We start from the raw sequence: 140916 nt of genomic DNA, 5'->3' as shown, positions 1-140916 counted from the left end.
CAGATGAGGAGAAAAAGGTCTGGAAATTAATCACCAAACCCACAGTGCTTGCCAGGAGCTCTTTAGCTTTATTTGTAATGTTTTAATTTTTTATAACAAGATTGTACTGAGGTTCCACTTTTGGGTTGAAAATATATATAGAGAGAGAGAAAAAGACAACCCACGAAGAAACCAAGATGGCAGCATAGGTTAACGCCGGAGATTGCTGCCTTGAACAACCACTTCAAAAATACAACTAAAAGACGGAACCGACATCATCCAGAACCACAGGAAGGCTGGCTGAGTGGAAATTCTACGACTAGGAGGAAAGAGAATATCATACCCAGACTCAGAGGAGGCGCAGTGCTGAAGTGAAATACTCAGGTGCGGAGTGCGTGCAGAGCAGGCTGGCGGTGGAGGGCGAGGTTGTTGTTTTCAATCGGGAGGGAGTCTCAGGCTCTGAGCTCCAGATCCGGGCGAGTCTCTAGGGACCCAGACTCAAACGGGAGAAGTGGGACTGTCTGGCTTCGGTTGGAACTCGAAGGCAGCTTTCTCTCCAAGGTTTGCAGCGGTTGCTGGGACTCTGTGAGGCAGAGCCCCTAGAGACGGAACTGAGAGCAGCCATAACTGCTCACTCCGCCCGCCTTGTAGATCCCCGGGGACCAGCCCCGCCCAAGCCCTGAGCAGAGCCATTTGCTAGATAGCCTCAGGCAAACGCTAGATTAGCACCGCCCTAGAGATCCAGCACAGAAGCCCTCCCACTGCAGACACAGCGGACTCTCATAGCCAGTTAGCCTGGAGGTCAAATCACCCCCGGTATTGCCAACAACAATCAAGGCTTAACTACAACAAGACTGCGCACAAAGACCACTAGGGGGTGCACCAAGAAAGCATAAAAAATGCGGAGACAAAGAAACATGACAGAAATGGAGGATATAGAGCTAAAAAACCGCAATTTTGAGGTCTTTCAATAATTTTCTAGAAACTGCCGATAAATGTAGTGAGATCCTCAAGAAATCTAATGAGACCCTCAATGCTGTGATAAAGAACCAACTAGAAATTAAGCATACACTGACTGAAATAAAGAATATTATACAGACACCCAGCAGCAGACCAGAGGAGTGCAAGAATCAAGTCAAAGATTTGAAATGCGAAGAAGCAAAAAACACCCAACCACAAAAGCAAAATGAAAAAAGAATCCAAAAATACGAAGACAGTGTAAGGAGCCTCTGGGACAGCTTCAAGCGTACCAACATCAGAATTATAGGGGTGCCAGAAGATGAGAGAGAGCAAGATATTGAAAACCTATTTGAAGAAATAATGACAGAAAACTTCCCCCACCTGGTGAAAGAAATAGACTTACAGGTCCAGGAAGCACAGAGAACCCTAAACAAAAGGAATCCAGAGAGGACCACACCAAGACACATCATAATTAAAATGCCAAGAGCAAAAGACAAAGAGAGAATCTTAAAAGCGGCAAGAGAAAGAAACTCAGTTACCTACAAGGGAATACCTGTCAGCTGATTTCTCAACAGAAACTCGCAGGCCAGAAGGGAATGGCAAGAAATATTCAAAGTGATGAATACTAAGAACCTACAACCAAGATTACTTTATCCAGCAAAGCTATCATTCAGAACTGAAGGTCAGATAAAGAGCTTCACAGATAAGGAAAAGCTAAAGGAGTTCATCACCACCAAACCAGTATTATATGAAATGCTGAAAGGTATCCTTTAAGAAGAGGAAGAAGAAGAAAAAGGTAAAGATACAAATTATGAACAACAAACATGCATCTATCAACAAGTGAATCTAAGAATCAAGTGAATAATCTGGTGATCATAATAGAATCAGGGACATAGAAAGGGAGTGGACTGACTATTCTTGGGGGGGGAAAGGGGTGTGGGAGATGCGGGAAGAGTCTGGAAAAAAATCGTGCACCTATGTATGGATGAGGACAGTGGGTGGGGAGTGAGGGGGGAGGGTGGGGCGGGAACTGGGAGGAGGGGAGTTATGGGGGGAAAAAAGAGGAACAAATGTAATAATCTGAACAATAAAGATTTAATTAAAAAAAATAAAAGCAGGGAAAAAAAAAGAAAAAAAAATATATAGTCATCAGCCCCCTACAACACAGAGGGAATGTATTTGAGGCAACAGACCTGGGACCAGCCCAGCGTCAGTGCTTGAATGCTTCTGGTGCCAGGGAGCTCACTCTCCAACTCTAGAGCAGTGGTTCTCAACCTGTGGGTCGCGACCCCTTTGGCGGTCAAATGACCCTTTCACAGGGGTCGCCTAAGACTATCCTGCATATCAGATATTTACATTACGATTCATAACAGTAGCAACATTACAGTTATGAACGAAAATAATTTTATGGTTGGGTCACAACATGAGGAGCTGTAATAAAGGGCCAGGAGGTTGAGAACCACTGCTCTAGGGCGCAGCAGCAGCCCGTTTCGCTGCCCGCTGAGTATGAGTGGTGGCTCAGGGGAAGAAAGAACGTTGGCTTCCCTGGGACTTCCAGCCTGAAGATGAGGGGTTTGTCTTCGGAGCAGGAGCCCTCTGTGCCTCCTGGCTTTGCTCCTGTGGTCGTAGCTGCAGGAATGCCCTTCCCACCCTCCACTGCTCAGCTCACCTTTACCCGTCTGACGAGAGTCAGCTCTTCCAGGAAAGCTCCCGGCACCCCCGTGGGGTGGCAGCACCTCGTGCTTCCCTCTCGATTAGCACAAACTGCACCGCATGAACCGTGAGTGTCCCCGTGGCTTCCACCTGCTCAACAGGGGCGTGGAGCTTGGTGGACGGCCCCTCGTTAAAGGGAAGTTCTCTGAGGCACCTACAGTGTGCAGGCCTACCAGGTGCTCTACAGACTTTATCTGATTTAATCCTCCCAACAACCCCCAAAGCAGGTCATTATGATCCCCAGCAGGAGACTCTGAGGCTCAAGGAGGAGAGTGCCCAGGGCCACGGGGCTAGTGAGGGGCAGGGGCAGGGGCAGGGGCAGGGGCAGGGGCAGGGGCAGGGCTGGGATTGGGCGCAGCTGCTTCTGGCTGTGACGGCCGAGTCCTTAGCCCCGGGGCCACGTGGTCCTGCCACAGAACAGCTGGGCACCGGGTGGGGCTGCAGGAGGTGCCCCATTGGGAATGCTTTCAGTTCAGCTTCGGGGGCCTCCCCCGACCCTCTGTCCGAGCCCCGACGTCAGCCGTTTGCAGACGAGGAGGTGGGCCCACGCCACTTCTCCATTCTGAAATGGCCGCGAGGCGAGGCCGGCGGCAGGTCTGACCGCAGAGTGACAGATGTTTCCACGTGTGGAAGTGGGCGTTGAGCTTGATGCATGTTTCACGGTTCCCTTTTTACTCTTTCCCTGGGTGGTGGGTCCAGTCATGGTTTCGTTGCCCTGATGTTTCACGTCTATTGCCCACAATCTTTTAAAAAAGATATTTTTACTGATTTTTTTAGAGAGAGAGGAAGGGAGAGGGAGAGAGAAACAGCGATGCGAGAGGGAAACATTGATCGGCTGCCTCCTGCAGGCCCCCTACTGGGGGTGGAGCCCACAGCCTGGGCATGTGCCCCGACTGGGAACTGAACGACAACCTTTCGGTGCACCGGAAACGCTCAAGCAACTGAGCCGCAAAGGCCAGCGCTATTGCCCGCCATCTTTAGACTGCTCTTTACATGTTTTTTGTTTTGTTTTGTTAGCAGAGCACTTTCCAGTTTGTATAACACGTTTATTAGCTCAGTGGATCTTCCCAGCAGACCTGGGGCTTGGGACCATTTGATAGATGGAGGCTTGGAGAGTCCAGTGACGACAGCGACAACATTTCGCTGCCTTTATCGAGCTCTTAGCGTGCTCTGCTTCTGTTAAAATGGGCTAAGCCACTCTATGCACCGTATCCCCTGCGAGCCTCCCAGCAGCTACATGAGGTCGGTAGTATTATCATCCCTATTTCAGGAGCAGGAAAACTGAAGCTCAGAGAGGAGAACTGACTTGCCCGAGGCCACACAGCAGCAAATCCAGGCCTAGAACCCATCTCTTGAGTCTTAGGTTAGTGTTCTAACCAACTCCTGAGAATAGCCATAAAACTGAAAAAAATTTACTATATTTCAAGAAATCTACAACACATGCCACTATTTTACATACCATAGGAAATAAAAATACTGTCAAATAAACTGAGACAATACTTTATCATTTAGAATTTTTTATCGATACCTTTTTATTAGACATAGATGCTGACTATATAGATAACTCTTATGCATTCATAAAAGGAATATTTATATGAAAATAAATGTATATTAAATGAAATTTATATGAACATGAACTTCTTTACATTCAAAATCCAGCTTTGACTGAGTGTGCTCATGCTTTTCACACAACATTGTCTTCTGTGCCAGCAAGTGTTGGTTACCCAGATTTCTCTCTCTGTTTTAAAAACACTGAGCTAGCCTTGGCCAGTTTGGCTCAGTGGATAGAGCATCGGCCCATGGACTGGAGGGTCCCGGGTTAGATTCTGGTCAAGGTCACATACCTTGGTTGCAGGTTCCCTGGCCTTGGTTGGGGTGTGTGCAGGAGGCAACCAATCGATGTGTTTCTCTCTCACTTTGATGTTTCTCTCTGTCTCTCCCTCTCCTTCCCACTCTCTCTAAAAATCAATGGAAAACTATCCTCGTGTGACGATTAAACAACAAACAAACAAACAAATAAAAAAAAAACACACAAAAAACCCCCCACATTGAGCTAAAGCTGACATATAACAAAGTGCACAAACCTTAAGCATATCTGATGAGGGTGTTTTTCATGTCCATGTATATCAGTGATCAGTGGTGAGCTGATTGTTAAATAGTCAGAAATTTTGCAAACTGGATTTTTTTTATTTTTTTAATTAAATCTTTATTGTTCAGATTATTACATTTGTTCCTCTTTCCCCCCACCCATAACTCCCCTCCTCCCAGTTCCCACCCCACCCTCTGCCCTCACTCCCCACCCACTGTCCTCATTCATAGGTGCACGATTTTTGTCCAGTCTCTTCCCCCATCCTCCACACCCCTTTCCCCCGCAAGAATAGTCAGTCCACTCCCTTTCTATGTCCCTGATTCTATTATAATCACCAGTTCATTCTGTTCATCAGATTATTTATTCACTTGATTCTTAGATTCACTTGTTGATAGATGCATGTTTGTTGTTCATAATTTGTATCTTTACCTTCTTCTTCTTCTTCCTCTTCTTAAAGGATACCTTTCAGCATTTCATATAATCCTGGTTTGGTGGTGATGAACTCCTTTAGCTTTTCCTTATCTGTGAAGCTCTTTATCTGACCTTCAGTTCTGAATGATAGCTTTGCTGGATAAAGTAATCTTGGTTGTAGGTTCTTGGTATTCATCACTTTGAATATTTCTTGCCACTCCCTTCTGGCCTGCAAAGTTTCTCTTGAGAAATCAGCTGACAGTTGTATGGGTATTCCCTTGTAGGTAACTGAGTTTTTTTCTCTTGTTGCTTTTAAGATTCTCTCTTTGTCTTTTGCTCTTGGCATTTTAATTATGATGTGTCTTGGTGTGGTCCTCTTTGGATTCCTTTTGTTTGGGGTTCTCTGCACTTCCTGGACTTGTAAGTCTATTTCTTTCACCAGGTAGGGGAAGTTTTCTGTCATTATTTCTTCAAATAGGTTTTCAATATCTTGCTCTTTCTCATCTTCTGGCACCCCTATAATTCTGATGTTGGTACGCTTGAAGCTGTCCCAGAGGCTCCTTACACTGTCTTCGTATTTTTGGATTCTTTTTTCATTTTGCTTTTGTGGTTGGGTGTTTTTTGCTTCTTCGCATTTCAAATCTTTGACTTGATTCTTGCGCTCCTCTGGTCTGCTGTTGGGTGTCTGTATAATATTCTTTATTTCAGTCAGTGTATGCTTAATTTCTAGTTGGTTCTTTATCACAACATTGAGGGTCTCATTAGATTTCTTGAGGATCTCACTATATTTATCGGCGGTCTCACCAGTCTTTTCGAGGGCCTTCCTAAGTTTATCGGCGGCTTCTAGACAGTTCTTGAGAGACCGTAAAAGTGTGGTTTTGAACTCTATATCCTCCATTTCTGTCAGTTGTGTCTTGTTTCTTTGTCTCTGCATTTTTTATGCTTTCTTGGTGCACCCTCTTGTGGTCTTTGTGCGCAGTCTTGTTGTAGTTAAGCCTTGATTGTTGTAGGTAATACTGGGGGGGATTTGACCTCCAGGCCAACTGGCTGTGAGAATCTGCAAGCTGGGTTTTAAACCAGTCACCTAAAATCCGCTACAATAGGAATATTTACACCATGGCAATTGGCAACTGCTACAATACAGGGCTGTTTATCCCCCTCGGTGTATACCTCTGAGCTTGATCTAACCACTGCTGTTTCCAGTACTCCTTTGGGCCCTCCTCTACCCCTCTCCACCAAAGGGGCCATGAAGCAGCATTTCTTTTTTAAAAAAATTATTTTTAAAAAATATATTTTTATTGATTTCAGCGAGAGGAAGGGAGAGGGAGAGAAAGAAACATCAATGATGACAGAGAATCATCGATCGACTTCCTCCTGCATGCCCCGCCACCGGGGATGGAACCTGCAAACTAGGCACGTGCCCTGACCAGGAATCGAACTGTGACCTTCTGGTTCACAGGTTGGCGCCCAACCACTGAGCACATTGGCCAGGGTGAAGCAGAGTTTCTTAAGAGAATGCAGAGCTGCACAGAGAGCCATGGCTCTGGGCCCTTACCGTTGTGCGGTCCTCCCCACTTTGACACCCACGTGAGGAATGCTGCCGAACACGTCTGCTTCCTCACCTCCCTCACCCTGTACCTGCCGTCTGGGCCCCAGAGGTTAAGAGAATACTCCTCTATTGTCTCCAGGGTTTCCTTCTGAGCCACAGAAACCCATTCCTGACCTATTTAACAATGACAACTCCATCCAGAGGCCCCTGGCCAGAAGCCAGTGTAAGTAAGACACACCCCGATTTCAGAGAGAATCAAGTGAAAATGGTACCTCTCAGAGTCGCTGAAGCAGAGTGCACCACTGTCCTTCGAACCTCTTCCCAGACTGAAGTGGTTTTCTCTGAGACGCAGCTTGTCTTGCTGACCAAGACTTGCTGTCCCTCACGGCCAGCAGTCTCGCTGGCCAGCTTGTTCCCAGACAAGTGGTGTTTGCCCATTTTTTCTGGGGTCCACCGGTGGCCCCGACCTGGAGAGAAGGGCTGGACGCTGTGGGAAACCCCTGGTCCACACGCTGCTTCCGGACAGTCTTTTGGGGTGCAGATGGAGCCTGGGCTTTTGCCCTCGGGGGGCTGATGGTCCAAGGTGTTCTTTATGGGGTGGCACCTCGGACACACCCCTGTGAAGACTGCTTCAGGGTCAGCAAGATCTTCCCCAGCTGGCTGTGACCCTGTGCAACTGGGTTTTAATCACTGTGCTCCCTTGGAGCCCCGCAGCCCAGGGCACGGGGCAAGTGGCCAGGAAACACGTGAATGAATGAGCCCACGACAGACTTCACGAGCACATGCAAACTTCATTCTGCGGCCGCCAGACCCACTGCCCTAAAAAAGTCACTTCTCCGTAAAACGGATAGGTGCCCCTGAGAGGCTGATGCAGAATGGCTTCCCATGAGCTCAGAGGGGTTAATGCAGTGGCTCTCAACCTTCCTAATGCTGCGATCCTTTAATACTGTTCCTCATGTTGTGGTGACCCCCAACCATAAAATTATTTTCGTTGCTACTTCATAACTGTAATTTTGCTACTGTTATGAATCGTAATGTAAACATCTGATATGCAGGATGTATTTTCATTGTTACAAATTGAACATAATTAAAGCATAGTGATTAATTACAAAAACAATATGTAATTATATATTCAATATGTATTTTCCGATGGTCTTAGGCGACCCCTAAGGGGTCGCGACCCACAGGTTGAGAACCGCTGGGTTAATGCCGCGGACTCTGAGGGGCTCATTGAGAGTATGTTATGTGACCCCTTTGGGGACCCAGAACGCCCCTTCCTTCTGTGACTTGGTTTAGGCAGCCTTTCCTCACCCTGACTGCTGGGGTCAAGGCGTGGGTCCCGGGGCAGGGCAGGCAGTGGCAGGGAGGACCAGGCTGAGACCTGCTCCCTGGGCTCGGAAGGGGTGGCAGGAAACGGCATCCACATTGGAGTGGATCCAGAGCAGCAGGTTTCGATAAAACCTCAGAATGGGCAGGGAGGTTGCAATGAGTTTGCAGGGGAGGGAGGGACCGGTCCTAGTGGGTGCTTCAGGGCTGTGGGAACTCAGAGGGAAGCGTGCTCCCCGCCTGCCTGTGAAGCGTCTTCCAGCTGGACCGGGACGCCTGGCTCAGGTCCCAGCCTTGTCACCTCCCATCCTCATGACTCCATGACTGCTTTCTCTGGGCCTCCGTTTCCCCAACTGAAAAACCACGATAACGCGGGTCCTGAAAACCTCCCAGCTATGGTTGTGGGAATAATTAAAATGTGCTCACACGATACTGAGTCCTTGACCTGGGGCCAGACCCAGAGCACTTTATGTGAGTTAATTCAGTGGTTCTCAAAAGGGTGGTCCAGAGGCCAGCAGAGTCCTCATCACTTGCGAACTTATTGGAAATGCAAATTCTTGGGCTCCTGCTAAATTTGAAACCCCGGGGATGCGGCCAGCCGTTAGCGTGCTCACAAGCTCTCCAGGGGATTCCGCGGCACCTAAACTTTGAGAAACAAGACATTAGCTCAAGAGTCAGCCTGGGCCTCCTCTGAGGCGGGAATTGTTAACATGAGGAGTCAGAGCCTCGGTGGTCCCAGGGGGCCCCCATTTCTCCAGGCTCGAGGGCAGTTTTTTCGAAGATTTATATACCATACAATAAACCCATTTACAAAGTGTACAACCCAGTGTTTTTCAGTATATTCACGACTATTACCACTAGTTCCAGAATATTTTCATTGCCCCCCCACCCCCCACCGAATTGTACCTTTTAGTAGTCATTTCAATTTTCCCCTTTCCCCTGAGCCCTTGACAAGCACTAATTTACTTTCTGTCCTTATGGATTTATCTACTCTGGATATTTCATATAAATGGAATCATATGTAGTCTTTTGTTTCATTTAGCATAATGCTTCAAATGCTCATCCATGTTGTAGCACATATCAGCACTTCATTCATTTTTATTGCTGAAGAATAGTCTATTGTCTGGATATACCACATTTTGTTTACCCATTTATCCACTGATGGACATTTGGGTTGTTTCCACCTTTTGGCTATTGTGAATAGTGTTACTATAAATATTCATGAACAAGTACTTGTTTGAATACCGATTTTCAATTCTTCTGGGCATATATATAGGAGCGGAATTGCTGGGTCATATGGTAACTTTGTGTATAACTTTTTTTTTTAAAAAATATATTTTATTGATTTTTCACAGAGAGGAAGGGAAAGGGATAGAGAGTCAGAAACATCGATCTGCTGCCTCCTGCACACTCCCCACTGGGCACGTGCCCGCAACCAAGGTACATGCCCCCGACCAGAATCGAACCCGAGACCCTTGAGTCCACAGGCTGACGCTCTATCCACTGAGCCAAACTGGCCAGGGCTGTGTATAACTTTTTGAGGGACTGCCAGACCTTTTCAAAGGTGCTGCACCATTTTACATTTTCACAAGCAATGTACGAGGGTTCTAATTTCTTCACATTTTTGCCAACACTTGCCATTTCCTTTTTTTTTCTTTAATTATAGCCATTCTAGTGGATGTGAAGTGGTATCTCACTGTAGTTTTGATTTGCATTTCAGTAATGTTGAGCATCTTTTCATGTGCAACTGTCTGGAGAAGCATCCTCTTTTGCTACTAGAGCTGCTTTGTTCACACAAACACACTCCTACAACCACTTGCATAACTTCTTTGGAGACATGTCAGTCTAACTCCTTTGCCCATTTTTTAATCAGATTGTTTACCTATTTGTTGTTGAGTTTTAAATTCTCTATATATTTTGGATATTAATACATTATCAGATATGTACTCTGCAAATATTTTCACTCAGTCTATAGATTGCCTTTTTACTCAGTCGATAGTGTCAATTTTTTTTTTTTAAATCCTCACCTGAGGATATTTATCGACTGATTTTTAGAGAAAATGGAAGAGAGAGGGAAAGACAGAGAGAAACATCAATGTGAGAAAGACACATCAAGTGGTTGCCTCCTGCATGAGCCCTGGAGGAGTCTGCAACCCAGGTAGGTGCCCTTGACTGGAATCGGACCTGGGACCTTTCGGTCCGAAGGCTGATGCTCAATCCATTAAGCCAAACTGGCTCGGGCAATAGTGTCTTTTGATGCACAAAATTTTTTTATTTTGATGAAGTCCAATTTATCTATTTTTTCTTTTGTTGCTTGTGTCATGTTTAAATTTATTTTTATTTTTGCCAAATTCAAGGTCATGAAGATTTAACTCCCATGTTATCTTCTGAGAGTTTTATAGCTTTAGGCCCTTGATCCATTTTGAGTTGATTTTTCTAAATGGTGTGAGGTAGGGGTCCAACCTCATCCTTTTGCATATGGATATCCAATTTGAAGGGACTAGAAAGAGGCAATGTTTTCAAGAAAAATGTTGAGTAAAATACTAGTTAGCTGATATGTGCCAGAAATGGCAAAAAGTGAAAGATGGTATTTGACTGAGTGAAGTTTGGGAGATGCCATTTTTAGTGGATTCTTGCTGCTTAAGGATTTCCTCTGGTCTGGGAGATGAAATATATATATAAATAAAAGGTAACAGAACTGAGGTGATATGGCTACTGGTGTCCCACCCAGAGGGACAATTTGGCAACATCCCAGCCAGGCACCCATCCATTGCTCTTCCTAGACCAGTGATGGCGAACATTTTGAGCTCGGCATGTCAGCATTTTGAAAAACCCTAACTTAACTCTGGTGCCATGTCACATATAGAAATTTTTTGATATTTGCAACCATAGTAAAACAAAGACTTATATTTTTGATATTTATTTTATATATTTAAATGCTACTTAACAAAGAAAACTCAACCAAAAAAATGAGTTTGCATGTCACCTCTGACACGCGTGTCATAGGTTCGCCATCACTGACTTAGACCTTCATTCATGAACAAGGGGTCTCTGGGAGCAAAGGGGAGAGAACCCCTCCCTCGCTTGCTCACTGGTACTAGCCACTCCCTCCTCTTCCCTTAACTTGGCCTTGGTCCAGCTGTCAAGCCCAACACCTCTACCATCTGGCCAGATGTGGTTCTAAAAACAACCTCAGGAGCATTTGGATACGTTTTCCAGCCCTAACTAATGGCACTCCTGTCCACAGCCTGTACCCAGGTTCCTGTGAGTGGGAGGCAGCTCCTTACCTCCTGGAAGACAGTGGAAGTGTGTGGTTTTTCCTTTTCTCCTTTTGGAACATAAATATCTTCCTGAGTCTCACTGGCCAAATGAAGACATGCAGGCCTCTTGGCCTCTTGTCAGAGCTCAGGAGCTCCATGTGCTGTCTCTTACCTGTCACCCAGCTGGTCTCTCACAGTTGTGAAGACTAGAAATTTGAAATCAAGGTGTTGTCAGAGTTGGTTCCATGCCTCCCTTCTAGGTTCTGGTGGCCACTGGCAGTCCTTGGTGTCCCCTGACCTGTAGGTACATCATGCCAATCTCTGCCTTTTCCCTCACATGACCTCCTTCCTGTGTCTCTAACTCTGTGTCTTCTCTTCTAAGGACACCAGCCATATTGGATTAAAAGCCCTCCCTATTTCAACATGACCTCATCTTAACCTAACTAATTACATTTGCAGTGATCCTATCTATACTAATAAAAGGTTAATATGCTAATTAGACCAGACATCTCTTGGGCAACCTTCTGGAAAAAGCCATGGTGGCGGGGCCGAGGCAGAGGCAGTTAGGGGTGATCAGGCCAGTAGGGGAGAGCAGTTAGGGGGCTCAAGCCGGCAGAGGAGAGCAGTTGGGGGATCAGGCTGGCAAGGGAGAGCAGTTAGGACAATCAGGATGGCAAGGGAGAGCAGTTAGGGGGATTAGGCCAGCAGGGGATGGGGCCTAAATAAGCAGTCGAACATCCCTCAACAGGTCCTGGATTGGAGAGGGCACAGGCCAGGCTGAGGCACGCTACCCCCGTTCCCCCTCCCCCCCCAAGCCTTGTCCATGAATTTTGTGCACCGGGTCTCTAGTTTCCAAATAAGACCACATTCTGAAGTGTTCAGAAGGCCAGGAATTTCAGAGGGGACACTATGCAACCCAGGGCACCAGGAAATGCTGAGACCATAACTGGGAAGGAGGCTGTAGCTGACACCCATTCCTGTGAGCCCCTCCTGTGTGCCTTTGCTTCTAACAGCCTGACCTGTGACTCTCTTTGGAGGCCTCCCTCAAGCTACTACAACTGCTTAGCGTGCACACACACAGCTAGAAGTGCCTCGGCATTGGTGTCCCCTGGGGCAGCCTTAGCACGATAATGACCGACAGACATGCATGCAGGAGTATGGAAGCCCAGCTCATTGTCCTCCCATTGGGAACAAAGCTCTGTGCATTGAGGTGTGTCCCACACGCCTGCCCAATTGTCCCTTCCTCAGGCAGGCCTCCCCCAGCCACGTCATCTCAGGTCTAACCTGTCCTTTCACGCTGCTGACCGACCAACCCGGGAGTTAGTGCTGATGCGTAGCTCTTCTTCCTTCATACGGAGGGATGACCATCTGCTGCTCATTGTCCCGTGTGCCAGCCCACAAACCAGACCTGAGTTCTTTACTCCCCTGATGGTTGACCATCGGGAACTGTGACCACGGGGCTACATGTGTGTGTTGAGGGATGGGTATAGATGCAACAGGAGTAGGTGACATGGGGAGCTGGCTTCTCTTCATGGAATATACCTGGATTCTCAGGACGTTCCCAGCCCCAATGCCCAATATATTATTTCCAATCTATAATGGATTGTGGCTGTGCCCTAATATGATGACTTGCTGGATCTGATAATACCCAGCTCACTATGGAAGCTCAGGTAGTATATCTCATGGGCAGGTGCTCAAGTCTCTATGATGACCAGTTGCATGCCAGAAATTGTCTTTCTAAGGGGGAATACTTCTTTGCTGTAGAAAACCCTGGAAGTCTTCGTTAGCACTCTCCTACCGGGGTTTGCCTAAGACTCCGCCCCATAGTCTTATCTACAGTTTGGAATCTTCTTGGTCATGTGACTTCAATAGCAGGGCAGCTGGCACTGACGCTTGGATCGCTGCAGAGTCATCTCTTTCTTTGTCTCAAACTGATAGCCTTCTGTAAACAAATGTTGGTGAAGGCGTGGAGACATTGGGACCCTCGTGCACTGTTGGTGGGAATGTCAAAGGTGTCGCTGACTATGGAAAACAGGATGGTGGCTCCTCAAAAAATTAAAAATAGAATTAGCATATAATCCAGCAATTCCACTTCTGGGTAGATACCCCAGAAGAATGGAAAGTGAGGTTTTAAAGAGATAGGCTTTTACCCATGTTTATAGCAATGCAATTTAAAATAGATGAATGAATGGATAAGCAAGATGTTGTATAACCATACAGCGATATGTTATTCAACCTTAGAATAAGAGAAGGAAATCCTGTCATATGCTACAATGCGGATGAGCCTTGAGGGCATGATGCTAAGTGAAATCAGCTAGTCACAGAAAGACAACAGTATGATTCCGTTACATGAGATGCTTAGAGTAATCAACATCACAGAGACAGAAAGTAGAATGATGGTTGCCAGGGGCAAGGGAAAGGGGAAGTGAGGGGGGAGGTTATTGCTTAATGAACGTAGAGTTTCAGTTTTACAAGATGAAAAGAGTTATGGGGATGAATGGTGGTGACGGTGACGCAACAACGTGAATGCACTTAATACCACTGAACTGTACACTGGAACGGTTCAGATGGTAAATTTTTTTGCCACATATTTAAACACAATAAAAAGCTGATAGTTTTATGATCTTCTAATAAATAGGCCAGAACAGTATTCCCAAGTGTGGCATACGCCGTTCCCAAATGTAAAGAGGCCGAAGAGAGTGGCTTGAAACGATGGAAATTGATTCCCCCCGAGTCCTGGAGGTCAGCAGTCTGTAACCAAGGTGTTGGCAGGGCTGTGCTCCCTCGGAAGGCTCGGGGGGACAATCCATTCTTGGCCTCCATCCACCTCTCTGGTGGCTCCAGACATTGCTTGGTCTGTGGCTTCCTTACTCCAGTCTCTGCCTCTGGGGTCACATTATGTCCTCTTCTTTCTCTGTGTGTCTCTTATAAGAGCCTTTGTCATTAAGTTTCGGACTCTCTCGGATAATCCTCATCTGGAAATCTTTAACTTCATTATATCTGTAAAGACCCATTTTCCAAGTAAGGCAATAGTCCCAGGTTTCAGGGATTAGGGCATGGACATGTCTTTTGCAGGGGTGGGGTGGGGTGGGGTGGGGTGGAGTGGCATTGTTTTGCCTACTGCGTGGTAGAAGGTGCAAGGGGCACCTTGCAGCAGCTTCCCTTTTATCTTAGAGGTGATGGCGGGGCCTGCCTCAGCCCAGCTCCCTGGCTCATTACTATCTTCATCCACAGGGTGGACCCCTGAATCTTCATGGGGTTTACCCTCCACCCTCTGGCACACATGTTCTTGCCACTTCTAGCTTCCCAAGTTCACAGCATGGAGGGAACTTGACATTCCACAGACATCACCCAGATCCATCATGTTGACATCACGTGCGTGTTGGCTGCTAACAGCTCATAGCTACCCCTTCTCTGGAGACTTGCTTTCTGCCTAATAGTAGGGGTCTTACCAAGGAGGTTATACCCCTCCAGGGGGTCAGCACCCATACTATCAGGCTGGCTGAGAAGGGGGGGGGGATTCAGTGGTGAAGTTCATGCTCCAGAGGCCCCTGTGAGACCAGAATGAGCCGTCTCCAGCCCAGACATCAGGGATTAGCTTTCTTCCCTGCTCTGCCCCACTCCCCTCATTTCACTTCGGAAAGCCCACCCCACCAAACCCCCAGCTCTGCTCCTGGGCAACTGACCTAAGAGAGTCCCTGGCGATGATCTTGTGATGGGAGCAGAGTTGACATGGCTCCCGGGGCCGGGCCGTGAAGGTGTCCTGCTGCCCCCGCCACGGGAAGGCAACCTGCGATGGCTCCCCTCTGCTGTTGGGCATCATGAAGAAAGTCTTTGCCAAATCAAGAGCTGATACCAAATTCCAGACACTGTTGACTTGCCCCAGTACAGATACCGCATTTAGCACAGTAACTGAGATCGGGCTGCTCCTGGCTAAGCTCCTGCGAATCTGCAGTCCCCTCCAGAGGGACCTTCCCTGATCACCTAGTGCCACTTTGTCACTCCCAGGCTCCCTCCATCATATTCTCCCATTTTATTTTTATTCCTAGAGGCCTGGTGCATGAAATTCATGCATGGGTACAGTGCCTAGGCCTGGCCTGTGGTCAGAACCATCTTCCCAGGCCCCGGCCCCACTGTCACCCAACCCCAGTTCCCTGTTAGCCATCAGGCAATCGGAGCCTGCAGTGGGGGTGGGGTGGGAGGGGTGGGGGGGAGGGGGAGAAGAGACTGAGAGGTTGGCCATTCTCACCCACTCACCGGTGCCCTGTCCCCTGAAGCTGGTCACCCTCTGTGTGTGGGGTGACTGGTGGGATGGGGGCCTTGGCCTGGCACTGCCCGGGTCTACTGTCACCCACCCCCAGATCCCTGTTCACCATCGGGTGATCAGAGCCTGCCAGCCCAGGGAAGGGACTGAGAGGTTGACCAGCAGGCCTCGATAGGGTGATCAGGGCCTGCAGGCTGGGGGCAGCTCCTTGTTGAGCGTCTCCCCCCTGGTGGTCAGTGTATGTCATAGCGACTGGTTGTTCCACCATTTGGTCGATTTGCATATTACCCTTTTATTATATAGGATTATTATTTTAAATTATTTTTAATTTTTAATATATTTTTATTAATTTCAGAGAGGAAGGAAGAAGGAGAGATAGAAACATCAATGATGAGAGAGAATCATTGATTGGCTGCCTCCTGCATGCCCCCTGCTGGGGATCAAGCCTGCAACCAGGCATGTGCCCTTGACTGAAATTGAATCAGGACCCTTCAGTCCGCAGGCCACACTCTATCCACTCAGCCAAACTGGCCAGGGCTCCCATTTTATTTTTTATAGCTCTAATTACTACCTGAAATCATGTCATATATTTATTTGTTTATGGTCTTTCTCCAATGGGGGCGGAAGCTCCATGGTCTGAGGACTTGGACATAATTACAGCTGCATCCCACGCTCCAACACTGTAGAAAGTCTTCCCCGGCCTGCGCCAAATGAATAAAGGAGCAGCCCATGCTCTTCCACGGGAAGGAGACAGACAGGCATAAAGAGTGCTTTCTGTAGAGATCTACAGCGGAGGCCATCGCTGAGGGCCGCTGGGTGGGAGGAAGCAGGTCAAGGTGGGCTGTCTTCCAGGTGCTGAAAATGCCCTCGGCCCCTCCCAGCCCTTCTCTGGCTTTTTTTTTGGTTGGGTCTGGCGCAGACCTCAAGGAAACATAACATTTTTAATAAAACCTCAGAGTCAACAAAGCCGAATGGTCTCGGGTGACCCTCCCGCCCGCCCCAGCTGTTGACTTTAGAAGCCAAGAGGTTGGGGTGTTGCCCAATTCCTGTGTAGTTCAGGGAGATATAAGCTAGAAGGGCCGGGCCCGTTTTATAGGAAAAAAACAAAACAAAACAAAACTCGTTGGGTCCTGGAAAGGGTCCACTGCCAGCCAGAATCAAAGGTCCATTCAGAGCGACAGAACGCTTCACATTCGCTGCTAATGAAAACCAAATTTCTCGTCCCGCGGAGCCTTTCCAGGGGCTGCAACTGGAAGGGGCTGCCGCGCAGCGCTGGCCCCTCCCCCCCCCCCCCCCCCCCGCCACCCAGAGGGCCCCACTGTGCTAAAATAGTTTTATGATAATATGGGGCTCGTATTTTTCTAATTTCAGGCGTCGGTGATTTAGGACTGAGTTGTTTTCATGGAAAAAGAACTGGAACTTGTGCGAGACGGGAAAGCCTGCCACCTCGGCAGATAGCCCCACCGTGTGCGTTTCCAGGCCGAGGGCGCCCTGCCGCAGAGAGGCCGGGCCTCCTTCACAGGGCGTGCCCATGGGAGCGTCCCGGGACAGTGAATTCTGTATTTTGACTTCAAAATGTGTGAAATCTTAGAATCACAACTCAGAAAGGCAAACATATCACTCTCAGAAAGCAGAGAAAGAGCCGTAAAGACTTGTGTCTTTTCTGCTTCTGCTTATAAAACAACATTTCCTCATTTCTCTCTCCTTTCTGTCTTTTTCCCCTTGATGATTTGTCTTCATAGCAAGCTAGAGGCCCAGTGCACGAATTCGTGCACGGGTGGGGTCTACCGGCCCACCCCAATCAGGGTGGGAGGGGCCAGTTGGGGGCAGGGCCAGCGAGGGGGAGGGGCCAAGGGTGGTTGGCTGGCCAGCCCTGCCCCCTGGTCGAACTCCCGGTGGAACTCCCAGGTGAGGGGACAATTTGCATATTAGTCTTTTATTAGATAGGATATAAGTCATGGGAAACAAACTCAGGTGTGTAAGAAATACTACCTTTTTCCTAAAGTTAACTTAATTTTTACTTTAAGCCTCTAATACCTTTAGCTGATGAGAAACTTAAACTCAACTTTTTCAGGTATTACTCTGCCCTTGTTAGGATTGAGAGGGGATTCTGTTCTTATTCCTCAGTTTTCTCATCTGTAAAATGGGGATAATGGTAGCCCTTAATGGGCTGAGTTTAAAATGGTAAGATTTTTCAACATGGGTTATCTGGGAAGGCTACCTGTAAGAGGTGACATATCAGCTAATGAGTTGGCCAAGCATGCTCTTGAACTCTGCTTAGATATTTATCAAGATCTAGTAGTTCAATATACTATACCTCTAACAAATGTGCTCATTTTAGACAATTTGGAAAATACCAGGAAATATACTATAAAGGACAAAATAACTATAACCCATCTTTCTAGTGATTTCATTCTAGATTACCTTTATTTCTATTTTTAACTTATATTAATTGAGATATAGTATATGCAATGTGTACCTAGCTAGAAAAACATGTTTATTCCTATGAAAACATTTATATATGTATAGAAAATAAAGGTCTGGATGGGAAATAAAACATCCGTAAAAATATTAACACTTGTTATTTTTAGAGGGGTGGGATTATGGGTAATTCTTCTTGTGCGCTTGTTGGTGATCTGTATTATCTCCTTTCCCCCCCACAATAATGTATTAGTGTCGTTTTAAAATCTAATATGTACACCTGGGCACCTCAGACTCAGAGTCTTACAGTCATTACATCTTCGGGTCACGGAGGAGAGTTGGGAGGCTGGACCAGACTCTGAGCCCTGGACCTTTTAGTCACAGAGGCTGCCTGTGGCCTCAGGTGTGTTCAGGGGTTGTCATGAGCAGGACATGAGGCTTCACTACAAACCTGTGGGGTGAAGGAGTCAGGGAGAGGGCAGGGCTGTTGTCACTGTACAGTCAGAAAGAGCAAAAATATTACCAAGACCTTGTCCACAATGGTCCCATCAAATGCCAGGAGCTCCGAGAAGCGGAGAGACACGCACACCCGAGGGTGGGGGCACAGGGCCCTTCCTGTAACGTCAGTGCTCGGCTCCTCTCCACACTGTTTTGCACAAACTTCATCCTCCTTTGCTCAGACCATCGCAGCAGCCTGTGACCAGGGCTCAGCTCTGCGCGCAGCCCACGCTCCACACTGCATCGCAACCCCTGGGACACGTGCCCATCAGAACGTGCCTCCACTCCTCAGCTGGGCTCCCCAGCGCCCCTGGACCAAGTCCAAGTCCCTCAGTGTGGCCTCAGCCCCCATGACCTGAGCCTGCCCACCTCCCCGATCCCATGGCCATTATCCCACCTTCCCCACCGTCCCCTCTAGCTCAGCCACGCCCCTCCCTCCAGGCCAGGAGGTTCCCTCTACTTAGAAGGCCTTCCTGCTGCCTCTCTGTGGGGTGACTGTCTACTCACCTCTCCACCTTGTCCCCCCCCCCCCCCCCGCCCCGTATCCCACGGCTTAGCATTGTTTTCCTGTCTGTCTGCCCTGTGACTTCTGCGCCTTTTCTCCTGCTCTCTGGCACCTGGGGGTGGGGCGCGGCTTGGGCTCTGTTGGGTGAATGAGTGAATGACTCTGGCCAAGGCCTCGCAGACACCAGGCCCACAGAGCAGAGGGGGTGGTGTGGCCCAGACAGCTGCCATCCATTAGGACACCCACGAGGCCATGCTCCCAGCAGTGGGCATGGGCACAGAGGGAGGGTGGCTCCAGAGAGCTGGCCCCCGGCTGGCCCCTCCCCTCCGCCCAGGGCTTCCTCCGAGCCCGGTCCGGCTCAGGGCGGCTCGCTCTGCGGGTGAATATAAATATATAAAACAAACAGTGCGTTAGCTGCAGGGCTAAAAATAGGAAGCCTGGAATCCGGCCCGGCCCCGCTAGCCGCTGGGCCACACAGTGCGGTGCGAATGTTGGGGGGATATGGCCCCTCGCCTCCTCCCGGCCCCCCAGCCCTCGTGGGGGGAGGCTGGGGGCACTCTGCATTTCCATAAGGAACAGTTCATGCGTTCTCTCTGGCTCCCCCACCCTTGTCCGTCTGACAGCTCATTTCATTAATGACCCAACATGAACCAGCCACGGAGGTGCAGGCCCTGCTCACACGGCCAGGCTGGGTGTCTGTGGGGCGAACAGCTGCCCCCCACCCTGGGCCTTGCTGGGGAGATCCGGTGACTGTGTTTGCGGGGTGCATCTGGGGCAAAGGAGGAGTGAGGAGGCCAGGGGCTGGCCCGCACCGGGACAGCCCCACAGCGTCTCCTCGGCCCCCACAGCTCCCTCCATCGCCTGAGGCCTGCAGGGCCCGCCAGGACCTCTGTTCTCAGCGTCCAGGCGTCCAGGCGAAGCCGTCTCCATGGGAGAAGCCTCGCAGTGCAGGGCTGCTCTCTGAGGCCGGGGGTGGGGGGAGTGAGGGGTGGGGGGAGCGGCACGTCCGTCTGGGGGCCATTTCACTTCTCAGGAGTGGAGGCCCCCCTGGGAGCCCCAAAGGCCTGCACCTCCTCTCCCAGCCTGTCCCCAGCCAGTCACGGGCTGTGGGGTGGGGGGGCATTGGGGGTTATGGGGGCTGTGGGGCTGTGGTGCTGTGGGGTGAGGGGCTGTGGGGGTTATGGGGGCTATGGGACTGTGGGGGTGTGGGGTGAGGGGCTGTGGGGGTTCAGGGGGCTGTAGAAACTTCAGACACTGCCCAAATCGAAGCAACTCCCAGAGCCTCTGGAATGCAGCTGGGCCCAAGGGCCCTGGACGCTGGAACAAGGTGGCCCCCTCACCTGGCCGGGCCGCTTCATGTCTAAGCTCCCGCTGGGGGCTCCGGGAGGCTGGGGCTGCTGGGCCAGGAATGTCACCCTTCCCTTCGCGCAGAGTCAACCCCTGCCCTGAAGCAGAACCTGGAGGGAGCATGGGGCTGGCTGGCAATTCTGTTACATACCTGGCACACAGTAGGTGCTCATGTAAGATCTGAATAAAAAAAGAGGCTCAGAGAGGGACAGGGCTCCCCCCCCCCCCGGCCCCTACACAGCTAAAGGAGGAGAGAAAACCCTCCTTCCACATTAAGACCTTTCCCCAGCCCTGTTCTAACATCTCAGCTGAATTCTGGCTGCTATGGAGGCAGCCCCTTCTCACCCTTGTCTGGAGGGGAATCCACTCCTCCACCTGCTGCCACCTGCAGGCTGCTGTGGTTACTGCAGTGCTTCCCCCAGAGCCCTCCAACTGTGTGACCTGGGGTTGGGGGGTGGGGGGAGGGTGGGGGGGGGGCGGTAAGTCCCAGCCTTCTCCAGCCAGTTTCCCCAGGAAGCTGGGTGGGCTGGTCTGCGCCTGGTGGGGTGAAGGTGATGGAGCTTTGCATCGGGGGCTCTGGAGAACACAGCTCCCCTCCATCAGCTGCGGCAAGCGTGGCTGGGGGGAGGGGCTTGAACTGTGGTCCCCTCATCATCCCCATCATCCCTACCAAGTGGCCGCGGATAAACTCACAGAGGAAGCGGAGTGTCGGCCTGCAGACGGCTCCGGGACCAGCCCTCGCGCCCAGCCCCTCACTCAGAGCACATCCCAGAGCGGAATTCTGCAGCCACGGCTGGTCCCTGGGGCTGAGGGGTGCTGGGGGAGGGGTGGGGTTCAGCTGGGGAAAGGCAACTTCCTGGTGGGTGCTGGGTTTCAGGCAGACCGACCTAACTGCACAGGGCTAAATCTTGGGACTCGCTTTTGAAGTGGGTACTTTCACTTGAAAATAAGGTCTGTTTTATGAAAATTCCCCTCCCCAAGTCCTGACGAGCCAGGCAGGGTGGGCCAGGCCTCCTGGCTGGCAGGGTTGGGGGTTGGGGGGCTGCCAAGGCAGGTCCCCCCCCACCCGCCCACAGCCCCCACCAGCAGGCTGCGGTCCCCGCCCAGGGAGATGTGAAGCCAGATGACACCCTCTCTTTGCACCTCAGTCTCTTCATCTGCAAAATGGGGGCGCTGACCCAGCTGCTTGTGCGGCAGTTGATTGCTGCTAAGTCGCTGCTCTTCCAGCCAGCTCGGCCCTGAGCGGCTCCCACCGAGCCTGCTTTGGGCTCCACCTGCTCTGCCCTCTCCCCAGCCCTGTGCGTGGGAACACGCTGCGAGGGGTGGTTTCTTCCATTCCCTCGTGAAAAATCCGGGGCCACTTGAGAGGGAGAAGGGGTGGTGGTACCTGAAGACCGGACATTCCCCTGGCGCCCCAGCCGCACCAGGAGGCCTCAGTGGCCGCACCTGCCCGGGGTGGGCTCAGTGGCCATTCCCGATGGAGCGGACGCAGGGGGGCCAAGGCGCTGGGGGTCTCCTCAGCAGGGGGCTTAGTCCTATTCCTGCCCAGGCCGAGGCCCTGCCCCATTCCTCCTTGGCCACAGTGGGGGGGTGGGGGGCGGGTCTCCATCCTCCCTCACCCCTTGCACACAGCCCTAGGAACCTGGCATCGGATCCTTAAACACGCCTCCGAATTATATTATAACCAATCAGTCACAATCCCGTTTTACAGTTAAATAATACAGAAGACAGTTTTAATGTACAAGCAACTTGTGCATTAAACACACACACACCAAGCAAATTATAGTGCAAAGCGGTTTCCACCCCTCCCCGGTTCTGGGCGGTTTGATGGGAGACGTGAGGGTAGCAGGTGCCAACGCCTCAGCATGACAATATGTCACACGCATCCACGTCCACCACCCGGCTGCAGCGAGGTGGTGTCCGACCTCGGTCTCCTGCGCTTCCTAAGTCAGTGTCCGCCCAGCCTCACTTTAAAGCAGCCTCGTCCGTAAGGACCCACGTCTACAAGCCCAGGCTCTGCGCCCGCTGTGGGCTTAGGGCTCAGCGTAGCTGCTGTCATGTCACTGTAAGTCAGGGCCTGTCCCTGCCTTTACCAGGGCTTGGATGTCAGGGAGGGGGCGTAATCCGGGGTGGGACTACAAAGTGCTGGGCACTGGGAACCGGGGGCCAGACAGCAACCACAGAGCACGGGAGTGAAGATACAAAGACAATGGATTTGTAGCTGCTTCCTGAGAAGGGGTGGGAGCGCCCCTGGGTGGAGGGAGTCGGCAGGACGCCCCCAGCAGCGAATCTGAAGAGATGGAGACTGCTCTTTCCAGTGAGGGCAGGACAGGGGAGCCAGCAGGAGGGGTTTGAGCAATGAGTGAGCTCATCAGGGCTTCCTAACCTGTCGGGGGGGGGGGGGGGGGGCGTGGATGGTGGACGGGCCGGCCAGGTGCTATGACAGACACTTAAGGAGCCTGTCGTACGGAGACTTCCCATCCACCGAGGATGCGGCTGAAACAGTGGCCGAAAACCACATGCTGCCGACTCCCGAGTTTTCGTGGCCTTTCTAGAACCAAAGAACTCAGGAGCGGGAATCCTTGCAGCCGCACCTGGGGCAAGGCTCACTTTCCCACCTGCAAACTGAAGGGGCAGCCCCCGGAGGGTGTGGGAGCGGAGGCTGGGGAGCCCTTTCCCCCCTTCTGTCCTGCCTTCACCTGGCCACGGCTCGCCCCCTCACAGCCCCCCCACCAGGACGCAACACCCAGAGCATCCTCTCGGACAACCGCCCGAGCCACCGATGTGAGGCCCCAGCATCGCCCCGGCCTTTCCCGTGGTCCCCACCAGGGCCCGCCTTTGGGGGTGTTGGTGGGGTGCTGCCAAAGGAACGCAGTGGCCTCCTCAGGAGGTGCTGAGGTTGGTGACCACGGCTTCACCTGTAAGAGGCCGTGTCTGAAAAAGTTGGAAGCTCTTCTAAAATCACTTTAAAAACTAGTCTTTGTAAGACGGCTGTGGACCATGGTTGGTTACGTGGAGAGCTGTGTGGCAGAGGCTGGGAGGTGTGGCTGGGCCTTCCCAGGAGGCGGGGTGGGGTGAGCACAGCTGGGCTGGCTGGACCGAGTGCGACAGGGACGTTGCTCTCTGAACGCACCCCAGTGCTTTCTGTTAGAAGTGCTCTGGCCTCTGTGCTCTCTCCAAAATTGCAATTCTGAGACCAGCAAGGGGTGAAGGACCCAGGCCCCCCCAGAGAGCGGTGGGTGGGTGCCTCGGGCTGGGAAAGTGCACGGAGGCCCCGTCTGCAGGTGCCGCCAGAGGCTGCCTACACTGGGCCTGGGGCCCACAGGCAGCTGGACGGGGACGGGGCTGCTTAGCTGTTAGCTGTGGGGGGACTGGCTAGGGGGTGCTCTCATCCCATTTGTGCCAGTGAGTTTTTGGAACTCTGGACGGGCCTTTCCTTAGAACTAGAGAACTCAGACACGGGAGTCCATGCAGCCTGTACCCTTGGGCGAGGGTACGACGAGGGGTACCCCTCTGAGGGCGGGGGACCTTCCAGTTCTGCCTCAATTTGTATAAATGCGGAGGAAGGGCTGGGCCCATGAGGTGCAGGGTCTTTGAGGAAGGTGGGGGTGGGGAGGCCTGTCCAGGGCCCAGCGGACAAGAGGCCAGACTGTGTGGGCAAACGCTGCCTCCCTCTGGAGCAGAGATGGTCTCTGTCCTCGGAGACCCGGGTCCTGTGACAACACTGGGCGCAGCCAGGTCACCAGGGCAGGAGACAGCAGGAGGATGCTTTTCCCACAGGACAGTGGGATGAGATGACTAGGATCTGGGCTCGGGGTCGGGGCCCAGGGGCTGGTCCTTACCCCTCTGTACAAAGACACAGCTGGACTGGATGCTCTCGGAGCCACCCACCAGCTCTGGGCCCGGGTCTCATTCCTGCCCGAGCCTCGGAGCTGGGCCAGCCCCTGGCCGGGAAGGTTCCGGGGTCCCTGCCTCCATCGGGAGCAGTCCACGTTGCCCCGGGAGGTCAGTAGGGCCTCCACACAGCCTCGTCCATGCGGCCCGGCGTGCTCAAGGCAGTGGGCGAGTTGCTGTGGCTGCCGTCGGCCTCCACGCCGTCGCTCTGGCCGCCCAGGCTGGGGTTCATGAGGTTGCCCGCGGCCACGGAGGCGGCGCTGCTGGTGCAGGAGGCCAGCATGCGGGTGGGCGAGCGGTCGCCCCCGCCGCTGCTGCCGGCCACCATGGAGAACTGGTAGGAGCCAGAGGACGCACCGTAGTAGAGGTGGTAAGGGGACGGGTTGGTCTGGAAGGGCCCGCTCTGGTTCTGTGGGGCCCCAGGGTATGGCGGCGGGAGGTAGGTGGGGTGGAAGCGGCTGGTGGCGGGCATGCTGGCCACGCTGAGGCTGCTGATGCTCGTGCCCGAGGGCGTGGCGCTGTAGGGGAAGGCCGCCGACATGGTCCCCGGGTAATGCATCCTGGGGTCCGGGAAGCGGCTGTCCGTGAGGGTCTGTAGCGCCGGGAAGGAGCGGTCGAACTGGCGGGGGTCGGAGAAAGGGTTCAGGTCCGAGGTGCCTGGGGGACAGCAAAGAGGACCATCAGTCGCAGCTGGACGCCACCCAGCAGATACTTCTTTTTTTTAAAAAAATAGATATTTTTAATTGATTTCAGAGAGGAAGGGAGAGGGAGAGAGAGAGATAGAAACATCAATGATGAGAGAGAACCACTGATCGGCTGCCTCCTGCACATCCCACACTGGGGATCGAGCCTGCAACCCGGGCATGTGCCCCGACCGGGAATCGAACCGTGACCTCCTGGTTCATAGGTTGATGCTCAACCACTGAGCCACGCAGGTGGGCCCCAGCGGAATTCTTGAAGAATGTCCTTGGTTAAGGGGGCCAAATACAGGGTGACAGAAGGAGACTGGGTTTCGGGTGGTGAGCACACCAGAGTATATGGATGTATGACAAAGCTGTATGCCTGGAATGTATCGATCTTATTAATGAATGTTACCCCAATAAATTTAATTCAAAAAGAAGCTCTGGCTCTGCTCTTACTGCCTTGGCTGCTGGGGGGGGGGGGGGGAGCCCTCCTGACCTGGTAACGGTCCTGCCTGGGAAGCAGGTGGGCAGGTACCCGGGCCGAAGGCGGCCACGGGCGCCTCCCGGGCTGACAGGGAAGGGGGAGGCTCCTCTCCATCTTCTGGAGTCCTCTTCACAGCCTGGCAGTGCAGAGGCCTGTTGGGGGTGGTGAAGGTGGGCCCCCACCAGGGACAGTACCGGTCTGGCCCGGCAGCTTCTGCCTCCCTCTCTCCTGTTAAGAGCTGGCAAGACGGTGGGTGTGGAGAGGGTCTGCAATGGCCCTGAGAGAGGGATTTGGAGCCTGCTTTTTCAGAAAGGGAGACTGAGGCACAGAGAAGATTAATTTCCTGGATGTTGCAGAAAGGACTCCAACTCCTCAGGGGACCTCTGCTTTCTGCTGGGCTGGGCTGCTGTGCGGCCCGCACCTCTCCTGCCCGGTGGCTTGGTGAGGTTATGTGAGCTTATCCCTGTGTGGGGGGGTCAGGCCCAGAGGGGATGTGTGCCCCCCCACCCCGGGCCTGTGTCTCCAGGGCTGCCTGCGTCTCCCTGGCAGCAAAGTGAGATGGCAGCCAGAGGGCCTTGGTGGCCTAGACCCTGCCCTTGCCAAAGAGGCACCGGCGTCCAGCCCAGTCCTGCCCCTGCCCCTCCAGTTTGGCCCCGCACTGGGCTCCCAGACAAGGGCATCTGAGCCTCTGCCCCTACGTTTGCATTCAAGACCCCCAAACCTCAGCACCCCAAGGGGCTCTGGGATGGGGGCTAGCTCCCTCGGCAGGAAAACTGAGGCCCAGAGAAGGTGAGGCACGAGCCTAAGGGCCACACAGAGCACCGGCCCTGGCACAAAGCCCCAGGGTTCCAGTCCTGAGCCCCAGTGCGGGTCTGCGAGGCAGCTGTCCCGTCTCTGAGGCAGCACAGCACAGCACAAAGGCTAACTGTGTGCCCTCTGCAGCTGGGTATCTAATCGGCTTCTGACACTTACTTGCTGTGTGTCCTTGGGCAAGTCACTTAACCTCTCTGTGTGTCAACCTTCCCACATAAAAAACGGAGGCAGTGACAGATCCTAGGAATTAAATTAGTTAATGCATGTACAGCGCTCAGACTGGGCACAGAGGGGAGGCCTGATGAGGGTTGGCGCTGCTGCAGCGGCTGTGACAGTCTTGTGCTGGGCTCCCAGGACACCTGGCCCATTCAGGGCTCTGCAGAGGGATCCCCTGACCCTGAGCCTTCCTTACGGCCTGGCCAAGGGGTGACTGGCAGCAGTGGGGGGTAGATGAGCCCCCAGCAGTGAGGGGTGGGTGAGCCCCCAGCAGTGGGGAGGGGGGTGGGTGAGCCCCCAGCAGTGGGGGGTGGGTGAGTCCCCAGCAGTGGGGGGTGGGTGAGTCCCCAGCAGTGGGGAGGGGAGGTGGGCGAGCCCCCAGCAGTGGGGAGGGGAGGTGGGTGAGCCCCCAGCAGTGGGGAGGGAGGTGGGTGAGCCCCCAGCAGTGGGGGGTGGGTGAGTCCCCAGCAGTGGGGAGGGGAGGTGGGCGAGCCCCCAGCAGTGGGGAGGGGGGGAGGCCCCAGCAGTGGGGAGGCAGGTGAGCCCCCAGCAGTGGGGAGCGGGGGAGTTCCCAGCAGTGGTCCTGAGGAAAAGTCTGTCTGGCCCCAACCCCTCTATGCCACCCCACCAAAGAGGATTCAGGGAGACCAGCCTCTGCCCCTGGGCAGCTCCAGGTTGGCACTGCCCACTGTGCCTGAGGCGTGGCTGAGCACTGACAGCTGCAGGTGCCCTCAGCTCTCCTGCTTCTCAGATCTGCCTGAGGTGCTGTGACCTCAGGTGAGACCTGTAGGTTCTCTGGGCTCTGGGCTCGCGCTGGCCCTCGCTGTGGGTCAGAATGGAATGGTGCTCCCTGCTCGAGGTGGAGGGCTTGGAGGGCAGGGGTCCTCCTGGAATGTCTGGCACCCTCCCTACTGGGCTCCTTGGCTGGTCAGTGCTGCCTTGAAGCCTAAGGGACCAGAGGTGCCTGGCTCCCCACTCTCAGCACCCCAGAGGTCTCGTTGGCATTGCCTGGCACCCCAAACACAGCCAAGCACGAGGCTGACCCTTCTGCTCTGAGCCCAGGAAGTGAGTGCTGTCTACTGACAGGAACCCCACTCTCAAAGTGAAAGACCCCAAACAGGGACCCCAGGATGAGACGGCAGGGCTGCGGCCAGGAGACAGGCTGGGCAAGGTGGACCTGGTCTGGTGTGTGTGGCCCCTGGCGTTCACATGGGCTCCGGGCTCTGAGCAGGGCCTGCCCAGACGGCCCCTGTCCCCTCCTGCCCGCACCCCCCTGCCCAGGGTGGTGGGGAAGTGTCTGCCCTTGGGACCCCTGAGGCTCCTGCCCCCCCCAGCCCCTCCCAGCCCAGTAGCCCCAGGAAACCGGAGCTGGCTGGCTGTCGAGCAGCCAATCCCAACACTGGAAGGAAATGTTTATTTTCTTCTCCAAATTGCCCCAGCTGCTGCGTGGTGGCTGAATGAGCCCTTTGAGCTGTTAGAAGCCCCCATTGTGGGCGGCCACAGCTGGGGGGGCCTGGGGCTGGGGATGGAGGGGATGGGGCCTCGGCACTGCTTGCCAGTGACCAAAGCCGGGGGTCAAAGCTATTAACAGGCACCAAGAGAAGTGGTGGTGGGGTGTCCTGAGGGGATCCCCAGGATGGAGTGTGAAGGCAGAGGCTGGCCCCACCAGAAGGGGAGGGCCGGTGAGAGGGCCCGAAACCCAGCCCTGCCAACACGCCTCTGAGGCAGGTACCTCCTTCTTCCCATTTTGCAGGTGAGAAAACTGAACTCAGAGAGGTGAAGTGACTAGCCTAGGAACACACAGCCAGTGCCTGGCAGAGGCAGAGTCCCAGGCCCGGCCCATCTGATTGCAAAGTTCACACTCCTTCCCTGTCCTGGTTGTCAAGAGCCCTTCCGCTCACGCCGAAGGGGCCAGGCCTGGGAGGGGGCGGCCTGGCTGGGTTGAAGGGCCACATAGGCAGCCTGAGCCCAGTGCTGTGGGTGGTCAGGGAGGGGCGGGGCAGCCCTGCCTGGGGTGCAGCAGAAGGGGAAGGACTGGGTCAGCTGCATCCACACAGGCCCCACCTCTCCTCCCAGCCTCAGCGTGGAGGCAGGAGCTCTACCTGCTGCCTGGCTAGACCTGGCCCTTTGGGGCTGGACAGAGGGTGGGGAGCCTAAGGCACCGATTCCCCAGCCATGTCCACACAGCTGTGGGAGCTGCTGAACAGGAAGGCTCTATTCACCCCCACCTGCTGGATTCCGGGGCTCCCTGGCTGGGCCCCAACACCCCACTGGGCCCCAGCTCTGCCCCTGGCAGGGTAAGGCCTGGAGTCTTAGGCTACTGTACCCCGACAGACGCTGAGGGAGACAGGAGCACAGACAGCTTCCGGGCAGGGGTGGGCATGAGCCCCAGTGCAGAGCACCTCCCACTGCCTCTTGAGGTCAGGCCTCCGCCCTGCAGCGCCACACCCCACCCTTCCTTCCCGGCCCCAGAGCTGCTGAGTATCTCAAACTCGCTAGCCCAGAGGCTCGGAGCAGCTGGACCTGGGGCCCCTCCCCACCTCACCAAGGCCCAGCTTCTCAGGCCAGACGGGAGGGCCTTCTCTTTATGCTACGGGGCTACGTCAAGTCTGCCACCATCACCGATCTGCCAAGTGGGTTCTAACCAGGCCCTGGAGGACCGAGAAAGAACGACAGCCTCGGTGCGTGGCGACGGCCAGCCCTCCTGCCTCCGCTCAGTACCGCCGCTGCGTGCGGCTGTGCACACGGCCTCCTGTGCCCAGCCCTCCTGCCTCCGCTCAGTACCGCCGCTGCGTGCGGCTGTGCACACTGGCTGACAGGGCCTGGAGAAGAGTGACTGCATCATCCAGGCGTTTACTGAGCACCTGCTACATGCCAGGCTCGGAAGTCCTGCCTGAGATCTAGCTCTGAGGGTGCCTGCTGAATCCACGAGGCAGTGGGGATAGAGACCCCAGAGGCCTTTCTCCTCCTTTCTGTTTGGTAGGGTCCCTGGGCCACGGGACCTTTCCCAGGAGATGCTGTGTATCTCTCCAGGGCTGCAACGTCCCTTACCGTTCACAAACTTTGAGGGCAGTAACAGCACTTGAATGTCACCCCAGCCTTGGGCAGAGGCACCCCACTCTCCAATGAGAAAGCTGAGCTTGGAGGGAGGTGTCTCCAGCAGGTACACGTGTGCCACAGGCTCCTTGGACAAGTCATACCCCAATTTTAAAGGGTGCACTAGGAGAGTAACCCCATGGCCCCAGGGATTCCGAGCTGATCCTGGGGCCAGGCACCGGCATGGCAGGTGGTGGGAGTCGATAAATGTGGGCTGTGCGAATGCACGCAGGGCCTGGCCAGGCCCGGGCTGGAGCACCACACGGGCAGTGAACGGCCTCCGGACGGGCTTTTGGCCTGGAGCCCCAGGACCACGTCCAGGTCCTGGCCCCCCTCCCCCCGCCCGTGCCGTACCTTGGATGGGGGTCTGGGCCTGGCTGTTGAAGTGGCTTGTGGTGCTGAGCGAGCCGCGGGGGCTGGGCATGCTCGGGGTCACCCGCATGCGCACCCGGTCCAGGTCGCCGAAGCGGTCGGGGAACGCCTTGGTCTGGTCCTCCAGCTTCTGCCGGTGCCCTGCAGAGCAAGGGGAGCCCGTCAGCAGCTGGTCCCCGAGCGTCTCGGGGAGACAGAAATGCCTCCTCCGCCGGGATGTTCTCCCCGAGGTCTAAGCTCGGCTTCTGCAGGAGACCCTCAGTCTAGCAACCTCCTCGTGTTCTCCACGGACTTTCTGCAGAAAACGGCCCTGGGTGCTGCCCCGGGGCGGCCGCAAGGGCCTACCTGCCTTCTTGAGCAGGGCTACCCATTCTCATACCTCACCCTCCACAGCACACTGTCTGGCAGGAGGGGAAACTGAGGCCACAGGCATGGGCAAGGGACTCCAGCAGGCTCCCGTGGCGATCAGGAAGAGAACCAGGAGAGCTGCCATCTTCTGCCTCCCAGCGCCCCAGGCCCCACCCCACCCCTGGGATGAGACTGTCACTCTCTCCCGCCCTGAGCCACTCGGGACCCACAGGCCTTCTCCTGTCAGGCCTCAGACAGAAGGAAATGATCGCCAGGACACGGAGCAAAGGCCGTGGGTGCTTCTGACGGGAAGGTGGGGACAGGGACCAGAGCGCCTGGCCTGGGGCACGGCACCTGGAGGAAGTGCCAGCATTTCCCGTCACCTTCTTCCACGGCCCGTAGAGGAGGAGCCCAGCCCCTGCTCCCAGGCCCGAGGGTGCTGCAGGCTCAAGGTGGCCATGCCCCTGCCTCGTGCAGCCAGCAGAGCCTCCCTCAGGGTCCTCGGAAGACATGGAGCTTACAGGGGCCACACGGCCACACACACACACACACACACACACACACACACACCCCACTCTTCAATGACTCACTTTACATTTCACAAGCAGCACACGAACATCTACAAAAATAAAAGCATTGCAGACAGGGCGTGGCTCCTGGGGGCCCCCCTAAGCCCCTCCCCAGAAGTCCCCGTGTGGGGTCTTTCCTTCCAGCCTCCGTTTCACACGCACGGCAACACAGAGCAAGTTTCTTGTGGAACTTTCCTGAATGGGCTCGGCCTGGCCGTGTCACTCTGTAATTTGCCTTTCTAGGAGCGCACCCTGGAGCGCCGCCTCAGCTTTCTGACCCGTGAAATGGGGAGGATAAGCCAGCCCCAAGACAACGACAGAGCTCCCACAAGGAGCCCGAGGAGGACTGCCCGCTATGCCAGTGGGTGTCCCTCGCGCCCGCTGCTCACATTCACTGGGCACTGAGTTTACTCAGCCCATCTTCTCAGGTGGACACTCAGGTAGTTTCCAAACTTCCTGCATGATCCCCGCACGTGCGATACTCCCAGGCACGACCCTGTCACACCGTGTCGGGGGTTTGTCCAGGCAGAGGGCTGAGCATTCCCGGGCTCTGCTGCTCAGCCCGCCAGGAGGCTGGCCATCTGCTCCAGCGCCGCCGCGGGAGGGGGCCAGGCAGGCCGGGGCCCTTTCTCCTCTCACAGGCAAGAGAAACTGTGGCTCACAGAGGTCACAGAGTGAGCAAGGGGGACGGAGGCCCTGGATCCCTTGGAAAAGAATGTGGAGAGGAGCCTGCCTGAGTCCTTAGGGCTGCAGTGATGCGCGGAACTTTCCAGACTGACAGGGAGAGAAGAAGAGAGTAGGTGGGAGTTAAAACAGAACCCTCACCGTCCTTCCTGAGGCCTGGAAAATGGCATCTTTGGGGAAAGTGCCGACCGCCGTTGAGAATGAGGGGCGAGAGTCGGAGGCTAGCAAGGGGCCTCACTGCTGGTTTCCAAAACGGGGGTGCAATGGGTTCCGGGACCCCAGGCCCTGAGCTCTCTACACACCCCTGCCGCATGCTCACAGGGCCTCTGGGAGCCCGCAGAAACGGAGCAGGAGTCCTGGGAGCCACGCTGGGCTCAGCAAGACGCCAAGAGCCAGGGAACCCACTTCCTCCTCCGAGGCCCCAGGCCTGGAGCCCAGGGGACACTCCGCAGCTGGGATGAAACCACCCGGCCTCCAGGCAGGGCCCCGCTGCTGCCTCCTAGGACGCTTGGTAACAACGGGACAGTATGGGTTGGGGGTGAGCTCAGCTGGAGCCAGGGCCCAGAATGCAGATGCCTGGGCGGGCTGGCAAGTCAGGTAACCGAGGCACAGGGGACGGGGGCAGACCAGAGAGGATGTGCCTTGTAGGGGGGTAGTCACCATCGAGTACAGCTGACTGGTGCTCTGATGGGGTGTGTGTGTGTGTGGGGGGGGGGTCGAGGGGGATATGGGCTCAGTGTTGCCAGAGCTTCTGAAACCGTAAACCTGTTTTTATAGGAAATCTCCCATATTTTATATGTTGGCAATTAATTCAAATACTGAACCAAAAAAAAAAAAAAAGCGCCAAACTGATCAGTTTGTAGGATGTGTCCTGCCCAAGGGCTGCCAGCTTGTACCCTCCAAGTTCAAAGCTTCATTATCTGGTTAGTAGAGTAGGCTCAGCCACCAAGAACCGTTAACGTGGTTTCCAGGCGAGTGCCGAAGGGCCCGGCCTCAGCCCTGGGGGAAAGAAACGCCGAAGATGGCAGCCGCGAAGTGGACAACTGGGGGACGAATGGATTCAGAACCGTCTCAAGGCAGGAAGCGGCGGGCGGACCTGGAGGCCGCAGGCTGACCTGACAGCAGTTGGGTGCACAGGATCCGGGTGTCTCAGCCACACGCTTGACGTGAGCCAATGGGGCTACACAGACGCTGGTGCAAAACCTCAGGCCTTGTTATGATCCTCACGGGCGAATGAAGCCCCGCTTCTGAGTCACACTGTGTCCCAGGTGTTTACAGTTACGCTGTGGCCCAGCAGGAGGAGGGCGGGGTTCACAGCAGGCCGGGGTTCGAGGCTGGGCCCTGCTGCTTGCAGCCTGGTGGCCTCACTGAAGTCACACTCCCTTCCCCCACCCGGAGCCGCAGCGTCCCAATCATGACACCCTCCCGGGCTGTGGCGCTGGCCAAACAAGTTCTGTGAACGCTCCCCACCCACACGGCCCCCCGCCATCGCGCCCGGAACTTCTACCCCGGCTCGGCTCGTTCCAAGGGAGGCAGGGCGATCGCCCGCACGCACGTTAGAACAGGACACCAAGGCTGGGTAAGTCGGGTCTCTGTGTCTGGGACACAAAGCCAGGACAGCAGAGCCAGCCCTGTCGTCCGGAACCCAAGAACTCCAAGTGCTCTTTCCCTTGACACTTTCCTTTCTGCTCCCATTGTACAGATGGGGCCACTGAGACCTCACGGCGAGACCGGTGCTCCGTGCTTGGTCTGGGATAGAAACCAGGCACTCTGGCCCCCGAGCGCATGTTCCCACCATGCGTGTTCTGCCCTCACATCGGGCAGACTTGCTGGAGGAGGGGCTGTTAGCAGCACGCTGGGAATGGCTTCCTTGCTGCTGTGGACGGCTGCAGGGCGGGGCAGAGGGAAGCAGAGGCTCCGCACGGCCAGGGTGCCGGAGAGTCTCAGCGCCGCGGGGCCGGGCCTTCATGTTGGGAGCAGAAGAAACGTCCGGTGCCCCAGGGAAGGAGATGGGGCTGCGGAACAGACCTCTTTCATGTGGCTGCCCACAGTGGGAGCGGGCGGGCTCTCTCGCGGTGCCTCTGTCTCCCCCTGCACAGGCTGCTCACGGAGCCCCTCTGGCTCGGGAAGTCTCTGACTTAAGATTGCAGGGATCAGCCGCTGGCCAGACTGGGACCCCAGAATGGAGAAGGCAGGGTTGCTTGCTCCAGGGCCCACCTACCACCACCTCCTGCTGCTGCCACCGAGCTGGGGTTTCTCGAGTTTTCTCTGCCTCCACAGCTCAGGACAGGCCCGGCCAGGAATGCGTTGGGGCCAGGAGTCCTTTGGGGCTCAGCCCAGGAGCTGCTCCTCCAGGAAGGCCTCCTCCCGGCAGGAGCCCCAGCCCCTCTGCAGGCCGGGAGCAGTGGCCAGCAGTGGACGGGAAGAGCAGCGTGCTTCCTCCACGCCCGTGTCTGAGCAGGTGACACTGCATCGTCCCACCTGGGGTCTACCACTGTCCCTATTTAAGGTGAGAAACAGCCTGGAGAAGGCCTGTGACGCTTCAGGGCCCACAGACACACCTCCCACCTTCTCTTCCTGAGCCCATCCTGCAGGAAAGGAGCCTGGGCTGTGAAACCAGGGGCTCCAGACACGGTGTTAGGGCCCAGCCCAGGCTCAGGCCAGAGGGGTTCCCGCAGGCCCGGGAGGTTGGGCCTGGGGAGAAGATGACAGTATCAGTGGACTTTCTCAGGAGCTGACAGGCCGGCTCCAGTCACGCCCTGCTCTATCCCTCCCAGTCCCTCTTCCCTCCTGGGACTCAGTTTCCACACCTATAAAATGGTCATCTCCTGAGAGTGAGGAGGAGCTGAGGACAGAGCCCAGGACTGAAAAGTAGAGCACTCTGTGGGGAGGACAGGGAGCACTCGGCACCCAGGACTGGCTCAGGCTGCCTGTCAGCCTCCAGAAGCCGGGCTCAAACCCCTGACAGGCCCTCCAGGGCACCAAGCCTGTGTGCTGCTATGCGAGACTGCCACGGTCACCCCATTTTGCAGATGGGAAAGTGGAGGCACGTGGTCAAGGTCAAACCTAGAAAGGTCAGCACATTGCATGTAACTTGGCTGCTAAGGTCGTGGCCTCCCGAGACCTCCAAGAGAAGGAGAGGGGGGTTGCCTGGCATTGAGGTGCGACTGGCAAGAGGCCAGCTCAGTGTCCTGTCTCGGCGGCACGGAGGGGGCCAGGAGGCCAACAAAGGCAGAGGGCAGGGCCACAGGAACAGGGTCATCTGTGGGGAACAATGTGGGCACCCGGATGAAGCCACTCGGCCGCCTGGCCAGGCTCTGGTGCGGCCACAACCCAGACACAGCAGCCACTGTCTGCCCAGCCGAGGGGTGGGGCACCCAGGCCCTAGGCCCGCTCTGCGGCCTGTCAGGAGATTTACACCCGACTCTTAACAACCGCATGGAATCGCAGGCGGGTGCTGGGCCCCGGGTGGTCTGCCGTGAATCGGCCCCCTGTGAGCAGATGAAAGCCGGTCGGTGGCTGGCGGGGGGCCAGCGGGCAGGGCGGCAAGCTGCTCCTTCCCAGGCCTGCAACTGGGGCTTCCAGCGGCCTGGGCTTGATTAGGGAGCCAGGGAGGTCTAAGGTTAACCCCTTCCCTCCTGCTGGCACACTCCCCTGGGGATCAGGGGGTCCGGGGGCTGGGGCCAGGAGCTGTTGGCTCTCCTCACCTGGGGCATCCCTCCGCCTCCCCACACCTGGAGCTGAGGACAAACCCGGCAGCTTTAGCTCTTCCCGCCCATGCCCCCCGGAGCCTCCGGCAGCCACGGTGACTGCTCGCCTCCTTTGGGCCCTGCTCAAATATCGCCTCTTCAGGAGGTCGCCCCGTCCCCTACCCTGCCATGTCTCATCCCCACACGCTGCCCGCTCACCCCCGACTTTCTTTTCTTCACAGGACTTCATGTTACCTGAAATTAAATCAGCTAATCATTCGTTTACTTCACTTATTCCATAAGTGTTTATCGAGCACCTACGAAGTGTTCATTTCTGTATTCCAGGGTCTATACCAAGTGCCTGACAAAGCAGAGGAAACACCCTCACCCTGTGGAACGTATGCACGAGTGGGGGAGACGAGAAAGCAAGAAAAGAGATGAGTGGACTACACAGCTTCTTAGAAGGTGCTCGAGCTCAAATGGAAGCCGGAGGTAGAAGGGGGTTTGGGGGGATTGCTGCGCCTGTGATTTGAAACAGGGTGATCAGCAAAGGGCTCTCTGCAAAGTTTGCGGAAAGACTTCCGGGAGGGAAGGAGTGAGCCATGAATCTGGGGGTGCCCGGGGGGTGTTCCAGGTAGAGGGAATAGCAGTGCAAAGGCCCCGAGGCAGGAGTGAGACTACCCACTTCGAAGACCAGCCAGGAGGCCAGCGTGGGGAGAGTGAGGAGGAAGGCGTCTGAGAGGAAGACAGAGGAGTAATGGGCACAGATCAGGTGGGGCCTTGTTGCCATGGTGATAACGGAGCTGTTTACCATCTCTCCCCACCCCTGTGTGTGAGACCCATCTGCTGGGTTTACTGAGGTGTCCTAGCTTCTAGAACAGTGCCTCCTCACCGGAGGTGCCTAGGAAAATATTGGTTGAAATCCTTCCATGTACATTTTTGGGAAGGGCCCACAGGCAAGATGCCAGGGCTGCCCTCTCTTAGCCACGGGCGGGATTAAGAACCTGGGTCCTACCCTTTCAGGTACCAGCACCTGCTAAGCCTGGAAGACGTGGAGCGCGCAGTCCCCAAACTGTGGTCCACGGGAGTCGCCAGGCGCTGTCCTGCCTCCTGCCCAGATCCTGGATCCCGCTCAGCCACCTTCCTTGTAACAAGCCCCCAGCGACTGTGAGGGACACCAGTATCGAGAACCTCAGAAACCAAGGCCACACAGGCAGGAAGCCACCAAGCCAGCCTTCCAGCCCAGCCGGCCACCTGGCTGCAGCTGGGGCACGCTCTGCAGGGCACTGGAGGGGAACGACCCGGCCACAGAACCCACAGCGGCCTCAGAGATCTGCAGGCTCCACTCCTGGGCTCCCTGGACCAGCTCCTACTCCCCTCCCACTCCACCACGGGGGCACAAAGCAGGAGAAAGGCCCAGAAAGAAAATCCCGACATAAACCATGAGGGCTCCTGAACACTTCCTGCAGGAGGGCAGCTGTAAGCTGGATTAATGCCCACGAGAACTCCCAGAGGAGATGCTAACATCGCCCCCATTTCACAGATGGGCACATGAAGGGGGGAAGGCCCTTCTAAGTGACTTGCTGGCCTGAGCCCCGGGCTGGAGCCCCGGGTGCACCTTGAGCAAGCGGCTTTGCCTCCTGGCCTGTCTCTTCCTGGGGCCATTAAGGATCGGTTAACCGAGGCTTTGCCCAGGGCCTGGCACTCGGGGGGGCTGGATGACCAGCCGTGGGGAAACTGAGGCACAGAAGGTCACAGGCGGAAGGCCAGGCTGGGACTGGAACCCAGGGTGCTGGGGAGACCTGACCTGAGGGCTGGGCCAGGGGCAGGGGCAGGGGAGGAGGGCAGCAGGTCCTCGGGATGGAAGACCTGGAGAACGGCCCGCCTGCCCCCATGCCCATGGCTGCTCTTTCCTACAAATGAGCTTTTGCTAAGGTTTTATTTGAACAAGTCACTTTAAAACCACTGATCTGGCCTGTGCCACGGCCCAGAGAGGGGCGCCATCTGCCTCAGGTCAGCAAGCCTGGCCTCTGACTCCAGCTTATCTCCAGGCCTGGCTTTCCCTTCTCGCTGCCTCTTCCTGTGCCACCCACTGCCCCCCCCCCCAGCTCACTCCAAGAAGGGGCTGTCTCAGGTGTGGGGGACCCCAGGAGAGACGAGCAGGCAGGGGGAGGCCAAGTCTTCACCCTCATCCAGGGGCCTCAGTGGGGGGCCGGTGGGCAGCTCTGGGCTGGGCGGGCTGAACATGGAGGGCTCTGAGGGATTCCGGGTGCTGCCCGGCCCCTGGGAACCTTCCCACCAGGCTCCACGCCCCGGCTAACATGCCTCTCCACACTGGGTGCCCACTGCTTTGTGCCGCATCAGTCACACTGAGCCCAATTGTGGCTCCCGTCCATCCTGATTCTGCCCCTGAGACTCAGAGCAGAATATCACCTCCTTCGACCGAAACTTAGACCTCTGTTACCATGGCCTGGGGGTCCAGCAGCCACCCTAATGGTGGTGGTGATGGGAGCCCAGGGAGACGGCCCAGTGCCAGAGATAACAGAACACCATTCGGTGACTCACAAGGAGCCTCCCTGTGCTGCCGCCTGTGGGCACGGACCTCCAGGCCTGCAGGGTGGGGGGTATTCTCGCGCTTCCCCGAGGAGGCAGCTGGTGCCCAGAGAGGTCTGCAACTTGCCCAAGGTCCCCCAGCCAGGCAAACTGGCTTAGACTCTGCTGTCTGCACGAAGGCCTGTGACACACAGGGCTTGCCCGCCTTTACCACCTGGAGATGCGGGGGAGTCACTGACCCGGCTCACCGCTGACAAAACTGATGCCAAAAGGGAGACATGACTTGCTGGAGCTATGAAGCCCAAGGCCAGGGCACGGACACACCCATGTCCAGTCCTAGCAGGAATCTGACCAGACCCAGTGCCTGCAGGGAGCTGCCTGCCTGTGGGCCTGATGACCACGTCTGACAGCTCAGGGGAGGCCGCAGGAGGGAGTCCTGAGAGGCGGGAGAGAACTCTTCCAGGGCCAGCTCTGAGCCTTCCCCGGATGGGCCATGCCTGATTCCCAGGAACGGAGGTGCGGGGCCAGGCGTGGGCGCTCTCCCTGACCACGCCCTGGTAGTCACACTCCCGTTGTGAGCCTTGGGCACGGAGAGACCAGGAGCTTGTCCTCCTGCCAGGCTCACTCCCTCCTGAGCTGGGATCAAAGGCTGTCTCTAGGATCCTGGACGCCTCCCCGCCGCCCGGAAGCTAAGACAGTGTGAGGCCCCAGCCAGGACCTCCATGTCCCCAGGCCTGAATTCTCTCCTCACTGGGACTGGGTGACCCTTGGCTCTGATATCACGAGGATCTCACATGAGACAATAAATTCGAGAGGGTTGTCTAAACTGCAAGGGGCCACAATTACAAAGAAGACAAGGACAGGGCAGCTCTCAATGCACCAGCGAGCGTGTGCGAGTGAGGGGCAGTCCAGACAAGAGCTCTGCTCAGAGCTCAGGAGCAGCCAGTCCAGAGATGGCCAGCTGGTTCTCTGTTGCATTCATTCATTCGTTCATTCATTCATCCATCCACTCACTCATTCACTCCTTCATCCAGTGAACACGGGCCTCTGGCCCACTCTGTGGCCGCTGCCCCTCCAGTTCCCTAATCTGAATCTGCAAACCCCAGGCCCTTCAGCAGAAGCAATGAAACACAAACTCTCTTTGGAGCTAAAGTGCATGAACAAGGGCCCCCTACACACAGCAGGTGCTCGATAAATATCTGCAGAATCAAATTTGCATTTCTGATCTTGACACTGGGTCCTGGGGTCAGCATGCCCGGCCCCTGGGCGACCTGAGTAAGTCACAGACTCAGATTCAAAGGAAGAGTTTCCAAGGAGGGGACCCAGCCTCCTTCAGCCACTGGCGGAGGAAGGTGGGTGGAGCAGAGCACACCGGCCCGGCCTCCAGCACCGATGCAAGTCCATACTCCCCAGAGGCTCCCAGCGGCGGTCACCCCATGGGAGAGGGTCCGCTGATCCTGTTATCGCCCTGTCCCAGCCTCCTCACTGGCCTCCCGAAGTCCAGGCCAAGCACAGAGGGTTTGGGGGTGCAGAGCAGAGACCACATCCCCGTCCCCCGGAGCGCTCCCAGAACCCAGTGCCATCTGTCTGACCTCGGCTGCTGCCCTTCTCCATTTGGACCCTCCTTCCCCCTCCCAGGGGACTCAGTGGCTCGGACACTTACGTCTGGGCTCCCGGGGTCCATCCACAGTCACCTTGATGGCTCGGTGGTAGGTGGCCACTTGGGTGGGGTTGGTGAACACGGTGATGGTCAGTGTGAAACTCTTCCCTGGGGGGAGTGGGGAAAAGGCAGGAGGTTGGTACCTGGAGCCACTCACAACACGTTGGTCTCCCCAAGAAGCCCCCTAACCTTCCAGAAGGGGCAGGTCACTCTCCTTTGAACCTGGGCAGAAGTCAGGGCTCTGGGTGAAGTTCAAACTGCTGGGGTTGGCATTCAAGGCTCCAGGAGGTCTGGCACCAACTTTATTTTTCCTCCACCTCCCTGCTCTGCTCAGGCTGCCCTGGTGTATCCCTCTCTGTTTCTTATCCTGTTTGTGTTCCTTCTATGCAGAGACCCCTGTGATTTGGGGGTGGGGAGCAAGGATGGAGAGATTATATATGTGTGTGTGTATGTATGTATGTGTGTGTGTGTGTGTGTGTGTGTGTATTTCCCCCCGAAAGTAATTAATGATTTTTATAGAGAATTATGAGAACATAAAAGATATAAAAAAGAAGGAAATGCCCACAATCCCACTAGCCAGAGATAAACACTGGTACAGCTTGGGTGTTTTCTCTCCGATCCTTTTTGTGTGGGTAAGCACATTTAAAAAGTTGCAGTGATTCCAATATATATACATCTATTTTGTACCCTGCTTTGTTTTTCATCTAACATCACATCATCAGCACTTTCCCGTGTCATTACAAATTCTTCATAAACTTCATTTTTAGTGGCTGCAAAATATTTCAACTCATAGGAGCCTCATCTTTTATTCATTCATCTCCTCACTCTTCGGCATTACCCTGCTGCTGATTTCTTACGGTGTGTGCGGCTGGGGCTGGACAAGGGCTGATTTGGGAGCTGCAGACATTTCATTTGGAGACACAACTGTTATTTCCAGGGCTCTGTTCTATTTTTAAATAGGCATTTGGCTCCAAAGTCTCCATTCAAAATTCCTGAGAGGGGAAAAAACTTTTAAAATAATTTATTTTTTTACCATTTGAAATAAAACGAAAATGACCTTCTGCTTATAAGAGTCTTTGTCTGCATCTCTGCTGACTTCCTCAGCATAGATTCCAAGAAGTGGCGCGCGAGTCCATCGGAGCAGAGGGCTGGGGCGTACTTAGGGGCCGTGATCTCTCCAGAGATGGGAGGCTCTCCAGAGAGCCACTGTGACGGGTGTGAGGCCTCGAGTCACCCTGGCGCCATCGGCACCGTCTATTGAGGTGGAAGATCTTTTAAATGCTCCTGACTGAACAAGTCTTTTTTCTAATATTAGTGAGAATGAAGCTTTTTATATGTTTATTATCCGTCCTAGCCCAACACAAATGATGGCTCCGTGTTCTTTTGTGATTTCGTATTAAGGTTTTAGTGCCTTTAAAACATCATTCTGTAGCCTTGGCCAGTTTGGCTCAGTGGATAGAGCGGTTGGCTTGGGGACTGAAGGGTCCCGGGTTCGATTCTGGTCAAGGGCACATACCTTGGTTGCAGGCCCCGGCCCTGGTTGGGGCTCGTGCAGAAGGCAACCACTTGATGAGTTTCTCTCACATGGATATTTCTCTCTGTCTTTCCCTCTCTCTTCCACTCTCTCCAAAAATCAACGGAAAAATATCCCCGGGTAAGGGTATAACAAACAAAAAGCCATCCCTCCGTAATGAGCTCGTTAAACCCCCCTGTCCTATCTGTGGCGATCAGCGGCCCTGTTCGTGGGCCTGTCCATTTCCCTCTCTGGTTCTGAGCTGGTTCGCGTTTTCATTTCTTTCTCTGGTCTGTGATGACTCCTATGCGTTTTGTGTTTGGGCAGGTTGCCCTGGGTAACGGGGCCGATAAAGGCTTGCCTCTGATGAACTGTGTTCTCTTACTTCCTACATCTAATTCTTTGATTCTTCAGGGGACGACTGCTCCATAAGGTATAAGGGAAGGATTTTTCCTCAAAGGGCAACCCCCGTTTTCCCAGCACCTCCCTGGAATGCGAGCACCCCCTGCCTGCCTGCTCTCCGTTACCATCAAAACCTCCATACACATGAGACTGGGAGGATGTGGGGGAGCTTCGCCTCTGTCTGAGCACCCCTATCTCTGGATCCCAGTTACAGGCTTGGAGACTCCCTGGGGGCAGAGTCATTGGCCCGGGGTACCTGTGTCCCCCAGGGCTGCCCGAACAGACCCCTCTGCTGTCCCTGTGCCCCCAACGGCTCTCCAAGGCCGGCGGGCGGGTGGGTTTGATAGCCCACCTCACAGGTGGGGGATGAAAACTCGGAGAGACTGACAGCCTACGGTCCTCTTTGCATGGCCCTTTCTCAGTGCCTCTGAGTGCTTCTAGGCCGACACAGGAGACTCCAGACCAAGGTCACCTGCCAGGCCGCTGGGGCCACACCCAGGAGCCCATGGGCTCTGAGACATCAGGGCTGGGAGGATGGGGCTCAGGTATAAGAGACTGGAACTGGAAAGCACGGCCCCTCTGGGAGAATGTTCCTGAGCCAGCCGGCTAACGGCAGCGATGCAAATACCCCAGTGGTCCCTGCCCCTGGAGTCCCGGGTCAGAGGGAGACATACGGCCCCTCACTCTCAGACCACAAGGGCACTTTCCGTGATTCCTGAAAACAGGACATGCAGGAGGGCTAGGGAAATGGCAGGCAGGTGGGCTCAGGCTCCCTGCCCACTCTTTCCAGGGGACCCCCCTACTGCTCTCCCTCACTCTGAAGTCATTTCCCTCCTGGGCACCCCTGCCCCCAACCAGTCAGGCACTCTCTGGGGGCCCCTGGCCCTCTCTGTCTATCACTTCCTTGGTGCACAGGGCACCAAGTGATGAGGAGTTTAGGTGGACAGCGGCCAGGGGGCTGCCAGGCGGGTGGGCCCCAAGCCCCTGAAAACCCCCCTTTTATCACCTCACCTCCCTCAGGTCTCCACTGAGAAGTCACATGCTCAGTGAGGCCTGCCCTGCTCATTTTCTCGAAAGTAGGAGTCTTTAACTTGACTTGTGCAGCCTCCTCTAGAACTGAGTGTGCCCGAGAACTGGGAGAGGAAAGAAGAAGACAGGCCACTGTATTGTCCCTAACCTCGAAATGAAATTTAGCATCTCTCTCGAGGCTCAACATAGGCAACCAGCCCCAAAGCATCACAGAAGTCCCCGTGACCTTGTCACACAGACGTCACAGGTATTTACATATCACATTACAGACGCTGCAGATTCCTCTAAATAGCTCCTACACTCGTCACAACTTCAAAATCATGGTCGTCATTGCTAGATCTTATTACTTAATATGCTAACAAAGTGGGCACATCTATCACAATTTTAAAAGACAGCTCGCTAACTATGTTTTAACATAATTGGTTCCCAATGTCATCTTTTATATTTTATTTTGTTCCTTGAAAAACATTATCCTGAGACTGTGAAAGGGGTCCGCAGGGTGAAAAAAGACGAAGACGCTCAACCAGAAGCGACATAAACCTTCCCTTGCTCCCTGGCTGAATTTCCCCCAAATGCTTATTACTTCTCACAATTCATCTACTTAGTTATCTCGTCTCCCAGTGTTAGGCTGTAAGCTCCCTGGAGACCAGAATTTTTGTGCTTTTCATGGCTGTTTCCCAAGCCCCTAGGACAGCATCTGGCATGTAGGAGGTGCTCAATAAATGTTTGTTAAAGGAATGAAGGGCAGAGATTACTGCTCCCATTTCATAGATGAGAAAACTGAGGCAGAAAGGCAATGAGGAGACCAGGTCACACAGTCTCCAGGCAGAGCCCAGGACGGTTAGAATATGATGGAGCCAGCCCCTCTACACAGACAGTAAGGGCCTGCTGTGAGAAGCCTCTCTCCCCATCAGGCAGCAACCCACAGGACACCCGAGGTCACCAGCCCTCCTGGACAGCTTCCTCTCAGTTTCCAGGCCTGGCACTAACCCTCCCAGGCACTCCCAGAGAGGCGGGAGGGGGCAGGGAGAAAGGGAGAGGCTGGGACCTGGGAGCAGGAGTGGGAGGGCGGAGCAGGTAGCAGGTAACAAGAGACAGGGACCCCTTGAGCCAGGGGTGAGGAAAAGCTGTCTCCCTGAGTGGCCCTCACCCCTCTCTGTGCCTAGCAGCAAACCCACCCATCATCTCTCTTCTCCTCTTGGAGGAGGAAGCTGAGAAAACCAAGGAGGTGGACAACGTTGTGCAGGAACCCCGGGCAAACTTGCAACCAGCCAGGAGTCTAGGGATTGTAAATCGAGGCAGTCCAAGGGCTGGCGATTGGAGGGGGAGCAGTTCTCGTCTGGAAATAGCTGTGCCTTGGGGCTCGGAGTGGCCCCAGGCATTCCAGAAGCACCTGTGGCCCTGAACCAATCAGCACACACTGCTGGGTCTGGCAGTGTGACCTTGGGCAAGTCCCCGTCCCCGTCCCTCTCAGCCAGGGTCCCTGTGGGAGATGCCCCTACCACAGGGCTCATGGGTCGCAGAAGGGGGCCCGTCTCGGGAACCTCTGGGTTTCTCAACATTGGCCAAGAAGCCATCTATCTCCTCCCCACCAGTGGTCCCCCTATGCCTGCAGCTCACACCTTTCACCCCAAATCTCTCTCCACACACTACGGCCGGATCTTTTTAACCAGTTAAGGACAGTTTGGGAACTAAAGCTCTTTTCACTTTCACCTAGGCCCGTGGTCGGCAAACTGCGGCTCGTGGGCCACATGCGGCTCTTTGGCCCCTTCAGTGTGGCTCTTCCACAAAATACCACGTGCGGGCGCGCACATACAGTGCGATGGAAACTTCATGGCCCATGCGCAGGAGCCGGTATTTTGTGGGAGAGCCACACTGAAGGGACCAAAGAGCCGAATGTGGCTCTCAAGCCACGGTTTGCCGAGCCACAGTTTGCCGACCACTGACCTAGGCCCATGGCCGCCTCCTAGAGGGCTTTTTGGGGATTGTGGTGTGTGATTCTCAAGAGGTGGGATTGCTTTTGGGGGGGGGGGGGGAGATGTCCAGCACTGCACAGGGCTGTGAAATAGCCATACTTTCTGTGCATGAAAAACTTGCTGATAAAGATGACCTGAGCCATGAACTGAACTGAATTTTGCATAAAACAAGGTAAATTTTTTTGTACACTTTTAACGTCTACTGAATTTCCCAGGAGGAAAGACAGGCTTAAAAAAAATGTGTTCAGAACTTTACCAAGAATTGTTCACAAGTTCAGAAAATCATGTCAGTGACGGCAGAGTGGGGCTCAGACTTTGAGTCACGTACACCTCGCCGCCAGTCACAGGCCACCTACCAGAGGCGGAAGCGCCCATCCATCAGACGCTGTGGTCTCGCCCAACATTTACATATTCAAATAGATATTTTATTATAAATCACTTTCCCCATTTTTTATTAGGGCTACGGAATTATATAGGCTTTGGAACTGCGTAGGTAGGTGGGCTGCGTTAGCTACATTTCACTGTGAGATGGTAAAGGGCGTTACCCATTATTGAAGGGGGCGCTGCGTTTGGGAGGGTGAGGACCTGGGCCTTAATCACTGCAAGAGACACCGATGGCTCGGTTTCCTTCCCTTCCTGTTCCTGCTTCACACCTTCAGTCTAAGCACGAGAGCTCTATGCTGCCGGTGTGTGCGTGTCTTTCCTGGAAAGGTATCTATCTTCCTGGAATTAAGACAGAGTCAAGGAATGAAAGGCAAGGAAACCAGCAGAAGTTTCCATCTGGCTCCTTGGCCCTGGCAGAGGCCGGAGAGCCAGGGAAAGGCTCCGGGTCCCCAAACCTGGACCCACTCCTGAAATGGCCCAAACCGTCCGTGTCAATCACTGACTTGTTCTCTCCGAGGGAATTTCCCACTGGGCAGGATGGGCAGAGCCGTGCGAGAGGCTGCTCGCCACAGGAGCCCTTCGCCCTCCTTCCTCAGCCACCGCCTCCACTTCTCCCACTCAACAATTCACACCTTCTGGGTTTCCCCCACCCCCGCCCAAACCGCACCAGAATCAGAGAATCTGTGACTGTCACCACTCAAAGGGACTTCAAAGATCTCTTCTAGTCCCAGGCATTTGAAGTAACAAAATCTCTATCATGTATCCAGCTCGCAGTAGTTGCCAACGGGGACACCTGTACCAAGTTCCTTAGCCCTGACAAAATCCCACGAGGTAGGTACCAGTATGATCCCCGTTTTACAGATGTGGAAACTGAGGCACAGAGAGATTAAGCCATTTGCTCAATGTCATCCAGCAAGTCACCGGTGGAGCTGGGGCTGAACCCCAGGTCGGATGTTTTAGAGCCCAGGCGGTTGAACACCATGAGCCTCGCAGGCCTAGAAGTCCTGTGGACTTCCACAGGCATCAGAACCCCAGACTGAGGCCTCTTCCTGCTTCCCAGGACCACCGAGCCTGGGGAGAGGAGCGCAGGCTCCTGCATCTATTTTCCGGAGCCACAATCCAGCCTCCGCTGTGCCTGCTCTAAGAGTGGGCTGCCCAGCAGGCCCTGTGGGTGGGCACAGGTCTGTGGGCATAAATGCCACAAGGAAATCATTGTCTTTTTTAAAAAATATATTTTTTTATTGATTTCAGGGAGGAAGGGAGAGGGAGAGAGAGATAGAAACATCGATGATGAGAGAGAACCATTGATCGGCTGCCTCCTGCACGCCCCACACTGGGGATCGAGCCTGCAACCTGGGCATGTGCCCCTGGCTGGAATCGAACCTGGGACCCTTCAGACCACAGGCAGACGCTCTATCCACTGAGCTAAACCAGCTAGGGCAGTGGTCGGCAAACTGCGGCTTGTGAGCCACATGCGGCTCTTTGGCCCCTTGAGTGTGGCTCTTCCTAAGCCTTAGGAGTACCCTAATTAAGTTAATAACAATGTACCTACCTATATAGTTTAAGTTTAAAAAATATGGCTCTCAAAAGAAATTTCAATCATTGTACTGTTGATATTTGGCTCTGTTGACTAATGAGTTTGCCGACCACTGAGCTAGGGCAAGGAAATCATTTTCAGCAGCAGAATGGCCAGGCAAGGTCTCGGGTAACTCAGAGAATCATCATCTCTTCTCTTTCTATATTGCACCTCCAAAAGAGGGGGTGCGATGCCATGTTCCTGGTGCCGTGCCGGGCCCCAGGAACTAAGCTTCCCTTCTGCCTGCCCCCTCCGGGATGCAGCTCTAGGGGGCTCCCTCTCTGTCACCGCCACCTGGGCTGACAGACGGGGCCACCGCCCCACAGCCGAGCTGCATCTGAGCAAGCCTCCGCCAGGCAGTGGCAGCTAGCGACTCTCCACTCTGGGCGGGGGCTGGGATTAAGTTGCAAAGGGCTTGAGATATTGGGGATGACAAAAGGGGCTTGGAGACTAATTAGGAGCAGCAATGAAAGCTTAATTCATAAAAGCAAACATTTTCCATCCATCAACCTGCAACCAGTTAAGGGCAACGTTTGAAAGAAATCTGTGCATGGGGAAGGGAGCCAACAGGAACAGGAAATGTTTGAAAGAATGTAAACTATTTCGGTTTCATGAAAAGTAACAAGTAAACAGTTATTACATGCAAATAATGCCCTGGTTTTAATTAATGCTGAAAAGTCAAAATATGTTTGACATTTGTATGTATACACTGAACGGCTGAAGAGGAAAAAATGGTGCCCAGATGCCCACTTCCGAGCAGGGCTGGCGACTCAGAGGGAGCTAAAACCTTGCAAAGGTCTTGCTTATTGGTGATGAAAAGTACAATTCTGCCTCGGCCTCTGTGGAGGCTGGGGCCAGAGGGAACCTAGCTTACTTTCTTAACGAAGCTGGAGGGGCAGGCCAGGTGCTCAGGGAAGGGCACTCCCCAATTTTCAGCAGGCTGGTCTTAAAGGGCCAGCGAGCCCTCAAGTCTCCATTCCTCCCTCTCCCCCTCCCCCCGGCAGGGTTTCTAGGACTTCTGCATCCAGAAGTGGTGATGGGTTTCAGGTCCTCCTACTCAACAGCCCCTGGTGGCAGCCGCAGCTGTGCCTGATCCTGCCTTCCTTCATACTGCCCCGGGGGTAGGTCAGGCAGGTAGGCTGGCACATCGGCCTTGACTCTGGGGCGGGAGACGGCAGCCTTTAGCTGCGCTTTCCAGTATTCAGCATCCTGTACTGCATTTGTTTCTTTTCTAAACCACGTTAAGGCTCAAAGGGCTGGGGAAATTGTGGCTTTGGGAGACCACAGCTGCGGAGAGGCAGCCCCAAAGTGTGGGGGAGATTCTGCCCCAGTGGGGAGAGTGGCTGGGGTGCTGGGTCCCCGAAGACCAAGGATCTGTCCTCTAAACCGCCTGCCGAAAAGACTTAGAAGGCCCTTTTTTTGAGCCTGTTCCTCTTCCCCCAGCAGCTTTTGTGAGATCAGTGCCCTTAATCAGGAAAGGGGAGGCATGGCGGGCTCCAGGAGTTAGGAAGCCCCAGAGACTCGGGGGGCGGGGGGGGGGGGGGGAATGGCAGCCTTTCCCCTCACATCTTCAGGGGGGTCTGTAACACCCTAAGGGGTTGCAAACTGCTGTTTTAGACCGAACTGGGCATGGACCTGTTTCTGGGGCTCCCACGGGAACCCCTCATTCTCAGCTTCCTTCCCCCCAATCTTTGCTCGGCCAGTGCTGGGCTGGCGCAGTCTCCCTCCCACTCACCTCGCCCACTGCGGCCCACGAAGCGAAGGTCGTTGAACCTGGCCACCTGGTTCTTCATGACGGCAGAGGCATTGCGCAGTTCGGCAGAGTAGTTCTCATCGTTGCCCGCCATCACCGTCACCACCGTGCCATCTGGCACATCCCCCAGGGCCACCACCTGAGGGCATGGGGCAGGGGGACAGCTTAGAGAGGTAGCCGGAGGCCAGGGAAACGGGGGGGGGGGGGGGGGAGGGGCTGGGGCAGGCAGCTCCCCTAGGTCCCAGGCGCACTGCGGATTTCTCAAATGCGGAGTGGAGAGGAGGCTTACGAACAATAGAGACCTCTCCCTCCCCCTCCCCCCAAAACAAAAAGATCTCCGCCTTCCGAACCAAAATCCTAGATAAACTGGTGAAGCCATGCCCGGGAAAGCATCCCTTCCATCCATTAAGCCTAGGGGAGAGCTGGGCACCAGCTCAGTCACTGCGACGTAGGACGTAGCTTCCTTCTTCCTTTTGCTTGTGAGCAAAAGAGGAATCAACACTGCCTCTAGCAACCCAGTCTCTAACGTTAAAAAAACAGTATCAACAACAAGAATTAGGAGACTCAAATAATGCAAGAGCCGTTTGGGGTATGATGCTTGCCCTGAAATGCGGCCTCAGCCCAGTGTGTCGGCCTCTGCGTAGCCTGAATTCGTTATGCAGGGAAAATGCAAAACAAGCTGTCGTTTTGGGAGGGTCTGTCCAGAAAACCCCTTTAGAGCGCCAGAGGGGCTTTTGATAGCAGGAGGATGCACCTGCTGGGAAGTGCGGGTGGGGGTGGAGGTGCCCCCTAATATGTCTCCCCCAAGCCTCACCCCTCGGAGCTCGGAGAGGCAGATGCCTTTTGAAAAGGAATCAGGCTGCAGACACAGTCACAGCCATGTATTTGAACGTGGCCACCGCGTGCAGGGACGAGGGATCCAGATGGTAAAAATTTCAAGGAGAAAATGTTTGGGGTCTGATTAAAAAGGCCAGATTTCCTGTCAACATCCTGTCTTCTTTTAATTTCAAAGATTCCTTTTAAGCTCCAAGTGACAGTAAAACCTCCGATCTGAGGATTAAAGTCACAGGGGCCTCCGCCTGCCGGTCCCCAGGAGATTCTCCCCACTGGTGTTTTAAGATGTCACCCGGGAGACCTCAAAGGGTCACTCATCCTTTTTTTTCCCCCCTTCCAATTTGGAGTCGTCTTAATGGGAGCAAGGCCGGCCTCCGCTGCCAGAAGCCGCTGCCAGCAGCCACCTCGGGCACCGCCACCCCCAGCCTCCGGCCCTCCCTGCCCTGCCCGTTCTCACGGCAGCTGCGAGAGGTTTAGGGGAAAACCAAGTCGTTTTCGTTTCATCTCGCTGCCCCCTTAAAAAAAATGAAAATGAAACAGTCGCCTACTCCCTGGCAAAGAGAAGCTCCTCTGCATGACTGGGGGCTGCCAGGGGCGGGAGCACCCCCAATCTCTGCCTAACATTTGGGATCCCCGCAGCAACCGGTTAGGGACAGTGTCTCTGGTCCCGGCCCAGAGCCGCGCGGTGTAAGGTTTCTGAAGCGGGAGGTTGAGGGTGTGAGCAGGAAGTGTTGCTGAAGCTGTGCAGGAGGAGGGGTGCCGGCAGGGCAGGGCAGGCCTATCCACCCTCCGCACCCCACCTCCGTGTCCTCGCCCGGGGCCCCGGGCTCCGCTTCTCCCCTCCCCGCAGGGCTGTGTCCGAAGGATCCGGGTTGGAGGGGAGCCCCTCCGGCCCGCTTCCATATCAACGTTTCTTCCCAGGGCTCCCCGAAGGTGGAGGGGGCATGCCTCCCTACAAGTCACCAGTGCGGGGTGCACCCAAAGGAAACGCCTGCGTCTCCGGGTGGAGCGCGCCCTGAGACCGACCGGGGCTGGTGGCCCAGGTGCCTGGCTCTGGCTTCGGGGTGGCGGGCACGTCCCCTCCCCTCCGTTCCCCGGCCCTGGCTCCGGCAGCGCGGACGCCCGGCGCCCCAGGGACCGTGTCCTCCCTCCCCGGGCCCCGAGCTCACCTTAAAGGCGACCGGCAGCGTCTTGTTGCAGCGCCAGTGCGATGGCAGCACCGAGCAGAGGAAGTTGGGGCTGTCGGTGCGCACGAGCTCGCCCGCGTGGTCCGCCAGCACGTCCACCATCGAGCGCACCTCGGGCCGGGCGCGCCCGCCGGGCCCCACGGCCGCCTGCACGCTCAGCGCGCCGCTGTTCTCGCCCATCTTGCCGCCGCCGCCGCAGGGGAAGGCCGTGGAGGGAGGTGTGAAGCGGCGGCTGGTGCTCGGGTCTACAGGAATACGCATAACAGCGGCCGTCAGGGCGCCGGCCGGGCGGCGGCGGCGGCGCGGCTCCCCCGGGGCAGCCGGCGCGGGCGCCTCCTCCGCCGCCGCTGCCGCTAGAAGCGGGAAAGCAGAAGCGCCCGACCCGGGCCTCGGGGCCCAGGGGGCGGCGCCCGGGGACGCCCCGCCGGGCCCGCCCGCAGCGAAGCCTCGCAGCCCCGACGGCCGCGCAGCCAGCCCGCTAGTCCCGCATCCTGGGCGCGCGGCCCCGGTGCGGCCGCCCCGCGCGCCGGTCCCGGCAGCTTCGGCCGCGGTGGGGCCCGCGCGCCCTGTGCCGCCGCCGCCGCCTTCCGCCCCCGCAGCCCGCTCGCGGCCGCAGCCCCACAACAAATCCTCGAGAATCAAGTGGCGGTGCCGCGGCCGCCCGCGCGCGGGGTTAGTACCCGGGGCCCGTGGGGCGGGGCCGGCCGGAGCGACGCGTCGCGCAGCCAATCGCAGCCCCCATCGCGGGCACCTCGGCGCTGGCGGGGCGAGGACGGGACCGCCGAAGGTCGCCCCACCCGGAGGGGCGGAAGGCCCCGCCCCGAGGAGGACGCGCGGGGCCGGCTGCCCCCACGCGACAGCCCGCGGCTCCTCGAGGGTTCCGGGGAACTGGGCCGCGGCTAGAAATGAGTTTAAAACACCCGATTCCTACCGAAGGCTCGTTTGCCACTGTCTCCAGGGCGCGCCTCCCTTTCTCTCCCCCTGCCCCGCTGCTTGCCTGCGGCCGGGCCGCCCCCACTCCAGCTGCTTTCGGCCTGTGCAGCCGGCACCCCAGTGGGGAGCCGCGGGGGCCCCAAGGCGGGTGACATCGCGCGGGGAGCTGCCCCCCCCCCCCCCAAAGGCTTCTCACTGCCCCGCCCCTCCTGCAAGAGCTTCCACAGCACAAGAGAGTAAGTGCGCACCAGCGGCCTCTGCAGCTCCCAGCCCCGTGCGGCTGTGATCCCGGCCGTGGAGGCCCCGGTGTCAACCCGGGGACAGAGGGAAGGGTGCCCCCACGGGCCCGCATCCGGCTCGGGGGCGACTAACTCTGTTCCTCAACGCTCTCCTGCCACACAACTTCGAAGACCGCGCAGGCCTCGCTGAGTCCTTCGTTGTGGAGGTCAGCGGCTTGTTGAGAAACAGGATGAGCCTGGAAAATGCGAGTGCTTTTCCCTGATCTCCCTCCCCTACCACCTCACCCCCCCCTCCCAACATTAGCCCCCCGTGCTTGTAACCACGGTCCTGCATCGTGGGAAAGGACGCTAGTTTGTAGCCAGAAGAAAACGAGTGTGGAGAACGGGAATGGCTGCAAAGTAAGGGCCCAGGCTTCCAACGGAGGGAGTTTCCTTCCTCCACGTGGATGCAAACTGGCTCCCGCGGGTCCAAGCCCACGTCTCCCCGGACGGTGCGCTCCGGCCGCCGCGCCGCAGGAGCGCAGGCAGCTCCGCCGAGGCGCGGTCTGCGAGCCGGCTCTGGCGAGTCGCTCCCATTCCCCGGCGCGGCCCAACCATTCCCGGGGCTTCACGTCAAACAATCCCTTCCTCTCCTGCCCCCCGAGCCAGGCCAGCGGGCCTGGGGACCGGCTACAGAGGAGAGGGGAGCAGGAAAAGATCAAGACCCATTCACTCTGGGTGCTGGCCCAGAGGCGCTCCCTGGAGTGCTGGGGACGCACTGGTGCCGGCTGACCCCGCCGTTTTGGAGGCTGGGACGAGTATTCGTTGCTCCCAGCCCTGGACAGGCGCAAAACGACGAATTTCCAAGCCCCAGGCGCAAAGCAGCGTCGACTCCGATGGTGACCGCAAGATCCCGCCCTGGGTCTGACCCTGGCCCAGCGGTGGCCATTGCGTCGTAGACAAACGAAATCAAGCCCAGTGTGCATGGCTGAGCAAACGGAATCCGGGCCGGCCTCGACGCCCCGGAGCGCTGGTCCCTGCCCCGCTCGGAGCCTCCGGTCAGGTCCTCGGGCCATTTGGAAAGCGGGACGAGAGGGCCCTTGTCTGGACTTTCCAAAGAGCCTTCGCTGAGGCCCGCGCGCTCTCGGGAGCGCTGGCACTAGCAGCGGGACCAGAAGAAAGCGTGGGACCTGGGCCTGGGTGCGTCCGGCCTCTCCTCTCCGTGCCGCCCAATGAAAGGCCCACTTCGCCGTAGCCAGGTAGGGCCCGGGCCAGGTGGGCGGCCGGCGCGGGCTGCCCTGGAGCGGCCGTGGGGCCAGGACCCCTTCACGCGAAGTCTGTAAGTTCAATTTGTCTAATGGTTTCGGTTTGCACCCGTGCCCTTAGTCGCCCCTCCGCCTGATTTCTCCCTCTCATCCGACGGGTGGTTTACAAATGGGTTTCCTGAGAATGGGGCTCCTGTGGGCCTCGGCACCTGGCACAGGACCCGCATCAGCACCAGCCCCCGGGAGGGAGCTCGCTGAAGGTGCGCGCGGGAACCGGGGGACCCCAGTGGTTGGCGCTCGGGTCCCCAGCCGGAGGTCGCCGGAGCCGGCGGAGCTGGAGCAGTTCCGGGAGCCACCGCTAGTTGGCGCCTGCACTCTGCCAGCCGCGGCGCTGCCCCGCAGGCCTGCGCACACATGTGCGCCAGCTGCGGTCCCGGTGTCCAGGCGCGGGGGGTCTTCTCCTAAGAGCTGCCCTTTCTGGACAGACGTCCCGTCAGACTCCTCACCGTCTGTGCGGCCACGTCTCGAACAAACCAAAGGCTGTGAGCCTTACCGAAGGCTGCCCTCCCCGCCCCCCTGGACATAACACTTTGGCACTCGCGCATCCTGCGTTCGCATCTCAGAATCCGAGGGTCCCTGCACCCTCGATCAGCAGAACATTCTTCCCTTTCCTGTCCTGTTCCCGGGGAGGGCGAGGATGAGTAGGGCGCACAGAACAGATCAATTTCGACCTACTTCTTCCCCATCCTGGACCAACACACCTAGCGTTCTCTCTCTCCCCACTACTTCCTCTCCCCTCTCCCGTCTCCTTCCCTCTCTCCCTCCTCTCTTCCTCTCTCTTTCCCGTGGGAAGATAGTTGGACAGTTCCCACTCCTCTACCTGGGACACGTGGATACTCTCTCCCTTTTCCATCTTGTAGGGACAGCCGTCTCTTCTCTCCCCTCCCCTCTAGACTGATGGGCAAACACCCTGCTTTCTTCCACATGGCTCTCACCTAAGAAGGCCCTAAGTTGTCCGCAGCAGGCCGAGGAAGACAGGAAGTCTGGTCCGACCTTGGCCGAGAGCTGGGTAAACAGGGACCCAGCCTGGGGCCTGCAGAGCCCTGGTTCTGGGGGCCCCTCCTTCCCCCAGTGTCCTTCTTCCCTGGGAGAGGCTGCGTGGGTGAGAAGGACCCTGTGTCAGGAAGCCCTCCTCCTGCCCCCAGAGACGTGGGGTCTCGGGGTCCGCTCTGCATGCTGTCCTGGTGCTTCCTAGTTCCTGGGGAGTCCTGGTGCTTGGGGAGGGTGAAGGAACCCCCATATGTGCCAGACAATGAACATATATGGAAACCCTTCTAAGAGGTCCCATGGCTGTGGAGGGAGCTGGGGTCTGCAGTTTCACTGCCTGAGTTTGACTTCTACCACCACCTACTCTGGTCTAGAAAATTGCTGAAACCCCCCTGAGCCTCATCCGTGTCCTCTGAAAATGGGGATAATAATACTGGCCTCCTCGTGTGTCAGGTGCTTAGCACAGACCTGGGACATAGGGGGTGCTCCATCCATGCGAACCGTCTGTCGTTATACTGTTAAAATAAGACCGAATCACTCCTTGTCAGGGGCCTTGGGCAAGTCCCCTCCCCGCTCTGGGCCTCACTCTTCCCAGTGTGAAATAGCCAGTTCTCATGTTCAAAGCCTGCCGGGTCCTGGAGCCTAGTCCCTGGCCATCCTGCCCCCTGGGTTCGCCTAGGGGCTGCCTGGGGAGGTGAAGACTGTGGCCTGGCTCCAGACAGGGGCAGCGGCAGGAGGGCTTCCAGCACCCATCACAGGGCTGCCCGTGGCTATTGACAACCCACCTTCCCTGGGCTCAGACCCTCACTCTAGAAACCCACTGGTCCCCACCCCTCCCCCCTTCCCCCACAGGCAGACATTTTTCTAAGTAGGGACTGGCCTCAGCTGACACTGTCAGCCTCCTCCCCCTCCGACCCTCCCCAGGAGGCATCTATTCCCTTTATCCGGAGTCTCACAGGAGCCCCAGTCCAGTGACCAGTGCAGACTGTCTCCTGGAAGCTAGCGATTTCTCCCACTCTGGCCTCCACACCTCAGCTCCGGAGGGATACGTATCACCGAGTCACCCTCCTGCCTGGTGCCCTAGAACTCCAGGTGGGGCGTTGCTATCCCTCACGGAGCCTGTGTCCTCTCTGCGAACAGAGGCTACTCTACTAGCTCCGTGTTACAAATCCGAGGGATTCAAGGCCCCATCTAGGAGGGGAGAGGCACTGAGTTTCACCGGATCTAAAATTCCATCAATTGTTCCATGTGAATGGTAAAGAAAGGCAACGCTGCTAATTAAACCAGCCACTCGCCGGCTCCTGGTTTCAGAGATATATTCATACATATATGAGTATACATGTATGTTACATATAATAGGAATTATATGTCACATGATACATAAAATGTATATCAAGTTAGAAAGGGTCATAAAAACCCGTATTATGTTTGAAGGGTGTTGCCTCCGGGTTGGGGGCCCTCACCCCAGAGAATCCAGCTCCGAGCCGTCCCTCCCGGCAGCCTCTGGAAGGCACCAGAATGTTCAGGCAGACAAGTGCGCTTCTCAAATTACAGAGTGTTTTTTTTTTTTTTTGGTTTGTTTTTTTGGAAAGGGCCAGACTCTGAGGGGAGGAGGGGGAGCTGGGGAGAGCACTGTGGTTAGGATACAGCTACTGGCTCCGCCATTGATGGGCTGTGTAACTTTTGCATCGTCCTGGCCGGTATAATGGGAAGAACAGTGACAACCCGGTTTGCTGAGGTGTCACCGCGTCCAGGCACTGTCTGGGCTTTAAGTCCCATCCTCACAGCAACTGGATGTGGGAGGTGTCAGACCCATTTCAATGAAGAGGAACATGGCTCAGGGTTTTCAGGGCTGAGAACCCGACAGGCTAAAAGCCCCATCTGGCTCACAGTTTGGGGAGCTGCGGCCCCACCTGGCTATGCACATCCTCCTCCTTGATCAAGGAAGTAGTGGGAAGAGCCAGGTATGCAGATGTTGAAAGTGCTCAGTACATGGGGTGGGGGGACTAGAGGCAATGCAAGCGGTCGGGCAGCTGCAGATTTGGAAATGAGCTGACCCTTCACACAGGGGTGGGAGGCAGGGAGGGAGCTGCGGGGGTCCTTGCTGGGCCCTCCCGCCGGCTGCTCTCCTTCAGCCTGGGGACCGCCTGCGGAGGGAGACCCAGTCACAGGCCCACTTTACAGATGGGAACATGGGGAGAAGCGAGATGGAGACTGAGGTTGGGCAAGGCCAGGGGGCCGCATGGTGTGGCCCAAGGAGGGCTTTCCGACTTTGCCGGCCCGGACTCCTGCCCACCAGGGAGAGAAAGGGCTCCTCACATCCCCTCTAGTGGAGGAAAGACAGAAGGACTTCCAGGTTCAAAATGCCTCCAAACCATAACCAGGTGGCAAGAATAGGAGCCAGCCAGAAGCCAATTTTTGGAATAGGACTGCAACCACAGGTGTAGGATCCTGAACTCTCTCAGTGTTTTCCTAACAACAGTTAAGCTCGGACGGCAGGCCAGGCCTCACCCCACACTTTCTACTTACTTATACCTCAGAGTAATCTTAGCATAAGATTAAAAAAACCCTGAAGACTGAGAGGTTGAGTCATTTGCTCAAGGACACACAGCTGGGAAAGTGCGGAGCTGGGATTCCAACCGGGCAGCCTGGCCCCAGAGCCCACGTGCCTGACCACCACGCTCTGTTCTCATGGACGAGAATCAGATGCTTGGAGTTGCAGTCATGGAACAGAATTAGGATCCTGGCAGGAGAACTGTGGGCGAGATGCAGAATTGTATAATGTCAGACTCAACAGGGCTCTGAGATATCACTTCCCAATCTCCTGCTTATCCACTGGCGGAGCGGGGGCCCAGGGAGGGGAAGGGTCGCACTCCAGGTCGCAGCCTAGGCCAGGGGCAGCGTCTGGAACCCCCTCCCGCCACCTCCTGCCACCTCCCTGACGCCTCCGTCTCCAGGGCAGGCCCTCCTCACCCCACCGCCCACCCAGCGGCTACGGGGCTCAGCCATCCCATTAGGGGTTTTCCACCTCCCCAAAAGGCCCTAATGACTGTCAGTCCTTGTGAAGCCTTAATTAATCTCAGAGGCCGGTGGCTCGGAGGAGACCGGGGGCTCGGGCCTTGCGCAGATGAAGATTACGGCTCCATTTCATGTGGTGGCGGAGGAACGCCTCAGACATTCCTGCCAGCAATAAAAGCCACATGGCTTTCCAGCGTCGCCCTTGGAAAAGAAAAAAGCGCAGCCCGCTGCGGAAAGAAATCAGCTCTGTGCTGTTTGCATGGCAGGAGATAAAAACGGGCATAACGAGGCGGGGAACAGTTGGGCTTTTATGCTGCCTCCCGTGGCCAGGTCCAGTGGCAGGGCCCGGCAGCCTCGACCAGCTGCGGCCTGGGGAGGCTGCCCTCGGCGCAGGGATGGAAGTCACAGTGCGAGGGCCTCAGCCCCTTCCCGGGAGCTGGGCTGGAGCCGCCCCAGATGTCCCACAGGCAGGACCAGCTCCTGGTCACACAGGGCCCTGCTCTCAGAAGGGTGCCATGCTTGGCCGAACGCTCTGCCATCACTGCCTTGAATTTCTTAAGACTTTTTGAACAAGGGGCCTGCGGTTTCATTTTGCACTGGGTCCCCCAAATGATGTAACCGGTTACCCCATCAACCAATTGCCACATGTCTCCCAGCCCCTGCCACCTGCCCAGGCCTGGGGGGCAGTGTTTCTGAGCACCTGCTTTGCTTACGTGGTCTGAGATGACCTTCAAACAACCTTGTGAACTGAGCAGCTGTGGAAACTGAGGCTCAGAGCGGCCTCCAGGTGGCAAGAAAGCCCAGATTTGGAGCCAGGGACTGAAGTAAGTGTCTTACCCACGCCTCATTCTGCAATATCCCATCTTCGCCATTTCCCAGGGGAGGGGGGTGATGCATGTGTCAGGCTTTTTTTTTTTTTTATTCCCAAACTAGAGGCCCAGTGCACAAAATTTGTGCATGGGTAGGGTCCCTAGGCCTGGCCAGAGACCAGGGCCAATCTGTCAGGTGACCAACAGGGTGATTGGGGGCCCCCATGCACACCTGCCTTGGACTGGTGCCACCCGCTCACCAGCCCCGCCCCCACCACCAGTTGCCATCTGTGGGGGACCGGTTGGGCGATTGGGGCCCCCGCTCACACCCACCTTGGCCTGGTGCTGCCCGCTCACCTGCTCCACCATCCCACCATGGTCCTGTTCTCATCAGGGCCCATCGGGGCCGGCAGCACCTCCACTGCTGCCCGCTGCCAGCACCACATCACTGACGCCCACCATGTTCCGCACCACCCCCGAACGCTCTGCCATCACTGCCTTGAATTTCTTAAGACTTTTTGAACAAGGGGCCTGCAACATCTAACTCCCGGTCAGTGGAACTCCCACCCGTGGGGACAATTTGCCTTTTATTATATAGGATGACAGAAGGGATAGCTGAGGCCAAGGAAGCAAGGTGCTCACGGTCACACACGGTCAATGCCGAATGGGGCACCCGGCACCAGGATGTGCGGCAGTGAACCTGGGCCTGGGCCTGGGCCTGGGCCAGGCTCCATAGGGCCGGGGAGGCGTGTCCCAGTTTTACAGTTGTTTGTTCCACTTATGCATTTATTAGCTCTCCCTATGTGGCTCAGTGCCTCCGTCAGGCCTGGGACGTAGCAGGAGTCCTGGCCCTGGCAGCTCTCCGCTCTACACATCTGCAAGTCCTTCTCTGTGACTTCCCCTGCTCTCTCATGCTCAGTTTCCCCTGCCACTCTCCTTGGTTGGGGAAGCAATTGATTGGGGCTGAATGGAGCCTAAGGACCGTCATGACCTGTAACCTGCGCTGGGCCTGAGGCTCATGGACCGAGCTGCTGGGTGACCCCGGGAAAATCCCTTCCCTCTCTGGGCCTCAGACAGCCCCTCAGGGAGATAAGTGCATTGGACACGCTTGCTCCCCCGGGTCTAGAATTCCATGCTCATCCATGACAGGTCTGGGAGAACTGAGGCCAAGGAAAGGTTAGGGACTTGCTCAGGGTCGCACAGATGCTCACTGGCGGTTGGACCAACTCTGAGGGACTGCCTGCAGGCCCAGCTCTTCTCTGCAAAAGCCTTGGTCTAGTCCCCCTCCCTCATGCCCAGCCCACCCTAAGCGCCCAAGCCTGGAATCCATGACTAAGGGTCCTTGGTAGGAACTAAAGGCTCACTTTAGAAAAAAATGTGCCTGAGGATAGCAATGTCTTTTCCCCCTCATTCACATTCAGGCCTCTCCAAGCCTCAGTTTCCTGTGTCACTGTTTCCATAATAAAGGGCCCTTTTCCACTGGTTATAATTCGGCTAGAAAATGGGGAGGAAGGATCAGACGCTAAGCTCTGGGGAGCAGGTGAGGGAGAGAGTGCCGGGAAGCCAGGGTGGGAAGGCTCCACGGGAGCCCTGGCACACAGGGTGTGCACACGCTCACACACACACACCTCTTCTCCTGGGCACACCCACAGCACACATGATCATGGGCATACCCTCTCACACACACTCACCGGCGACTCACACTTCTATGTGGACAAGCCCTCATGGAGGCCAGCACTGTTACGATGCAGCCACACCTGTAAACACGTGTAAGTGTACATGTGGACAAAGACACTCGTCAGGAGACATGCACAGGCCCAGTAGGGTAGACGCAGACGCAGACGCAGGCACAGGTAGGCCTTCATTTAAGGCTGCATCGATGCACATACGGCAGACACACACACACACACACACACACAGGCAGAGACACACACACAGGCAGAGGCACATGTCAAGGTCGTGTAGACAGACCAGCCTGTGGATGGATCCACACGCAGACTCCGAGGCAGGTGCGGAATCAGGGCTGAGAGCGTGGCTCTGTGATCCGGGTCAGCCCTGGGCGGAGTGGAACCCTGGCCATGCAAGTTTCTGCTTCTCCTTAATTCAGGGGCATCGACTTTCAGGCAGTTTGTCGGCCTCAGGTTTGCAGACACTCCCCCAGCACCTGCCTTTTAACCTTTCCCTCTCCTCCTCCTCCCCAGATGTCTAGGAGGCTAGGAGAGCCTGCCCGCCTGGTCCAGAGAACGGTGGCTATTACGAGAGGGTTGCACGTAGGGTTCCCTGAGAAGCGGGTGTGAAGGGGGTGCTGCCACGCAGTGGGCGCTTTGAAACAATAGTCGTCACAGTTCAACGACCCCTCTGTTAGGGCCCAGGTGACACCTCCAGGGACCTCAGCGTGGGGAATAGTATTGAAACCATGTCACATGATGAACTGGTAAAGCAACTGGGGCCTTGGTCCTGGAGAAGAGCAGGCCTGGAGGCTGAGAGCTCCACTTTCAGGTCCATGAAGAGCTCCTGGGTGGCAGGGGACCACATGGGTGCTGGGGATGGAACGAGGGCCCGTGGGTATTGGGCAACATACGAGGAAAAGAAGCATTGAGAGCCAACCAGAGAGAGGAGGAGACACACCCCTCCAGAGGCAGAGAGCTTCCCGTCATGGGAGATATTCAAGTTGAGGCCAGGATATTGTAGGGGGAGTTCAAAGTGTTGGAGGGGGCAGGAGGCTGGACCAGATACTGGCGTCCAGCGCAGGGTTGGCTCATAGCAAACATTTATTGATCAAATGAGACCGTGAAACCAAAGCTCCATTTATAACCTGATAATCTGCAACTCAGTGCATAGCAGCTCTGGGTTCCCACCCTGAAGTCCTTACCTTCTGGCTGTGTGACCTTGAGCCTCCTCAAGCCTCAGTTTGTTTGTTTTTTCATCTGTAAAATGGGGAGAATTAACCACCTTTCATGCTCTTCTACCCCCGCCCGCCCCATAAAGCTTCTTCAGTCGCTTAACAGCTCACATCCCTATTGCTGCCTTTTAGTGCAGCCACCATGTCCGCTCTTATAAGTAGAAAATGACACTGAAAGCAAAAAGCATCCACACATGCAAGAGAATGGGAACACCAAGGCCAGGAGAGTGGCTCCCCTCTCCCACCATCGCAGGGGGAAGGTGAAGAGGGAATGTGATTTGGGAGGGGAGACTGGTGGGAGTCCTAAGGTCCTATCAGAGGGGCTTTTAAAAAATTCATTTTTTATTGACTTCAGAGAGGAAGGTAGAGGGAGAGAGAGATATAGAAACATCAGTGATAAGAGAGAATCATTGATCGGCTGCCTCCTGCACGCCCCACACTGGGAATCAAATCATGACCTCCTGGTTCATAGGTCGACGCTCAACCACTGAGCCATGCCCCCGGGCTGGACGGGTTTGGTAAAGCTAAGTGGTGGGTAGATGAATATCTGTTTTATCATTTTTTCTCCAAACAATCTTTATATTTATGGTGACCATATTTTACAATAAAATATTTTAAAAGGAAAGCAAAAGATAAAACATAGAGAAAGCTCCCTGCCCCCAAACCTCTGAAAAAAGAATGGACAAAAACGCTGACATTTGCATAGTCACAGCAGTGCCCGCGGTGCAGCAACGCTGTGAGTGTTTATTCTTGGCCAAGTCACTGTTTCAACCAGGTGGTCCTGTCCACCAGGTTACTCTCCGCCGAATCATCTGGTGGCCCTTGAAGCCATCCTCATTATGGCAACCCCCCCACTGTGGGGCGTTTCTGGGTACCCAGTCCCTGCTGAGCACACTCCCTAGACAGGGGTGGGCAACCCCTGGCACGCGTGCCAAACATGACACGCCAGTAACTTTTGCTGGCACGCGAAACCCTCTCTTATAATTTTCCATTTACAATGTTTTTCTTAATATCGACTTTTTTATTTTTCAGATAAATTCAGTGTAGGTGCATCTTAGATAAATAAATAATTTTACATAACATGTATACATTAAAAAATAAATGTATTTTTCATCATCATATACTGTGTTTTTGTCGCTTGAATGAATTTTATTATTTCTTCAAGGTTCTTCACATACGTACACCTTAAGAGATATCAAGTAGGCGTAACATGTTCTCAAAAAATTAGGGTTGGCACGCAGAAGAATTTTGAGTCAGAGAATTTGCTGGTTTTGGTACGCACTCACAAAAAGGTTGCCCACCCCTGCCCTATGACCTCTTAAATCTTACCAAAGCCTTTCAGGTATATCATTGGACTAGTTTATAGGTGAGGAACTGAAGTTCATCCAGTAAGTCTCCTGAACCCAGCCAGGAAGGAGCAGAGCTGGGATTTGAACCAAGATCTATTGATGCTGAAATTGTGCCCTGCTGTCCGAGTAGCAGGGCCAGGCCCCTCAATGATAATAGCTAATGCTATATCTACACTTCACATGTATTAATTCATTTAATCCTCGCAGCCGCCTAATGTGTAAGGCACTCTTATTATCGCTCCCATTATAACACTAGGAAAACTGAGGCACAGAGAGGTTAGTACAGGGGTGGGCAAACTTTTTGACTCGAGAGCCACAATGGGTTCTTAAACTGGACCGGAGGGCCGGAACAAAAGCATGGATGGAGTGTTTGTGTGAACTAATATAAATTCAAAGTAAACATCATTACATAAAAGGGTACGATCTTTTTTTTTTTTTTTTTAGTTTTATTCATTTCAAATGGGCCGGATCCGGCCCGCGGGCCGTAGTTTGCCCACGGCTGGGTTAGTATCTTGTCCCAGTTTACACAGCAGGTGAATGTCAGAGCTGAGCTCTGAACCTAGGCAGCCTGTGCTGCCTGGCCCGGCTCATGGGGAGCACAGACACCCTGGAAACAAGACACAGCTGTTACCCAGAGTCCACAGATGACCCCCAGCAAGGGTGGGTGGCGGGGGTGGAGGCATGCAGCTGGGGAGATCTGCTCCCAGAGTGACGCCAGCCCTATGCCATGAGCTGTGTCCCCTCCGTGCTGACTAGGCCTGTGGCCCGTGGGGAGGTGCTGAGGATGTGGGCAGAGCCGAATAGACACTAGAGCAGGCTCATCAATCGCGCCTGGCATGTCTAGGCCACAGGCACAGACACTGGGCACTCTTTGTCATTTGCTGTTGGCATGACTCTGTCACTGGCAGGAATGTGGCGCTCCTCGTGTGTGCATCTCTGGCTGAGCTGGCTTCTGGGAGGGGGTCATAGGATGTGCTCAGACCTGGGGTAGGGGGGGCTGGGCCCTCTGACTGCCCCTTTTCTGATCCTCAGTCAAATCAGAGGACCTTGAGAGTCTCAAGGTCTTTAGCTCACAGGGGCCTGGCCCCCCTCAGGGGCACAGGGGGAAATGTTCCAGTCCTGTCGCCTGGGAACCCTGCACTTGATGGGGGAAGAGCTGGGATGGGCCGGAAAAGGAGAAATAAGACACACATGGAGGAGGAGGCACCAGACTCATTCAGTCAGCAAGCATTCATTGCGCACCTACTATGCGCCAGGGGTTCTTTCAGGTGCTGGAGTTACAGCAGTGGACAAGGCAGCCAGGGCGCCCCATGGAGCCTGGATTCCAGCAGAGAAGGCAGGAGATAGAGAAGGAGGCAGATAAGTAAACACACCAAAACTCGACAGCGTCTTCTGATGGTGAAGAAAACAGACTGAGCGAAGGGATAGTGAGGGGCTGGGCGGGCGGGTGTGGCAAGCGGGTGGTCACTAATACTTTAGACAAGGCGGCCAGTGAAGGTCTCTCAGAGGAGCTGACATCGAAGCTGAGACCTGAAGATTGAGGAGGACGTGGGTAGAGGAAGGGAGAGGCATCTGCCGGCGCGTGGGATGGCCCACTGCTTGGCTCTCCCACAGGCTTTCTGCCCCCTCCTCTCCACCGGGCACACCTACTATGTCTAAAGCTTTCTTCTCCCTTTTATCTCTTTTGCTTCTCCCACAATAGCCCCAGATGGGGTGAATTTTTAAAAAATCCTCAGTCGAGCCCTGGCTGGTTTGGCTCAGTGAATAGAGCGTCGGCCTGCGGACTGAAAGGTCCCAGGTTCGGTTCCAGTCAAGGGCATGTACCTTGGTTGCGAGCACATCCCCAGTGGGGGGTGTGCAGGAGGCAGCTGATCGATGTTTCTCTCTCATGGGTGTTTCTGGCTCTCTATCCCTCTCCCTTCCTCTCTGTAAAAAATCAATAAAATATATTTTTTTAAAAATCCTCAGCCGAGGATATGTTATATTGATTTTTAGAGAGGGGTGGGGGAGTGAAACATTGACGTGAGAGAGAAATATCGATCAGTTGCCTCCTGTATATGCCCTGACTGGGGATTGAACCTGCCACCTAGGTAAGTGCTCTAATGGGGAATCTGACGGCCACCTTTCCGCGCGCGGGCAACGCTCCAACCAACCGAGCCACCGGCCAGGGCCAAATGGGGTGCATTTAAATAGCCCACTGGCTGCTGAGGAAACTGAGGCAGGGACGGGTGAGGCTCACAGAGCATCACTCAGTGTCTGGATGCCCGGTCCCCACCATGGCCTATAGCTGCCCTGGTCACCCCCTCATCTAGCATGTTCTTTACCCACAAGCCCGGGCAAGCTGCAGCCAGAACGGAGTCAGGCTGTGGGCACCGCTCCCCAGGGGCCACGGGGCTGGCACCGTGGGCTGCTGGGCAGGGCCAGGAGAGGCTGGGCGGGGGTCCGGAGCGGAAGGCGCCCGCGCTGATTGGAACAAGGTGGCGGCCCTGGGAGCCCAGCCGGCCTTCCTTGATCTTGCCCGGTGTTCCAGCCACCAGGCGGGGCCAGTGCCGGGCAGGCTGCCGGCTTTCCCAGGTGTGGGGACACCCTGGGGGAACGGCTTTTCATGTGGTTCTGGGGTAGGTCTGCCACCCAGCACGTGGGGGAGGCCAGGGCGTTGGGGGGCATGCTGCAGGAGGGGGGTCTGGAGACCCGGAATCCCACAGCCAGCCAGCGTCAGGCTCCTGGAGACACGGTCACGGACTCTGGGCTCAGAGAGTGTTCGGCTCTTGGTCGTCAGAGCTCACGTTTATCCAAGCGCCCACTGTGTGCCAGGCACAGCTCTGAGCGCTTTCTGGGGCTTAACTCCTCATCCTCACTCCACCCTAGGAGGTGGGTTCTATGATCATCCCGGCTTACAGACGGGGAAACTGAGGCTCAGCCGGGTAAGCAACCTGCCTAGGGTCGCCCAGATAGGAGGTTTTGTCTGGGATGTGAGATCCCCAGCTCAGAGGGTCTGAGAGTGTGGGAAGCGCAGTGGCCAGGGCTGGGAGGACCGTGAGGATCCTTGAGTCCAACTCGCTCGTGCTGGAGAAACAGGTTGCGGGGTGGTGGGGGGCATGGCTTCTCAGGTCACAAGTGACCAGTAGCCAAGGGGAGTCCAACATCAGGACCCAGGACTCCCCCGCGTCATCTCGGGAGCTTGGCTGGTCCCTGAAGGCAAGGTCCCCGAGGGCACTGGCCCCCCTGACCCTCAGCCAAGACCTAGTCTCCTACGGTTACCAGCCTTCCTGGTTGTTAGCCAGCAGTTTCCTGCTAGCACACCAACGTTCTCTTAAACCTCCAACCCTAATCCCTCATGCCGCAGGGAAACCCTCTCCCTTCTCCTCTCGGACCCAGAGGAATTTGGCCTTTGAGGTGAACACTCTTGGAGTGGGTGTCGGCTTAGCAGAACGGGATGGTGCTGAGGGCAGGGGTTGGGGTCGTTGAAGGCCAGGAGTGGGGAGGGGCACCCCCGATTCTTCCTTCCAATCAGCCCTGAGGGGCTCTGCATGACCAACCCCTTCCATCTCTCTGTCCTCATCTCCTTCCATTCTCCCCTTCCCTCATCCTGCTCTAGCCACACTGGCCTCCTCTCTGGTTCTCGACACACCAGTCCCACCCCCACCGCAGGGCCTTTGCACATCCTGTCCTTCTTTTTAAAATATTTTTCTTGATTTTAGAGAGGGAAGGAGAGGGAGAGAGAGATAGAAACATCAATGATGGAAAGGAATCCTCGATCGGCTGCCTCCTGCATGCCCCACACTGGGATCAAGCCCCCAACCTGGGCATGCGCCCTGACCGGGAATGGAACCGTGACCTCCTGGTTCATAGGTTGACACTCAACCACTGAGCCACGTTGGCCGGGCTGCCCTTGTTATTCTGTCTGCAAGGCTCCGCTGTCCACCTCATTCAGGTCCCTGTACCCCCGTGCGATGCCTTCTGGGAGCTTCTGCGGTAGGCAGAATAAGGGCCCCAAAGATATCCAAAACCCAACCCCTGAAACCTGTGAATAGGCCACCTGACAAGGCAAGGGGACTTTGCAGGTGTGACGAAGGCTCATGACTTTGAGATGGGAAGGTGGCTCTGGGTTATCTGGGTGGTCCCAGCATATCGTGAGGGCTCTTACAAGTGGGAGAGGAGGCAGACAGAGGGAGACGTGATCGGAAAACTGATCGGAGAAGCAGAGAGATGAGGACTTGACCCAGTGTTGCTGGCTGTGAAGGCAGAGGAAAGTGGGCAGCCTTCCGAAGCTGGACAAGGTGAGGAAACGGATTCTCCCAGAACCTCCAGAACACAGACAGCCCTGCCAACACCTTCATCTTAGCCCAGAGAGACTCACTCGGGGCTTCTGGACCCCCCACGCTGTGAGATAATAACTGAGTTGTATTAAGCATGGAGACTTGTTATGGCAGCAATCGGAAACAAATGCCCCTCCCCTAGTTTCCGTTTCTTCAGCACTTTTGGGACCGCCTGGTAGTCATACCTTTACTTAGGAATTGTCGTCTCTTTCCCCCGTAAGAGGGCCGGGTTTTTGTTTTGTCATTTGGTATTTCATCCCCAGTTAGAGGCCAGATTTATTAAATCAAAATACAGAACACCCAGTTAAATTTGAATTTCAGGTAACCAGCAAACGCTTTTTCGTTTTTTGTATCACATTGTCCCAAATGCTGCAATTATTCATCATTTGTCTGAAATTCAAGCATTCTGAGTATCTCGTATTTTGTCTGGAAACTCTATCCCCGGTGCCTAAAAAAGTGCTTGGGTTCACTCTAGGATCTCAATAAATATATCTGTTGAAATAAATAAATGAACGAATGAACACTAATTTCTAGCTTAAAAATACGTTTGGCTTTCAGAATGCCTGCAGGTATACGTGTAGATGATAGCAAATAACAAAAGCAAACACCTTCATAGCCCTTCGTACACACCAGACACTGTTCTGTGTGCGTTACAATTATTTACTCGCTCAGGTCTTGCAGGAACCCAATGAGGTCATTAGCCCATTTTCCAGATGAGGAAACTGAGGCCCAGGAGATTGGGTGACTTGCTCAGTCACACAGCCAGTAAGTGACAGAGCCAGTCAGTTAAGACCCTTGAAGAACCTGGCTCACAGGACATTCTAGCTTTGTCTCCGGACACACTCCCCTCCGCACGGCAGATTCTTCCAAGGCCCGTGGTGCCTCTGCATGGGGTGCCCTCCCCGTCCTCTGGCTGCAGAACTCTCGCTCGCACACCAAGCCCTGTCCTCGTGTCCCTTTGGTGTGAGACCATCTCTGACCCTCCCAGGAGGATTTGGCCCCCCTCTCCCCACCACCCCCACGGCCCCTGGTTGGAATGCATTTTAAGGACTTGCTGTTGCGTCCTTTTCTCCCCCAGACGGTGACCGCACTCTGGACAGACATGGGTCACTTTCAGGTCTTTGGCCATAGAACGTAGAACCGAGCCTGGCTCTAGGGAGGTTTCCAGGAACCTTCGAGGATGAACAAATGAGTGAGTGAGTGAGTGAGTGAGTGAGTGAATGAATGGACATCTTTCCCACTCTGGGCCTCAGTTTTAGCGTCTATGAAAGGGGAAGAACAATCTCTAACAACCCCCCACCATCTCTTAAAACAAAACACATTGTTTTCTGATTATAAGAATAATACACATTCATTAAAGAAAACATTGGAAAATAATAAAATTATGAAGAAGAAAATTAAAACCACCCCTCGTCCTGCCACCCAGAACAGTTGTTAACATTTTGGTTTTGAGACTTCTGGTATTCGTACTCTACGTATAGATTTAATTTCTTCTCTCCTTCTCTCCCTCCCTTTCTCCCTCCCTCCCTCCCTCCCTCCCTCCCTCCCTTCCTTCTTTTATGATGTTGGGATCATATGGGATATGCTGTTTTGAACCTGCTTTTGAAATGCAACATATACTGTGCATCTCCCCATGTCGCGAATCCCGTTCCTGATGGCAGGGGACGTGCCTGCGCTGAGGGGGTGCGATGGGGATAGAAGTGGGGAGACCCCCCCACCACACCGGCGGGACCATTGTGGGGTCCCCTCGTCGGGGGCTCTCTAGAGCGTTTCTGGACTTCAGTCACGGAGACACTGCTGGGAGCACCCTGGCGCGGATGTCTCAGCCACGTCCCTGGTTCCTCCCGGGGGACAAGTTCCAGGGGAGCCCAGTGTGGGCCTCGTCGGGCTCCGCCGCCCCACTCCCACCAGCAGCCTCGGCCTCCTGGGCTTGGCAGGAAACCGCGGAAATTATTTGGCCTCCTTTGAAGAAAAGCCCCATTTACACCCAAGGCCTCCCTGGGTCCATCTTGGCTGAAAATATCCATTTATTCAGCCATTTGTTCACATTATGGGCTCAGGCTCATGGTTTCCGTCTCAGACACTCGGTTCCAGCCTCAGAGAGGACCCCAGACTGAGGGCGCTCGCCACCTCAGGCCTGTGTAGTCATCACACTTGTTCATAACTCATTGAGGGCTCCTCGTCCCCGGCCCTGTGCCTCCCCGTGTGTCCTCGCAGTCACCCTCAGAAGTAGGCTGCCTCATCTTACGGGTGGGGGCGCCGAGGGTCTGAGAACTAAGCGGCTTAGCTGGGGTCCCGGAGCAGGGAAGCAGGGCCTGGGGCCCGCCCCAGGCTGGGCTGACTGCGCGTGCGGCGGCCTCTCCCGCCCTCCCAGGGCTGCACCTGCTCAGACCACTGACTCTGCCCATGTAGGTTACTGAGCTGTGGGCCTTGTAATCTGGGGGGGCAGCGACCCTGCCCCATTACACCTGCTGCCTGCTACCCACAGGGGACACAGCTCCAGCCTCACCGGGAAGCAGGGACTGAGCTTTGTCCCAAAAGCTGTCCCCTGTCCTGACTCCACAGGTGGCCTGGGAGGTCACTGTGCCTCATCTTCTCCGTCTGTAAAGTGGAAGCTCAGGGACTCAGGTGGCCGCCTCTTGGGCTCGCGGCGGCTTGAGCAGAGCCGTGGTGATACTGAGTCAAAGGGAGAAGAACTCTGTCAGACGGGCCACCTCCCCACGGGCAGCCAAGCCTGAACTTTGGGGGGCTGGAGTGGGCAAGTGTCAGTCCCAGGCTAGGCTGGGAGGACCAGATGGAGCCTGCCCCCCTCCCTCCAGCCTCCCCAGATGGGCAGCTATTTTTTAACCGGCCCCACAGGAAGAAGAGGCCAGAAATGAGTTCAAGGGGTTAACCCAGGCCCCTGGGGAGCCTTCCTATTTGCATCCTCTTTCCCCGACCAGCCAGGGCGCCGTGTGGCCTTCGCCTGGAGCCCCTCGGAGCCTTCCAGAGCTCCCAGAACATCCGCCTGTTGGAGCTGGAAGGTCCTGTTGGCCCAAGTGTGATGGGTGAGGACACAGAAGCCCAGAGAGGGCTGGCCAGGCCGCCTTCCCCACTGCCGTCTCTGCTGTGCACTCCCACAGGGTCAGGTCACATCCTTCCCCACCTTCCTGGGGTGACCCTGCCCCTCCCAGCCTCAGTTTCCCCACCTGAGGCCTCTCCCAGACAGGAAACCTCCCCGGGGCAGGGCCTCCACTGTCCCGTCGGTCCCGGGTCTCCTCCAGCAGCGTCAGCCCAGTGGACAGGGGCCCGTGGACAGTGTCTGGGGGCCCCCAGAAGAGGGGGGACTTCGTAAGCAGAGAAGCGGGGACCAGCCTGGGCAGGGAAAGCAGCTTCAGCCTGGGCCTCCCTCAGGCCACACCACCAGGTGTCCCTTGGTCCCCACAGGCAGGGGTTCCTGAAAACTGGGCTGTCTGTCGCCCTGGGTGCGGCCTCTGATGTGTGTTATCCTGTGTGGGGGGTGTGCTCCCATGCGGGGTGGGGTGGGTGAGCATGGGGGGGTGGCGGGCGCAAGGTGAGGGTGGGACCAGACTTGGGTTGCTAAGCTGGTGACAGATGCCCCACCACACCCATAGTTCCTACCCAGAACCTCTCTGCTGGTGCTGGTCTTGCCTGGAGGTGGGATGCATAGCGGGGAGGGGCATATGCAAGTGAGAGGCTTGTGTGGGAGAGGGGTGCGTGCAGGGGAGGGGTGCATGTTGGGAGGGCACAGAGCCCACATGCTGTGAGGGCCTCTAGGAAGCTGGAACCCCAGTGAATGCTTGAGGGGAACTGACTTGCTTCCTTCTATTTATTGTCTATGTAAAACAATGCTGTCATAAATAACATTATTGAAACACACACATACGCATGCCCGTGCGATACAAGTAATATGAGCACAGTGAAAAAAACCTTGGAAAATACAGAAAAACACTTAATAAATGTCGAAGCCTGAAATCTTAGAGCCAGAGTGAGTATCTTTGAAGGGGTCGGGGGTGTTCAGGGTCTTAGTAGAATCATACTTATTCTCACATACTGAGCATTTCACATGGGCTGCCGGCGGAGCTGAGCACTTTAAATATTGCCCTACCTACTTCTCCCCATTGTACAGATGAATAAACTGAGTGAAAGGGAGGGGAAAGATATCCCTCGGGCAGTAAGTGGCAGAGCCAAGATTTGAACTCAGGTCTGGCTAATTGGAAGGTAAGCTAGCTGTTCTCAGGGCCCAGGCCTTGGATCTCTGGGCAAACTGTGTCCACTTATTCTTCCTCCTGCAGTATTTACCAAGCCCTCCTGTGAGTCAGATCTGGCTCAGCCCTGGGTACTCAGCCGTGAACAAGACAGACACAGCCCCACTCAGCCCCCAAACGGCCACAGACCGAGCCCCACCCTTGACCACAGCTTGATTCCAAATCCAGGTTGTGGCTGACTGAGCTATGATCCTACCTCCCCCATTGAGCAGAGACCTCTATGAGCTTTTCATGGGCCACGATGGGTCTAAAAGCCAAGGTCAGGTGATCCACCTCACCAGGTCCATGGTACACCCGGACAGGGAGACCATCCACCACCCCCTCAGGCCCATTACTCTGGGCCAAGACTCCTGGGGTAGGAGCTGAGCTGTGCCTGCCCCAGGCCACCCCGACCAGGGCGGGTGTAGACGCTCAGCTCCCCTCTCACATTTGGCCAAATGCACCCCATGCGTGGGCTGCCCGGGGAGCATGAGCTGGTGCACACCCTGAGCAGCCCCGGCAGCATTGCTGCACTCAGGGCAGCCACTGGGGGGCTTCCCTGGCCCCCAGTCCTCAAACGGCCTCCTCTTCCTGACAAAGGCCCAGAGGCCCCAGGACACCTGGGAACAGAGACTCCTTCACTCGCTCGGCAAAAAGCAGCACGGAGGGTCTGGTCTGGACTCCCCACACGCACCACGTCTTTGGGGGCCCCTGCATGTTCTCCCCAAACCTCCGTCAAGCCCGGCCACCTAGCTGGCGGCACCCAGTGCAAAATGGAAATTCGGGGCCTCTGATCAGAAAGAAGGAAACAAGTCTTTTGCGCCCCCCGCTGTCCCCAGGCCCGCCTTGTGTTTTGTACGCCGCTCTTCCTTGGACCTGGGATCTTGTGGGGTGAGTGCAGACCCTCACAGACACCGGGTCCCCGCCCCAAAATGTGGCAGATGGGGCACAAGCCCCTGTCTTCCCCAACCCGCACTCACGCCCAGGCCCTGCCCATGGGGGGGGGGGATCACTCCTGCATCAGACATCACTTCCAAAACACCAATCCAGCGATAAAATGATTAATTTCAAGACGGCAACTGCAGAGCTTTGAGCCCAAGTGTGGGGCCCCCTTCTGAGCGTGGAGCCATGTGACACCCCCTGGGTTGTAGCCTGTGGACCTGGTCCTCCTGGGGGAGGGACCCGGCTCAGACAGGAGGGCCGGCCACCGGCTCACAGCCTGCAGGGTGTGTGGTGTGTGCTCAGGCACGTGTTCAGGGCTGTGCCCATGGGGTCCCTGCGGCAGGGTGAACAGAGCCTGGGTTTGAACCCCAGCTCCTCCACTTACGAGCCCTGTGAACTCCGGCTCCTGGCTTTGCTTCTCTGGGCGTCCCTTTCCTCTCCTGCACCATGGGGACAAAAATACTGACCACCCGTTGTGAGAAGCAGCAGTGATGCACATAAAGTGGCCGCCTTGATGCTGGCCCTTGGTCAGGTGACTCCGGGCAGAGGAATGCCCTGCCCCAGGCAAGCATGGGGGCCGGTGAACAGGGGCAGAGGCCTGTCTGTGTGCACGTCCCTCATCACATGCGGGGGACCTGAGAGGGGACTTCCAAGGGACTTCAGCAGAACGCCCATGGCAGTAGGCCCTGGCATGATACTGGACCAGACAGAACCGGCACTAGGTGGGAGGGACCCCCGGGAGACCTGGGGGAACCAGGGAGAGGGGCCCAGGGGGTAGGGCCCCCACCAAGGTGCTGCTGTGAGAAGGACAATGAGAAAGAAGCCCTTTGCTGTGGGCCTGGGCAGCCACGGGAGTTTTGCCTGACTCCTTGGGGTGCCCTCCAAGCTCAGCCCTGACCATGTCCCCTCTCAGTGCCTCAGTTTCCCAAACTATGCTCTGGTGAAGGAGAGGACCGCCAGATATCAAGGGCCTGCTGAGGGAACATGCATGCGGTGTGCAGATCTCCCCTCTCCTGCTCCTCACATGATTACTGGCCCTCCTTCCCCATGAGAAACCTGGCTCTGATTGGCCAGGCTCCTGGAAGCGCCACCTTCTTCCCAGGAAGGGGGCCAGTGGGAGCCAAGGGGTGGCTCCTTGATCCAGGAAAACCTGGATGAACTCATGAACTCATCAGCTACTGTGCTGTGAGAGGCACACAGGCCCTGGATGCAGACCACACAGATTGTTCAGCTTCTCTGGACTTCAGTTTCCTCACCTATAAAAGGGGCTTAATCGTAGCAATCGGTCTTACAGGGCTGCGAAGAGGAAACGATCAAAGACGCGTGAAGCGCTTAGCCTGAGCCTGCCGTTGGTAAGAGCTATGCAAGTGTTGACTGCTGATATGACTATTTAAGAGTTGAGTTGTCACAATTTCTGCTTCCTGGGCAATTATGCATTTACTAATTCCAATTTTGTGCTTTCCCTTTTGGTATGGAGGACCAGAATATGTCCCTTTCAAGTCTCAGACGGCTTCTTAGGTCCTTGGAAAGGTAATTCTCTGCCGCCACAGAGCCTGTAGCCGCGCTGGATTTCATAGCTCGCCTTCGAGCAGCTTTTCCCAAAGTGGGCTCCCCGAGGCACCCCAGCGCAGGGGGAGAAGCCTACGTTCATTAGCATAGCAGAGGCTCTGAAAAGTTCTGCAGCAAAACACCCTGTTGAACACTGCTCGATACAGCTATTCCCAATCTTGTTGGCCACAGAGCCCCTGAGTTTCTGCTTAACACCTGATAACATCTGCTGAACACACGGTGGGAGATGCCCCCCTCACTTCCTTGTTTCTAGGAAATGGCAGAGAGGAGCGAGAGCTGCGAGTCCCTCCCTTCGCAGAGATAAGAGGTTCCCTTCCACAGAAACCATCTCCAGTAACACCGCGCTCCCAGGGCTCAGCCCGGACCCCGCACTCCCACCGTCAGGGTCTGATCCGGTCCCCACAGCAGCCTGGGGCGGTCACCGGTGTCGATAGCCCCATCTTACAGATGAGGAAATTGAGGTTCACGGAGGTTAAGTGGCCGCACAGCCAGTAAGTGGCAGATCCGGGAGACAAACCCACAGCTTCTGATTCTAAACGCCACCTTCTTTCTGCTATGCATTAATAGGAAAAATAAAAATAGACCCCATTCTGCCAGGGTCAGCCCTCCCCAGCGATATGCTTTAAAAAGACTAAAGCTATTTTCTCCCCCATAACATCGACTGTGTTAAATGTTCAGTAGCTTTCTTCTGGTTGCTAAAAGCATCCATTCTTGTATGTGAGACTTTTCAAGCACTTCGAGTTGGCAAGTGAGAAACTCCATCATCTCACCCCAAGAGGTCACCTGGGTTAACAACTGGACAAGGGACTCTTTCCAGCTCCAACACGGTAGCTGCTAGCCACCTGTGGCTATTTCGATTAAACGAATTAAAACGAAACGACTGAGAATGCAGTCCTGGGCCGGCACATTCCCAGGACTGGGAATTCACATACTACAAGGGGCTACGGCAGCGGTTCTCAACCTGTGGGTCGCGACCCCTTTGGGGGTCAAACGACCCTTTCACAGGGGTCGCCTAAGACCATCGGAAAACACATATTGAATATATAATTACCTATTGTTTTTGTGATTAATCACTATGCTTTAATCATGTTCAATTTGAGAGCTTGTTTGGAGGTTCTAGCAGGGGAGCGCAGCTACTCGTATACCCTTGACCGAAGACCGGTCCTCTCCTGGGGGGGGGGGAAGGTCGTCCTCTTCGACCGAGCGCGCAGCTTCGGGAGGGACGCACATGGATCGGTGAGGGAGGAGGGGGACACCCGCCTAGCCAGCCAGATCAGCCGAATCAACCCTGGCGATCAATGAGGTGACAGATGTCGCAGCCAGATCGCCCTCACATCCTAATCATGTTCAATTTGTAACAATGAAAATACATCCTGCATATCAGATATGTACATTGCGATTCATAACAGTAGCAAAATGACAGTTATGAAGTGGCCACGAAAATAATTTTATGGTTGGGGGTCACCACAACAGGAGGAACTGTATGAAAGGGTCGCGGCGTTAGGAAGGTTGAGAACCACTGGGCTACGGTATTGGGTGGTGTGGACATAAAACGTTTCCATCCTCACCGAAGGCGCGACGGCACTGTGCTGCTCTGCTGGCCCACGTGCACAGTGATTATTAATAGCCTTGATGAGGTTAGCGGATGCGTCATACGTTTCTGCATGGCCCCGCCCACGGAGGGAAGAGAGCCGCCGCAGGAGAAGGCCAGGCGCTCGGAAAACGGGTCTGGAAGGAAATACGCCCAACGCTAGCGGTTTTCCCTGGGTGTCGAGATAACAGACTTTCATTTTAAAAATTGCCCAGGCCCTTCCGGCGAGCTGCAGCCTAGACGCAGGTGTGGGGGATGTTGTGGATTCATGTTTCCCTCAACGTTCTTGCTTTTCTAAAACCTTCAAGGCGTGATTTCGCCCAAGGCTTACGTCATTATTGTTTAACTGTGGACTCATGAAGAATGGGAGCCTGCCCGAGTCAGGTGCATAAAGACCAACGCAGGGAAGGCAGGCAGGGGTTTGCTTCCAGGCCCAGGGCCCCTCCAGCCCACGGCTGGCGGAGGCAGGGCCCTTCGTGGGCATACAGGCCGTGCAATCACACGGGGTCCCTGGCTGAGACGAGCCCCAGGCTCCATTTAGTGTTCTGCTGAAACCACCCTGAAATTCTCCATTTTTGAACCAGGGGCCCAGCATTTGCCTTGTGCACTGTGCCCTGCAGATTGTGTTGTGGGCCCTGGTCCTGGGGTTGTCCTCAGGGGAGGTCTCAGTTTGACTGCTCCAACCGCTGCCCTTGTCCGCGTCAGACCACAGACGGTGCTCGTCGGTGCCGCACTCCGCACGCCTGAGAACTAGTCCTTCGGCTGCTCGGATGTGTGTCTAGACTAGAGGGTGATAAAAATAGGGCTTGCGACCGGTGCAGGAGGGCCCCTGTGGTCTGTGTTCACACACACACACACACACACACACACACACACACACACACACGCATTCGAGGTGCAGGTCTACCCTGGCCTATTTCAGAGAGCAGCACGGTGCATTATGGGATTCTCTGCTCCACATCACTGCCCAGCTCAGATCCTGCCTGGACCTCCCCTGCTTTGAAGGCCATGCCCAACCTCCAGGCTTGGCCCACCTCCCCTCCTCCCCAACCTCTTCCATACCTCTGCCATGCCATTCACTCTATCTGGGCCACCAATGTTTCTTCCTTCTCAGAGATTCCTATTCTAGACCTATATCAGAGTCCACCCTTTCTGGGAAGCCTTCTGGAGGTATTTGAGAAGGGCCTGATGGTGCTTTGGTGGCACACAGGAGGAGATGAATCACCTTGCCTGGAGGAATCAGGGAGGGCTCCATGGAGGTGGTGAGCCTGGGCCTTAAGAAAGAAGAGATGTCTGCCAGGTAGAAGGGAGAGTTTTGTTGGGTGGCTTGGAAGTCAGACAGACCCTGGTATGAATCTGGGCTTTGCCTGTTATTAGTTGCATGAGTTACTTCCCTTTGCCGAGCCTCAGTTTACCCATCTATGAAATGGGGATATTAACAATAACACCTACGGCATGGATTATTGTAGAGATTTAGTGAAAAGAGATACGCTTGCAGAGGAACCACCAGTGCCTGGTTAAGTCATCGACAAATGCGGTCCCCTTCTCCCTCCCTCATCGCCTTTTCTCCTCTTAAACGTTAGTTTCTCCGCGTTACTCTGAGCCTATTTGCTAATTCATCTCTGCAGAGGAGGCATCTGTAGAAGTCCCAGAAGCTGAGATTCCACATCGATAGAAAGGGCACACGCCAGAGGTGTGCTGGCCTCTCTCCCTGGGGTGCTGTCCTGAGACAAACTCTCCACTGTCACTAGAACGTCAGCCCCCGGAGGAGAGCCCTTGATCGGATTTGTTTGCTCTCGGATCCCCTGTGTAGAGCTGTGTGGCATGCAGTCGATGCTCAATAACTGTCTATTGAGAGATCAGCAGCACTCACATCCTAAGCCCTGAGTACTGGGAATGTGAGAACCCAGGGAGGCCAGTCCTTTCCAGGGAGTCTGTCTCCAGACTAGGGGCACACTGCAAGCCACGGGCATTTCCTGAGCACCTGCTGTATGCACGGCAGACCCTTGCTCCACAGCCCGATAGGGCAGGGCCGGGAGTGAGAGGCAGACACAGCGACTTGGGAAGAGGAAGGGGGGGGGAGGGGTGGCCAGCTGGGCCCTGGATCGGCAGGAACAGGCCCAGCTGCAGTCCCGAGGGGAGGCCTAGCTCACCTGCTCCTGGGCGGGTGGGGCTGCCTCTTCCTCTTTCTTTCTTTGAAAAATACAACAGTTTCCCCCCCTAAATCTGCAAGCCATACACGTTCAGTGTTCAGAGGTTTGGAAATCATACCATCACCAAAAGAATTAGAAACGAGGCACTGGTGCACCGCGTCGCATTAACTATGATAGCTTAGTGTTTTCCTTCCCGTCTGTGTTCTAAGGTGGCCTGTTCTCTTCCCCTGGGGAAGGGATGTGGCTGCTTGTAGAGGAGGACCAGGCTCGCCCCTGGGCCTCCTGCCACCCCTAGGATGGGGCTCCCTACTCCACCCATTCTGGGCTTGACACGTCTTCCTAAGACATGAGGCGCGCAGAGCTGTGGGGGGCGTGTCAGCAGGTCTAGCCTCAGGTCCCACTTCCTCCATCGGGGAGAGCAGGTCTAGCCTCCCCCCCTGCTTTCCCATGGGGCGGCGGCAGAACGTAGGTTCACTGAGGGAGGCTGAGGGCCAATTCTCAGGGAGCGCTGGCCCTCAGCCACCGGGCACCAGCCAAGTTGAGTGTGGGGCATGGCCCTCTTTCCCCCTTTTGGTCTCACCCTCGTGTCTGTTCGCGCGCCCTTTGATTCCAGCCACCTTGCCTCCCTAACAAAGGTGAGCAGACCAGGTGGACTCGGAGTCAAGTACGCGTGAGAGAGGCCCTGCATGTTGAAAAAAAGCCCAGATGGGCAACGCTTCAGTTCAGAGGGGCCGGGCGCTCACGGTGGTGTTTTAGTCCCCATGTCACAGTGAAGGATGTTTGGAGGGGGGTCGACTTTGGTCACCTCTGCAAATCCTACGTTATGGCACCCCCCCCTTTCCGCCCACACGTAAGTCTGAACCTTTTGCCAAAAACATTTTTCCCAGACGCAAGAGAAAACCCCAAAGAGGAACCTAAACCTCCGTGCTGCTGCTCCGATTGGACGTGAGAGCTCAGGCTCTCACCAGCAAGCGTTTCAAAGAACAGGCCAGACGGCGAAGGGGGAAGTGAAGGGAGAAGCTGGAAGCCTCTGCGACTGCTCAGTCGTTGGTTCATTCATTTATTCGTCCATTCATCCTCCCTCCCTCCATCCTGCTACCCGGGGCTGCCCTCCTGACAAGGGGGAGGTGAGGGGTGTCTGAGGGCAGGGTGGGCGCTCCGAGGCCTGGAGGGGAGAAGGAGAAGGACCCGGGAAGCTTCCCAGCAGGGAGGAGAGGGCCCGGTTTCTCACCTTCCCCATTCTGCTCAGAGTCCCAGAGCCTCTTTTGCCCAGAAGGAGGCCGAACATTAAATAGTAATTATTAAGTAGTGAATATAGCATTTCTGGAGGGCTTGCCTCTGCCCCAGGCCTGGTAGAAGCACATAATGTACATTATTGCATTAAATCCACCCAACAAGCCTTGAGGGGGATACTGTTTGTTCTCCCCATTGAACAGATGAGAAAACTGAGCCCAGAGAAGGGAAGCACTCCGTCTAAGGCCACGCAGTGAGAAAGCAGTGGGGCCTAGGTCTCCTACAGGCATTTCATGTTGCCTCTTCCCCAAAAAGCACCCTCTTCTTCACCCCCATCTCTGGAAGCCATTGACAAGGGGCCTGGCAGTCCCTCTACAGTCTCCCCTGTGCCCACTGGGCGGGGGGGTGGTCCGTATTGGAGAGGGAGCAGGGGGGTGAGCCAAGGGCACATCTGCCAAGTGCAAGCGATCAAACTGGAGGCTTGCCCAGGGGCCCAAGGAGCTAGCCATACTGTGTGAGTGTGCACTGCCTACCAGGTGCCATCGCAGGGCGCCCGGGCCGGTCACATTCACCCTGTGCAACCCCCTTTGAGGTCAGTGCCCCTGGCCTCATCTCACAGAGGAGGAAACAGACTCAAAGAGGGGAATGAGCAGGTCGGGTCACCCAGGTATGAACAGCTTAAGTCTGGTCCGACTCCACAACCATGTGCCAAGCAGAGGGTGGAGCCCAGGGAGCTGAGAAAAGTCTGCTTTCCTGCTGCTGAATGCGACCCCTGGCCGGAACTCCGAACCTCTCCTGAATTTGCTCACGGTTCCTGATTCCTGTGATTCTCAAGGTCTGACGGAGTCTCACTCCCACTCCCAGTCCCAGTTCCTGAGCCCTGCTCTTCCCCGGCTCCCCACACCCCCCTTATGTCAGGTGCTTCCTCCAGGAGGTGCTATTTCAATGCCGGTGATGGAGGCCTGGCTTCCAAATCCACTGAGGGCTAGAGCCAGCCCTCCCTCTCCTGTGTAGTCAGCACTAAGGTGGGAACGGCTGGCGAGGCCCAGGCTGGCTCTGGACCGGCAGCTTGGAGCCAGGGCTCCCTGTGGCCGCAGGTGGGCCTGGGGACACTCCTGCCGAAGCGGGTGGAGCTCAGTCGTGGAGACTGGGTGAGACCCCACCACTCTGAGGGTGGACTTGAGGAAGGGTCTGCAGTGAGAGCTGGCGTTGCAGCTGCCCCACGGAGCCCCGAGCCCAGCCTCAGCTACCCCGTGATGGAGGCGTCTGGTCGGGCTGGAGTCAGGGCCCGGTGCTATCTCCTGCCTCTCAGAGCCTCTGGAAGATCAGGGTTTCAGGCCCAGTTGCTCAGGGGCATCCATCTCGGCCGCCCTCCCCTCTGTAAGCGCCCCACCCGCTCAGGTAACTGAGCAAGCCTCCGCTTTGATGCGGCCACCTCAAGGCCACACCGTCAATGGGCCCTCTATGTGCCCAGTGGGGCCGCTGGCCGTCGTGGGCGCGGTGAGCCTGGACACACAGTCCCACTGTGTGGGGCCCGCTCCCGCCCGCCCCGACCCTGTGGCTGGTGGGGGGCTCCCAGGAATGCCCTTCCAGCCTGGGGGGCACTTTGGACAGGCAGGGTGGTCCGGGGAGCCGGATGTGTGCAGGGCGGCCTCAGGAGCTGCCATCAAAGGGTCAGGGCAGAGGTGGCGCCAGGCGAGCGCCATGGTGGTCGCGGGATGGCTGGCGGACGGTCCATTCATCTCCCAGGGTTGGTGGGGGATGGGGAGGCCGCCATGGACACGCTCCTCAGGGCGACCCACCATGTTGGGGTGCCCGGGACTCGAGCTTTCCGCGTTAGAACCGGGAGAGTCCCTTGCTGTTGGCCGCTGCCCAGAGTCCAGGAAGGGACACAGTGACTGATCCCTCTGGTCTGGACAGCTTCCTTCCTGTCCAGTGACCCCTGAGTCAGACCATCCAGCGGGGCCTGCGGGGCCTGCGGGGCCATGCTGTGCACCCCGGCCTCCACGCAGGCCTGCCTCACCCCTCAGAGGCCGTTCTCCATTTCTCCCAGGCGCCTTCTGGGGAGGAGCTGCCGGCCACTACCCACCAGCTGCTCAGAGAGCCTTGGCCCGACAGTAGAGCCGTCCCCCAGCCTCTGCCATGCCCTCAGCCAGCCCAGGGGGCACCCAGAGTCTTCACTGCCTCCACACCTCCGCCCAGGCCATTCCTCTGCCTGGGACAGCCTCCTCCTCCTCCCCCCCCTCCCCAACTGTCACCTCCTACCTTGCAAGGCTCAGCCGAGTGTCACTACTCCAGGAAAATTATTCTCTGCTCCAAGGTGGGTTCGTACCTCTCTTTGATCTCCAGCCCCACCCCCCTGTCCCCCAACATGTATTACACCCCAGTACAGTTTCCAGTTCACCCATCTCTTTCCATGAGCCCATGAGCTCTTAGAGGGCAGAGCCTGGCCCAGTCCACCTCCCTAGTACCTGAGCCCCCAGCACAAGGCCAGGCTCGGAGTAATGGAAACATTGACTGAGCGCTTACTCTGTGCCCGGCAGCTTACTCATTTCATTCTCTCCAGGGCTCCATGAGGTTGGTAGAATCATCACCCCCATTGCACAGATGGACAAACAGAGGCACACGGAGGTGAAGTGACTTGCCCCAGGCTATACAGTGAGTGAAAGGCGGAGTCAAGATTTGAACCAGGAGAGTCTGATTCTAGAGCCCAAGCTTGAATCTCGCCACTCTACTCCTTCATAAGCTTTTGCGGAATTAATGAATAAATGAAAAGCTTGGCCTCTCCAGGGTCTTCTAAATCCTGCCCGTGGCAGTTGAGGGCCATTGTCTCTGGTTCTGTGTCCTGGGGAGAGCACTTTTGCCTCTGGGGGTGAGCTAAGGGGTGCTGTCAGGGGGACCTGCGGTGAGGGGCCGTCCCAGGGGACGCAGAGCAGAGCCTCATGGGCCTTCAGGATGAAGGTGCTGGCCCTCACCAGCTGTGGACGGGCCCTCAGGCATCCTAAGGCCGTTGCCTACATTTGTCAGATGGGAAACCAGGGCCCGAAGAGAGGAGGGGACTTGCCCATAGGTAGTCACAGTGTGGCCGAGCCACAGCCATTAGGTCTCAGCTCCCCCATTTGTCAAAGAGAAGAATAGGGCCCCCTTGTCCCACCTGCGAGAGTCCCGGGGGCAGAGATGGGAGGAGGATGAAGTGTTGAGGCCCAGCGGCTCCCCAGGCACCCTGCTCTCCCAGGCCTTCCATCTCAGGTCTGGAATGCTGCCATCAGTCTGCCCACTCGTGGGGTTCAGCACTGCTCTCTGCTCTCCTCCTCACCCTCTTCTCCACAGTGAGCTGAGGGGAGCGCTGGTTCTTGACTCAAAATGAATGCTCCCTGCTCTCCCGAGTTAGACAAACTGGGGGGGGGGGGGCAGTTATTGGCTGTTACTCACAAGGAGTCAGACTCGTCAGGGGACCAGGGGTCTGCCTCACTGCTTCCTAGAGACCCCTTGTCCCTAGCTGGGTGTGAAGGTGGGGGGAAGGGTAAGACGCTAGAGCATCACCCCGCAGTGCAAACGAAAGAGCAGTCACTCCCTGTGGTCTGTGGGGACACAGGGAGCAGGAGCTTGGTGATGGTGCTGGCGACCAGGCTGGTGGGGGTTAGTGGGGATTGAAGACAGTGAAGGCCACACAGGGCTGGGCATCAAATCCAACTCACTGCTGCCTTTTACCTACGAAGGAAAGGCAGCCCAGAGAGGTCAAGTGACTCAGACGGAGTCACACAGCACCTGGGTGGCAGAGGCAGGTACAGGGCTCCTAGTCAGTGGTACCCAAACCTGCCCAGACTGAGCATCAGAATCAGCTTGGGGCGGGGGGTGACTTTCAAAACCACCCATGCCCAGGCGCCGACTCAAGAGATTCTGATTCCTCAGCCAGAGGTGGGAGTTGGGAGTCCAGGAGGCTAGAAGCTCTCTGGGTGACGTCCCAGGCCCAGTGGCTGCGTCACCGCCCACTGAGGGGCTGGGGTTTCTGCTGTGTCAGAATTCAGGGGGTCTGGGAACTTGGGCAGGAAACACAGACTTCTTTCCTTTCACTGGCCTCTCACTGACATGTAGCATCTTTTTCCACAGGGTCTTTGTCACCGTGGAAAGCACAGACATTCTCGTCTCATTAGGGTTGTCACAGAGGATCTCCAACTACTGCTCACACTCCTCACTCGTCACCGCTGTGTCGCGGCCGTCGCTGGAGCTCCGTGAGATCTGCTCCCCGTGTTACTAACGGGTCACGTGGCCACGATCTCACAAGCTTGCTTTGTTACAGTCTGCTAGCGCCCTTTCCAAAGGGTTGGTTTCCTCTGTAATCCTGCGGATGTTGTTTTATGCATCTAAACATGCCATTCTGAGGAGTCCGGAGACTGCCTGAGACTCCGGAAAGGTCCGTGGGCCGGCACAGGTTAAGGACCCTGCGTGGGGCAGCGTGGAGCCGAACTCCGCGGGACCCAGAGCTCAGAGCTCCGCGGGGACCGATGGGCAGCTGCAGCCCTGGGAGCCTCGGGAGCCGGGAGCCGGGAGCCGGGAGACAGATCCCTGACCTGAGCTGTGAGTGGAACCTGGAGAGCAGACGTGAGCAGGACGGAACCTCACCGTGAATTGCAGAGAAAGCCTGAGACCCCAGGCCCAGGCCTAGAAAACATCAGGGTCCCTGTGACCAGGGACTAGCCTGCTCTGCCAGGGGCCTCCTGCCCCGGCACACACTGGGCCGCCATCCGCCAGCTCCCCCCTCCCTCTCCCTGCGAGTCGCCCTCTCCCATCGCCTGGGCTACGCGGCGTCAGGACCCATCCTAGGTGGGTCAGCCCTTTCATCCCGTCTCCCAGTGTTCCTTTGTTTTAGACTCTACATTTCTTCATCTTGCTCGTGGAGGGGGAAATAAACACAGATTACAAAGACCCAGCAAATGGTTTTTATAAACTCTTATTTTCTTGCCACAGAACTGCCTTTAATTAGCTCTGAGGACTACAAAGGCAACAGCGTTATAATAGGAGCAGCTTAAAGGAAAGAGCCAGGAGGGCTCTTGGCTCCTGGACGGGCTGCTGCTGTCAGCAGCCACCAGCAGGTTTGGGGGGAGGCCCCGCTGCCGGGACGGCAGGCCCCCGTGCCCCCGACTCAACCCCCGTCCGCAGCCACACAGCCTGCCTCAGCTTCTCTCCAGGGAGGAGGGACAGGGCCTACCATCAGGCAAGCCCTCTGGACAATAAGCACCCGGATGTGCCTCGGTCCCTGCCCAGAGCCAAGCCACCCAAGTCCGGTTGCTAGCAGCGGGCCAAAGGCAGACGAACAGTCAGACTGACTTCACCATCGCAGCCGGGTAACAGCAACACAGCCCCCCAAACCCTGGGTTTCTAGAGCCTCCTCGGCCCCTGTGTTTGGGAGGGGAGCTGGCCTCCATGCCCAGCCCAGAGGCACCGCCTTCAGACACAGTCCATTCCTAGCCTCAGACCTTCAGCATGTCACAGCCAGAGGGGCCTCTGTTTTGGGCACAGAGAGGTTAAGTAACTTGACTAAGGACACTCCGCAAGACAGCAACTGAGTGGGGACCCAAGCTCAGGGACTCTTGACCCCCCAGTCCCAGGTGCCTCAAGCCCATCTGGGCTCCTGCTCGGGAAGGGGTGGGGGGAAGGCAGTAGGGGGCTATCTGAGGTCACAGCACATCAACCCCACCGACCAGAACGAGTCAGAGAAAGGCTCCCCCTGAGTTCCAGCCTCAACCAGAGGTTCTAATTGGGGGTCCCGGGCCCCTATCCTAGTTGAAGGACTCAACCCAGACATTTGGGCCTCTTTGGGAATGAATGGAGGTATAAGCTGCCCAGAAACACTTTCTCGTCCTCTGTAACCAGGTTTGCACACCTTCCCGAGGCCGGCTCCCCCCACGCGAGGCCGTTTCAGTGCCATCCAGGGCGACACGGTTCTCAGTGAAAGCCTACAGCCTCCCTCTCCTCCCGCTGCTCCCTCACCCCAGGACCGTCCGGAGGAGGGTCTCACGCAGGGGCAGCCTGGCTCCTGCCTGCCCCACGGCTCCTGCCTGCCCCACGGCTCTCAGAAGCTGGCCCGCGTCCGTGGCTTCCTGAGCCCAGGTGGCGGATCCAAGCTCTCCGGAGGGCCAGAGGCTGGGGCTGCAGGACCCGGGAGCCCCGTGAGGGAGGCAGGAAGCCACGGGTCACAGGGACCACCCCCCAAATCCTCGACCCCAGAACCCTCCCAGACCTGCCCTTTGAAGTCTTGAGGTCTTGTGGTATCCCTGGCCCCCACCACCAACTGTCCCCACCAGCTGAGGGTAAAAGTCTACTTCGCTCCAGGAGACCACCCACCCCCCTTCCCACCTCGGGTTTCGGTAGCGGGTTTAGGTGGGCAGGCTGTGCCCTTGAAGGCAGCCAGGATCGTCGGTGGAGGGAGGCGATCCGGGGCCTGGCCACGGCTCCCCACCCGCAAGGACCGGCCCCGCGCCCTGGGCAATATTACTCACCGCGGATGAAGGTCGGCGTGTAGGTCGGGAAGGAATCGAAGATGCTGTTTGATGCCATGCCCCGCGCTGAGGAAGGCGAGAACTCTGCCCTTCAGGGGGGTGGGTTGGGATTGATTTGGTTGGCTGTTGTTTTATTTTTTCCCAGCTACTTTTGAAAATAAAGGGGGTGGCGGTGGTGTTGCTTTTAGGGTTTTTTTGTTTTGTTTTGTTTTGTCTGTCCCCCCCCCCCCCACCACCCCCCTCCTGTTACAAAAAAGAGAAAAGGAAAGAACGCGAGAGCGTGTGTGAGCGAGAGAGGAAAAAAAATCCCCAAGGAAAGTAAGTTTCTGTTTGTACCCAAGAATTTGGATTCTCGGTCCCACAGGAATGTCTAGCCACAAATTTTCAACAGAAGCGTATGCAGAGTGTATCATTAGATGGTGGGAAGGGGCCTCGGGCAGCCAGGGCGGAAGAGCTCGCGGGGCAGCGACAGCAAAGCACACCAGCACCAGCGCCTCAGGGAATGAATGAATGAGGCTCGGCCCCTGACAGAGCCCAGGCTCCAGTGGGTGCGAGGGTGGCCCGGGGGTGGGGAGGACCGGGAGCCAACCAGCTCCTGCGCAGGGCCCCGCAGGCAGCCGAGGGCCTGGCCTTGTGGTTCTGTGGTTGAGGGACCAGGCCTTCACAGTGTCAACCCAACCTCAGCTCACAGGATGCAAGAAGCCAGCTCGCGGCCTTGGCCCATTGGCTGGGCGGTGGTCACCTGGGCCGTGACGTCACGGCCTCTTAGAGGAGCTTGTGGCTGCCTTTCTCTCCTTTGGAGGGGGGGGAAAAAAAGAAAGAAAGAAAGGGGAAAAGAGAGAGAAAAGTGATGGCTTTTATTTGTGGGGCTGGCCTCAGCACGCGGCCCAGAAACAGAACTGAGAGCAGTTGGCGCGGGGGCGGCGGGGCGGCGGTTTGGATCCTGTGGGAGACTCCTTCTGAGTGAAGGCCAGCGATGGCCTGGGCGGGCGAGGAGCCCCGCAGGGCCCTCACCAGGCACCGGGAGCCTGGACCCATGCGGGGGGGGGGGGGGGCGCTTCCCTCCCTGCCGCCCCTCCTGGCTGCAGCCGACACCACCACTGACCACCACCGCTATTGCCAGAGAGGCGTCCACATGTGTGGCTGGGTGGCACTTCAGGGGGGTTTATGGGAGTTGGGATTAAGTACAAATGGGAAACACATGAGCGGCATCTCCAGCGCTCGCCCTCCCGGGCCTGCCCACCGAGAGGGCTTCCTTGTGAAAGCCGGCAGCACGGTGCCTCCGCCTTCCGCGGAGCTTGGTCCTGAGGCCCGAGCGCGTTCGTGAAGGCCCTTTGCTCATTTTGCTCTCCTGTGCATCCCCTCTGGGTTCCCGGCTCCAATCGAACGTGCCCCGGGCTTTCCTGCCTCGGGGCCTTTGCTCGTGCTGTGCCCCCTCAGCGTGCTTTTCGTCAGCTCCCTTTTGAGTCCTTCATGTCCCAGAGGGTTTGAGGCCCAGAGGGACTCAAAAATAGGCAAGACGTGGAAGATGATTCAACCCTACACTTCGATGTTCCCAGAAGCTTGGTCAGGCCTGGGGGGAGGGGGGTGGCTTATACTATTTCCCGTGCAGGCTCTAGTCTCCCATTTCACAGGCCAGAACACTGAGGCCCAGGACGTTGAACTCAGCTTGTCCAAGCCCACAGAACTCTGAGTGGGACCAGAACACTAGTCTCTGACGCGCCAGCCCCGGCCCCAGTCATGACCACAGCACCCTTCAGTGTCCTCTAAGCTAACTCCTGAGCCTTCAGAAACCCCCTGCAGCCGGCGCTGCCCCCGGTCCTCTCCGGGGAGCCCACACTCGGGGCTAGGCCCCAGCACCAGCCTCAGGCTCCTGGTGGTCTCCAGAGGCTCAGGGAGCAGGAGGAGCATCCGGGAGGAGCGGGGGCTTGTCCAAGGTCCCACAGAGACCGGGTTCTGCCCACAGCTGCACAGAGCCCCCCGGGAGCAGGGCACCCTGGGACACTCGCTGTCTGGGCCGCATATGATGGAGCTCCATGAAGGCTCAGTCTTGGGACCCTGAATGGCGAGATGGTGGGGTCCTAACTTGTCCAGGGAGGAAGCAGGTTTATGGCGAAAACCTCGGGGCCCGTGAGCCGCATTTCTGGGTTCCAGCCCCAGCTCTGCTGACTCCCAGCTGCAAGACCACGGGCAAGCCACTTCCTTTCTCGGCCTGTTCCCTTCCCTGTCAAACGGGGATAACACATTTCTCGGAGAGACAGGCACCTGGGTGAGGACACCGTCCACGTCAGTTTCCTTGCCTGAGCCTCAGTGACGTCACCCGGGCTCCGTTATGAGTCAGCGCAGGTCCAGGGAACCAGCACAGCCCTGGGAGGACAGGCTGTTCCCATGCAAGCTCGCCAGCTGGCCCGGCCCGATCCGGGGGTGGGCTCAGCCGCACGGACGGGACGGGACGGGACCTGCCAGGGGCCTCGCCTCCTGGTTAAATCTGGAGCGTGCAGAGTCCGCCATGTTGTGGACTAGGTCAGAGACCACATGGCTGGGAAGACCCCCTTTAACAGAAGCAGAAACCGAGGCCCCGGAGGGGCAGAGACTCGCCCCAGGCACAGTGAGTCAGGGGAACCCCCCTCGAACACCCGCCCCCCCCCGCCCCCCGCCCCCCCGGGCCCTGCTTCCCAGCTCAGGAGCTCTTTCCGCTTCACCAACACCACCTCCAGTTTCTAACATACCACCCTACGCACTCTGCTGGTTTTTCCACACCTAAGAGTGGGCCCCCATAACACCTATAACTTGGTTACCCCGAGGGACTCCCCCTCCCGGGGAAACTGAGTCCGGGCCTAGGAACAGGAGGGGCCCAGGGACGCGTCTGCTCAGGGGTGGTTGAGCGCGTTCCTGGGGCGAGGTAGCAAACACGTACTGGTTGCCAGGGTCCATCCTTCCCCCAAGAGGCTCATAATCTCCACTCGCCCCCTCGAAAGCATGTGCCAGACTTTGAGCGAACCCCTGCAGCCTGCCGGGGGAGCAGGAAGGACATTCCGGAAGCCTGACTTGGGTGCCTGTGAGTTAGGAAGGACATGGTGAGCCAAGGCTTTATTCTTCTGAACCTGCTTGTGACAGAACCTGTGACGTGGGGCCAGGTGCAGCACCCACCTCCCAAAACGGCCAAGAGGACTCAGTGAGAACATGCCGCGAGTGTGCCTGGCGCCCCGGAGGTGCCCGGTTTGCGGGGTGTCCCTTTCCTTCACCTTCTGACTGTGCATTCTCTTGGCAGGCAGCGGGCAGTTGGGTTCCCCCTTGTCCTCCATTGGAAAAAATTATCTGACACCACAGAAACATCTGAACCAACTAGATTAGCTTAATCCCAAAATCTGGTTGGATAAGAGAATCATAAAAAAATAGTACTTGTGTTCCTTAAACTTTCAATTTTAACTTCAAACGTATAAACGTGCCTGACATGGCCTTCCTCTTGTTCATCTGGCTTAAGTCAACCCTGACAGCACCGTCTACAGCAGCGGCTCTCAACCTGTGGGTCGCGACCCCTTTGGCGGTCGAACGACCCTCTCACAGGGGTCGCCTAAGACCATCCTGCATATCAGATATTGACATGACGATTCATAACAGTAGCAACATGACAGTGATGAAGTAGCAATGAAAATAATTTTATGGTTGGGTCACAACATGAGGAACTGTATTTAAAGGGCCGGAAGGTTGAGAACCACTGCACAGCTTCCAGTGTGGGCTTCTTTCACGTGGAGCGTGAACGTCAGGGTGCTTGTGGAGCCATCGGCCCCCAGGAGCACCTGGAGTGGCTGTCTACCCCCGTCCTTCACACTGTCCCGCCCAGACTTCATTCAATTAGTTTTTTCTTAGTAACTTGCCTTCACTGAGTCTTTCCAAGGCAGTCCGCCTAGTTTCCATAGAAACAGACACTCTGGTTTTGTACCGTATCATCGATAATGGGGCCCGTCAGGCAAAGAGAGGCCACTTTGAGTGTTGGAAACCGAGGAAGTTAAATCAGGGGTTATAGGCAACCCAGGTGATGCAAGGGCTCTTCCCCCCAAAAGATGGCGAGGAGCCCCAAGATTAGCCACCGCAGAGTCACTGCCACCCTTCGGCAAGAGGGACACAAGGAGAGGCGGTGCTGCCAGGGGCCCCCAGTGGAGGAAGGACGTGGTGGGAGGGTCTAGCATTTGCTGGAGCCACAGGGGAGACCCAGCCACTACAGAGATGCCCGGAGACCAAGAGTAAAGGGGCATCTCTCTCCCTCCCACCGTCAGCCCCTCCCAGTGCCTCCCGTTGGTCAAATGGAGCTGGAACCAGCTGACTATGTGAAATCAGACCCCGGAATTATAGAGCTAAATGGGGGGTGGGGTAGAACGGATCTGAGGGCAAGCTGGCCTCGGCCTGGCATAATATCCAAAGAAGTTCTGTAACCATGAAAACCAGGCTTGGAAGCAAACCCAACTGATGTTTGGCAAGTTGACCGCTCAGGGGGCTAGTGGGAGCAGAAGGTACGGGTCCCAGTGAGGGACCTGCGGGTTCCAGAAGAGACCTGCTCAAGGCCACCCAGTTGGCAGGTGGCGGAGGCAGGGCTCAAACCCAGCCTGCCCTCTGCCTGCTTTCTGGCTCCTCGCCCCTCCCCACCCCCAGCCTCTCTTTCCTGTTGTTGACTTTGAGAACTGCTCACGGTGCCCCCTTCAGAAGCAAACCCCACCCTTCTCCCACTCCACCTTCCTGCCTCAGTCCCTTCTCCAGGACCCTCCGCTGCCGGCCTCACTGCCAGCCCAGGGTAGCTGCCTCCTCACTCACCGCAGTGGCATTGAGGATAATCTGATGACAGTTTTAACCACTGTACCTGCCTCACCAGGGACCCCAATGGCTCCATTCATGGCCTCTCCTCCTGCCTGAAATCCCACCATTAGTCACATTTGGGTTTGGATGCATCAATCCAAATATGGGTTTAGCCATCAGTCTTCTGTTAAAGAGACAGGGGAGCAACGAGTCTTGGAGGGCGGGTAGCCAACTCGGGAGAACAGCACAGGCTGGGCTCCCCCCGGGTCCCCCTCAGTGGGCATGCTGCCTCTCTCTGCAGACTCTCCCCAATCCTTAAAAGCATGATCCACGGGCCCCTCCATGCCACTACCACTACACACAGAGCAAACCAGGCAGACAGATTGAGATGGGTCTGCCCATTTTACAGCCAGGTAAACTGAGGCTTGCAGAGGGAAGGGCCTCACAGTCACATGGTGAGTAAGGAGAGTCAGCTGCAGGTCGGCTGCTGCCACACCCAGCCATGCCCATGCCCGGGGCATTTCCCTTCTCTCTTCGCCCAGGTGGAGGAGCTGAGCCGTGGGATTGGGTGAGCTGGGTTCAGATCCCAGCTTTGGCACTTCCTACCTGTGCAAGGTCGATGGGCCTAGCAGAACCTCGCTGCACTTACCTGCATGATGGGGACAGTCAAAGTCTTCTCTTCTCCCAGGGTGTGCAGCGGGGAGGGAACTCCGACAGGGCAGCAGGCCCTCAGCCGGGTAAGCTCTCCTGCTGCTTTTTGGTTGCTAATAGCCTGAGAGCCCTGGTGTGAGGGTGTGTGTGTGTGTGTGTGTGTGTGTGTGTGTGTGCGCGCGCACGCGCAGGGGAGAAGGGCAAAGCTGGGCAGTGGGAGGGCATGTGGCTGATTCACAACTTCCTGGGTCTTTGGTGCCCCCCAAGTTGCCCTCCCACCCAGTCCCACCAAGGCTCTGCTGAGCGAGGCCCGACTCTCTGGGCTCCTGGAGGCTGGTGCCAGCACAGGGCCGCGGGAACCTGGGTCTCGGCTGTAGGACAGGGCCCTGGGGTGGTCACCCTGGCCCGTGTGTCCTCCCTACGATCCTGGTCAGCCCAAAGGCCTCCCTGTTCCTTTGAGACCCGGAAAGTCTTGCCTATCGAACACTCCCTCCCTCAGAGCCCAGGCCCCGCCGAGGAAGAAAGCAACTCCAAGCAGCAGCTCCTTTGGCTCATAAAATGGATCTTTCTCTGGGTCTTCTGGTGGAATAACCTATTTTTAGCATCAAAGAACTCTGCTAGGGGCTTAGACCTGCTGAGGGACCAGCTTTGTGTGACCACAGGCCCGGTGGAGGCGGGCACTCCCCAGGGGTGGGGCAGGAGGGCCGCCACCCACAGGGCCAGCGGGGCGGGCCCTCGGAGGCCAGACTGGCCCAGAGCTCCTGCCCTTCCATTCAGGGTTGGGGGCCAGGCCTGTGCCTCTGCCCCCCACCTTCACCCCATTTCCTCTCAGTGCATTTCCCACAAACCTAATAATAATAATAATAATAATAATAATAATAATAAATAATAACCATAGCAAGAATCACAAATGAGCACTCACCATGTGCCAGGCACCCTTCCAAGAACCTCGCAGAAACCAACTCCCTTCTTCCTCACAATAATCTGATCTGTGAACAGATGAGGAGGCTGAGACTCAGAGGGAACTGGCTGGCCCAGGTCGGCTCAGAGGGGCCGGCTCAGGATTGAACCCAGGCAGTCCATTGGATCGTGAGTGCGTCTCACTTCACAGGTGAGAAAACAGAGGCTCAGGGGAATGGGTGAAGTTGCTCAAAATAACCTAGATCCCAGATGGTGAGGCCAAGGTCCCTGACACGGGAATGTGACCCCAGACCTCTGTCCCGAACACTCACCCCTACTGACCTCTGGATTTCCAGGGCGTGGCACCTATGACCTCAGCGAATGCTCCCAGCAAATGGTGTGTGTGTGTGTGTGTGTGTGTCTGTATGTGTACTATCATTCTCCCACCTCTCATTTTACTGACGGGGAAACTGAGGCTCCAAGAGGAAAAGGGATTCTCCAGAGGTTGCCGAGCTAGGAAGTGGTGGAGTTGGGATTTGACCCTCATCTTCTGGAGTTCCTGAAGCCGTTGCTACAAGCTGCCATCCCAGCCCCACCCACCGCCCCAGCCCCTGCTGCTTCCTTAGGGGAGGGTGGGGGTGGGGGGAGCTGGGCTCCAGGACAGGCACGAATTGGGCTGTACTTTTTAAAAAAATGATTTGGTCTTAATGTTTCCGCCCCCCCTCCCTTTCTGTCTTTCATAATGACCCTGTTTGCAGGGGTGTGCCGGCCGGCAAATCTGCTGACCCAGGCAAAAGGAGGGGGTGTCATTATGTGGTTGGGAAATGGTGGGGCGTTTTGTATGCCACCGATCTAGCATCCCAGGAATTTCAGCAGCCCTCAAGAAAATTAGAGAATTAGCTACTATGCAGGCCCTGGCTACTTCATCACTGTGTGTGTGTGTGTGTGTGTGTGTGTGTGTGCGCGCGCGCACACGCGCGCGCATGCTTGCTTTTTTCTTGACTGTAAACTAGGACGCTTTCAGATCTGCACATAAGAAGCAGCACTGTAGGAAGAGGAGCTGCCTAGGGTAAGGAGAGAGCCCAGCGATGAGGCCACAGGCCAAGGCTGACACTTGGGAGAACCAGGCACAGAGAGGGGCAGGAACTTGCTCTAGGCCACACAGCTAAGGGCAAGCTCAGTATCACATGACTTCTGGCCCAATGCTCTTCCAAGATGCCAGGCTATGCAAGTCACTTTTCAACAAGTTCTTTCTCCTCTCTGGGTCACTTTTCCTCACCTGTGAAAGGAGGAGTGAGATCATTATCTTAGTTGGGTTCCCCAAAGACAGATCTGTATCTAAGGAATCCACACTAATAAAAGAGAAAGATGCAAATTGACCGTACCTCCATGACACCCACCAGCCAATCAGGAGTGATTATGCAAATTAACCCAACAAAGATGGTGGGTTAATTTGCATACACAGACGAAGAGCAGCTGGGGGCAGGGTGGGATGCTTGCAATGATGCAGGCATCTTGCCCTGTCCCCAGCTGCTCTGGGCCTCTGGGCAGCTTGGGAAGGCCAGAGCGAAGGTGGTGCCAGCAGCCAGGGGAAGGAAGGCCCATTCTTGCATGAATCTTTGTGCATCGGGCCTCTGGTAAGGTATAAGCAGTTTATTGGGGAGGTGATCCCAGGAAGCAGGGGTGAGGGAGAGAAGGAAGTGACACAGGAAAGGGAAGGCAGCCCATCCAAGGTGCCAGGAGCAAGCAGCTTACTGCTCTGGGCAGCTGGAGCTCAACCCTCCTGGGGTCCCTCTGAGGAACTGGGTGGGGCACCACACACAACTGCTGCCCTGGGGCCCAGGGGGTGGGTGTGTACCCACTAGCTCCCATCTCTCATTGGTTGTGGGTTGCTCTGGAAATGATGACTCTACTAGAATTCTAGCAAAGTTCCCTCAGGGCCAGAGGACACAAGCATCTTCATCAACCCTTCCAAGGTGCCATGCCATCAGGGAAGCCATGTGTTGGCATGGTAGGTGGGGTACAAAATCACTTCTTCACCACTTGGGCCAGGGCTACCTCTGTCCATGCTTCAGCATGTTGGCCATTGGTTTTTAAATAGTGTTGTCGGAAACCTGGGAGGCGGTGCCTTTGGGTGCCCCCTGAGGAGGGATGTGCCAAGGACGAGGCTGAATGGAGGGGATGGGACTCTGTCCTCTCCACCACTTTCAACTTTGTCTGTGCTCTTATGTTAGCTTTCTTCCCCCCTCAAAGTTATACATGCTCATAGTTTCAATAGTCCAATATTTTTATCAGGCCCTTCACCACTCCTCAGAGAAAGTCACTTCTAACTCTTCTAACTATTTCTTTGAGTATTTACACCATTTCCCTAAATAACATGCTTACTAGGCTCCTTGTGAGTTTTTACTTCTGGACATTATATAGTGGCTCTCATGGAGGAAGATTTGGTTCCTTTTGCCCAGCCCTCTCCTTACCATGCACCCTTTCTATCTTCCCAGGATTGTATTTATTTGGGTTAGATTAACTGCTAGTATTTACCTTTCTACAACGGGGTAAACGCTTTTCACAGCCGAGTCATATAGCCTGCTCTGATTACACTTCCTTGACTGCACAGCTTTTCTTTTCCCTGGAGTTGTAATTTGTTTAGCTTTTCATTTGTATAATTTTCTGTGTACTTACCACTAATTCATCCCCAAACTGTCCAGTTGTTGTTCACATGTCCTATTGGGAAATTCAGTAGCAGCAGGTATTTTATTCATTTTGTCTTTTTAGAGTCATTTCTCCTGGAATTCCCTTACCTGCTCCAGTCTGAGCTGGTTGCTCTCCAGCCTGCTGCCCAGCTGTCAACCTGATGAACTCCCTTCACTGTCATCTTGGGACTCTTTTGGCCCCTCTCACGTTGGAGCCCTTGTTTCCTGGATTCTTTCTCAGTTTACTTCCTTGTTTTGATGGAGCACATCTTCCAGAAGCTTCCTAAGAAAGGGTAGATTTATTTGCGAATTTGTTACATTTGATGATACCTTTAGTGATACTTCATGGGTAGTTTGGCTGGGTATAGAAATCATGGTTAAATAAATTTTCCCTCCTCAAAGGTATTTTTCCATTGTCTTCTTGCTTCTTGTGCTGCAATGGAGAGGTCTGACGACAATCTGTTCTTAATCTCTGAGAATAGCTTGTATTTTTCTATCTCTCTGAAAGCTTTGAAGTTATTTTTGTTGCTGTTGTTCCAAGTGTTCTGAAATTAGACAATGAGATGCCTTTGTGTAATTCTATTTTTATTCATTGTTCTGGACATTTAATCAATCCTATGATCTGGATAGTCATGGTGATCAATCCTGGGTAGTTTTCATGGATTACTTATTTGATCATTTTCTTCCTTCCCTTTTCACTGTTTTCTCTTCCTGCTGAGACTTGTAAAATTCTAAGTAATTTAAGATTCTAATAAATTCTAAAATTCTTATCCTTTTTATTGTTTATTTCTTTGTTCTGTGTTTTTTTGGGAAGAGATACCTTCACCTTTTTCTTTTAGTGTTTCTGTTGAGTTTTTCATTTCTGTTATAATCATTTAAATTTGTACTTTTTGTTTTTGTAATTATTATATTTCATAACTGCCTATTCTTATTATATAGATGCTGTACTTTCCTCTTGTCTCTCTGAGGCTATGGATAGAATTTAAAAAAAAAGATTTCATCTCCCAGCCTAACGTGCTTCCTTTAATTTACTTTTCCCCCCTTTTATTTTGTCTTGTCTTTCCTGGCAGGGGCTTTCTTCATATGGCTACTGATGCCGGGCCGTCTGCCCTATTTAATAGCAGGGTACTGAATTCTGATTGTAAGCTCTGTGTAACTGTGTGGGGCTGCCCACCTCTGAAGTTCATAGAGGGGTCTGGCCAGGTCATTCACTTAGTCAGCATCTTTCCTTTCAGTCTGCTCAGATTGCGTGGGGGCAGACTCTCCTAATCTGCTTGGAAGGTGTCACACCGGCTGCCAATATTCTGGGGCAAGGGGGTTGCAATTGCATGAGTGTTATGTTCACTTGATCTTCTATTTACAGTGCCGTAGCCTTTGCCCCCTCCTGTCCAGAGACTCTCTATTTTTCTTTCTCCAATAAATAAACTTCAAATATCCTTCTGGGGTGGGGAAGAGTATCTGGGGGTCCAGCTGCATCCTATAGACTTTCAAATATCCCTCCCGTTCTCAGTCACGTCTTCAACCCCACTCTGGCCAAATCTCATTGCCAACCCCTGTGTCTTTGGCGGTTTTGCTGTGCAAGGAGCTGAGTTGCTCTCTGGCTTTCCCCTCTGCTGTGTCTGTGGGTTCCTGACTCTTTGGCCGGCCAAGTCCATGCTTCTCACACGGACACATTCCAGGTTCCTACACTCTGTTGCTGTTACCTTCCCCCTGTTCTCTTTGACCTTATAGACTTATGCCTTAAAAAACCCCCAAACCAAAACACACACACACACCACCATCAACAACCAACCAGAACAACACTTTATAGATAGAAGGCAGAGGTAAATGCACACCTTCAACCGACCCCCGTCTGTTCCCTAGATTGTGGGGAATAGTTTGTTTGAAATAAGGATTCCAGAACATATCTTGTTTGTGTTGGAGAAGACTCAATTTTTAAAAGAGGTGAATTCTCCAAATTAATTGATAAAATTACATTAGCAATTCCAATTGAAACTCCAATAGGATTTTTAAAAAATATATTTTTATTGATTTTTCTTTTAGAGAAAGAGGAAGGGAGATGGATAGAGAGAGAGAAACATCGATGAGAGAGAAACATCATCGATCGGCTGCCTCTTGCACACCCCCTTCTGGGGATCAAGCCTGAAACCTGGGCATGTGCCCTGACTAGGAATCCAACCGTGACCTCCTGGTTCATAGGTTGATGTTCAGCCACTGAGCCATGCTGGCTGGGCCCCGATAGCATTTTTTATAGGACCTGACAACTGTTTCTAAAGCTTATGTAGAAGAATAACAGGCCAAGAAAAGCCAGTTGTATAAAAGAGAAGCAAGAAAGGGTGGGGGTAGGGGTAGGGATCCAGGATACATTACAGCCATAAAGTCAGAAAGGTACCAGCATGAGACTATACAACTGGGTCCGTGACACAGAAAAAAGAACCCAGAAACCGATGCCACTAAGAGGGTGCATCCGTCAGAGTCCTGCAGGAGACAGGTGGAACCAGCAAAGCTGAGGAGCGGTTAGTGGAGCAGCTCTTTAGGGATGTGTGTGCAGGGTTAATGGAGCTGGCAAGGGGTGCTGATGCACCCTGATTCTAGCAGCAACGGGACACCATCCCCCCGGGGTACAGGAACTCCACAGCTCTAGGAGGCCGGCTGACGCGGGGAAGAGGTGCTGACAGAACCACGGCTGGCCAGGTGGAAAGGAGCACCTTCTGCAGGGCCTCCCCGGCTGAGCCCAGAAGGGAGGCCAGCGGGCACGGAGACCAGGCGAGGCAGGCCACAGATGCCAGCCTTCGGGTGCCCAGGGCAGGGTGGAGAAAGGCAGAGAGCAGATCTGAGAGGGGATGGAGAATAACCAATACACATGGAAATAGCCAAGAACCTATAGGCACTCCACTCAGAGGCCCCACAGACAGCGCAAATGTCACCGCTCCCCAAGGGACTTCATCAGGCCCCCTTCTCCTTCCATGAACGGCACTGCCATCCCCCTGGTCACCAAGCTGGATCCTGGCTCACGCTCCACTCCACATTTACTACTTAACTTACCTTCAAAATAATCCTTATACCGCTTCTTGCCTGGTGGTCTGAGCAACTCATCGTGGCTGATAGGTGTTCGACAACCTCCCATTTCCCACAGGAAAGCCCTGGTCTTTCTCTCAACCTGTTCCTCCCAGCTCCAGCCTTCCAGACCACGTGTGGTGTCTCCGTCACTCTAATCAGCTTCCCATCCCCGTGACTTTGACCCTCCTGCCTCCTCCCTGCCCTGCTTCCTGTCCATGGAGAAGTCCTCCATGAAACCACTCCTGCTCCAGGCTCCTTGCCCTCTCCCTTCATAGTTCTAGCTGCTTCTGTTCCTTGTCAGGCCCCCTCCACTGATCTGAGTTTCAACAATAGGAAGTGGGCCCCCAGCTCCCAGAAAAGGCATCAGGAGTGTTTGTTGAAGGAATATATGATTGAGTGACCAAATTAGGGATCAAAGGTATGCCCTCCTTTTCCGAAACACTGAAGACAAGGGAGTGTGGACAGTTGGGCTTGACAGTCAATGTCATTTACTCAACAGCTATGTGGCCTGCAGCTCCAATGGGTCACCCCCGTGCTGGTGCTAAGGATATAGCAGTTAGCACAGCAGATGGGATCTCTCTCCTCGTGGGACTTAGAGTCTGATGAGGGAAGTGGCTTCCAACAATCAATTTCACAAATAATTATTTAATTTTAGTCATGAAGTGACATTTGCACAGAGTCAGGAGTGGTGGCAACCCAAGTGGTGGGCAAGGTCTGTGCAGAGTGGGCCTGGTGGCGGGAACAGCGTGGGCCTAGGACTGGAGGGGGGCATGAGAGGGAGAGGAGAGGCAGAGAAGGTAGGCGGGCCAGGTCTGGGCTGCGGGGGCGGGCAGGGTGTTGAAGGAAACCAGAGGGATAGAGAGGGTTGGTAAGTCTTGCAGTGGGGGTATCACATGATCAGATGGGCATATTTTCAGTTTTCTCTGGAGAATGAGTTGAAAGGGGAGTGAGGACTGGGGTCCCTAGACTGTGCCCCCTCCATAGCATGGGCGCCCAGGACTCTCAGAACAGGTCCTGTCCCTGGCGTGGAAGGTGCCCTCCAAGTTTCTTGAGGGGCTGAGGGGAAGCTGCCCTCCATTGCCAGCTCCCACCCCACCCCTGTCCCTCGAGCATAAATGTTCAATGTCCGCTTTCAAGGAAACAGGATGGATCGATTGAAGACGCTGAAGTTGCCTCCCTGAGCCCTGGGGCAGGAGGGGAGAGCTGACAGGTGGGAGGCGAGCTCTGTTCTTGATGTGCACACTTCACCTTCACACGTCTCCTCCCTCGTCCTCACCCCCACCCGCTGACCAAGGTGTCCCCATCCGTCCCCATTTAAAAGGCGGGAAACCGAAGGCTCAGGCCAGGCCAGTCAGTGACCTAAGGGCTGGGGGACGAGGGGCTGCTTCACAGGCCTGAGCTCTGGCCCTGGGGGCTCCCTCCAGCCTGAACCCCCTGCCTGGGTCCGGACGGAACCGTCCCTCCCCTCCCTGTCCTTAGGTTCCCCTCCCTCCCTAGTGACAGAGGGAACACATCTTCAATGCTGGACAGTTGAAAAGGCTACAGGAAAACTCTAAGTTACCCCAGTCCTATGACGACCCAGAATTACATAAATACTGCCAAATTTTGCTGAATTTTTCTCTTGAGTCAGTGTCTGTCTTTTCCCCTCTCCCTCTTTCTTTCCCCAGATGGCATCACCACGTCCACATCTTCAGGAATCTTCTTCCATATGGACAGGTACTGTTCTACAACAGGCATTTCCACCCGGAGGGCACAGCTTCGAGGGGCCTGGGGACCCCTGAAAACCACCAGGGAAACCATGCAAGATGTGTAGTTTCCAGGAAGAGGGTCTCTAGCTTTTATAAAATTCCCAACGGAGCCTGGGGCCCAATTAAAGGTTAAGAACCCCTCCTCCACTCAAGGCCCATATCGGAGACGGGAGCTATGACTGCGAAAGGCCAATCATTTGAGCCAAGAATGACTCTGGGTTTGCGGCCTGGAGCCTGGGTGGCTAGTGGTGAGGGACACAGGGGTGGAGCCTGCTAGGTGCAGGGCATGGGGTAGAGCCTCGAGGAAGATGTCAGCATCATGCCCACGTTCTCACCAGCCTCCTCCCACATGGAGAGATGCTACTCCATCCCTGGCACTCTTGCCTGGAGGGCACAAGCCCTGGGGCCTGTGAAGTTCAGAGTTGTGAGGGGTGCAGGTTGGCCCTGCTATCTCTGAGAAGGCTTCCAGGAGGAGGTGCCCAGCAGGCAGGTAGGTGTGCAGCTCTGGAGCCCAAGAGAGAAGACAGGAATTTGGGCACCGCCTGCCCACACACAGCCGTGGAAATGTTGGGGTAAAGAGGTTCGCCAGCTGTCTGGAGATTCAAGATCTTCAGGGAATTTTTTTTTCACCTCCCACCTGCCTCGTGCCGCCCTCCCGGAGAGGCTGCCGCTGTCCACTCTCCACGGTCAAGGCTGTTTCCAGGTGCTGTCCCCTCTCCTCCCACTGAACCCTCTGCTCCTCTGGGCCATCTCCTCCCCGGGGCCCCTCCTGTCTCCTGGTCACATCCCTTCAGCCCTCCCAGCCCTGGGCCTCGGGAGGGGCATTGTCCTCTCTGCCCCAAGTCTGAAAGGATGGATAAACTGATGAATGGATGAGTGAATGAGTATGGTCTGCCTTCTACTGCCCCTCCCCGCACTCCCCTGAAATCACACCTGATTCATTACCAACAACATCCTGGTCACCCAGATCCAATGGTCACATCTCAGACTCTCTCTGCAGCAGTTCACCCCCACTGATGACACCTTCCTCCCAAACCCTCCCCTGCACCAACCCCAACATCCCCAGTCATTTTTTCCGGACTCACCTTCGCCTCCCCATCCTTCAGGCTGGCGCATCCCCGCCCTCACCGAGGCTGCACTCCTGTTCCCAAGGCAGAGGAGCCAGAAACAAGAGAGAAATCAAGACACTTCCCTCATCTGCTCTGTCAGCTCTGCACCTTAAGGCACATCAGATAAGCATCTTGTCTTGTATGTGGTCGAGGTGTCAGACGGGCCGGCAGCTGTCTGCTTCCCTCCGTGGTTCTCGCTGCTCGGCTGGGCCTCAGGGAAGCCAGGGGAGGCATGGGCACATGCCACTCACTCATGGAGCCTGGGCTGGGGTGGCATCCCCGGCCCCACTGCAGCCCCAGGAGACGCAAAATGCCTGGTTCTCTCCTGCTCTACAATCTCTCATGGCTCCCTAGGACCCACAGCATCGCCTCCACGCTCCTCAGCCTGGAGCCTGAGGCCTTCCGGGCAATCCTCTTGCTACTTCTCATCACGCGTCGCACTCTGGCCAGGATGGAATATGGTCTGCACTTTCCAACCTCCACATCACTCTTCACAGGGGTCTCGCCTTCTGGGGGTCCCTTCCTTCCTTCTGCCAATTGTTGTCAATTGTCTAAGTCCTGCTGGTCCGGCACGATCCAGCTTCAATGCCCCTCCTCCTAGAGGCTCCTAGCTGCCAACCTCATTCTGCTGTCCTTTTTGCAGCCGAGATACCCGTGGCTGCTTCTGTCTGCCCCTCTGCCCCTGGCACAATGTGGTATGTAGCATGAGCATCAGTAAAGGCATTCACTGAATTTGCTACCCTGCTCCGATTTAGCTCGCCTGCATGCAGCACTGCCACATGCACACACGCGGCCTCACTGAATCTGCATGAGGATGTGGTGATGTCCGAACCACTGCCCCACTTTCCATGTCAGGAAACGGAGGCTCAGAGACGCCCAGGAACACCCCGTAGTCCCACAGCCAGCAAGGGTCAGAGCCGGGATTACACGGAGACCCTCCGAGTTCAGAATCCGGATATTTCCACTCCCGGCCTTGTCCTTCCAGCTCGAACCTCTGTGACTCTCCCGCCACGTGGGGTCTTAGAGGAAGCAGAAAGGAGTGGTCTGCCGCTTCCACACCGACCTTGATCTCAACCTATTCGTTCTTTATTATTTTTTCTTGTAACAGAAGAAACGTGGGCTCAGGTCTGACTTTTCAGTCCAGTGCTCTTTCCAGGACACGCCCCTGTCTCTGTTGCAGGCGGAGTCCTTGAGCCAGAGAAGGACGTAAAGGTCACCTTCACTCAGGGCTCCGGATGATTTCAAGCGACAGAAATCCGACTGTGATGGTTAATTTACATGTCAGCGTGGCTCGGTGACCGTGCCCAGATACTTGGTCCCACACAGGTCTCGCTGTGGCTGGGAAGGTAGTTTTTAGATGAGAGTAACACTTAAGCCTTAAAGCAGATTGCTCTCCATAATGTGGGTGGGCCTCATTCAAGCAGTTGAAGGCATTAAGAGGGAGAAAAAGGCTGACCTCCCCTAAGGAAGAGAGAATTTTACCAGCCAGCTGCCTTTGGGCTTGAGCTGCGACAGTAGCCCCTCCCTAGGTGTCCAGCCTGCTGACCACCCTGCAAATTTGGACTTGCCAGCCTCCAGATAGAGCGAGCTGAACTCTCTCTCTCTCTCTCCTGTGTTGGCTTCATTTTTTTTTTTTTTTTTTTTGGCTTCATTCTTGAGCAGGCTCTCCTCAGGAGGGGCAAAAAAACACACACAAAAAAAAACTGCCCACAGTTCTAACATTGTCTAAGCTTAGCAAACCATAAAAAGGGAGGGCTTTTAAAAAAATAAAAAAAATTTCTAGCAAAAGTTCTGGGTTGACACTCATTGGCGTGGCTCAGGGCACGTGACTATTCCGGAGCCAACGGCTGAGGCTCTGGCTGACCAGGAGGCGAGGTGGCCCTCTTTTCTGTGGTCTGACAGTGATGCCTACATATTTGCTTGCTTCCTGCCTTGAGGCAGGTCCAGGAACGGAATCAGCCTGAAATCAGAACTGCAGATCTGAAGAAAAGGCAGCTAGTGTGAGGGAGCCAGGGATTCCTTTGAATGGGGTCAGGGTGGAGCTAAGCTTTCACCACTTCTTTGGGAAAAGTTGGGCTGAAATGGAAATCTCCAGGGAACTGGCTCCTCCCCGCCCCTCGTGGGACTCAGGAGTCCTTTGGATCCTGCCCCTGCCCAAGGCTTGAATCCCTTTTATAACGTTCCCCAGTGGTTGTATACCGCCAGGGGCAGGGAGCTCATCACCCACCAAGGCAGCCCAGGCCATTCTTGGCTAGCTCCGACCAGAAGAAAGTTCTCCCTGAAGTTGGGCGAAAGTCTGACTCTGCACTTCCACCCATCAGTTCCAATTCAACTCTCTACCTGCTCCCTGTTCTGCCCCCTCCTCCCGTCCTGCCCCAGACCAGCACTGTGCTAACCCCTCATACACACCAGCATCCCCCAGGCCTCCAAGTCAGCCATCTGCCGGCTGTTCTCCAAATGCTGAGCTGAACACATGACTCATCTCACGTCCACCTCTGTGAGGTGGGCACTCTTGTTGTGCCCTTTTTATGGAGAAGGAAACTGCGCCTCAGAGAAGGGAAGGGCTTGCTTAGGGTCCCCAGACGAATACGGGGCTTAGTAAGAGGCCTTCTTTGGCTCCAAAGCCCCTGTTCTTTGCCATCAGGCTACCCTGCTTTCAGCTGTTCCTCAAATGACCTGGTTTCTAAGAGCCCCACTCTCCTTGGAGCTTCTCCTGGCCACGGTCCAGGGGATCAAAGCTTCTCCAAGTTGGGTACCCAGGACTGAATGGTATTGGTTAGGGCGCTCATAGCTCCATATTATGGAAATAACTCTCAAATGGCTTAATTATTGGTGCGTAGAACTAAAATCCCAGGGGGGGATATGGCTTCAGGTCTGGCTGGATCCAGAAGCTCGAACAGTATTATCAGAACTCAGGCTTATTCTCCTCCTGCAGCGCTCCATGATGCTGTCCTCCACCTGGGCCTCATTTCCAGACAGGCCTCTCCCCTGAGCAGCCTTCAGAAACCAAAGGTTTACATTTTGTCCATTTAGCAATCCCAGGAGGAAGAGCTTCCCCGCCTCAGAGCTCTAGGCAAAGTCCCAGGACTGGCTCTCCTTGACTTGGCTTGAGTCACATGCGCTCCCTTAAACCAATGGTTCGATGCAGGGACCAGCGCTCTGACTGGCCAGGCCTGGGTCATGTGCACATCTCTGGAGCTGTTTCAGCCCATCCAAACCACACGGACTGAAAGTATGTGTGTGTGTTGGGGAGGGGGTTCCCCAAAGAATAAAGGTGCTCTTATCTGAAGAAGTGAGAATGTTGGGCAGTCGGCACAGACATAGAGGTTCACGTATGAACCAAACCGTCCTTCTTGTTGGTCTGGGGGTATGTGTGAGCATTGCAGGAAACAATGTGACTCTCACCTCCTTCCTCTGGAGGCCCTACCTTCAGTCATGCAACCGAAAATTCCCGCATCAATTTTAGCAGCCATGTCACCCAGCCAATGCACCTCTGAGCTCGGGCTCCCTGCCTCACACCGCAGCCTCTTCCTGCTGCATTTGGGACCCAAGCCCAGCAGTCTTACACGTGTCCCTCTGACACCTGTCCTGTCACACTCAAATAAAAGCCCCACCGAGGCTGGGCTCTCTGCCTGTCTTATTCTCCCTTGTGTCCCCAGCACCGAGACCAGTGCTGGCTCATTAGACCAGGGGTCCTCAAACGTTTTAAACAGGGGGACAGTTCACTGTCCCTCAGACCGTTGGAGGGCCGGACTATAGTTTAAAAAAAAACTATGAACAAATTCCTATGCACACTGCACATATCTTATTTTGAAGTAAAAAAAAACAAAACGGGAACAAATACAATATTTGTATTTGCATGTGGCCCGCGGGCCGTAGTTTGAGGACCCCTGCCTTAGACGCTCAGTGAATGTTTGCTGGGTGAATGAAGAGACCAGCTTGTGGCTGCAGCCAGATGGGACAATATGGCCACTTTGGGCGTCTGAGGGCTTGGTCCCTCGCTGTCAGGTTGCACATCACAGGCGAATACCACCAACTACCATGTGCTGAACACACGCCACCCACTTCACGGCCACCGTCTCCCTCAGTCCTCAGCCCCTCAGAGCCCGGTGAGGCAGCCGTTGCTTTCTTCTTGGGCAGAAGACAGGAACCCGAACAGGGGCCCAGGCTGGACCCCCACCCCAATGGCTGCCAGTGGCAATCGTGGCAAACACAGACCGAGTGGGTTGGGCCCGTATCATCTCCGCTCTTTATTCTTTACAGCAACTCCGAAGGGTGGATGCTATTCTCTCCCGTTTAACTGATGAGAAGACGGGAGCTCAGAGTCACGCCCAAGGTCACAGAGTGGTAAGCGGCTGAGCTGGGATTTGGATCCAGGATCGTTGGATTCCAGGTTCTTCACGGCCCCCGAGGGCTGCCGCCCCAGCAGTGTCTCCTCCACCAGCTGACCCTGATCTGACAACCACACAGGCACTGATCTAGACACTGGGGGTGCAGCCAAAGCCCCAGGGCTTGTGGACGGGACAAGATCCCTGCCCTCACACCCAGCACTGTGGGGGTGGGGGTGGGGGGAGAGGTCAGAGAGAGAGAATGAACCCCAAAGCACAAACTAAATGAAATGCGTCCAGTGTCGAAGAGCACTGAGAAGGAAACGATATGCAGGGTAAGAGGACTGCGAGTTGCCCGGCGATGAGGGGACCTTTGAGCAGACACCTGAATGAAATGAGCGCGAGCGGCACTGTGAGCGGAACGAAGAGCTTTCCAGGCAGAGGAACGGCACGTGCAAAGGCCCTGAGGTGGGAGCACGCATGCTGTGCTCCAGGAACAGTGCAGTCCAGTGTGACTGGAGCCGGGGAAGGGGAGGGGACAGGGAAGGAGTGGAGGATGACACAGGCCAGACCAGGTAGGGCCTGAAGCCCGTGGTGAGGGTTCCGTCTTCTCTTCCCAGGGCTGTGGGAGCCACTGGAGGGTTGTGAGCAGAGGCGGGACCTGATCTGCTCAAGATCAGGTGATGCAGCACCGCACGGAGGGAGCATGGAGGAGGGGAGGCCCCTCAAAGGAAAATCCGGAGGTTGTTTTCCCAGGAAGGGAGCACGGGTGCTGAGGGTGCCCAAACCACAGGTGTCCATGGCGGAGGGGTGGCAGCCGCCCAGCTGTGCAGAGGAGGCTGGTGAGCGGGACGAGGGGCTGTTCTGGGGTCAGCCAGCCTGGTCTCCAGTGACCCTCCTCCCCTCCTCTTGCTCCCTGTGCCCTGCCAGTCCTTGGAGACAGGCCTGCCGGATGCTATCACAATGCCCTGTCTCAGGTACTCAAGGCCTGACCTCTTTCCAGCTTCCTGGCCACTCCTCATTGCTTCTGCACATGCTCGGCCCAGTCCAACCTCAGGGCCTTCGCTCGCCCCATTTCCTCCTCCTTGCATGTCCTCCTCACCATCTCCACGTGTTACAACTCTGCCAGCCTGCCCAGGGGACCCCACTACACTGGCACTGGCTGCTTTGGGCCGGTCTCCCCCACTTGCCTGTGAGCTCCTAGAGGGCAAGGGAACATGTTGTTTTTCTGCATCCTCCTCACCTCATCTGGGCAGGAAATATTGACTGAATAATGAATGATGGATAAATAAATTATACTTGAATGATGGAAGGGAGGAGCAAAGGATGGAGGGAGGGAAGAAGGAAGGAGGAAGGGAGGGAAGGAGGGAGAGAGGGAAGGACAACCCAGTTCAAATGTGCCCTTCCCTGGGAGCCCCTCGTTTCCTTGTTTCAAAGCCACGTGTCATTGATGTCCTCGCATCATTACAGATGTGCTCCCTCACCTCTCCTCCTGGGATTCCAGGGAATGTGTCTTATCTCTTGCTCCCCATCCCCTTTCCATGCCCTCCCCCTGGCATGGGGTGCATACAAAGGGCTTCATAACTGCTGACTCAACATGACTAAAGGTCTTCTAAACATACAGTGTCCTCCCTTACCAGGAAGGCCAGTAATCATCTACTGAACGAGTGGAAGGCGTAACCCCATCTTTCTATAGCAGGGGAGCCTTAGACGCGAAGGGGAAGTGGAGAGGGTAAAGGACAGGCTTCTGCCTTCTCAAGGGAAGAAGGGGATAGACGTTGGCTGCCTGTTGTGTGCAGGTACTTCATACAGACTCTAAGTTTACTTCCCCGGCATTCCTGTGAGGTGGGGGTCAGTCTTCTCATTGAACAGGTAGAGAAACTGAGGACCGGGGAGGTGGAGTGACAAGACCCAGGTCACACAGCTGTTAAAAAACGTGGCTAGAATTGGACCCAGGCAGTAGCATGCTGGTGGTAAACTGGCTCTCAAACCAACCAAGAAAACAAAGCCCTGATCTGCAGTGTTTTCCAATTTCTGTGGTGTAAATACTCCCACCAAGACCAATCTCAAGTGACCAACAACAGGCCTGCAACATTCCCAAATATTTCCCAATTGCCCCCTGCAAGCTAGCAGCAGCCAGCACCAGCAACCCCTGAAGGTCTGTCTGACCCCAGGTGAGGCCCTGGACTAGGTGGGGGTGGGAGGACAGGCCAGCAGAGCTGAGATGGGGTGAGGGAGACCCTGGAGATGGGGGTAGGGACCCCCACCAGCCTCACATGTCTCCATGCCTCTCTTGGTCATGCCGACTCCCCTTCGCCCACTCTGCTGGCGACTTCTGATGCTTTCCCACACCGACCGGGTCTCCCTCCCAGAAGCCTCTCTGCCTGGTCTCTCTCTCTCTGATTCTTTGTCCCTCTGATGTGTTTCTCCTCCCATTTCTATCTGCAGGTTTCTCTGCCTCTCCTTTTCTTGAACTCTCCCTCCCTCTCAGGAAACATCGCAAAGTCTGTTTAAAAAACAACACAGCGACTGACTTTACAGGTTTTTTTCCCCTCCTCTTGAGAACAGGACGTGAGAAGGCCAGGTTGAGTTTCCTGTGTGAAATGATGTGTGGGGTTTCTGAGCAAAACAAGGGTCAGGCTGTGGTCCTGGAGGAGCCCAGGTCAAGGTCCCCTGGAATCACGCCTCGCACGGTGCAGCCCACGGGGTGCCCAGGCCACTCCCGCGGGCCCTGGGGACAGGTGTCCCGGCCATGTGCTGGGACAGAGCTGGGACGGGCAACAGAACATTCCAGCCCACGCTGCAGTCCCGCCGCGTTTATTCAGGCTCTCACCACAGGGCAGGAGGGAGCCCCTGCCAGTCCGGGCCCTGCTCCCCCTCTTCCCGCTGTGGGTGTGACCCAGGGCCAGCCCCTCAGCCTCTCTGAGCCTCAGTTTCCTCCCCTGTGAAATGGGGATGAGGAGGAGGACTTCGGGGTCTTGCTAGTGAGACTAAATGTAGGTAACACACCCGGCAGGATGCCTGGCAAGTAGGTGGAGCTGAGGTAACATGAGTGATCTGTCCAGAGGGGAGGAAGCGGAAGGGAGGCGCTCTGTATGAAGGCTAACTGACGTCTACCCTGTCCTAAGGCAAAACCTTGATAAATTGAAATTCTCTTGATAGAAACTTCCAGTAATGGGCTGCACGGCCTTAGTTCCTTAACCCCCTTGGGTTCCTCGCCTTTAAAGTGGGGTTTATAATGGGACCTACCACATAGGAGTGCTGCATGAGTCCAATGAGTTAATGCATGGAAAGTGCTTGAAACCATGCCTTATACATAGTGCGTGCTTCATCACGGTCAGCTGTTATTGATTTACACGTCCCCCACAGCCACGGAGTGTCCCAGGACATTGTGACATGTCTCGGGGATATGTAAGGAGGCCTGTGATGGGGACCGTCTGCATACATTCACCCTTCACCCCTCGGTATGACTTGGGGGTAGTAACAGTCCCCACCTGCAGGGCGTGGCCGAGCAGCCGTGGGCAGTGCTTGGCAGCAATGGCTGTGATTATTCTTACTCTTCCTGGTGGCTCAGATTCCTCGTGCGGTGAGCACCAGGGTGTTGCCTCTCTGTGCCACATCCTGACCCGGGGGTGGTCCAGTTCCTGGGGCTCAGAAGGACTTGGCCACGCCCCCACCTCCAGGGCGGCACCTGACCCAGACCTGGTCACCCAGGGCTCCCCTGATTGGTTTCTGGCTGGGCATGTGACCCAAGCAGGGCCAATGAGAGCTCGACCCTCTGCTGAGGAGGAATGGAGGTGGTGTCCATTCCTCCCCTCCCCAAACCCTAGTCCCTCCTCTGAAGACCCACTCTTACTGGTAGTATAAGTGGTCTGTATATCTCCTGGCCGCCCTCCCCTAGTGGGAAGAGGAAGATAGCTGAGGCCGGCAGGATGCAAAGGTCCAGGGTTGGTATAGATCCACCGCCCACCAGCCACGCAAGCCTGTCTGGCCTGGTGAGGGGCAGGGCTGTGTCTATTGATCGGTACTGTCAGCATGGGGAACGCAGTTGTTTTCCACCAAATCTGAGATCGATGGAACTCAGCTTAGCAGATGAGGATGGAGGGCGGGGAGCCAGGAAAAAGTTACCCTTGAGTTTCGGAAACAGTTTGCTTGGAGGGTCAGCTGGCATGGCAGGACTGCAGAGCATGCTGGGAAGCCCCTGAGGCCTGGGCCAGGGGTCACCTTCTCAGTTCAGGGCCAATCCAGATGCTTTGACAACTTTGTGCTTCAACCCTTTGCTATTCTCCTTCAGCCCTTGCCCCTGAACCTGGTGAGTGTAAGTCTGACAGCCCTGGGCTGGGGTCGTCAATCTGGTTGTAGCCCCAGCTCTGACACGGACCTACTGTGTGATCTTTGGCTAGTCTCTGTTCCTCTCTGGGACTCAATTTCCCCACGTGTCAAAGGAGGAGGTCAGACCAATGAGTAGTCAGAATAGGCCAGCTCTGTCCTTGGTGGTAGTGGTGACAGTATTCCCTCCTGTCTGGGAATATTGCACTTCCCAGGGAGGGTTCATGGAGTGAGCATGGCCTTTCTGAGGGGCATAACTGGCCCATTTCACACCCTGGCCCTTGCCATCCCAGAATGTCCATCACTATCCTTTCTACTCACTCATATCCCCTCCTGGCAAGTTCCCTTCAAAAGGCCTTATGATATCCAACCCCTAACCACCAACCCCCATCACTAAGGCCTGCCCACGTCTCTCAAGGAGGCCGTAGCTCTCCGTGGGGCCAGGGACTGAGCCCTGGGTCTTTAGCTATCATTGTGGGGGTGGGGCTGCCCCCTAGGAAGGGGATGTTAGGAGTTGGGTCTGCAGACAGGGTCCTTATGATGGTCTTCGGAGCTGGGCTCCAGTATTTGCTGGTGAAGACCACTGGGATGAAGGTCTGGGCTGGGTCCTAAGCCTTGGATACACCCTCGTTTCTGGCGTCAGTGTCCCTGCCTGCTAAAGGGCCTCACTGAGCTGGGACAGCATTAAGGGCCCTTCCAGGCTGATGTTCTCACACGTGTTCTCTCTCTCTGTTCTCTCCACATTGTCTTGACTCCGCTCCTTTCTCCTCTCTCTGCTGCTGATCCCCTCTTGACATATCCTCTTACATCCCACCGCTGACTTCTCATGGCCTCCTGACGTACACTAGCCCTTCTCTTCCCTGCTCCACTCTCTATTTTAAGATGCACCTTTGAAATCATGTGCCTGATCAGATCCTATTCTGCTCAGCAACCTCCCTGGCTCCCGGGTGCCCAAGACATAGAGATCCAGTCCTCCAGGCTACATTCAAGGCCCTCTATGCTCTTGCCCAGCCCACTCCTCCGTTCCCATCCCCAATGCTCCCTGCCGTGCCATGCCACCAGCTCTCCAGCCACAACACACTGCTTCCTCTTGTCAAGCAGGGCCCTGGCTTCCCCAACTCTGGGTCTTTGCTCTTGCCTCTCCACCTGCCTATCATGCCTTTCCTCCCTTTCCTTCTGTCAAAAATCCTGCCCCTTCTTCAAGATCGCCACGTAGGTCATGTCGCCATTGTACCTGCTATGCCCTCTCAGAGCTCCCACAGCCCTGGCTAGAGCCTCTCGCACCCTATGGGCCTGGGTCAGGTTCGAGGTGGCCCCCACAATCGGGGATCTCTCCATGGCATGAGGCTGCTGTCTCCTCCCAAACTCTGGGAGATGGAGAGGGCCCTGAGGACAGGGCCTAGGCGCTCTTCTTCACCAGTCTCTTCTGGTGAAGTCAATACAGAAGAAAATTAGCTGCTTCATAATAACTTGTTGAGTGGCACTGGGCTGGGGTGCCCTCTCAAGAGAGAGCGTGAGTGTCTGAAACTGGGTTGAGTTAAATAGGAATGAGCTGGTATGGGAGGATTTGTCCTACACCAGACAGAGTTAAGTTGAGTTAATTGGGCTGGGTTAAGCTGGGGTCAGTTGGATTAATCAAACTGAGTTAGTGGGGTTGGCTTAGTTGGTTTGGACTGGTTAGGGGAAGTGGCCTGTTTAGTTGCATTGTGTTGGATCACTTGGCCTGGGTTCCGGCTGGCGGGGGAAGCTGGGTTTGCTTGAGTTGGTAAATTGGATTGGTCTGGACTAGTTGAGCTGGACTACTAGATTGGCGTTGTTTAGGTTAGTTCCGTTGGGTTGATTTGGGCTAGTTTGGTGGGATTTGGCTGGTTAGTTGGATTCAGCTCAGTTAGTTGTGTTAGGCTGCTGAACTGAGGCTTAGTTAGTTTGGGCCGATAATAACCAAATGCCAGGGACTGTGTGGCTTAAACAACAAACATTTATTTCTCACAGTCCGGGGGGCTGGAAGTCCAAGGTCAGGGTGCCAGCAGCATTAGGCTCTCGGTGAGCGGAGGACCTTCTCCCTGGCTTGCAGATGACCATCTTCTTGTATCTTCGCAAGATGGAAAGAGAGCTCTGCTTTCTTCATCCCTTTATGAGGGCACTAATCTCACGGTGAGGGCTCCACCTTCATGACCTCATTACCTCCCAAAGGCCCACCTCTAAACACCACCACGTTGGGGATTTAGGCTTCAACAAATGAGTTTAAGGAGGGGACACAAACATTCAATCAATCATAGGGAGTTGGGTTGGCTGACTTCGGATGGGTCAGTTGAGTTGGGCTAACTCGTTGCGTACGCTGGATTAGGTTGGTGGGGCAGTGCTATTTGAGCTGGTCTGGTTGGTTAAATTAGGCTTGGTTCGATGGATTGAGCTCATTACTTGGGTTGGGTTAGTTGGTCAGGTGTTTGGTTTGTGTTGGTATGGGCAGGGTTAGTTGGGGAGAGTTAGTGGGATGGGAGAAGTCATTTGGGTTTCTAGAACTGGGCTAGTAAATAGATTGGGTTTGTTGGCTTGTCTGGCTTGGGATAGGCTGTCTTGGCGGCTGGGGTATGGCTGGCCGGGGCTGGCCTGGGTTCCGGCTGGTGGGGGATTAGCCGCAGTGCTCTGAGTTCTGCTCAGTCTCCAGCGCTGAGCGGGATGGGTGGGTGGGGCGGTGGGCGCCTTGGCCACAAATAGCTGTGGGGAACACAAACAGTTTGGTGTTCAAAGACCTCAGTGGTGGCGGCTGTAACTTTCCACACGGCCCCAGCAAGCACGTCTCTAGGCCTCATGTTCGGTCCCAGCTGCTGCTTCCTCTGTTAACAAACCACAATGTGGGGGGCGGGAGAGGTGGGGAGCAGGGGGGCTCTGAGCCTCTCCTTGCCAGGCATCCCCCAGCTTACACGCGAGGTGTTCTCTGAGAGAGGGGGATGGACCCCGTGCAGCGGGGAGGGGCGTGTAGTCCCTCTCTGTGCCCCTGGGCAGCTGCTGTGCCGGCCTGGCAGGGGCTCAGACCAGGAAGGACCTGAGGAGGAAGGAGCAGAGGTGGGTGAGGGCTACACTATGAGCCTGGGAGAGCTCGAGGGGCCCTGGGACATTGGTTTCTGCACAGCTGTGGTGAGAGCTGGGCTGGACATACATGCATCATGCATGCATTCATTCATTCATTCACTCAAAACACGATTTCTTGAGCACTCACGGGGTGCAAAGACCTGGCAGGCAGAGTCAAAGGCAGGTGTGATGGCGAAGGCTACAAAGACAGGCTTGGGCTTCCTGAAGGGCTGCGCGACCCTGCCAACCCTGTTTTCTCTCCGCCTCTGCCCAGCCCCCTCTGTTCTCCTTTGAAGGCACCCACTGTGAGCAGCTCAGAGCCCTCCTGTGCCCAGACAAGATAGACTCTGTGGTCAGAGGTGTGAGCGTGGCCAAACCCAGACAGCAGGCCCTGGCACTCACCACCTAACACTCCCCCCCCCCCCCCCCCCGCCTTCCCTCCTCCGCCCCTGCCTCGGGCCTTGCAGCACACCGCACCTTCCCACCCAGGCCCGCCAGCCCCTGGGAAGGCAGAGCACCTAAAAGCAAAGGGCCTCACAGGTTGTCAAGCTGAAGCCCGCACTTCAGAGGCGAGGGAGTTGGGCCCAGAGTCGGGACGTGCTTTGCCTGGGACACACAGCACACTGGCGGCCGAACGAGGACTTGGGTCCAAATCGCTTGATTCCCCGAGGCCGGGAGCAGCCACGGGGCGCAGTGGAAATTCCGTGTACTTTCTACCTAAATAGCCCTAGGCTTGCTGCTCACCTCTCTGAGGCCTTGACCAAGTGTCTGAGTCTTTTAGCCTCAGTTTCCTCCAGGGCCATGGTTCTCAGACCTGGTGCTTTTGCCCCTCAGGGGAGCATTTGGAAATGACTGGAGACATTCTCAGTTGTCACAACCAGGGCATACGACTGGCACCCAGTGGGCAGAGGCCGGGGACACTCATAAACACCCTCTAGGGCCTGGACAGTCCACAACCAGGAGTGAGCCGCTCCAAATGGCAGTCGTGCCGACGCTGAGCAGCTCTGCTCCACGCTGAGCCACTGTCCTGGGACTGAGGGGTTCCCCGGGACGTGGGACTTCCTGTCCTAAAGCTGGGACAGCCCAGGGCACCCAGATGGCTGGTCACACTAGCTTCCTCCTCGGGAAAATGGGGCCCTCATTCCCTCCCCACAGGTTCTGCATGACGAGGGCTCAGCACAAGGCCAGGCCCGGGTCTGCACTCGGGAAACCGAGTGGGTATCACTGTCAAGGCGCCTTGCCTACCAGACTCCTTCCTCCTGAGGGTCTTGGCTCACCTTCCCTGGTGGACACGACTTCCCCCTCCTCTGTGCCGGGGCCATCCCCAGAGGCTCTCGGACTGCGCTCCTCCAAGAGGCTGTCTCAGAACGGTCCATGGAGAGACCTCCCCCCACTGGGGCTCCTAGCACTCTGCCGGCCCCACCCAGCAGAGCACCGGCCCATGGGGGCCCTGTTCGCTGTAGGGGGACTGAAGGTTAAGGGTCTTTCTTCTTCCGGGTGGTTTAAGTCATTGTCCTGCAATTATCTGGCTCCTGCTTGTGCCCTAACGAGACGAGAGCTTCCAAGTTCAAGAGCTTTCTGCGTCAGGAGGGTGTCTGCGCCTGGAGCCCAGCTCGAGGCCTGGCACGGATGAGGCGAGCAAATGTTCACTGGCCAGATTTCACCAGGTGCCAGGATCCACCCTCTGCAAGTCCTGGAGACAGTCTTTTCTGCCCATTCCTCCTGTGGTGCCTGGCCTGGGGCTGGGCACACGGCAGAGGCCCAGCCGGGCCTGGGTTCTAGCAGCCTCAGGAGATGTCAGAATGGAGGTCAGTGATGTCGCAAGAGGTTTGCAGTCCCCGATGGGTGTGAGCGCATCCTGGTAGGTGGCATTCACACACAGGACATGTTTTCTTTATATAAAAATGCACTTTGAACAAGAACATCTCTAGAGGTTGGCAGGGCCTGGCCGCTTCCCGGCTGTGTAACTCTGGGCAAGTTTTTTTTTTAACTTCTCTGGGCCTCAGTTTCCGGTCTGTAAATAGTGCCCCGCACCCCGGGGAGTCGGGAGGACCCAGTGAGATCTTGCTGTGGCGGGCCGGCGCATGCTCAGGGCTCCATGGTGTCAGCCGCTCTGATCATCACAGCTCTCAGGAGGTGCTCAGGAGCCACGGATTCCTCTCCTTTTCCTTTCCCATCCTGCTCTCCGCCCACCTGCAGCCCCCTCAACCCAGGGCCTCCCCAGCAAGTCACCTGGCTCTGAGCCCTCGTGTGGTCCCTGGCACGGACCTGACATGGGACAGGGGCTGCGGGCTTGTCCTCGGGCACCTTGAAGGGGCCCACCAGGACCTCCAGAGCCTTCCCCCGGCTCTCCTGAGCTGCGCCTCCCCGTGCTCCGCCATGCCCACTGGAGACGGGTGAGCCTCTCTGCCCAGGCTCGGGCAGGGAAGTGGACCTATTCACTCTTTGCCCATGCTGGCTTTTCTGTCCCTGAGGGGAAGGCCTGCTGGTTACCCATGTTTCCGGCCAGTGCTGGGGTGACATGTCTTCCAGCCACCCCGCCCTGGACCCCCCCACCCACCCCCTTGCCACCAGCTTTCCTTCCGAGTCCCCTCCCCGGGCACCAGAAATCAGACTCAGGAGCCTCAGGGCCCCTCAGCCTTCCTTAGCGAAGTTGGCACCCACCGCAGCTGGCCCGGTGGAGGTGGCCGCAGACTACACACTGGTCAGCTTCATGGAACACAGCAGGCCACAGTCCTGCAGGCCCAGCCAGGCCACTGATCTACAAAGAGATGCTTTCTGTGTCTCTGCCTCTGCCCATTGTCGGGGGAGCACGCCCTGCGCTTGGCTGGGGCAGGGGCCGCCTGGAGCGCCCTAGCCTCTGGCTTGATGACTCAGGAAGAAACAGAGCCACACCCCACAGGCTTGGGCGGCGGGGCTGCTCTGTGGTGAACTGTCCTCCCAAAGATGCTTGTTTTCCAAATTTCAGTCATTCCGGTAACAACTTCACAACTTTTCTTACTCTAAATTCATACAGTTCACAGTATCCCTTATAGGTATTTTCTTAACATATGTTTTGAAAAACACTCATTCTTTTTACTTAAATAAACGTAGTCTAATCCTAACAGATCTTACCTGTGGAGTCAGAGGTTTGATTCCCTAGCCAGTGGTTCTCAACCTTCTGGCCCTTTAAATACAGTTCCTCATTGTTGTGACCCAACCATAAAATTATTTTCGTGGCTACTTCATAACTGTAATGTTGCCACTGTTATGAATCATAATGTGAATATCTGATATGCAGGATGGTCTTAGGCGACCCCTGTGAAAGGGTCGTTCGACCGCCAAAGGGGTCGCGACCCACAGGTTGAGAGCCACTGCGCCTAGACTTTCACCCTAAGCGTATTAAGTAACCATGAAATAGCAAATGTTAGGCATTGCACCATGTATTATCAGTCCTTCGGAGGGTTATCCCTAGGGGAGTCCCCGAGCCCATCTCTTGTCCTGAGAAGACACAGCCTGGCCCTTCTGAGCCACTTCCAGCTACAGGAACCCCAAAGCTACTTAAAATCATAAGCGTGGATCGGGAGCCAAACTCCATTCTGCACAGCCAATGAGTCCCGCGTAAGTTGGGAAGTGCAGCGTGGCTTAGCTCAGGAAGCAGGACTGATCAGCATCGCCCCACGCACCAGCACAGCACTTGACAGTTTGCAGAGCCCACGCTCAAATCTTCCGCTCACCATGACCAGCCTCAGCCCACAGGATCCAAAAGGACGGAGCTGGGATGGACGGTCCAAGTCACAGACTGTTCTACCGGAAAGGCCCCCCGACGGCTGGTCTGTTCTCCCAGCGGCTGCTCTGTGAGGCGATTTTGGTGGAGCACGCTTTCCCATTCCTGCTCACGCTGTGATCACCCCAGCGCAGAAGTCTCAGGGGTTCCCATCCAGACAGAAAGCCTCAGGGCCAGGCCACAGGACGTTCTGGAGTCTCAGAACGTTTGTGGCAGGCAGCATGCTAAGGGATGCTTTCCCACCCCAGAATACAGGCCTGCGTAATCCCGTCCTCTTGAATATGGGCAGAGTCTGTGCATGTGACCTGGAGCTCACCAAAGGGAGTTTTCCTGGGTGGGCCTGACCTAATCCGAGGAACCTTCACAGGAGGGTGAAGTGTCAAGGGCGAAGTGCTGGCCGGGAGGACAGCAAACGGCGACATTGTGACTCGCTTGAGGGCCGCCATGTGGCAAGGATGCGGGCAACCTCTGGGAGCTGAGGGCAGTCCCTGGGTGACAGCTAGCAAGAAAACAGAGCACCACCACAGGGTGACAACAAACTTCATGCTGCCGCCACCAGTGAGTGTGGAAATGGGACTTGAGCCCCATTGAGATTTTGGCTCCGCCCATCCCTCGGTTTGAGCCGGGTGAGACCCTGAGCAGAGGGTCCAGCTAGCCCGTGCCTGGACCCCTGACCCACGGCGACTGTGAGATGATACATCTGTCTTGATTTAAGCCGCTCAATGTGTTGCACAGCAAGAGGAAAGTAACGCAATGTTTTTGTTTCCTTCTACTTATTTTTGTGCTTTCTTGACATTGGTGTGGACTTGACTAGTTAGTGTGGAGACGGGTTTCCTCACATTTTAAAAAAGTTAAATTAATTCGATTGTAAAACAGCGTGGCAGATTTCAAAATGGCCCAAATCCTTTGGCGCTCATGTCATCAAGAGGTGGCTCTATGTCCTCTGTCCTGGAATCTGGGTGGGCCTGTGTCTGTGTCCACCAACAGAGTATAATGAAAGTGACACAAAGGGACTTTCATTTTAGGTCCTAAATGAACCACGGCCACCGTTTCTGCGTGGTTCTCTTGGGACAATAGTGTTTGAGAAGCCAACTCTCATGAAAGCCGTCTGACTACCCCGAAGACACCAGGCTGCAGAGGCCACTGGTGCACCAGTCGCCAGCCCAGCCGAGCTGCCTGCCGTGGGAGTGGGCCCGCTGGGACGTGCAGCCCGGCCACACCTTTAGATGAGTGCAGCCCCGGCCGGCATCTGACTGCCACTGCACAGGAGACCCCAAGCGAGAAGGGCCCTGCTAAGCCCTCCCTGAACAAAATAGCCTGGCTGTTGTAAGCTGTTACGTGTTAGGGGAATTCGTTATGCAGCAAGAGCAACTGGAACAATTAGTGCCACATGCACGTGGTTCAAAAATCAAAAAGTACACGATTGTCTGGGATCAGCTGTGGCTGAGGCCTGCTCAGAGGCTGGGCCTTTGATGAGCGGCTGCAGCCACTCCCCCCACAGCCTCGTCGATGACAAACATTCACCGAGTGTTTACTGCAGGCCCTGCCCTGTGGGCAACTGAGGCATTGCTAACAGAGGCAGCTCTGAGGTGGGTCAGGGAGGCTCAGGGTCTAATTTGAGAGAAGGGCGCATAGAGGCAGCTAAGAAATCCCAGCATGGAGTGCACTGCAGGCCCATCAATGTTTCTTGCAATGAACTGGCTTGCAGGACAGCCATGCCGAGTACTCATTCATTCATTCATTCATACACCCTGTGGGTCACCGTGCTGGACCCTGTGTTCACTGAATCCTGGCATTTGCACCCCCATGCTGTATGGAGAGTCAGACTGCCGAGTGAGGCCAGGAAGAGGTGGGAGCATCGTGGGCTGGGGAGTCAGTGAAGGCTGTCAGTGGAGCATGTGTGGACGCGTCATTATTTAGTAGCTAATTCCTTGAAGTTATGCGGTCAGTATATACCAGACACCATTCCAAGTACTTCAGAGCATTTCATTTAAACCTCCCCAAGCCAGCAGACGGTGTTACTGTTATCTCTGTTTTCAGATAGGGAATCGAGGCTCCAATTGGTGAAGTAACTTGCAGGAAGGTGGCAGAGGAAGGACTGGAAGCCAGACCTTTCTGAGCCCAGAGCCCAAACCCTTATCTGCCACCCTGTTCCACCTTCCCGAGGAGCAGCAGGACTGAGCCGGCAGAGAGGACGCTCCAGATGGCGGGAGATGGCAGGAGCAAAGGCCTGGAGCTGGCATCTGCGCCCTGGAGCAGGGGAAGGGGAAGAGGAGGAGTGGGGGTAGCGCAGGGCTTGCTGCCCATCAGGACGTCGGCATGTGGTTGTGATGTTTATGGGCATGCCCAAGCCACCAAAGCCCAGTTCTCCTCCCTTCCTTCCTCCCTCCCTCTCTCCTTTCTGTCTGCCTCTCTCTTGGATCCTGCCTTTCTTTGCAGGGATTATTTGTTTTTAATATAATGTAAATGAGCACACACACACACACACACACACACACACATATATATATATTAGAGGCCCAGTGCACAAAATTCGAGCATGGGGGGGGTCCCTCATCCTGGCCTGCACCCTCTCCAATCCGGGACCCCTCGCAGACATCCCTCTCACAATCCAGGACTGTTGGCTCCTAACCGCTCACCTGCCTGCTGGCATGATCCCCTTAACTGCTCTCCCCTGCTGGCCTGATCCCCCTAACTGCTCTCTCCTGCCAGCCTGATCACCCCTAACTGCCACCATGACTTTGTCCAGAAGGATGCCTGGAAGGTCGTCGGGAAGACGTCCAGTCTAATTAGCATATTACCCTTTTATTAGTATACATATATGTATGTGTGTGTGTTTGTACATATATATTTAACTAAGTAAATGTCTGTAATCGTAACTGGCACCCCCCCACTCTAACCTGCCATCCCAAATTTGTTAAATGTATAGCGAAGCCAGAGTTGTTTTCTGGTTTCCAGCTTATGGATCACTTGGCCCAGCAAGGCCTTGGAGACAGTTGGGTTTAGGAGGATCAGCCTCCCTGGAGGCCAGAGACACACCACCCAGGAGGAGGGGCCTCGAGAACTGGGCTAAGAGGTCAGGCCCTCAGGGCAGGGCACCGTGGGGCCCATCTCCACCCCCGTGAGGTAGTCCCAGGCCTCCCCCTCTCCTGGGAGGCATGAATGTGCCTCGTCTATTGGAGCTGGAGGGGTCCTTTGATTTCCTGTGCAGACGCGGCCCAGGGAGGATGGAGCGCTGGTCCATGGTCACCAAGTCAGAGTATGCGCCTTAGACCCCCAGTCCAGGGCTCTTTTCTTGGCACTGGGCTAGTTCATGCTTAAGGATCAAGGATCATAAGAGCTCCAGAGCGTCCCCATGTCTGCCCACAACCACTGAAGGATTACCTGTGAGGAGAAGCAAGTGTCCTGAGCCAAAGGGTGGTCGGCGAGAGAATGGTGAGGTTTCAGGCGTGGGATTCCAGGCTTTCTCCATGTGGGGGTCACATTACCAGCAGACCAGCCTTGAAATGGGTCTTCCTGATGCCTCTGAGGGGGATGGGAGGCAGAGGGGAAGGGGGAAAGCAAAGCTGACCTGTCCTTGGGAAAGCCATGAGAGAGCTGACACAGAAGAGTCAGCCGGTCAGAGGGACGCCTGGGGCTCTGGGAGGAGCACTGGCCAGGGGGTCAGAGGTCAGGGTCTAGTGCAAGGAGGCCGCTGCCTTCCCCTGTGAGCTTAGACGTTCATTTCATTTACTCTGTGAGCAGTGGCTGAGGATCTACCTGCTTGGCCCTGTGCTTGGAGAGGGGGAAGGGGGAAAATGAAGCTGACCTGGTCAGTTACAGGAGCTCACTGCCCAGCAGGGGAGAGAACACTGGGGAATACTGTTAAAGGAGACAGTTTGACTAGGACCGGGCGGGAAAGTAGAGAGGGAAGCTGTGGGGCATTGGGTGGGAGTGATGGGAGAGAAAGCAGGTCAGGTGAGGCACGGGAAGGGCGGCCGGCACGGCACAGCAAGGCAGAGGCCTGGCGGTGGGGAATGCGGGGCAGGGCATGGTCCTGCTCAGCTGGAACAGGGTCCCAGGGAGGCAGATATCACTTGGAATGTGTTCTTGGAACCAGGTCAGAGTGGGTCTCGAATGACCAGCTCAATATTTTTATTAATTTTATTCCCAACGCAGCAGGAGCCATGGAAGGTTTTTGAGTGAAGACCTATCGATAGCGTGTGAAGCAAGAAGAGTCATTTTTTTTAAAAATTTCATGCCTCTTTGCTTCTTTCAGGCCCAGCTTCTTTATCAGTAGGTTGAGGGAATTGGACTAGATTAGAGATGGCAGAGACCTGGCACGTGTGGCATTACTTCCATGCCTGCATCCATGCAGGCATCGCTAGTCAATCCCTGCGCTTTCTCCCATGGAGCTCCGTTTCAGCTCTACCATCCGCATGGGATTGGCCTGCAGGATGGTGCCGACAGGCCAGCTCTCAGCCAGGTGATGAGGTTGCGGCTAACTGAAGTGAAGGCAGCAGCACTTTGCCTCTTACAGAAGAGCTTTCGTGCCAGCTCGCCTTCGGATCGGCTCGCCGCTGTTACTGGCTGCAGAGAGGAGAGGCTTACACAAGGCCAGAGCTTTTTGTGGAAACCTTTCCCGGGTTCCAGCCCAGCACCAAGGGCTCCCTCAGCCCCACTTCTCAGCTAAAGTCCACTGTCCTCCCAGGCCAGAGGAAGGAGGGCTGATTTAGGGGCACCCCCAGCCTTGCCACCGTCCCCGGAGCTGCGGGGGGCTCTCTCCGGGCTCCGGCTGCAGCCCTGGTGGTCCTAGTCACCAAGTGCGAGCAGCTCCTGGAATTGCTGGCACAGGACAGACGCCCAGTTAGTTAGAAAAACATGTGGCTTACTCTTCCCTCTCGGGCCCCTCCAGCCGCCACCACCTTCTAATTCAATTTCCCTTGAAAAACAATGGTTTCAATGAAGGGGGAAACAAGATTTTCCGAAACTTCGTAAAGTTTTGCAAAATAATTACCCCCCAAACTGGCAGACTCCCCCGCCTCCCTCCCCGAATAGATGCCTCTAGGACAGTTGTACAGACCTCAAGTCCCAGCTGGATTGGCCCGGGCCACCCCCTGAAGTTGCCCACCCCAGATCAAATCCTGGGCATCAGCTGGGCATGGGGCTCACGGGGATCAAAACCCTCCCTTGCAGTGAGGACCGGCCTGGCAGGAGAGGAGGGAGGGTTCTGGCATCCCCCAGGCCCGGCTGAGGCAGGGCCAAGCCCCTGGTGGGAGCTCCTGAGCTGGCTCCACCATCCTGGTGCCGGCTGTTCCCATGCTACGTCCTTCTGATGCCTCTGAGGGGGGTGGGAGCTGAGCACCAGGAGGGGAAGGAGTCTGTCTGAGGTCTCAGTGGATGCGGCAGAGAACGGAGCCCAGATTGGACCCTGGACCCCCAAACCCTTCATCCAGCTGCCTCGCCTGGAAGCTCTGGGTGGGCCTCTGTCGTTGGGCCTGAGGCCTCCTGGGAATACGGCCCCGCGGTTGGTCAGTTTCCACCTTGGGCCATTGCCAACCCCTTGGGCAAAGTGGGACTCCTCCTTCTTGCTCCTCTTCCTCAAGGGTGTTTAGCGAGGGGCCTGGAGTGGTCCTGCTGCAGCGTTGGCCCTGCTGGCACTCGTGGGGGGCTGTGGCCCACCCCTCCATCAGGCACACTGGCGGGCAGGCAGCCAACCAGGTCCTACCTGTCAGCCACGAATGGAGAACTCACCGCCTCTCAAGGGACTTGGGAATCTTAAGACAGTTCCTAGAACAGGCGTAGGAACGCCTTCTCTTCCTACAACGACACCCTCTAGCCCCGGGTTCCATTGGAGGGGAACCTCAGAAAGGGCGCCGAACCCCGAATTCCCATGGCGGCCCTTTAAATTTGGTGATTTCTTATTGATCTGCACTATAAGTACATACTTTGTAATCAGAAAGAGAAGTCATTAAATTTAAAGCAAGATTGCTATCTAACTTTTACTTCTGTGAGTTGATGGCGAGTGGGCATGGGGGGAGAGCCATTTATCGATGCTGCTCTGTGCCCACACTTATGCATTTAGAGGAACTGGAGATTGGCTGGGGTCCACTCTGACCCTCCAGCTAATCTCTTCTCCTCAGGCTTTGGTGGGATCTCACTAGATAAAACCTCATCCTGGTTTCCTTTTCTGGCTCTGTGGCTCTGGAGATGAAGTCCAAATCCCTACCACAATCCCCTGTAGGGCCCAGCCTTGCCCCTTCATGCCCTCTCGTCTCACACCACGGACCCCTCGCACCCATCTCCAGGTACACGTTCCCTCCCTTGGGCTCGCTATGACCCCCTGAGCCAGCTGGCCTCCTGCAACAGGCCTCCCTCCCTGCCTGCAGTGCATCCTTCATCTCCTCCTTCCCTTGACCACCCACTGCCCCCCTAGAGGCACTCAGAGCCCCTGTGCCCGCCCCTTCTCCAACCTTTGCTTAGGGAGTGATTGGGTAGAGCTGGGCTCCCTTGCTGGACTGCAGGTCACAGGCTACCTCTGCCTCGTCCCGGGACACTCTGAGCCCAGGGAGCCGAGGGCCTGGCACCAAGGAGGCATCAGGGAGAATTTGCTGAGCGACTACATGAAGGTCTCTTCGCAGGCGATGGCAGGAGGGGTGGCTAACCCCGAGGTCACTGGGATGGTGGCCAGCGCTCCTTCCGCCGCTCTGAGTGCGCAGTGGGAGTGAAACGGTTTCTTGTTAACCTGGACGGCCATGCCTTGGCCTCGCGCACGCCCACGAGCCGTGACTCAGGTTGTACAAAGTACAATCAGACGCTCTCTCTATTTTCCTCGAACGAGTTCAACTTAGGAGCCACAGGAGACCTCTTGACGCCTACTCACACCTCAGCTCAGCCAGAGGGTTTTCTTTATTTAAAAAAAATATATATGTGTATAACAACGGAGGTAAATGTTCATTGAAAAAACTGGGAGCTGCTACTGCAGTGTGGTGAGTGCCAAGTGGCAACCCTGCTGCCATCTCCCTCCCAGAAGTTACCGCGGCCACCAGCTGCGGGTACACCCTCTGCACACGTAGAATCATACTGATCACAGATAACACGTTTGGGGTTTGCTCTCCGCCAGGCTACCTTTATACATAGTGTCAGAATAGCCCCCCCTAAGACGGGTACTTCCCTTCCGTCCCCATTTCATTGATGGAGAAACTGAAACACACAGAGAGGTCGAGTAAGCTGCTTGAGGTCACACAGCCAGGAAGTTGGCAGAGCTGCGATCTGAGTCCAGGCCGGAGAGGCTGGGTGCTGGATGTGGAGACCTCATGGTTTATACGGTGTCTGCACTGAGGTCTGAAGGCACAGCTATTCAAGTGTGGAGTTTGGACTTGACCCTTGGCTCTGCTCCTTCCTGGTTCTGTGACCTTGGGCACATCCTGCGCCTCAGTTTCTTTATCTGTAAAATGGGGATCACGGTAGTTCGACTTTCAGATGGTTGTGAGATAGGGGATGGAAAGTGCTTTCAGTCAACTTGGGCTATAACAGTCCAGAGCTTGGGCGTCTGATGGTCCTGAGCCCAGATCCGGGCGCCGGTGCTTGCTGCCACCGCACCCTGGACAAGTGGCTTGACCACGCTGAGCCTCAGGGACAAGCATAGGGCAAGCAGGCAGTGAGCGAAACAGGCCTGGTTTTCTCTTCTGTGAACACACCAGTGCTCACAGCCTTGTAGAAGCGAGATGGACTGAGATGATGCGCGATGCTTGGCCCTAAGCCCACCTTATGATCTGGGTTCGCGGACCCCTGGTAGTCCGTGAGGTCCGAAAGGTTGGCGACCGCTGATCTAGGTGATGTCAGCTGGGAATGTGATCTCATCTCATTTTTGGGTTAATTCTCACCTGAGGATATTTTTTTCCCCTATGATTTTTAGAGAGAGTGGAAGGAGGGGAGGGAGAGAGAGAAACATCAATGTGAGAGATTGGCTGCCTCTTGCACGTATCCCAACCGGGCCTGGGGAATCTAGCCTGCAACCTCGGTTCGTGCCCTGGACCAGGAATGGAACCTGCGACCCTTCAGGGTGTGGCTGACGCTCACCTCTGAGCACAGCGGCCAGGGCAACGTGACGTCCTTTCCTCCCCGCACAGCTTCATGAGTAGGACTTAGCAGCACCACTTGCAGGTGGGGAAACGGGACTTCCTGAAGGCAGTGACTTGTTCAAAGTCGTGTTCCTGGCGTGTGATGAACTCAAGCAGGAGCCCAGTCTGCTGGCTCTGAGGCGGCCACCCCAGCTGCGCTGTAGCCAGCAGCCTCCTTCACACCGCTCTGCCCCTCACACCAGGCACCTCCCGCCATGGCTATAAGTCCTCGGGCCCACAGGGACGCTGGGGGCAGTGAGGAGGGGTGGGGGCCAGAGGCTGCCGCTGCCCAGAGAGTCTAGACCAGGGGTGGGCAAACTTTCTGACTCGAGGGCCACAATGGGTTCTTAAACTGGACCGGAGGGTCGGAACAAAAGCATGGATGGAGTGTTTGTGTGAACTAATATCAATTCAAAGTAAACATCATTACATAAAAGGGTACGGTCTTTTTTTTTTTTTTTTTTTTTTTTAGTTTTATTCATTTCAAACGGGCCGGACCCGGCCCTCGGGCCGTAGTTTGCCCACGGCTGGTCTAGGCTCTAGACTCTCCAGATCTTGGTATTGGAGAAGGGGACATCCTTAAACAGGTCGGGCCCCATCTCTGTCCGACCCTCTGAATATGCCCGAACCAGCCTGGTCCCTGCCAGCCCAGGGGTCCTCCGGCCTCTGCTTGCACACCCGCCCATGGGGAGCTTGGTGCCCTGGGGTCCCCTGCCCTAGAGGACAGCGCTGGCTCGTGGGGCCACACAGGAACACGGCGCGGGGCTCAGGCAGCTGGTGGGAAGGCATCAGCTCCGGGAAGCCCACTGCATCCTTCCCTTGTACCAGGGGCCCACGAGCAACGGAGGCCCGCTTCCCAGAACCGTCGTCCCCACACAGCCTACCCAGCCCCAGAACTGGCCCACTGGCCCACGGGGCAGCAGCCTCGGGCCTGTGATGGGCACTGACGGAGGCACCGAGGCACCGAGCAGCGCAGCGGGCTGCCCACGCACACCAGCAGGAGGTGGCAGAGCTGGGCGCTGATCCCTACGCTCCGGTGAAATGTCAGCGCCAAAGGCCCCTCAACCCTGGCTGCTCAGTTGACTCACCTGCCGTGGGTTTAAATCAGTGGTTCCCTTGGTGGGGCACACGCCCACAGGGGGGCAATTTGATTTTTAAAGGCACAATTCGAGAATGAGTTATTAACAGGGAATTTTTTTTTTTTTGCATTTCTTATGGTTCTAGGAGACCTCATATACAGTATAGACACATATATTGTGACATGTTTGTGCATTGCAGTTCTCTATTATATGTTTTGAAACTTTATTTGCTATTTTTTCATACCATTTCATATTATTATTTTTTTAAACAACTTCTTAGTGATTTCTTCCTCAGTACTTCAACTGTCCTTTCGTTCTTTTATTTTTCTCTTTCATGGATGCCATGTTCTTTGGAAGCTTGTTTAGACCAAGTGAATGGCCTTTTAGGCTTCCTCCACATCAATAGGCGTTCACTTTTTAAATAATAACAATTGTATGTCACGGGGTTGGGGGTGCGGCATCAGGATTTTGGAGATGCTTAGGTGGGGCGTGGCCAAAAAAGGCTGGGAACCACTGGTTAAATGAGCACTGTATGTGTAAGAAGTCTAAAAACTCCCCCGAGCAGCCAGGGGTGAGAAACGCTGAGGGCCCAAGCTCTCATTTTATAGTTGGGTGACAAAGGCCCAGAGAGGTCAAGCCACTCGTCTAAGGTCACACAGTCAGTCAGTGGCTCTAGAACTGGGTCTTGGGGTCCCTCAACCCAGCAGGACTCTGACGCTTGTGAAGACTGAAGCACAATGAATAACTGAATGGGGTTGGTCAATGTGCTGCCCACTCACACCCCTGGCCACTAGCTCTCCCCGCCACCCCCCAGCCCCGCCACAGGCCACAGCTGCCCAGCCCCCAGCCGGGTTTTCTCCGGATTGGCGGGCTCCTCTGCACTCAGAGGCCGAGGGAAAATCCACCAGGGGAACCGGTGGCAGGTGTGGGGTTGCTGCGCCTGTGTCTGTGGGTTTGTCTTCCTCTTACCTCTCGTGAGATGGGCTGCAGAGGAGAGACCCGTGTTCCTTGTGGAACAAGGAGAGGCCACACTTCTGCAAAGATGCTGGGGTGAGAGGGGCTGGGCACACCGCTGCCCAACCCTGGGGACCCCCTGGCCTGGGCTACTACAAGTGAGGTTGGGAGCACAGGCGGGACATACGGCTGGGTACCCAGCATTCAGGCTCAAACCTCACCTCTTCCATTTGCCAGAATGTAGCCTTGAACTCCCCCCTGAGTGGACTCCCCCAAAAAGATGGGGCTGGTGGGCTTATGGCTGTGGCAGGGTTAGATGGGATGAGACCGGGGCGGGGGTAGAGGATGGGGTGAGTGCCTGCTGATATCACGAGGCCCCTATCTTGGGCCTGTCATGTGCTGGCACCTCACCCCTGGCCCAATCCCTTTCTATCCGTCAGAGCAAGAGGAGTCTAAAGAGACATGGCAGCTAAATGTGAAGTGGGGTCCTGGGTGGGATCTTAGAGCAGAAAAAGGACATGAATAAAGTATGGATGTCAGTAATATCAACTCATTGGTGCCACACACACACACCACACTAATGTCAGTTGTCAGTAATAGGGGAAATGTGTGCGTGGTGTGTGTGTGGGGGGGGGGGGCGGGGTAAATGGGAACTCTTCGACTATCTTCTCAGTTTTTCTGTAAATCTAAAACTGTTCTGAAAACGAGCTCATTTTTTTAAAAAAAATATATTTTATTGATTTTTACAGAGAGGAAGGGAGAGGGATAGAGAGTTAGAAACATCAATGAGAGAGAAACATCGATCAGCTGCCTCCTGCACACTCCCTACTGGGTATGTGCCCGCAACCAAGGTACATGCCCTTGACTGGAGTCGAACCCGGGACCCTTGAGTCCATAGGCCGATGCTCTATCCACTGAGCCAAACTGGTTAGGGCTGCGGCTCATTTTTTGAATGGAATTAATAACAGTTCCTACACTGCATAGGGTAGTTACGAGGATAAAATAACTGGGTGCATGGCTATCACTTTGAATAGTACCAGCTCACTACTGAGCACTCAAGAAATGCTTGTCATCATTATTATCATGACATGAGGGTGGGACCCCGGCACCCACACTGGCCGGCAGGGATGTGGCCGTGGCTGGCTCCCTGCTGCCGGGAGCTTCTCCTGCGATTCTGAGAAGGTGGGTCTGGCTTTTCCATGGCTGGGTGTCTCGGTCAGCTCCTGTGTGCTCCCCAGGGGCCCAGGACAGGCAGAGGGATGGAGGAGGCTGTGTACGGAGTGGGTATGAACCCAGCCCATCCCTGCCAGCTGGTGACCTTGAGCAAGTGAAGACACCTGTCTGAAGCTCCACTCCCTCTCCCATGAAATAGGGCATTTGCCTCAGCTTCCTGTGGCCTGGCATGGTGGCGTGTTCAGTTGGAGGAATAGGTCAGGGGCAGGGTGGGCTTAGGGGTCAGACGAGGGTCCTGGATGGGAATGATGCCCACGGCGGTCCATCACTCAGCATCCCCGCAGCCAACCCTGCAGAACTGCCCTTCTCGTGGCCTCCAGATGTTTCTTCTCCCCCTCATGTGGGGGTGAGACTGGGATCTGGGCGCAGGTGGACCCCAGAACTGGGGGCAGATGGCTCTTCCGGTTCCATAGGAGAGGGGCGGGCCTGGCTGGGAGCTGCTTCTCCCCAGAGGAACGAGGTGGGGTTCTCCTAGGGAGGCGAGAGACAGCCAGGTGCACACACCTGGAGTCAGGCAGTGGTGGGTGTGAAGGGGCGAACCCCCATCTCCTGAGACCTGAGAGCCCCCGCTTTGCCCTCTGCCCCAGCCCTTCACAGTCCCTACAGCTTCACCATTCGTAACCCTGGTTTTTGGGGTTTGAAGTCCATGTGATGTCCTACAGTCACTTTATTGTCTTCGACTCCTTGGCTTTGAACACCAGCCACAGACCAAGCCCTGATTCCTGACACACAGCCCCGGCCACACACCCAGCCCTGACCCTGGTCTCAGATGGACCCAATACCACAGCCACAGCGTCCTGACCCCAAGCAGCCGTGTCAGAGGCGTAGCTGTGGGTCCTGGAAGAGCCCAGGCCGCTTGCTGCTCTAGGCTGGCCTGCGGGGCCGGGGGCCTCATCCCCGAATGGGAAGGCCACCCATACGGCCCCAGGACAACCCGGACACACGCCACAAAGGCCTCGGCTGGCTCTCAGGAGACGCAGCTGCAGCTGGGCCCCGCACCAGGCCCTGCATGGCCCTGGGCCCGCCACGCCCTCCTTGGCCTCAGTTTCCCCGTGCCCCTTGGGGGATGATGGATGATCTTTGAGGGCCTTCCCAGCTGACAGTAGGTGATTCAGGAGACGCAACACGCTCTTGTGGGAGTGTTTCCCGATTTCCTCTCACTCTCACTTCCCTCGTCTGAGTCTCCTCCATTCCTCTCCGGCCTCAGCCTCACACCCAGTGGTTACAAACAGCCCTTGGGCCACCCAGCCTTGGCCTCAAGACCCAATCACCACGTCCCGGCTGGGGGGCCTGGGCACGGTTCTTAGCGCTCACCTCAGTCTGCTCACCTGCGAAATGGGGGTTCGAGTGCTGGGAAGACCCGTGCAGGGCCTGGCATGGGGAAAGGGTGAGTCGCTCAGAGGCAAGCACTGCACCTTGCAGAGTTCCTGGGCTTCTCTCGGCTCCAGCGGCGATTCAAGCTGCTGTAACGCCTGTCTTCCTTTCTCAGTGGGGAAACTGAGGCCTAGAGAGGCCAGCTCCTTACCAACGGGAAGCAGCAGAACCCCGTGTTTCACCGCCCGCTCCTCTTCCTCTGCGCTCCATGGAAGCCACCAGAATCCCTCATAAGCCTGGGAGGGTCGCTACCCCTCCTTCCCCCCAAGCCTCAGTTTCCTCTCCTGCCAGAGGAGGCAGTGGGACGTCCCCTCGGCGCCCACAGCTTCTCCGCGCAGCTACCGCAGCGTTCGGGAGCGTGCCAGGGTTGGAGGTCACGGCTGGATGGCAGGCCTTGAGAAACCTCTGGAATGTGGGTTTGAAAGTTTGGGGCCCGTTTTTGCTACAAGAGCCCCCCTCGTCTCCCCTCCTTTCTTTTCATGACTTTTCACCAACTGCTTCTTCCCTTAATCCAAACCATTGTTTTTCCAGGGTGAGATGTAAATCAAAGCCACATGCTTCCCCCAGCACACGCACCGCTGCCAAATGGAAGCGCGTTCTGGGGAAAAGCAAAGCCCTGCCCAAAGGGGCCTGTCTCCCCGTGCGGAGCGCCGGGCAATGGGGAGACTCCGGGGCTGCGCGCCAGCTGCCTGGGGTGGGCTCAGAAGGTTCCAGGTCTACCTGTGTCTCAGACCCGGAGCGGAGGAGGGGCCTGGTTCCTCCACTGGGAGGGCAAGGGCCCCTTTCCCTAGTCTGTGTCTCCATGTCCTGAGCCGTGGGCACACGGGATGGTGCTGGCCCCTGAAGCCCATCAGGGGGTGGGTGGGTTCGCAAGGTCAGCCCAGCAGGGCTTGGCCACTTAGGTGACTTGAAGCGTGTGGTCTAGTGGGTCAGACACCTGGACTAGGAGTCTGGTTCGTGTCTGACTCTCACTCACTTCCTGTGTGACCCTGAACCGTTTCTTAACTTCTTTGAGCTTCAGTTCCCTCGTTGGTAAGATGGGGCTCTTGCCAGACCTCTCTCTTGGGGCTGTGGTGAGGAGGTGCCGGCGGACAGCCAGGGCGTCGCAGGTGGAGCACCAGGCTTCACGGTGCAGCTCGCTGAAGCAGGTCCGGAAGGGGCGTCTCAGCGAGGAAGCGGGGACGCCAGGCGCCGTACTGAGCCAGGAGGCAGAGCAGGAGGGTGCGGCCAGGGAAGCAGGGAAACCTGGGTGCGTGGCACCTGACCGCAGAAGGCCTGGGATCGAGAGTCATCGGACTTTGGAAAGGGCCAACTGTCCTACTGCAGGGAGTGGGGGTGCTGGGTGGAGTCACACAGCGGGGAGGTCTGGCCGGTCCCCAGAGGCCACTCTCCAGGGGTTTCCCCAGGCCTGGCCTCTGTTTTGCATAGTCTGGCTCTTCCAGGTGGGCCCCTGGGGTAGGGAGAGGTCAGGAGAGCAGGGGGCAACCCTCCCCCCCATACAAAGAATTCATCCCCCTGGTGTGTGTATACACATAAGGCTTGGACACCTGTGGGTGAGCACATTCATACACAGAGATGTCCAGGCACACAGACTGAGACATACATGCAAATAGACACATGCTAGACCCACATGCAAAACAAAGACCCAGACAGGCCCAGGCACACATTTCCACACTGAGGAGTGTGCATGCATGCAAACACATGCACACAATGCACACACGTGCACACACAGTCGCGATGAACAAGGGCCAAGGAGCGCAGCCTCGCAGAGGACAGCTGTCTCTCTTCCCCTTTATTCCCTCCACAAGCACAGACTGAGCACCTACAAGTGTCAGCCACTGTGTCAGCCACTGTGTCAGGCCCCGGACACAAAACAGACCACTCCCCACTCCGGGAACTCACATTCCAGTGAGAGAAAAAACCAGTAACGGGTGTTGAAATAGTGATTGTTCTTCACACAGTCACGCGACATAGTTCATTTGATGCTCACAAGGACCCTCTGGAGTTGGGGGTCTCTGCCGACAGATGAGGAAGTGGGAGCCTGCGGAGTGGCTGGGCCTGCAGGAGGTCCCACAGCGGACAAGCGAAGCCTCACTCAGAGGGGTGGGGACAGGGCTCTGCTTCCTCATAGTGACCTCCATTCTGGCTGGAGAGGCTTCGGGGATGTGCCCCCCCTGGGAGGGGGGCACCGGGGCCTGCGGAGGGGCCTGGCTGCAGCTGTTACCCCAGCTGTGACTCTGGACCAGCCACTCTCTCCCCACTCCACCTGCACCTGCTGGGAGATCAGTCTGCCCATTGTACAGAAGAGGACAGCGCCCTTATAAGGTGGCAGAGCTGGGTATTGCGGGCAGGACCAAGGTCCCCTGGGCCTCAGGGTCAGACACAGAGAGGGAAGCACTTCCTGCTCACCCCAGGGTTCCGGCCGCCCCAGGTCCCCCCTCCCCCCCAAATCGATCAGTCATGGAATCCTCCCTGACCCTGGTCCTGGCTGGACCCAGGTCTGGGCACAGGGGTGGAATGAGTGACAGACCCCAGCCCACTGCTGCCAGCCAGCCCCCTTCAGTCCAGGCTCAGCCCTAACCACCAGGCAACCCAGCCTGTGTGCTCCATGTTGCTTCCCAAGTTACCCAGAGAGGCGCCACCCAGCACTGCCCGGCCTGAGAGAGCCAAGCCCCTTCAGCGCCAGGACAAGAGCGAGAGTAAGCAAGTGGAGCTGCAGACTGGCCCCGTCTCCCCTGCAGCGGGGAGCCGTAGGGCATCATTCCCTCGGCCCCTCCCCTGGCATGTGCAGGGAGGGGGGAGCAGGAGGGAAAGCTGTGGAGGGAGCCTCCCATGGCACCCACCCTCCTGAGGAGGCAGCAGCTGCCCTCAAGCCCTCATGTCCCAGAGCATCTCCGTCATCGGATCCACTTGAGGAAGCTGCCAATTCCCGGGCCCTTCCCAACCTGCCGAATGGTTGTCTGTCTCACGGCTGGGGTCCTAGAATCTGTATATTTCCAAAGCCTAGAGGTCTGGGTGAGAAGCCGGCACTGAGGACGCCGGCCCAGGGCCCTGATGACTCTCGCTATGTTTCTGACCCTAGTGGGGTGCCGTCTGATTTCATCCTGGGTCCCTCCCCAGGATCCAGTAGGTGCTCAGTAAGTGCTTGTGCTGATACCGGTGGGCCGCCCAGGCGTGTGGGCCCACCTGGATCTCCACTGACCCTGGGCAAGTCCTTGCCCTCCCTGGACCTTGGCTCAGATGGCCTCGAAAGGCTGGCTCTCAGCCACTGCTGGCCCCCGAGGCTGCTTGCACACCAGGAAGGGGACCTGACAGAACTCCCAGGCACCTCTGGGATTCCCCCAGTTTGACCTCTGAAACGGGCCCCCGCCATCAAGACCCCCTGAACTAGTCACAGCCTGGACAGAGGGTACTCTTCCACACCGAAGGGGAGGAACCTTGGCCAGCCTCGGAACCCTAGCCTGGGCCTGAGGGCTGGGCTGGAGAGAAGCGAGGACCCCCGGCCTCTCCCAGCCCCTCCCGTCCACCCCCACCTGCCACCGCCACCGCCTGTGCAGAAGCTGAGATGGTGGGCGAGGAGCAGGTGCTCCGGCTCCCACTTCTTAGAACCCCTTCAAGGCCTGGGTGGGTGAGCTCATTTACGGGAAAGGGGGTGGGGGTTCTGCTCTTCTCACCCGGCCTTGCTGGGGGGCGGCAAGTGCGTCAGCAGCCCCGGCTCCTGGCCTGCCTCCGGAAACACCGCCCAGGGCTCAGTCACGAACCCAGGCAGCAGGCGGGGGGGCAGCCTGAGCATTGAGGGGGAGTCAGGTGACCTGCAAGGAAGCTAGGCTGGGGGCCTGGAGGCTGCACAGGGTGCAGAGTGAGGTCAACTTCCCCCTTCCCCGGCTTGTACCCCAACACACCCACTGCTCAGCTGGATGTCTCTGCAGCTGGCCATCCACTGCCCCCTGGCCCACCATGGGCTCGGGACCTCTGCTGGCCCCCTGGTGCCCAGAAGGCCTGAGCTCCCCTCAACAGCCAGCCTCCGGGGGGCTTCAGGTCCGGGTACAGCAGTGGGTCCGGTGGAGACCCCCGCCAGGGCAGGTGGGGAGAGCCCTGCCTCCCACCCCTCCCGCCTCCCTCCCTCCTCCACTTCTCTGCAGCTATTTAAAGCCAGTGGTGGCGTGGGAAACTTCTTCAGATGTGTGGTTTCGTCTTTTTCAGCACAGGGACCGACCGGGCGTCTGTTCTCTCAGTCTGGTGACTCATCCAGAGTGAGAAAGGCCTTTTTGTTGTTTGACGCTCGCTCGAGGCTCTGTGGTTTGAGAACCTGGCCCGATGGGGCCTTCCCTCGCTGGGACTCCTGGAAGGCCTTGGGAGTGCCCGGAGCAGTCCCCTTGTCTCATCACCAGATCCAGGAAGCCCAAGGGGCTGGGGTCAGGGGCTATCAGGCTGGGAGGATGCCCATCCTTGTAAACTCATCACAGCCACCACCTCTTCCAAGAAGTCGCCCAATCCTGATTCCTCCAATAACTCAACCAATCTCCAGCTTAGTGACTCGGTCCTCTGCCCTCAGTCTTCTCATCTGTGAAATGGGGCAGTGAATCCAAGCTTGCAGATCTGTGTGACGATGAACTGCACAGCATGTGGCATGTTGTCTGACACACAGTCGGTGCTCAGTGGATGGGGTTTATGAGAGCTGCTGACGCTGGTTGAGTGCTTATTTTGTGCCTATCACTTTATATGAATGACCCCATTTAATCCTCCCAAGAACTCTAGGAAGTGCTTACTAGTATCGTTCCCAGTTTACAGATGAGGAAACTGAGGCACAGGAGTCAAGTAACTTACACGTGATCGCATAGCTAGTAAGTGCAAAGCGAGACTCCAACCCAGGCGATGTGACACCAGAGCCCCAGCTGTCACCACTGTGCCCGCCTGTCCCAGGAGCTTGGCAAGTGGTGGCTGGTGAAGTTGGGACTTGCAGGGCTATAAAGAGCATAAGCTTCTGCTCAGAGCCTTTGTACATGCTGTTCCCTCAACCCGAGACACTGACTCCTCCCCCACTTGCCTGACCATGTCCTCCTCAAGCTGGAACCTCAGCTTGAAGGTCATATCCCCCTGGAACCTCCCGGGACTGGCTCTGCTCATAGCACCTCTCTGCATGCTCATCATGGCTGCAGTTAAATCAAGATTTGTGCCATTTTCTGCCTCTGTCCCTAACCAGTGTCCCCGGGAGCCTGTCTGGCCCTGCATTGCTGCATCCCCAGGGCAAGCACAGTAATTGGCACGTAGTAGGCTCTCAAGATTTTGGACTAAGTCCCACCAAGGTGTCCAGTGGCACAGCAAGTCACCGGGAAAGTTTTCTAAGAACTTCTCTCTCCTGATACGGAGGTCCTTGGTGACCTCTGGGAAAAGCAGGTGCTTGGACCTGCTGCTCCACAAGGGTTTGGGGTGACAGGAATGTCCCAGAGGGCCACGCAGAGGACCTATTGTCCCAGACAGCAGGTAGCCACCCCTCCATGGACGTGGGAATCCCAGGCTATTTGCATATGGCCGTGGAGCATGGTGGAGCAAGAGGGAGGGAGTGTGGCCTGTGTCCCCACCACTTCCTGCCACCAGGCAGTGGCTGAGGCCCCAGGGGGCCCAGAGACCACCAGGGCCAGGGTGGGTGGTGTTGGCCGCAGGGTGGGGCTGGGATCAGAGAGAGGTAGCAGGGGAGAGGTGAGTGCAAAGTCTTGGGTCTCCAGGGCCTGGGGGAGCCAGGGCCCCTGAGTGACGGGCCAGCGGGAGGAGAGCAGCTACTTCTGGTGAAGTGTGGTGGGTGCCTCGAGTACTGCCGTGAACACCGAAAGCCGTGGCCTCAGACCTGGGTCCAGCAGCCGGGCCAGTGGGGGTGGTCAGCTTATCTGACCACAGGGCAGTCGTGCCAGCACAGAGCAGAGGAGAAAGAACAGGAGGCTGCGCCAGCAACCCTCCAGGTACGAACCGTGGAGAGGACGGGAGCGGCCGCGCCAGCAGGCACCCCGCGGGCCACAGAAGCGAGCATTCTCTTTGGCATCGAATGCTTGAAGGGCCCTGAGGATGCACCGCTCCCGGCGGCCTCGAAGGCCTTTGGAGAGGCAGCAGCGGCCTGCGGGGGCACGAGGAGCCCCGGCAGGAGGAGCAGGAAGCTAACGACGGCAGGAGAGTGGCCTGGGCGCCCAGGTGGAGTGAGGGGAGGGGGACGCCATCTGTGGCATAGGCATCGTCCTTCCCGGTCCCAAAGCGCCTCTCAGGCCCTCTCCTGCCTCCAGGCCTCACCCAGCTGGGAGCAGGGACTCTTGCTCCCCACCCCCAACCCCCACCAGCGCCCCACGGATGAGAATGCAGGGGCTCAGAGGAGTCCGAGAATTTGAAAGCTGGGGAGCCAGGGCCTGAAGCCCAAGCCGCAGGCCTCTTCACACGGGGGACATCCGCTCCTGGGAGAGGCGGGAGGACGGGCGTATGGGGAGCGGGAAGCTGCAAAGAGAAAGAGACGTGAGGGGTAGAGATGCCTGGCCCTGCGCAGGCCTCTTTCAGCCTCGGTGCCCTCAGCTGTGCAGCCAGACACTTGGCCTCCACTGTCCCAGGAATCTCCCAGCCCGTGGCTCTGCACTAGGAGGAGTGGCAGGTGGCAAAGGCGGGCGGTGGGTGACCAGGACAGGCGGCTCCTCCTCCAGGCAGCCATCACCAGGTGGGTGTGCACGTCACCTATTTGGCCCTGGCCAGCTCTGGGGTTTGAAATTTGGACAGAAAAGATGAAGATTTCTTCTCCCCAGATTCTGCTCTTGCATTCATTTGTTCATGCAGCAAGCGTTTATTGAGCATCTACTAGCTGCCCTGAGCCCACCTGAATCATGGCAGATCACCCTCCGAGTGTGCTCCATCTCTGTCCTCTGCTTACCCTGCTAATCCCCCCATCAGCCCGGGGAGGGGGGACCTGGGGTGGAACTCAGAGGGGTCGTGGTTGTCACCAAGAAGGAGCTGGGCTGGTGGTCGCCAGCTGTGAAGTCGACGTGGGTTTTTCGGTTGAGAACACACCCACGTTGGCCACCGCGGGAAGGAAGACGATGGGGGCCTGATGCTGAGTGCTGGAAACACCGCAGGGTGGCAAAAGGTTTTCCAGGCCCTGACCTCAGCTCGAACAGGCAAGATCCTACTCCAGTGATGGCGAACCTTTTGAGCTCGGCGTGTCAGCATTTTGAAAAACCCTAACTTAACTCTGGTGCCGTGTCACATAGAGAAATGTTTTGATCTTTGCAACCATAGTAAAACAAAGACTTATATTTTTGATATTTATTTTATATATTTAAGTGCCATTTAACAAAGAAAAATCAACCCAAAAAATGAGTTCGCGTGTCCCCTCTGACACGCGTGTCACAGGTTCGCCATCGCTGTCCTAATCACTGAGCTGTCAGTAGGCGTCCTCCACGACCCGGTCCAGCTTTGCCAGCGGAGCAGCACCGGCCCAGGCGCGAGGCCCGCCGCCCGCGGAGAGCGCGCGGAATATCCGCAGGGCACTCGGTGCGCCTTTCCATGGGTTTACCCATTTGGTTCTCAAAACTGTCCTGGGACAGGTGCTGTGATTCTCACTTTACAGACGGGGGGAGTGGGGGCCGAGGCTCAGAGATGTCAAGTGACACAGCTGTGGCCACACGGCCAGAACTCAGAGCTGCAAAACTCAAGCCCGGAGCCGCTAGGCCCGTGATGGGATGCCTCAGGGGCACGGCATGGCCCAGCAGGACGTGGGGGTGGGGTGGGCAAGAAGAGGAGCCTGTGGCTCTGGAGGACCAAGCACGGCCCGCACCCCCAATGGGGGCTTAGAAAATGTCTATTGACAAATAATCCTGTTTTCATAAAAACAAAACTGGGAGGGGTGGGCACGAAATAGATACCAGAATAAAATGCACCCAGATGTTAATATTCTGGTGACCAGGATAAGGAATGAATTTTCTTTTTCTTTTTTCCTGTGTGTATCTGTATTCTCCAAATGTGCTACGAGAAGTTGGGAAAAGCCCCAGCAACAATAAAGGGAAAAACAGATGCCTACCCCAGAGCTGTCCAACTGAGGGGTGGTCTGGGAGGACTGTGGTCTGCAGGACAAGCTCCCCAGCGAAGTCCAGACCCAGCGGCCTGGCCGGCCCCCCAAGTTCTCGTTCAGGGTCAGAAGACACACTTTGAGCATCTTGGTGCCCATCTAGGTAGGGGTGACACGGGAGCTTTGTGGACTAGTGATCAAGGATGAAGACTTTGGGGTCAGGCAGCTAGGGGGCCCTGGCTCGACCTTCACCTCAGGGTACAACCTGGGGCAAGCCATCATCCCCCTGCACCTCAGTTTCCTCATCTGGAAAATGGGGCTTTAGATGGCTGTCATGAGGACTAATTTAGATCATGTGTACAGACTACCTGCCGGTCCCTGGCACACAGTAGGTGCTCAAACAATGGTAGCTCTTGGCCTTTGGTCTCTTCTTCCCGGCCCCAGTGGCCTTTGGGCAAAGCCCTGGCACTCCAACGAGGCGCTGGCTGGCAGGGAATTGGGTCTCACCCCCTTGCTTAGACTCTCAGGTGCAGAGTCTGAGGTTCAGGGAGCGGGGGAGGTGAAGGCAGGATGGACTCCTCCCTCCACCACACCCAGCTGCCTCTCCCAGCCTCGGTGTCCCTGTGCGGAACGTGTGGGGCTTAGGTGCTCTGGGATATCTGAGATCTGCGTCAGTGCCCCCTGCTTGTGGCCTTAACACCTTCCTTGTGGTGGCCTCTCCCCTCCTCCCACCACGCCCAGCCCCACCCGGCTGGGCTCAGGACCCATGGAAACAGGAGGAGCGACAAAGTTCTCCTTCTCTCTCTCCTTCTGAGTCAGCCCACCACACCACGGAGGTGACTCAGAGGAGACCAAGCTCCAAACCACACCCATCCATCCCTGGAGAGGGGGCTTCACCCAGCGCCCGCTTTCCCAGGGTCCGCCCTGCCCCACCTATACCTACCTCTCAGGCACCCTAGGAAGACGAGGTCAGGGACCAGAGGGATGGAGGGATGGATGAGGGAGAAAGGGAGCAGGAGAGGTCTGGGCACCAGGCCAGGCCACGTCTCCCAGACCTATTCCACGACAGCCCCAGCCAGAAAGTCTAGTGTGGAGAGAGCGAGAAATCCGTGGCACCCCGTTATTCACATTTGTTCAGTTTGCTCATCTGTCTAACAAACATTTGTGAAGTGCCTACTGTGTGCCAGGCACTGGGCTAGGCTCGGGGGCATGAAATAAATCAGACCTGGTGTCCGCTCCCCAGAGGTTCCTGGTCTGGTGGAGGCAACAAACAAATAAAACCAAATAATTAATGACATGAATGAAACTCTTTGACATAAAATTACAAACTATCTGCCGGTCCCTGGCACACAGTAGGTGCTCAAACAATGGAGGCTCTTGGCCTTTGGTCTCTTCTTCCATGCCCCAGTGGCCTTTGGGATCTGTGAATACAGAGAGGTCACTGAGACAATAAACTCAGCGGTTCCCTTACATTTAACTAGAGGGAGAAATCATGTCTCTCCCCCGAGTGGGGTGGGTGGTGGGAGGCCAGGGAGGGGGGAGTGTGATCTTGAGAGAGGCTGAAAGCGTTACCCGCTCCAGTGACCTCCCTGCCTGCCGCGTGCCTGCCACTGTTCTTCTGGGAAGCGCAGTCCCTCTAAAATTCAGGACCAGGGAGAGACCCTCGAGAACGCAGGAATCAGACTTGGATTCAAGGATCCCACTTCTAGGCCTCGGTCTGCAACCCGCCTCACTTTGAGACCCTATGCACTCAGCCTCAGGCTTCTCATCTGCGAGGGGTGTGTGTGGGAGGGCTGGTTCTGGACATAATTATACGAGCTAATATTTGCTGTGCACCAGACATTGCACCAAAAGCTTTGCATATGTTACCTCTTCAGCCCTTACATCTGCCCTGTGAGGTAAGTGCTATTCATAGCAGAAATCTCTTACCCAATGAGAGCAAGACAGGTGGTTTGTTAATAGAAGAAATATTTAAAGCAGGACATCTTCGGATACATAAAATGAGCACTTTATTGAACGTAATGCTGGTGCGTGTACATTGGTTAGGTGATCTTTTGATGCAGAGCCAAGCCTCTCTGAGACCCGGGCCTGCGGCCAAAGGATTACCTTGTGCTGCTCGCATTGCACGAACCTGTGTTCCCATCTGGGTCTCTTTAGCGTGGAGAGGCTTCACAGACGCCCGGGAAGCGACCTATACGCAGAATCCTTCTGGGTTTGTCATCATGTCCCCGAGTTGCCACCTACACGCACTTGTGTGGGATTTTAACCACTGTTTCTCCTCCCAGTTGTCTTTGGTAGTTGTCTTGCTCACACCCAACACAACAGCATTTTTTCTTTCAGCGGAACTTTCCAGAGCCCTTTCTTAGTTCTCGGGGACACAACCCTCTGTCCTGCTCTCATTCCAGTCCCACTGGTATAGGAATGACAGCGGGCAGCGACCGGTCTGGAGACAGCCCTCCCTGAGCCAGCAGGAGAAACGTGCTGGCACCGGCCGTGGCCGGCCAGCCTGGGGCACCCAGAATGCGGTGGCACAGAGAGGCCAGCCTGCCTTTCAAAGGAAGGGAGGTGCTTGTCAATCCAGAGACTCGGTTAGATGGGGGCCAGTTAGGCAGTTTCTGCTGTTGCGTCCCCATTTTCAGGTGAGGACAGTGAGGCAACACAGTCATTTGCCCGAGGCCACAGTTGGCTGGGCAGGGCCGGGATTAGAACCGGGGCCTCTCTGGCTCTGCGTTCTTTATCCCTACAGTCCGCTGCCTCCTTAACATGCTGAGATCCCGCGGGTCTCTGGCTTCCGTGCTAGAAGCCCTAAAGGATTTTGTGATCTTCCACGTGGGATTCGAGGGGCATTTAAAAGTTTGCACCCATAGAAGGAGGATGATGGCTACTCATAAGGGCCGCGTCTCCCTCACATCTGTCACCAAGCCCAGGGCTTATGAGAGTCTGCGGAGCCGGATGGGAGCAGGCACAGGGCTGGGTGCTGGGAGCCGCAGCCGCCCCGCTGTCCCCGGAGAGCTTGGTGTCTGGCAGGATCCTTGCCAAGTCTCTCACACCCGAGCCTCCACCGGCTCCGACTTCCTCCGGGGACCTCCTGGGGACCTCAAAAGTGCAAAGGAGGCGGATTTTGGAGTCACACGCATCTGAGTTCCGATCCTGGCTTGGCCACTCACTGGCTGTGTGACCCTGGGTCAGCACGACCTCTCTGAGCCTCGGTGGGAATGTGAGGCCTCAGCCCAGCCCTCGGAGGGCGGACACCCACGGGCGCCCAGCACACGGGGCGGCCGGGCAGGAGCCGCTCCCTGTTGCCTCTGGACAGAGGCCCGCTGGCAGGGAGGGCCCGGCTGTGGACAGGGGACCGGGCAGGCAGCTCCGAGCAGCTTCCGACCGACCGTTGGTGGCTGCCGAGAGGGGCGCGGCGAGCGCGGGAAATGAAAAGAGGCCAGACGCTGTCCAGGCCGCAGCAGCACGAAAGGGGCGGCCCACTGAGCCACCCGGCTCAGAAAGGGGAAGGCGGCGCAGACCGGGAAGTGGTCGGCCGCTGATGACCACCTCACGGGGACCGCGCCAGCCCGGCAGGAAGCGGTCGGCCTCCCACCCCCAGGCGCGGCCGCCGGCCTGAGCTCACACTTGGGAAACAGCTGGGTCTGAAAGTCCCTGCTCTCCCTCCGGTGGGTCCTGGGAGCCGCGCCGGGCCCCCGGACTCGTGGCGGAGGGTCTGCAGCCTGGGGTTCTCCTCCCAGCCCTGCCACTTCCTTGCGCTGAAACCCTGGCCAAGTTGCTTCCCTGTCTGGACCGTTCCCCATCTGTCCAGTGGGGTGATGCTCCCCCACCTGCTCCCTCAGGGGGACAATGAGAATCGACAGTCGGAAAAGGTCAAGGCTGGAAAGTCCCCAGAGACGGAGGCTGGAGCGGGAAGGTGGCTGCCGCGTTAGCAGTCACAGGAGCCTCAGCGGCGGGGGCCCCAGGTTCTGGAAAGAGCACTGGACCCGGAGCCAGAACTGGGTTCAGGGCCCCGCTCAGCTCCTGCCTTGCTGTGGGGCCGCGGGCAAGGCACCCAGTCTTCCCGAGCCTCTTCCTGCACCGTGAGACCGAGCCTTACCACCTGGGGGCTCACCTAAACGATGCAGGCGGGGATGCCTTGTAACCTGGAATGTGCCGTGACCGTGAGCGGCTTCTCTTTTGTTGTTTTAAATATATTCAAAAATATATATATTGATTTCAGAGAGGAAGGGAGAGGGAGAGAGAGATAGCAACATCAATGATGGGAGAGAATCATTGATCGGCTGCCTCCTGCACGCCCCCCACTGGGGATCGAGCCCACAACCCAGGCATGTGTCCTTGCGTGAAACCGAACCCCGGGACCCATCAACCCACAGGCCGATTCTCTATCCACTGAGCCAAGCCGGCCAGGGCCATGCACGGCTTCTTAGCTGAGGTTGAGCTGGGCCGGAGCCCGAACCTCATGCTTCCTGCTCTTTGATGGCCCCCCACCCGAGGCTCCGTGTCTAGGGAGTGGCGTCCAGGCCCCAGAGAAGCCTCCTTCCAGGCCTCTTGGGTCAGAGGTGACAAATCTCGTTCTCCGATTCCACTGAGTCACTGCTCCTGGAGGCCAGGTGTGAGAACTCACCTCACCCACGTCAGTCGCCAGAGATGCTATCGCCACTGACACCCACCCCTAGTGCGTGTGGCTTTTACCGGCCGACCCCACCTTTCCTGCAGGCCAAGAGGGCCCTCCAAGACACCAGAGCCCGAGCAGCCTTGCGAGGGGGGCTCAGGTGGGGAGCGGCTGGACCAGACAAGGGCAGCCCTGACGCACCAGGCCTCCCCGGTGCCGCCTGGTGCAGGTGGGCCAGGCCCAGCTCGGGCTTCAGGAGAGAGGACCGCAGACCAGGGGGTCCTGAGTGACGGAGCTGGCAGAGAGCTAGCGATGAGCCCGTCTAGGGGGCTGAACTGGGGCCCATGATTCTGCAGAAGAGCTGAAAACCTGATCACACATGGACTGTGGTTGTGTGTGTGGTTGTGTATGCATGTGCTTGCATGTGTGTGTGGTTGTGTGTGTGCGCTTGCATTTCCTGAGGGCAGGGCCCAGATTTCATGAAATCTTCAAAGCAAACTTTAAAAGTCTGGGACCAATGTGCTTTCTCTCCCCTTTCCCATTTTACAGATGAAGAGACCAAGGCACAGAGAGATGAGGACTCCCACAGCCTGATAGGCAGGATGCGGCAGGGGACGTGGTACTCCTATTATAACCAACTTTTTGGGCTCAGAAATAGTCCCTGGGAAGTTCAGAGGGAATATCCATCCCATCCCGTCCTGAGATTTGAGGGTCTGAGGGAGGCTGGGCCTGAGGGAGATTGGGCTCACGCAGGACAGAGGAGGGTTAGGTTAAGCTACCACCACCACCAAGAGCTCCTACCACCACCACCACCAGCGGCAGCAGCAGCACCACATCACCATTATCACCACCAGCATCACCACCTTCGCCACTTCCACCAGCACCATCACTACCAACAGCAGCACCACCATCAGCACCACCATCAACTCCAGCACGGCCACCGGCCTGGGC

The 140916-nt window shown here is 56.1% G+C and overlaps 1 protein-coding gene across 2 annotated transcripts; it reads right to left on the bottom strand.

The window, feature by feature from the left end:
• Window positions 1-22025: 22025 nt before the first annotated feature.
• On the bottom strand, window positions 22026-84618 carry RUNX3 (RUNX family transcription factor 3). 2 transcript variants are annotated; one of them, XM_059690767.1, is made up of 6 exons: window positions 84133-84618; window positions 50020-50282; window positions 47999-48155; window positions 39387-39491; window positions 29863-30021; window positions 22026-24873 (listed from the first exon to the last, which is right to left on the bottom strand). In XM_059690767.1, the coding sequence occupies exons 1-6, from the start codon at window positions 84188-84190 to the stop codon at window positions 24329-24331; spliced, it is 1287 nt and encodes a 428-aa protein (XP_059546750.1). In that variant the 5' UTR covers window positions 84191-84618; the 3' UTR covers window positions 22026-24328. The 2 variants fall into 2 exon arrangements, with proteins under 2 accessions (XP_059546750.1, XP_059546751.1); XM_059690768.1 differs by lacking the exon at window positions 39387-39491.
• Window positions 84619-140916: the final 56298 nt, after the last annotated feature.

This window comes from Myotis daubentonii, chromosome 3, assembly GCF_963259705.1.
Source record: "Myotis daubentonii chromosome 3, mMyoDau2.1, whole genome shotgun sequence".
Lineage (NCBI taxonomy): Eukaryota > Metazoa > Chordata > Mammalia > Chiroptera > Vespertilionidae > Myotis > Myotis daubentonii.
Note: the sequence above shows the minus strand (reverse complement) of the source record. Positions and strands in the feature narration are given on the sequence as shown.

What these genes read in the sequence shown, in the direction of transcription:
- RUNX3 (XM_059690767.1), bottom strand. Translation starts at nt 84,190, where the DNA reads ATGGCATCAAACAGCATCTTCGATTCCTTCCCGACCTACACGCCGACC. An exon ending in CGTGGGCCGCAGTGGGCGAG is followed by an intron (nt 39,492 to 47,998) that starts GTGAGTGGGAGG and finishes CACTCCCCCCAG; the next exon opens with GGAAGAGTTTCACACTGACC. An exon ending in GGCCCAGACCCCCATCCAAG is followed by an intron (nt 24,874 to 29,862) that starts GTACGGCACGGG and finishes GCTGTCCCCCAG; the next exon opens with GCACCTCGGACCTGAACCCT.